The 144,179-nt window shown below is 39.3% G+C and overlaps 1 non-coding gene and 1 pseudogene across 1 annotated transcript; one reads left to right on the forward strand and one right to left on the reverse strand.

Annotated features, from left to right (window-relative positions):
* Positions 1-329: 329 nt before the first annotated feature.
* On the reverse strand, positions 330-51,636 carry LOC138071762 (protein FAM204A-like; annotated as a pseudogene).
* On the forward strand, positions 48,322-48,428 carry LOC138072119 (U6 spliceosomal RNA). Its single transcript, XR_011144266.1, has one exon. It is a non-coding gene; the product is annotated as a U6 spliceosomal RNA (small nuclear RNA).
* Positions 51,637-144,179: the final 92,543 nt, after the last annotated feature.

The following is a 144,179-nucleotide window of genomic DNA, read 5'->3' on the forward strand; positions in this document are numbered from 1 at the left end:
TGGCTATGCTACATCAAACGGATGAAAAGTAAAATTGATTTTATATTGGAGGTCTATAAATAAATTAAAAAATCCTTTTTTTCCCCTGAATGTATGCATGCTTAGATTACTTGTACAAATAACTGAATATTCCATTTCATTCACTACAATGGGATGAACTCTAGAAAAAGAATGAAAAATGATTTGATAATCAGCTCCCAAATTTTATGCTTTTTTTTTCCTGTTTCCATCAATTTCCTGACATAGTTGGCATAAGCAGGAAAATCTCAGTAAATCGAGCAATTGAAGACTCAAGTAAAGCTTCAAAGTTCTTGCAGAACTCTGGCAAGTCACGTATATTCTATATTGCTTTTGGTTTCCCACCTCTTCTTTGCTTCAAATCTCCAGGCAAGTTCCTTTTTTCATGAAAGCTGTGAATTTTCAGCATCCTTCTTGGCTTTTACAAAGTTGTGGCAGGCAATTGCTTTGGCAATTTTTACACCAAGCTCTAGAGTAGCTAGCTGATTGTTGAGTTTCTTGGCCTTCTCAATGTTCCACGCTTCCACAGCCTGGTCTATGCTCTTTTCAAGGCCCAAATTTTCTTTTTATTCTTTGCTTCAGATTGTTTTTATTTATTTATTTTTAATATAAATTTATTTATTTTAATTGGAGGTTAATTACTTTACAATATTGTATTGGTTTTGCCATATATCAACATGAATCTGCCACAGGTATACACGTGTTCCCCATCCTGAATCCCCCAACCTCTTCCCTCCCTGTACCATCCCTCTGGGTCGTCTCAGTGCACCAGCCCCAAGCATCCAGTATCATGCATCGAACTTGGACTGGCAACTCATTTCATATATGATGTTATACATGTTTCAATGCCATTCTCCGAAATCATCCCACCCTCGCCCTCTCCCACAGAGTCCAAAAGACTGTTCTATACATCTGAGTTTTTTTGCTGTCTCGCATACAGGGTTATCGTTACCATCTTTCTAAATTCCATATATATGCATTAGTATACTGTATTGGTGTTTTTCTTTCTGGCTTACTTCACTCTGTATAATAGGCTCCAGTTTAATCCACCTCATTAGAACTGATTCAGATGTATTCTTTTTAATGGCTGACCTGCCTCTTGAGAAATCTGTATGCAGGTCAGGAAGCAACAGTTAGAACTGGACATGGAACAACAGACTGGTCTCAAATAGGAAAAGGAGTACATCAAGGCTGTATATTGTCACCCTGCTTATTTAACTTATATGCAGAGTACATCATGAGAAACGCTGGACTGGAAGAAACACAAGCTGGAATCAAGATGGCTGGGAGAAATATCAATAATCTCAGATATGCAGATGACACCACCCTTATGGGAGAAAGTGAAAAGGAACTAAAATGCCTCTTGATGAAAGTGAAAGAGGAGAGTGAAAAAGTTGGCTTAAAGCTCAACATTCAGAAAACGAAGATCATGGCATCTGGTCCCATCACTTCATGGGAAATAGATGGGGAAACAGTAGAAACAGTGTCAGACTTTATTTTTGGGGGGCTCCAAAATCACTGCAGATGGTGACTGCAGCCATGAAATTAAAAGACACTTTGAATCAGTTCTAATGAGGTGGATGAAACTGGAACCTATTATTCAGAATGAAGTAAGCCGAAAGAAAAACACCAGTACAGTATACTAACACATATATATGAAATTTAGAAAGATGGTAATGATAACCCTGTATGTGAGACAGCAGAAGAGACACAGATGTATAGAACGGACTTTTGGACTCTGTGGGAGAGGGCGAGGGTGGGATGATTTGGGAGAATGGCATTGAAACATGTATACTATCATGCAAGAAATGAATCGCCAGTCTATGTTCGATACAGGATACAGGATGCTTGGGGCTGGTGCACGGGGATGATCCAGAGAGATGATATGGGTGGGAGGTGGGAGGGGGGTTCAGAATTGGGAACTTATGTACACCCGTGGCTGATTCATGTCAATGTATGACAAAACCAATACAGTATTGTAAGGCAAAATAAAGTAAAAATAAAAAATAAAAAAATAAAAGATGCTTACTCCTTGGAAGAAAAGTTATGACCAACCTAGATAGCATATTCAAAAGCAGAGACATTACTTTGCCGACTGAGGTCCATCTAGTCAAGGCTATGGTTTTTCCAGTAGTCATGTATGGATGTGAGAGTTGGACTGTGAAGAAGGCTGAGTGCCGAAGAATTGATGCTTTTGAACTGTGGTGTTGGAGAAGACTCTTGAGGATCCCTTGGACTGCAAGGAGATCCAACCAGTCCATTCTGAAGGAGATAGCCCTGGGTGTTCTTTGGAAAGAATGATGCTAAAGGTGAAACTCCAGTACTTTGGCCACCTCATGCGGAGAGTTGATTCATTGGAAAAGACTTTGATGCTGGGAAGGATTGGGGGCAGGAGGAGAAGGGGACGACAGAGGATGAGATGGCTGGATGGCATCACTGACTCAGTGGACGTGAATCTGAGTGAACTCCACGAGTTGGTGATGGACAGGGAGGCCTGGCGTGCTGTGACTCATGGGGTCACAAAGAGTCGGACACAGCTGAGAGACTAAACTGAACTGAACTGAACTGAATGCTCCATTGTGTATATGTACCACAGCTTTCTTATCCATTCATCTGCTGATGGACATCTAGGTTGCTTCCATGTCCTGGCTATTAAAAACAGTGCTGCGATGAACATTGGGGTACACGTGTCTCTTTCAGTTCTGGTTTCCTCAGTGTGTATGACCAGCAGTGGGATTGCTGGGTCATAAGGCAGTTCTATTTCCAGTTTTTTAAGGAATCTCCACACTATTCTCCATAGTGGCTGTACTAGTTTGCATTCCCACCAACAGTGTAAGAGGGTTCCATTTTCTCCACACCCTCTCCAACATTTATTGCTTGTAGACTTTTGGATAGCAGCCATTCTGACTGGCGTGAAATGGTACCTCATTGTGGTTTTGATTTGCATTTCTCTGATAATGAGTGATGTTGAGCATTTTTCATGTGTTTGTTAGTCATCTGTATGTCTTCTTTGCAGAAATGTCTGCTTAGTTCTTTGGCCCATTTTTTGATTGGGTCATTTATTTTTCTGGAATTGAGCTGCAGGAGTTGCTTGTGTATTTTTGAGATTAGTTGTTTGTCAGTTGCTTCCGTTGCTATTATTTTCTCCCATTCTGAAGGCTGTCTTTTCACCTTGCTTAGAGTTCACTTTGTTGTGCAGAAGCTTTTAAGTTTAATTAGGTCTAATTTGTTTATTTTTGCTTTTATTTCCAATATTCTGGGAGGTGGGTCATAGAGGATCCTGCTGTGAAGTATGTCAGAGAGTGTATTGACTATGTTCTCCTCTAGGACTTTTATAGTTTCTGGTCTTACATTGAGATCTTTAATCCATTTTAAGTTTATTATCATGTATGGTGTTAGAAGGTGTTCTAGCTTCATTCTTTTACAAGTGATTGACCAGTTTTCCCAGCACCACTTGTTAAAGAGATTGTCTTTAATCCATTGTATATTCTTGCCTCCTTTGTCAAAGATAAGGTGTCCATAGGTGCATGGGTTTATCTCTAGGCTTTCTATTTTGTTCCATTGATCTATATTTCTGTCTTTGTGCCAGTACCATACTGTCTTGATGACTATGGCTTTGTAGTAGAGCCTGAAGTCAGGCAGGTTGATCCCTCCAGTTCCATTCTTCTCTCTCAAGATTGCTTTGGCTATTCGAGGTTTTTTGTATTTCCATACAAATTGTGAAATTATTTCTTCTAGCTCTGTGAAAAATACCGTTGGTAGCTTGATAGGGATTGCATTGACTCTATAAACTGCTTTGGGTAGTATACTCATGTTCACTATATTGATTCTTCTGATCCATGAAGATGGTATATTTCTCCATCTATTAGTGTCCTCTTTGATTTCTTTCACCAGTGTTTTATAGTTTTCTATATATAGGTCTTTTGTTTCTTTAGGTAGATATATTCCTAAGTATTTTATTCTTTTCATTGCAATGGTGATTGGAATTGTTTCCTTAATTTCTCTTTATATTTTCTCATTATTAGTGTATAGGAATGCAAGGGATTTCTGTGTGTTGATTTTATATCCTGTAACTTTACTATATTCATTGATTAGCTCTGGTAATTTTCTGGTGGAGTCTTTAGGGTTTTCTATGTAGAGGATCATGTCATCTGCAAACAGTGAGAGTTTTACTTCTTCTTTTCCAATTTGGATTCCTTTTATTTCTTTTTCTGCTCTGATTGCTGTGCAATGCCCAAATTTTCAACTTTATTTCCTCTTAACAGTGGAAGTCAAACCTCTCATTGACTCCAAAATAGTAAGTTCCTTCCACTGGATTTCACTTGAAGACTGTTCATTATGAGATTCTTCTTCATTCTTTAATTTGCTTTTTCTGGAGTGTTTTCTTTTTTTCTTTCCTGTTCTTGAAGTTGAGATTTTTCTGTTCAGAATGCATTTTATGCAATTCTTGAAATTTATTCCACTGTTTAAGGGAATTCCAGAGGGATACTCTTCATGTGTATTTACATTTGCCTCTGCTTCAGTGTTTGGTACATCTGTAGGAATCTCTGAGATCTCTGTCTTTGTAAAGATCTCATCCTCTTTACTCTCTTATAAGTTAATTTCAGAGTTGTCTTATATGATCTCATCAGAATTCAACTCAACATCAATTTTACTTAGGTCAGGAGGTAGCATCCCACTCTATATCTTAAGACCTTGCAGATATCTTTTAAATTAGTGTTTTCAAATAACTATTTAAACTGAAATTGCTGGATCATATGGTAGCTCTCTTTTTAATTTTTTGAGGAAACTCCTTACTGTTTTTTTTGTAGTGGTTGCACCAATTTACACTCCCACCAGCAAGTACACAAGGGTTTCCTTTTATATAGATCCTTGCTAACATTGCCATTTCTTCTTTTTGATAATAGTTGTTCCAAAAGGTGTGAGGTGATATCTCATTGTGACTTTGATTCACATTTCCTTGATCATTAATGATGTAGAACATTTTTCATGAAATTTTTGACCATCTGTTTGCTTTTTTTGGAAAAATGCCTCCTTAGAACTTCTATTTCTTAGTCAGTTTTTTAAAAATATTGAGTTGTATGAGCTTTGAAGTGTGTTTTGGATATTAGCCCCTTATCAGATATATGATTACAATTATTTTCTACCATTCAGTAGGTTGCCTTTTCATTTTGTTGATGGTCTCCCTTGCTATTCAGAAGCCTTTTAGTCTGTAAGCCACGTGGTACAGCCAAAAAAAAGTCACTCAGAATGCTAACTATCATCTTGCTGAAGTGTGTTGTAATCTTTTCACTGGTGGAGGAGCTTGCCTCCATGTTGATGGTTAATGATTGATCAGGGTGGTGGTTGGGGCTGATGGCTGATGGCTGATGACTGGGGTGCCTGTGGCAATTTCTTAAAATAAGACAACAATAAACTTCACTGCATCAACTGAATCTTCCTCTCAGGAAAGATTTCTCTGTGTCATGTAATGCTGTTTGATAGCATTTTACCCACGGTAGAATTTCTTTTAAAATTAGAGTCAATTCTCTCAAACCTTGCCTTGGATTTGTCAACTAAGTTTATGTAATTTTCTAAATCATCTGTTATCATTTCCACAATCTTCACCAGGAACAGATTTCATCTCAACAAATCACTTTCTGGTCATCCATGAGAAGCAATTCCTCATCTATTAAAATTTAATCATGAGATTGCAGCAATTTAGTCACATCCTCAGGCTCCACTTCTTTTTAATTTTTTTTTTTTAACTGAGGGAAAATTGCTTTACAGTATTGTACTTGTTTCTGCCATACAACAATGCAAATCAGCAAGAAACATACTTACATCACCTCCGTCTTGCAAGCTCCATTTCTAATTCTAGTTCTTTTGCTATTTCTACTGCAGTTGATGTGACTTCCTCCACTGAAGACTTGAACCCTCAAGGTTATCCATGAAGGTTGGAATCAACTTCTTCCCAACTCCTGTTAATGTTGATATTTTTATGCCTTCCCATGACTCATGAATGTTCTTAATGGTACCTAGAATAGTAAATCCTTTCCAGGAAGTTTTCAATTGACTGCCTAGATCCATCAGAAGAATCACTATCTATGGCATCTATAGCCTTACAAAATGTACTTCTCAAATAATAAGACTGGAAAGTTGAAATGACTCCTTGATCCATGGGTTGCAGAATGGATGTTGTGTTAGCAATTTAAAAACAACACTTATTGTTTGTAGACTTTTTGATGATGAACATTCTGACTGGTATGAGGTGATATCTCATTGTAGTTTTGATTCGCATTTCTCTAATGAGTAACATTGAGCATCTTTTTTATGTGTTTGTTAGCCATCTGTATGTCCTTTTTGGAGAAATGTCTGTTTAGGTCTTTTCCCCACTTTTTGATTGGGTTGTTTGTTTTTCTGATATTGGCTTGTATGAGCTGCTTGTATATTTTGGAAATTAATCCTTTGTCAGTTGTTATTTCATTTGCTATTACCTTTTCCCATTCTGAGAACTGCCTTTTCACCTTGTTTATAGTTTCCTTTGCTGTGCAAAAGATTTTAAGTTTAATTAGATCCCACTTGTTTATTTTTGTTTTTATTTACATTACTCTAAGAAAGAGATGGGTCATAGAGGATCTTGTTGTGGTCTATGTTATAGAGCATTCTGCCTGTGTTCTCCTCTAAGAGTTTTATAGATTCTGGTCTTACATTTAGGTCTTTAATCCATTTTGAGTTTATCTTTGTGTATGGTGATAGGAAGTGTTCTAATTTCATTCTTTTACATGTAGCTTCCCAGTTTTCCCAGCACCACTTATTGAAGAGGCTGTCTTTGCCCCATTGTATATTTTTGGCTGCTTTGTCAAAAATAAGGTAGCAATAGGTGTGTGGGTTTATCTCTGAGCTTTCTATCTTGTTCCACTGGTCTATATTTCTGTTTTTAAAACAGACATTTCTCCAAAGAAGACATACAGATGCCTAAAAATACATGAAAAGATGTTCAACATCACTCATTGTTAGAGAAATGCAAATCAAAACTACAATGAGATACCACCTCACACTGGTCAGAATGGCCATCATCAAAAAGTCTACAAACAATAAATGCTGGAGAGGATGTGGAGAAAAGGGAACCCTCTTGCATTGTTGGTAGGAATGTGAATTGATACAGCCAGCATGGAAGACAGTATGGAGATTCCTCTAAAAAACAAGGAGTAAAGCCACCATCAGTTCAGTCAGTTCAGTCGCTCAGTTGTGTCCATCTCTTTGCAACCCCATGAATTGCAGCACGCCAGGCCTTCCTGTCCATCAACAACTCCCGGAGTTTACCCAAACTCATGTGCATTGAGTCGGTGATGCCATCCAGCCATCTCATCCTCTGTCATCCCCTTCTCCTCCTGCCCCCAATCCCTCCCAGCATCAGAGTCTTTTCCAGTGAGTCAACTTTTCACATGAGGTGGCCAAGGTTTCGGAGTTTCAGCTTTAGCATCAGTCCTTCCAGTGAAAACCCAGGACTGATCTCCTTCAGAATGGACTGGTTGGATCTCCTTGCAGTCCAAGGGACTCTCAAGAGTCTTCTCCAACACCACAGTTCAAAAGCATAAATTCTTCAGCGCTCAGCTTTCTTCACAGTCCAACTCTCACATCCATACATGACCACTTGAAAAACCATAGCCTTGCCTAGACGGATCTTTGTTGGCAAAGTAATGTCTCTTCTTTTGAATATGCTATCTAGGTTGGTCATAACTTTCCTTCCAAGGAGTAAGCATCTTTTAATTTCATGGCTGCAATCACCATCTGCAGTGATTTTGAAGACCCTCCAAATAAAATCTGACACTGTTTCTATTGTTTCCTCATCTATTTCCCATGAAGTGATGGGACCAAATGCCATGATCTTCGTTTTCTGAATGTTGAGCTTTAAGCCAACTTTTTAACTCTCCACTTTCACTTTCATCAAGAGGCTTTTTAGTTCCTCTTCACTTTCTGCCATAAGGGTGGTGTCATCTGCATATCTGAGGTGATTGATATTCTCTGGCAGTCTTGATTCCAGCTTGTGCTTCTTCCAGCCCAGTGTTTCTCATGATGTACTCTGCATATAAGATAAATAAGCAAGGTGACAGTATATAACCTTGACATACTCCATTTCCTATTTGAACCAGTCTGTTGTTCCATGTCCAGTTCTGTTGCTTCCTGACCTACATATAGGTTTCTCAAGAGGCAGGTCAGGTGGTCTGGTATTCCCATCTCTTTCAGAATTTTCCACAATTTATTGTGATCCATACAGTCAAAGGCCTTGGCATATTCAATAAAGCAGAAATAGATATTTTTCTGGAACTCTCTTGCTTTTTCCATGATCCAGCAGATGTTGGCAATTTGATCTCTGGTTCCTCTGCCTTTTCTAAAACCAGCTTGAACATCAGGAAGTTCACGGTTCACGTATTGCTGAAGCCTGGCTTGGAGAATTTTGAGCATTACTTTACTAGCGTGTGAGATGAGTGCAATTGTGTGGTAGTTTGAGCATTCTTTGGCATTGCCTTTCTTTGGGATTGGAATGAAAACTGACCTTTTCCAGTCCTGTGGCCACTGCTGAGTTTTCCAAATTTGCTGGCATATTGAGTATAGCACTTTCAGAGCATCATCTTTCAGGATTTGAAACAGCTCCACTGGAATTCCATCACCTCCACTAGATTTGTTTTTAGTGATGCTTTCTAAGGCTCACTTGACTTCCCATTCCAGGTTGTCTGGCTCTAGGTGAGTGACCACACCGTCATGATTATCTGAGTCATGAAGATCTTTTTTGTACAGTTCTTCTGTGTGTTCTTGCCACCTCTTCTTGATATCTTCTGCTTCTGTTAGGTCCCTACCATTTCTGTCCTTTATCGAGCCCATCTTTGCATGAAATGTTCCCTTGGTATCTCTAATTTTCTTGAAGACATCTCTAGTTGGGAATTCGTGAATTCCCATTCTGTTATTTTCCTCTATTTCTTTGCATTGATTGCTGAGGGAAGCTTTCTTATCTCTCCTTGCTATTCTTTGGAACTCTGCATTCAGATGCTTATATCTTTCCTTTTCTCCTTTGCTTTTCACTTCTCTTCTTTTCACAGCTATTTGTAAGGCCTCCTCAGACAGCTATTTTGCTTTTTTGCATTTCTTTTCCATGGGGTGGTCTTGATCCCTGTCTCCCGTACAATGTCATGAACCTCTGTCCATAGTTCATCAAGCACTCTGTCTATCAGATCTAGTCCCTTAAATCTATTTCTGACTTCCACTGTATAATCATAAGGGATTTGATTTAGGTCATACCTGAATGGTCTAGTGGTTTTACCTACTTTCTTTAATTTAAGTCTGAATTTGGCAATAAGGAGTTCATGATCTGAGCCACAGTCCAAACCACCATAAGTAAGTAAGTAAGTAAGTAAGTAAGTGAAGTCATGTCCAACTCTTTTGGACCCCATGGGCAATAGTGTACCAGGCTCCTCTGTCCATGGGATTTTCCAGGCAATAGTACTGGAGTGGATTGCCATTTCCTTCTCCAGAGGATCTTCCCGATCCAGGATTGAACCCAGGTCTCCCGCATTGTAGACAGATGGTGTACTGTCTGAGCCACCTGGGAAGTCCGACCATAAGACCCAGCAATTCCACTACTAGGCATATACCCTGAGGAAACCAAAATTGAAAAAGACATATGTACCCCCATGTTCATTGCAGCACTATTTACAATAGCTAGAACATGGAAGCAACTTAGATGTCCATCAACAGTTGAATGGATAAAGAGTTCTAATGAGGTTCTAATAAGGTGGATGAATCTAGAGCCTATTATACAGAGTGAAGTAAGTCAGAAAGAGAAAAACAAATACTGTTTAATAGCACATATTTATGGAACCTTGAAAGGTGATACTGATAAAATTATTTGCAGGGCAGCAATGAAGACACAAAGATAAAGAACAGACTTATGGACAATGGAGAGTGGAGAAGAAGGAGAAGGTAGGATGTATATAGAGAGTAACATGGAAAATTACATTACCATATTTTAAATAGCAGATGGGAATTTTCCATATGACTCAGGGAACTCAAACCTGGGCTCTGTAACAACCTAGAAGGGTGGGATGGTGAGGGAGGTTTAAGAGGGAAGGGACATGTGTATACCTATGGTCGATTCTTGTTGATGTTTTGAGAAACCAACACAATTCTGTAAAGCAATTGAAAATGCAAAAAAAATTAAACTAAGAACAACATTAATCTCATTGTACATTTCTACCCGAGCTTTTGGGCGACCAAAAATAGTAATATTTTGAAATTACTTTCAATGTGCTTAATCATTTCTAGCTTTTGATTTAAAATGAGTAAAGTGTGGAGCTTTACTCCACCAGGGAGCTGTCCTGGTGGCTCAGATTGTAAAGAATCTGCCTGCAATGCAGGAGACCTGGGTTTGATCCCTGGATTGGGAAGATTCCCTGGAGAGAAAAGTGTGATTCTTCCTTTTACTTGAACACTTAGAAGCCATTGTAATTAATTAGCTTAATTTCAAATTTTTGTCTCTCAGGGAATAGAGAGTCCTGAGTAGAGTGAGAGAGATGAAGGAATGGCTGGTTGGTTGAGCAGTCAGAACACACACAACATTTATTGATTATTAACTTCAGCATCTTATATGGGCATGGTCTGTGGTGCTCCAAAGCAATTACAATAGTAACATCAAAGATCACTGATCAGATCACCATGATCAATATAATAATAATGAAAAAGTTTGAAATATCGAGTGAATTATTTTGATAATATGACAGACATGAAATGAGCAAATGCTTTTGGAGAAATAGTGCCAATATACTTGCTTGGATGCAGGGTTGCCATATTTTCTACAATTAGTGAAAAACACAGTATCTGTGAAGCACAGTAAAGCAAAGGACAATAAAACAAGATATGCCTGTAAAATCACCATGCTCTATGTTAGATCCTCAGAACTTATTCACTTTATAACAGAAAGTTTTCACTCTTTGACCAACAGTCCAAGTGTCCATGAATTCATGAATGAGTAAAGAAAATGTGATATAACTATAAAATTGAAGTTTAGTCAGCTATGAGAAAGAAAGAAATTCTTCCATTTATGACAAACGAATGGACCTGGAAGACATTATGTGTGAAGTAAATCAGACATGGAAAAATGAATACTATATTACTTATATGTGGGATCTAAAAAAGTCAAACTCACGGAACCAAAGACTACAATGGTGGTTACCAGGGGCTGAAAGTGGGGGAAATGGCAGATGGGGGACTTTCAATGTTAAAAGTAAGAATGTCTTGGGTCTAGTTGTCCTAAACCAAGTTGCCCTAAAACTAGCATCCTTCTTAGCAGGTAGGGTGACAGGGCTTGAGGAATGCTTTATAACAGTTTGGTTAGATGAAAGTCATATGTTATCCCTAATTGGGATAGTAGAAAACCATTCAGAAAGGAAGACAGAAGGAAAAAAATTCTGAGGTTTATTGGGCAATTAAACCCATTGTCAAGATGTCAGTGAATGAGAAGCTGTCAGGGATGACAAGGAATGTCTTTTAGTATAAACACGGACATTATAAGTGATAGTCCATAGAAGAAATTTTTGGAAGCAGTGGCAGTTTTTCTTCAGAGCATAAGGAATGCTCATATAAACTAGGAAATGGGGTAGGATTGGGTTCCTGGCTCTCTTAGTGTAGAACTAGATTGGTGACTCACTCCATTTTGAGGCTGATAGAGGTTATTACACCTAGATTTGAAATGACCACTTGCAGTTAAATTTCCTTTGTGACCTGTATTCAAGATAAGGCATTCATTCGATTGTTTACTGAATGCTTATAATAAACTTGGCCATATGCTAGAGTGTGTTAGGGATAAAATGATAAACAACATTGACGTGACCCTTACCTTTATGGTAGGTAATTATTTAAATGCTATAAGAGAAGTATGCGGGCTCAGAGAGAATATATGACAGACATCCAATATGCCTTGTGAATCTGGGAAAGCTTTCCAGGGGAAATGAGGTCTAAGCATAGGCCTGGAGAACAAATGAGGGTTAGCTAGGTGATCGGATGCATGACAGGCATCCCAGGCACAAGGAACAGTTAGAGCAAAAACAAGGAAGAGAAGCCATGCATTTGGAGAATTATGGTATGGTCCAATATAACTAGAGTAGGCTGTAATTCTCCAAGTGTGATCCACAAACCATTTGCATCAGAGTTACATGAACTGCTTCTTAAAAAAAATGAAGGGTCCTTGTAGGGGTGGGGAGCTGAATGAATTGAGAGCTTGAGAGTGACACACATGCAGTATTGATGCTATGTATAAAATAGATAACTACTGAGAGCCTACTGTATTGTATAGTTCAAAGAACTATACTCAGTTCTCTGTGGTGACCCTAAATGGGAAGGAAATCCAAAAAAGAGGGACTATATTTAAACATATAGCTGATTTGCTTTGCTGTACAACAGAAATTAGCACAACATTGTAAAACAACTGTACTCCAATAAAAATTAATAAAAAATGAAGAGTTCCAGATTTACTGTATCTCCGTGGTAGCATCTGTAAATCTGGATTTCAGTTTGTTTTCTTGGTGATTATGATGCACTATAATGTCTATACAGTAAGCATCCATACATTCATGTATCAAAAAAATAATATGAATGTGAACCTGTGTGTGTGTGTGTATGTGTATTAGGAGCTAACTCTTAATCTTTCTCATAATTTGAAAGACTTCTCTTCCTAAGGCCAAAGTCTCTAGGGCTCAGTTACCCTAGGTCTCTCTGCTAGGCTGAGGTGATCAATATCTGGGTACACTTATAATCCATTTCGGGCACACTGATTGGGAAGCTCTGCTGTTGACTATAAAAAGGAGTAGATTTTGTCTAATAGGCAATGATCCACTGAAAGGTTTTAGGAAGAAAGTGACTTGAACTGATTTGTTGTTTAGAAAAATTATTCAGTTTACAAGAGACTGGATTAGAGTAGGGGCAAAATTGAAAATGTGGAGATTTTTTAGGAGAATATTGCAATAGTAAATTCTTCAACTCATCTGGCTTGATAAATAAAAATGCATTGTTTTATTCAAGAGTTAGAGGTTAGCAACATTTTCCTCATCCCTCTATTTTCTCTGTGGCTGATAAAATCAGGCACTGTCCTGAATGTCAGGAGCTGCAAGGAGAAGATTTTGTTTCATAGTTGAATTTAATTGATTATGATGGCAAACGTTCATCCTCACACCTAAGGTTTTTTAAATTAGAAATATGTTCGATGCAGGATACAGGATGCTTGGGGCTGGTGCACAGGGATGATCCAGAGAGATGATATGGGGTGGGAGGTGGGGGGTGGGTTCATGTTTGGGAACTCATGTACACCTGTGGTGGATTCATGTCAATGTATCGCAAAACCAATACAGTATTGTAAAGTAAAAAAAAAAAAAAAATAAAGTTATGTGAAGAGAATAAATATCTTATTTAGCCACTGTAAAAAAAAAAAAAAAAGAAATATGAGAAACAAGGTAATGGAGGTCTTCCCCTTATGATTGGCTCTGGGTTCTGTCCATGGGACCCCCTTCATTGAATGGGAGAGGTAAGATCAGAATCCCTGAGATAGAACACAAAATCAGAATTCAGGAAAATGCCAATTGGTGCATAAACCTGAAGAAGCAGAAGTGCCAGAGCGTAAGAGATAGCTGGCAACGGGGAAAAAGTACCCAAGATAAATGAGACATATTCTAGCTGACCCCTCTCCTGCTCTGCCAGTTCCCTTGAGATCTGCGGACAGTGATTCCTTGCTTCTGTGATTGGTAACCAAGACTAAGGTAATCTCAAGGTCACAAAGGGATCTGCAGAGGGCAGTGGTATATGAGCCTAGGGATTTGAAAAGCTACTTGTCTATGAAGCATTTCTCATTTGGAGAGGGACTGATTCATTTGGGGAAGGAATCTGGCTTCTGGAGATGTGTGGTGTGGTTTGACCCCCTGGAGCCTGCATGCCCTGCTCAGGGGCAGTCTTCTCACTCTAATTAAGACTTTTGCTGCAGGTAAAAGAAACAGCTCCTGCTATCCAGAGTAAATTAGTCACAAAGAAACCTGCTCCTCATTCTGTCTCCTGGCTTCCCATAAATGACTGAAGCCCAGTCTTGGAATTGGTATGTAATTTTAATTATTTCAAGAGCTGGCATTGCTTGCCTCATAGTAAAAGTGTCATGAAATTACTGTAAGGTTGCATGAGTTTGGGCCATAAATCTTATTCACTTCAGCTACATCTCACATCTTAATTCACTAGAGTATAAAATGCCATTTACACTGGTTCATAGTTCACTTAATCATAATTAAATGACCTCAGAGAGTAGTAATTTGTTGAGGCTCTGGCTTTGATGTGACACAAATAACAAAGTTGGTTAGTCATGTGGACAGGTTCCTCTGTACTTTTACACTGGCCACAGACCTTGTGGAGTATATAATGTTGGCTTTTTGGTGTGGGCATATACCCTGGTTACATGAAACATCTGGGCTACAGATGTGGTTGAGGGGACCAGCGAAATTGTCCCCTCTGGAATTTTGTGGAACCATCTTCAGGCCTCTCTAGGACTTGCCTTGTTTCCTTTCAGGTCTTCATAGGATGAGTGTTTACCCAGTGTTGAGCCTAGATAAGAGATGATGAGGGCACTTCCTTTTTAAGCTTCTCATCCTTGTGTTATTTATTCTCTTTCTAAAATGACGAAAGCATCAGTGGCTCAAGGGCTTTCAGACTACTTCCAGGTGTAAGTCTCCCTAAGCTCATGTCCCGAATCATGATGTGTTTTTTGGGATCTAGATCCTCAAGACCAACAGCTCTGGGTGCCATTACTATTTGGACACTCCACTTAACTTGGCACAACTTTGTTGTATTCCCATCAAAATGGATTCCTCTCATCATCTCCGTCATCGTCAGTGGCACTTACCATCCTTGTGACCTCCCAAGTTCTAACCCCTGAAGCTCGTGTTAAGTAGAATAGTTCTTCCAAACCCCTGTAGATGTTTGTTCCCTAATCTCAGAAGCTTTGAATATGTTAAGATATATGAAAAAGAATTAAGGTTGCTGGAGTTAAGGAATTAAGATTGCTATTCAACTGGTCTTTAGATGGAGAGAGTCTTCTGGATTATCTGGTGGGGCCAATGTAATCACAAGGGTCCTTAAAAGTGGAAGAGGAAGGCAGGGGGAGAGTTACAGGCAAGTGGGACTAGAAGTTCAGACAGAAGCAATGCTGCTGGCTTTGAAGGTGGAGGAAGAGGGTCATAAGGCAAGGAATGTGGGTGGCTTCTAAAAGGTGAAAAGGGCAAGAAAAGAATTCTCACCTAGACCTCCAAAAAGAAATGCAGCTGGTTTATATCTTGATTTTAACCCAGTGAGACCCACATCAGACTTTTGACCTACACAACTGTAAGATAATAAATATATGTTGTTTTAATTCACCAAGTTTGTGGTCATTTCTTATAGCAGCAATAACACAAAGACACTTTTGACTTTTTTCTTTCATCGTATCTATCTAAATGATACCTCTTATGAATCTCTTTTCAGCCACATCTCTCAGATTCTTATCTGATATTTTCTACTTGCTATACAACTTGGTTTTCTTCATGGACTCCAAGATTCTTTGCTCCAAATGATCCTATATATTGATACTAGAAAAATTGTCAAATATGATTTTCATCATATCATTCTTACTCAAGAATAAGTTATGGCCTTATATTGCCTCAATTCCAAAATTCTTATTCTGGTCTCCAAGGCTTCACTGTTAGAATATGAAATTTATAGGAAATCTCCTTGCTATCCGTAAGTCATTTATATCAATGTAAGGAATTGCTGTTAAAAATATTGCTTGCTAATGAGGCCAATATCTTGCTTTCTTCCTTGTTCATTGAAGTTAGTTTCACACAGGGAAGACATCTAAGACGCAACTCTGCTTACATCTACCATAATATTGTTTTGTAAGTGCTATCAATAGCTCAGTTTTTTTTAAAGCTTTTTTTTTTTTAAGAAAAGCTTCTGTTTCAGTTATCTATTACAACACAGTACCCCAAAACTTGGTGGTTTTAAAAAACAACAATTTATTCTACTTATGATATTGTGGGTTGTCTGGGTGGTTCTTTTCCAGTGATATTTGTTGGAATCATTCTTATGTCTGAGTTCAGCTGGTGTTCAAGTTGGGAGATTCTCCTTCATGTCTTTTCTCTCTTTGTGTGATGTCTTATCTTTTAAGGCCTTCCTGTGCCCCCTGCAGTGGAAACTCGGGGTATTAACCATTGGACCACCAGGAAAGTCCCTCAGGGCCTTTCTAAATAGCCTCTTTCTTTCTCCAGTAGGATTAGCCCAGGCTTTGTTAAAGGCTGGGCTCCAGGAAGGAGCATTCCAAGAAGACAACCCTCTATTTGTATCATGCTTGCTAATATTCTATTGGCAAAAACAAATCATGTAGTTAAGCCCAGAGTTAATACTGAGAACCACCCAAGGCCATAAACACTGGGAAGAGTGGTCCATTGGGAGTTAGCTATCAATACAAGTCTACAATAGTTCCCTCTCTCTCTTTTTTTACATCTTTTTTTTTTTTTTTTTGGGTCTTGTGGCCTGCAGGCTCTTGGTTCCCTGACCAGGGATTGAACCTAGGCCATGACAGTGAAAGCAGTCAGGGAATTCCCCTACATTTGTTCTCTTCTTTGTAACCAATAGACTCTTTTTAGAAGATTTAGGTTTATAGAAAAGTTGAGCCTATAGTGTAGAGAGTTCCTGCTTACTCCTCCCCAACAGTTTCTCTTTTTCTTATTTTTTTGACAAATAAAATTGTATATATTTAAGGTATGCAATGTGATGTTTTAATATGTGTATGCATTGCAAGATGATTATGGCAATCAGATTAATTAGCACATGCATCACCTCCCATCATTACAATTTTGTGTGTTTATCATGGGAACACTTGAGATCTACTCTTTTTTTTGCAATTTTTAAGTGTATAATACTGTATTACTAGCTATAATTACCATGTTGTACATTAGGTCTCCAGCACTTACTCATCTTATAATTGAAAGTTTGTGCCCTTTGATCACTATCTCCTCTTTCTCCCCACACCTGAGACTCTGGTAATCACCCTTCTACTATATGTCACTGTAAGTATGACTTTTTTTTTTAAAAAAAATACTACATGTAAGTGAAATCATGTGGTGTTGGTCTCCCTTTGTCTGGCGTATTTCACCTAGCGTAATGTCCCCTAGGTTTATCTATATTGTCACATGGATTTCCTTCTTTTTAAAGGTTTAGTAGTATTGTATCAGTGTGGTCACTTGTTACAATTGATGAACCAATATTGATACATTATTATCAACTGAAATCCATAGTTTACATCAAGTTCACAGTTTGTGTTATATAGAGTTCCATGGGTTTTGACAAATGCACAATGTTGTATATCCAACATTATAATATCATACAAAGTAATTTCATTGCCCTAAAAATCCCTTGTGCTCTACCTATTCATCCCTCCCTCCACCCTCAATCCCTGGCAATCATTGCTCTTTTTATCATCTCCATAGTTTTGCTTTTTCCAGTATGTTATATTGAAATAATACAGTAAGTAGCCTTTCCAGGTGGGCTTGTTTCACTTAGAAAGATGTATTTAAGTTCCTTTTCCTTTTTGTTGGCATTTGATGTTACAAGCAGGCCAGAGGTAGACCTGACTATAGCCTCAGGGCCTTCTCCCACTTTCTGCTAGGCTTTGTTTTTGAAAGACATTTGAATATCTTTTCATGAGGAACCCAGACAGGATGGGAAAATAAGCAAACACTTGTGCCAGCCACTGGATGTGCCTGCCTAAATTCTGAATAACAGCTGTGGCAGATTGTTAAAGTAATTGTCCCTAATGAGTCATGTCTCCTGGGATATATGCACTTTTATGGTTCTTTCTCATATTGATGTTTGGCTAAGTAACTTGCTTTGGCCACTAGAATATTAGCAAATGTGACACAAACAGAAGCTTGAAAAATCTTTGTGATGTGTGGTTGTCTCTCTTGCTCAGGGAACTCTTTTACCACCATAAGAAGAAGACCAGATTTTGAGGATGAGAGATTTTGAGGATGAGTGACCGCACTGAGCAGCCTAGCTCACAGGCAGTACCCACTGCCACAAATACGAAGAAGGGCTTCTTAGACTATCCAACCCAGCTATTGGATAGCTATAGCCACATGAGTGGCCCAAGAGAATCCAGCAGAAACATCACCCTGCTAAGTTCAGCCCCAATTTCTGATTCCCAATATTTGCGGACAAAATTAAATGGTTACTTTTTGTTACTAAATTTTGAGGTGGCTTGTTACATAGCAATAAATATTTGCTACAATAGCTATCTAAATTTGAGTTATCTGTTATGGGTCATTGGCTAAAACTGGTTTGCCTGTAAATGTCCTGCCAGAACCTGTCTGAGTAATCAGAGAATCACAGTAAAACACTAAAGGAACCCAAAATTTATTTGTAGCTATTGTGTTTCTGCTTCCATATCATAGCATAGTGTTTAAAAGAACATACCTTGGAGTCAGACTTCATGGATTTTTATTGCAGCTCCTGTATGTACTTACTAGCTGTGTGAACTTGTACAAGTTATTTAACTTTATTGTGCTTCAATTTCCTCATCTGTAAAATGAACTTTATCACCTATCTCTTAAGGCTGAGATGAATAAGATTATATGATTCATATAAAACACTTATAATAGTGCCTAGCACATATTCTCAATCAATATTGACTTTTTAAAATTATGTAATATAGACAGGGTTTCAAAGCCTAAAGGCAGGTTCTTGCTGGACCAGGCCTCTCTTAGAGAGAACTTTTAAAAATGGGGTAAGTGTTTATTAAGACCCTACCATGGGCAAAATCCTCTGCTAAGGGTTTATTTTTTAAAATATAAATTTATTTTAATTGGAGGCTGATTACTTTACAATATTGTATTGGTTTTGCCATACACCAACATGAATCTGCCACGAGTGTACACATGTTCCCCATCCTGAACACCCCCTCCCCCGCCACCTCCCTCCCTGTACCATCCCTCTGGGTCATCCCAGTGCACCAGCCCCAAGCATCCTGCATCCTGCATCGAACCTGGACTGGCCATTTGTTTCATATATGATATTATACATGTTTCATTGCCATTCTCCCAAATCATCCCACCCTCTCCCTCTCCCACAGAGTCCAAAAGAATGTTCTATACATCTGTGTCTCTTTTGCTGTCTCACATACAGGGTTATCGTTACCATTGTTCTAAATTCCATATATATGCGTTAGTATACTGTATTGGTGTTTTTCTTTCTGGCTTACTTCACTCTGTATAATAGGCTCCAGTTTCATCCACTTCATTAGAACTGATTCAAATGTATTCTTTTTAATGGCTGAGTAATACTCCACTGTGTATATGTACCACAGCTTTGCTAATGGTTTAAAAACAGAGCTTTTGTAGGGAGCATGGCCACCTGATATTCTATTTCTGTGCCAAGGCCCCTGTTCAATTAGTTGGTGAATGAGTCATTATAGATTGCTTGCTGTGGGTCTGCTGTGGACAATATGGAAAAACACTACACACTATGCTTTCCTCTCAAGGAGTTTCCAGGATAAATTAAATAACTGATAAAGATAAAAGTACAGGATATGATAGAAGACGATTTATGCTAAGTGCCAAGTGACAGTAAGTGTTGCAGAATTTCAGAGAAAGGAGAGATTTGTGAGGATAAAGGAGGAAAGGCAGGCTTCCCAGAAGAACTAATGCTTGAGTCAGGCCTTGAAGGATTTATTAGATAGAAAGAAGAAAGGAAGCCATTCCAGGCAGGCTATACAATCTAAGCAGAGCAGGAGGCTGATGTGGCTAAGTGAATTCAGGTAACTGTGAAAAGACCATTAAGGATGTACCCTCAACTTGCAGTGTTTGAGGTTTCCCCGTATTTACCCTCCTCTTGCTCTTCTCTTCTCCTTCTGTTACTTGCTACTTCTAGCACAAGTGGTTCCCTCCAAAACCTCTGCCTAATAAGATAGCACATTGGGAATTTATTTAGCCTGGCAGGTAGAAAGTTTATTCAACCCAAGTTCAGGCTCCCTAAGTGCTGTTACAAAGTTTCTATCTGGCCAGGAAAGTTCTGTGCATATTCAAGCATGTATTTACTGTTTATTGTATAAAATGAAATGTCTTAGGGAAGAAGAAAGGTGTGGCTTTCTGTAAGAAGTTGGTGGCAGAAGTCAAATTCTAAAGCTAATAAAAAATGTTGGGATCTTTCAAAGATGATTTTGAGCAGCCTAAGGCAAATTAAGCTTTTATACAGATGTGTTCTAAAGAACAGGGAAATTAGATAGGAGGGAAAACAGGTGGAGAGATTTGACAAGAAAGCACAATCATGGGGCTTCATTTGTAGACATTTGGGGGCATCTAGCCTAGGTAACGGAGAAGGCAATGGCACCCCACTCCAGTACTCTTGCCTGGAAAATCCCATGGTTGGAGGAGCCTGCTGCTGCTGCTGCTAAGTCGCTTCAGTCATGTCTGACTCTGTGCGACCCCAGAGACGGCAGCCCACCAGGCTCCCCCGTCCCTGGGATTCTCCAGGCAAGAACACTGGAGTGGGTTGCCATTTCCTTCTCCAATGGAGGAGCCTGGTGGGCTGCAATCCATGGGTCGCTAAGAGTCAGACACGACTTGACTTTCACTTTTCACTTTCATGCATTGGAGAAGGAAATGGCAACCCACTCCAGTGTTCTTGCTTGGAGAATCCCAGGGATGGGGGAGCCTGGTAGGCTGCAGTCTATGGGGTCACACAGAATCAGACATGACTGAAGTGACTTAGCAGCAGCAGCCTAGGTAAGCATGTGGAATTGTGATGTGGAAATTTTTCTTTATGCAACTGAAACAGTGAAAGCAGAGAAGACTTACATGGAACTGAAAGCAGTTTTTTTCTCTGTACAAAAATGATGCAGGACAAGTACTTGGGAGGTTCTGAAATCTAAATGAGGGCCTACTAAGAAGGCCATTCATGATTTTTTATCTTGCAATATCTAAGAATATGAAGCAGCAGAAATTTAACAGTCACAAAGCAAATGGTTCTTCTTTCCTTTATATTGCAGAGTTCAACTTTGCTCAGATCCATACAGTGATTTTTTTCCCCAGAAAGTATTTTATCAGACCACTTTGTCTTTTGCGCATCCTGTATTCAACTTGCTGCTGAGGACCTTAGATGTTGCCAAGCCCCTTTCAGTCAGGAGGTCCTGGTGCTTTGGCACCTCCTTTTCTGACTCATTGGGCTTCCCAGGTGGCACTAGTGGTAAAGAACCTGCTTGCAAGGTAGGAGACATAAGAGATGTGTGTTCAATCCTTGTGTCGGGAATATCTCCTGGAGAAGGGAATGGCAACATGCTCCAGTATTCTTGCATGGAGAATCTCATGAACAGGGGAGCCTGGCAGGCTATAGTCCATAGGGTCACAAAGAGTTGGACACAACTTAGTGACTTAGCATGTACGCATGCACTTTTGACTCATTAATCATTCTTTTAATATTTCTATGGTCCCCTTCTCCCAATGGGGACTGAGGAAGCCTCCAATTCTTTCTCCACATCCTGTATGAGTGTACAAGGTCCTGCAAGACTGCCCTCAAGCCCACCTGCCTTGCCTCAAATTTTAGTCTTAGCTACTCCATAGCTTTTACACCATATTATATGAAGCAGCAGGGGCTTCAGGGCTACTCCTTGAGGCTTGTAGTCTCCCTAGGCTATGGCTGGGGAAGCAAAGGCACAAGCCTTAGATGTTCTTTTATTTCCCTAAACTGACCTAGGGTCTCCCCCCCTGCAGCCCCATGTGAGGGTTTCGATCCTGTGGGTCAAGACAAGAGAATTGATTCTCGATTCCTTTCCTTCCTTCTGTCCCCATTCCTTTCCTTCTCAGTTCTAGAAGGCTTATCTTTTTCCTATGGGGTGGGAAGTTTCCTTATGTTTTAACTTGCAATCTCAATTCTATGATTTATTTCATGGTGAGTCCTCCAAGTTTGGTTATTGAAATGTAAAAACTCAGCTTTTTACAGTTCTGAGAATAACCATTTTTCTTTTTAAAAGGCTGAATTGCAAGATTGTTGTCTCTATATGGACTTTCAAAATCCTAGTTGGAACCTTAAAGTTGAGCAATGACTTTCATTTTCAGTACTGCCTGTCTTTCTTCAGGAGAAGAAATCATAGTTATTGGGATCTAGGCTTAATCATAAGAAGGTCTAGGCTAGTGGTACTCAATTAAGGTTGATTGTGTCCTCTAGGAAACATTTGACAGTATCTGGAGACATTTTTGATGGTCACAAATAGAGGTTGGTGCTACTGGCATCTAGTGGGTAGACACCAGAGATGCTGCTAAACATCCTGCAATATGCAGGATGGCTCCCTACAATGTCAAGAATGCTTATTTTATTGATATGTAGTTGTTCTTTTCTTTTAATTAATTTTTTCCTAAGTTTTTCAGAGCTGTACTGTGCTGCAAATATTGCTTTGAGATTTTTCTTTATTTCTTTTAAAAATAGAATCTTTTATCTTAAAAACTATGTTGTATAATTAAATATATTTTCTTTTTAATTCTGAATTCTGAGTTTTCTTTCTAACTTTAAAAATTTTCCTCAGCTCAAAGGTTACATATCTTCCTATTATTTCCAATATTCTAGTATTCCACTTTTTATACTTACAATTTTAAACCAGGATTAAAATCAATCTAATGCCCATTTTGCAGATTTTGAAGTGCATATTCTAATTGTTTTCTTTCAAAAATATAATAAAAAAATTTTGGCAGAAAAAAAAAAAAAAAAGAGAATACTTAGGTTGAGAAACCCTGGTCTAGGACCAAGAAGTGAAAACCTATTGAGTGATATTTTAAGGTGTTTCCATGCTGCTTTTACTGTGAAAGGTCTAACTTTCTAAGGAGGGACCAATGTCTTATTGTGCTAAACAAATAAATGCAGAAGTATGACATGGGGGTTGAGATCTAATCAAGTTGATAGTAGCAGTATTTTTAAACCTCATTCTGCACCGTAGCCTTTAAACTTATGAACCTTTCTGAGTGATTAGTTAGTATTTAAACTTTTCAGTTTAACAACTATTACATCAGAAGTATTGCTTGTGTTCTAGATTATATCCACCAATCCCTATCTGCCTGAAAGTTTTCTCATGAAGTCACATGCTAGCAACACTGTGCACTTATTGGGAGCCTTCTAAATGGTGAGCATAAAGTCTAGAAAGAACTAATCAACCTTAACAGTGTTGAACTTGGTAAATTCAAATATATAATATGAGGAAAAAATGTTATGGCTAAGATGACCACATAATGTATCTCCCAAACTGTAACACTGCTGCTGCTGCTAAGTCACTTTAGTCGTGTCTGACTCTGTGCAACCCCATAGACGGAAGCCCACAAGGCTCCCCCATCCCTGGGATTCTCCAGGCAAGAACACTGGAGTGGGTTGCCATTTCCTTCTCCAATGTGTGAAAGTGAAAAGTGAAAGGGAAGTCGCTCAGTCGTGTCTGACTCTTAGCGACCCCATGGACTGCAGCCTACCAGGCTCCACCATCCATGGGATTTTTCAGGCGAGAATACTGGAGTGGGGTGCCATTGCCTTCTCCAAAACTGTAAAACATTTGAGAGTAAATGAGGGTGTTATTAAATAATGATATTAGGACAATAGGTATAAACTGAGATGATCTGGAGCAAATCTTTGTCATATCCTTCTTAAGGTTACTGCCAAAAATATTTATTTAATTCCTCATAAAATGTTAGCTGCAAACAGCTTACAGTAATGTCTCCTTCTAGAGGCAGTTGTGTTTTCAGATGGGGCTTTAAAACACTTTAAGAGCATTTCAGATCTAAAATAAATGCAGTTGTGATGATACTAGGGTTGACTAGCCGTGGGGAAATTGGGAACAGGAAATAACTTTCTTCTTGTTATTCAGTCACTCAGTGTCTGACTCTTTGTGACTGCATGGACTGCAGCATGCCAGGCTTCCCTGTCCTTCACTATCTCCCAGAGTTTGCTCAAATTCTTGTCTATTCAGTTGATGATGCCATCCAACCATCTCATCCTCTGTTGTCCCCTTCTCCTCATGCCCTCAGTCTTTCCCAGCATCAGGGTCTTTTCCAATGAGTCGACTCTTCACATCAGGTGGCCAAAGTATTGGAGCTTCAGCTTCAGCATCAGTCCTTTCAGTGAAATTCAGGGTTGATCTCCTTTAGAATAGACAGGTTTGACCTCCTTGCTGTCCAAGGAACTCTCAGGAGTCTTCTCTAGCACCACAGTTTGAAAGCATCAATTCTTCAGTACCCAGCCTTCTTTATAGTCCAACACTCACATCCACACATGACTACTGGAAAAAACAAAGCTTTGACTAGATGGACCTTTGTCGACAAGGTGATGTCTCTGCTTTTTAATACGCTGTCTGGGTTTATCATAGCTTTTTTTCCAAGAAGCAAGCATCTTTTGATTTCATGGCTTCAATTACTGTCCACAGTGATTTTTGAGCCTGAGAAAATAAAGTCTGTCACTGTTTCCATTTCCCGCCATCTATTTGCCGTTAGGTGATGAGATCAGATGCCATGATCTTAGGTTTCTGAATGTCAGGTTTTAAGCCAGCTTTTTCACTCTCCTCTTTCACTTTCATCAAGAGGCTCTTTAGTTCCTCTTCTCTTTCTGCCATTGAATGGCAAAGAATGCCGTTAGGTGATAAGACCAGATGTCATGATCTTAGGTTTCTGAATGTCCTCTTCACTTTCTGCCAAAGAATGGCATATCTGAGGTTATTGATATTTCTCCTGGCAACCTTGATTCCAGCTTCTGATTCATCCAGGCTGGCATTTCACATGATGTACTCTGCATCGAAGTTAAATAAGCAGGGTGACAATAAGCAGCCTTGATGTACCCTTTCCCAATTTTAAACCAGTCCATTGTTCCATGTCCAATTCTAATCATTGCTTCTTGACCTGCATACAGGTTTCTCAGGAGGCAGGTAAGGTGATCTGGTATTCCCATCTCTTTAAGAATTTTCCACCATTTGTTGTGATCCACACAAAGGCTTCACATAGTCAATGAAGGAAAAGTAGATGTTTTTTCTGAAATTCTCCTGTTCTATGAGCCAATGGATGTTGCCAATTTGATCTCTGATTCGTCTGCCTTTTCTAAATCCAGCAGGTACATTTGGAAGCTCTTGGTTCATGTACTATTGAAGCCTGGCTTGAAAGATTTTGAGCATTACCTTGTTAGCATGTGATATGAGCCCAATTGTGCAGTAGTTTGAATATTCTTTGATTTGCCCTATTTGGGATTTGAATGAAAACTGACCTTTTCAGTCCTGTGGCCACTGTTGAGTTTGCCAAATTTGCTGGCATATTTGGTACAGTACTTTAACAGCATCATCTTTTAGGATTTGAAATAGCTCAGCTGGAATTCCATCACCTCCACTAGCATTGTTTGTAGTAATACCTCCTGTCACACACTTAACTTCACACTAGAGGATGTCTGACTCTAGGTGAGTCACCACACACCATTGTGGTTATATTTTTTTGTACAGCTGTTCTGTTTATTCCTGCCACCTCTTTTTAATCTCTTCTGCTTCTGTTAGGTCCTTACTGTTTCTGTCCTTTATTGTGCCCATATTTGCAAGAAATGTTCCCTTGATATTTCTGTTTTTCCTGAAGAGATCTCTAATCTTTCCCATTCTGTTGTTTTCCTCTATTTCTTTGCATTTTTCACTTAAGAAGGCTTTCTTATCTCACCTTGCTTTTCACTGGAACTCTGTATTCAGTTGGGTATATCTTTCCTTTTCTCCTTTGCCTTTCACTTCTCTTCTTTCCTCAGCTATTTGTAAGGTCTCCTCAGACAACTATTTTGCCTTTTTGCATTTCTTTTTCTTGGGGATAGTTTTGGTCACTGCCTCCTGTACAGTGTTACAAACCTCTGTCCATGGTTCTACAAACACTCTGTCTATCAGATGTAATCCCTGGAATCTATTTGTCACTTCCATTGTATAATCATAAAGGATTTGATTTAGAGCATACCTGGTCTAGTGATTTTCCATACATTTGTCAAATTAAGTCTAAATTTTGCAATTAGGAGCTGATGATCTGAGCCACCAAAAAAAGTGGATCCCACCAAAAAAAGATACCCCACGTCCCAAGGCAAAGGAGAAGCTCCAGCAAGATGGTAGGAGGGGTGATTTCATGTTTAAAATCAAACCCCATACCCACCAGAGAAGCTCAGAGAGCTCAAACAAACCTTGTGTGTACCAGGACCCAGAGACCCCACAGAGACTGAGCCAGAACTGTGTTTGAGTGTCTTCTGTGGAGATATGGGTCAGTAGTGGACTGCTGCAGGGGCAGAGGCCTTGGGAGCAGTAGACCTCCTATTGGAGGAGACTTATGCCATTAACCCCATCACAGAGCTGCAGAACTTACACAGGACTGGGGAAACAGACTCATGGGGGGCACAAACAAAACCTTGTATGCACCAGGACCCAGGAGAAAGGAGCAGTGACCCCACAAGAGACTGACCCAGACTTGCCTGTGAGTGTCCGGGAGTGTCCAGTGGAAGTGTGGGTGGGCAGTCGCCTGCTGCAGGGTTGGGGGCACACAGCAGTGCATGCATGGGACCTTTTTAAGAACATCACTATTATCTTCATTACGTCCATCATAGTTTGGCCTCAGGTCAAACAACAGGGAAGGAACACAGCCCTGCCCATCAAAAGAAAGTTGGACCAGAAACTATAAAACTCCTAGAGGAGAACATAGGCAAAACACTCTCAGACATAAATCACAGCAGGATCCTCTATGATCCACCTCCCAGAATTCTGGAAATAAAAGCAAAAATAAACAAATGGGATCTAATTAAAATTAAAAGCTTCTGCACAACAAAGGAAACTATAAGCAAGGTGAAAAGACAGCCTTCTGAATGGGAGAAAATAATAGCAAATGAAGCAACTGACAAACAACTAATCTCAAAAATATACAAGCAACTTATGCAGCTCAATTCCAGAAAAATAAATGACCCAATCAAAAAATGGGCCAAAGAACTAAATAGACATTTCTCCAAAGAAGACATACAGATGGCTAACAAACACATGAAAAGATGCTCAACATCACTCATTATCAGAGAAATGCAAATCAAAACCACAATGAGATACCACTTCACACCAGTTAGAATGGCTGCGATCCAAAAATCTGCAAGCAATAAATGCTGGAGAGGGTGTGGAGAAAAGGGAACCCTCCTACACTGTTGGTGGGAATGCAAACTAGTTCAGCCACTACGGAGAACAGTGTGGAGATTCCTTAAAAAATTGCAAATAGAACTGCCTTATGACCCAGCAATCCCACTGCTGGGCATACACACCGAGGAAACCAGAATTGAAAGAGACACATGTACCCCAATGTTCATCGCAGCACTGTTTATAATAGCCAGGACATGGAAACAACCTAGATGTCCATCAGCAGATGAATGGATAAGAAAGCAGTGGTACATATACACAATGGAGTATTACTCAGCCGTTAAAAAGAATTCATTTGAATCAGTTCTGATGAGATGGATGAAACTGGAGCCAATTATACAGAGTGAAGTAAGCCAGAAAGAAAAACACCAATACAGTATACTAGCACATATATATGGAATTTAGAAAGATGGCAATGACCACCCTGTATGCAAGACAGGAAAAAAGACACAGCTGTGTATAATGGACTTTTGGACTCAGAGGGAGAGGGAGAGGGTGGGATGATTTGGGAGAATGGCATTCTATCACGTATACTATCATGTAAGAATTGAATCAAAAAAAAAAAAAGAATTGAATCGCCAGTCTATGTCTGACGCAGGATACAGCATGCTTGGGGTTGGTGTATGGGGATGACCCACTGAGATGTTATGGGGAGGGAGGTGGGAGGGGGGTTCATGTCTGGGAACACATGTAAGAATTAAAGATTTTAAAATTTAAAAAAAATAAAAAAATAAAAAAATTAAAGAATAAATAAATTTAAAAAAATAAAAAAATAACATAAAAAAATAAAAAATCAAAAATCAAAAAAAAAGAAGAAAAAAAAAGAAAGTTGGAATAAAGATTTACTGAGCATGGTCCTACCAATCAGAACAAAACCCAGTTTCCCCCTCAGTCAGTCTCTCCCATCAGGAAGCTTCCATAAGCCTCTTATCTTTCTCCATCAGAGTGCAGACAGACTGAAACCATAATTACAGAAAACTAGCCAATCTTATATGGACTACAGCCTTGTCTAACTCAATGAAACTATGAGCCATGCCTTGTAGGGCCACCCAAGATGGACAGGTCATGGTGGAGAGTTCTGACAAAATGTGGTCCACTGGAGAAATGAATGGCAACCCACTTTAGTATTCTTGCCTTGAGAACCCCATGAACAATATGAAAAGTCAAAAAGATATGACACTGAAAGGTGAACTCCCCAGGTTGTTAGGTGCCCAATATGCTACTGGAGATCAGTGGAGAAATAACTCCAGAAAGAATGAAGAGATAGAGCCAAAGCAAACACAACACCCAGTTGTGGATGTGCCTGGTGATGGAAGTAAAGTCTGATGCTGTAAAGAGCAATATTACATAGGAACCTGGAATGTTAGGTCCATGAATCAAGGCAAATTGAAAGTGGTCAAACGGGAGATGGCAAGAGTGAACATTGACATTTTAGGAATCAGCGAACAAAAATGGACTGGAATGGGTGAGTTTAACTTAGATGACCATTATATCTACTACTGTGGGCAAGAATCCCTTAGAAGAAATGGAGTAGCTATCATAGTCAACAAAGGATTCTGAAATGCAGTATTTGGATGCAGTCTCAAAAACGATAGAATGATCTCTGTTCGTTTCCAAGGCAAACCATTCAATATCACAGTAATCCAAGTCTATGCCCTGACCAGCAAAGCTGAAGAAGCTGAAGTTTCATATTTCTATGAAGACCTACAAGACCTTCTAGAACTAACACCTCAAAAGGATGTCCTTTTCATTATAGGGAACTGGAATGCAAAAGTAGGAAGTCAAGAGATACCTGGAGTAACAGGCAGATTTGGCCTTGCAGTACAAAATGAAGTGGGGCAAAGGCTAACAGAGTTTTGCAAAGAGAACACACTGGTCATAGCAAAACACTGTCTTCCAACAACACATGAGAAAACTCTACATATGGACATCACCAGATGGTTAATACTGAAATCAGACTGATTATATTTGCAGCCAAAGATGAAGAAGCTCTATACTGTCAGCAAAAACAAGACTGGGAGCTGACTGTTGCTCAGATCATGAACTCCTTATTGCCAAATTCAGACTTAAATTGAAGAAAGTAGAGGTAATCACTAGACTATTTAGGTATGACCTAAATCACATCCCTTATGATTATATAGTGGAAGTGAGAAATAGATTCAAGGGATTAGATCTGATAGAGTGCCTGAAGAACTATGGATGGAGGTTTGTGACATTGTACCGGAGGCAGAGATCAAGACCATCCCCAAGAAAAAGAAATGCCAAAAGGCAAAATGGTTGTCTGAGGAGGCCTTACAAATAGTTGAGAAAAGAAGAGAAGCAAAAGGCAAAGGAGAAAAAGAAAGATATACCCATTTGAATGCAGAGTTCCAGTGAATAGCAAGGAGAGATAAGAAAGACTTCCTCAGTGATCAATGCAAAGAAATAGAGGAAAAGGATAGAATGAGAAAGATTAGAGACCTCTTCAAGAAAACTGGAGATATCAAGGGAACATTTCATGGAAAGATGGTCACAATAATGGACAGAAGCAGTATGGACCTAACAGAAGCAGAAGATATTAAGAAGATGTGGCAAGACTACACAGAAAAACTATACAAAAAAGATCTTCATGACCCAGATAACCCCAATAGCATGATCACTCAACTAGAGCCAGACATCCTGCAATGTGAAGTCAAGTGGGTCTTAGGAAGTATCACTACAAACAAAGCTAGTGGAGGTGATGGAATTCCAGTTGAGCTATTTCAAATCCTGAAAGATGATGCTGTGAAAGTGCTGCACTCAATATGCCAGCACATTTGGAAAACTCAGCAGTGGCCACAGGATTGGAAAAGGTCAGTTTTCATTCCAATACCAAAGAAAGGCAATGCCAAAAAATGCTCAAACTATTGCACAATTGCATGCATCTCACACTCTAGCAAAGTAATGCTCAAAATTCTCCAAGCCAGGCTTCCACAGTACATGAACTGTGAACTTCCAGATGTTCAAGCTGGTTTTAGAAAAGGCAGAGGAACAAGAGATCAAATTGCCAGCATCTGTTGGATCATCAAAAAAGCAAGAGAGTTCCAGAAATACATCTACTTCTGCTTAATTGATTACACCTAAGCATTTGACTGTGTGGATTACAAGAAACTGGAAAATTCTGAAAGAGATAGGAATATCAGATCACCTTTCCTGCCTCCTGAGAAATTTGTATGCAGGTCAAGAAGGAACATTTAGAACTGAACATGGAACAACAGACTGGTTCCAAATTGGGAAAGAAGTATGTCAAGGCTGTATATTGTCACCCTGCTTATTTAAACTATATGCAGAGCACATCATGCAAAATGTTCGACTGGATGAAGCACAAGCTGGAATCAAGATTTCCAGAAGAAATATCAATAACCTCAGGTATGCTGATGACACCACCCTTATAGCAGAAAATGCAGAAGAACTAAGGACCCTCTTTGTGAAAGTCCCTTATAGCAGAAAACGCAGAACTAAGGACCCTCTTTGTGAAAGTGAAAGAGGAGAGTGAAAAAGTTGGTTTAAAACTCAACATTCAGAAAACTAAGATCATGGCATCTGGTCCCATCTCTTCATGGCAAATAGATGTGGAAGCAATGGAAACAGTGAGAGACTTTATTTTGGGGGGCTCCAAAATCACTGCAGATGGCTACTGCAGCTGTGAAACTAAAAGACGCTTACTGCTTGGTAGGAAAGTTATGAGCAACCTAGATAGCATATTAAAAAGCAGAGACATTACTTTGCCAACAAAGGTTCGTCTAGTCAAGGCTTTGGTTTTTCCAGTAGTCATGTATGGATGTGAGAGTTGGACTATAAAGCTGAGCATCAAATAATTGACAGTTTTGAACTATGGTTTTGGAGAAAACTCTTGAGAGTCCCTTGGACTGCAAGGAGATCCAACCAGTTCATCCTAAAGGAGATCAGTCCTGAATATTCACTTGGAGGACTGATGCTGAAGCTGAAACTCCAATCCTTTGGCCACCTGATGTGAAGAACTGACTCACTGGAAAAGACCCTGAAGCTGGGAAAGATTGAAGGCGGGAGGAGAAGGGGCCGCCAGAGGATGAGATGGTTGAATGGCATCACTGACTCGATAGATTGAGTTTGTGTAAGCTCCAGGAATTGGTGATGGACAGGGAAGCCTATCGTGCTGCAGACCATGGGGTCTCAAAGAGTCAGACACAACTGAATAACTGAAGTGAACTGAACTGATATGAGCCACAGTCAGCTCCTGGTCTTGTTTTTGCTGATTATATATAGTTTTTCATTTTTACTCAAAGAACATAATCAATCTGATTTTGGTATTGACCATCTGGTGATGTCCATGTGTAGAGTTGTTTCTTGTGTTGTTGGAAGAGGATGTTTGCTAGGACCAGTGTGTACTCTCGGCAAAACTCTGTTAGTGTTTTCCCTACTTCATTTTGTATTGCAAGGCCAAATTTGCCTGTTACTCCAGGTATCTTTTGACTTCCAACTTTTGTGTTCCAGTCCCCTATGATGAAAGGGACATCTTTTGGTGTTAGCTCTAGAAGGTTTTGTAGGTGTTTTATAGAATCACTGAATTTCAGCTTCTTTGGTATTAATGGTTGGGGCATAGACTTGAATTACTGTGATATTGAATGGTTTGCCTTGGAAAGAACCCAAGATCATTCTGTCGTTTTTGAGATTGCACCCAAGTACTGTATTTCAGACTCTTGATGAATATGAGGGCTACTCAATTTCTTCTAAGGGATTTTTTCCCACAGTAGTAGATTTAATGGTCATCTGAATTAAGTTCGCCTGTTCCCTTTCCATTTTAGTTCGCTGATTCCTAAAATATCAATATTCATTTTTGCCATCTCATGTTTGACCATGTCCAATTTACCTTGAGTTATGGACTTTATATTCTAGGTTCCTATGCAATTTTGTTCTCTACAGCATTGGACTTTACTTTCACCACCAGACACATCCACAACTAGATGTTGTTTCTGCTTTGGCTCAGCCTCTTCTTTCTGTCTGGAGGTATTTCTCCACTCTTACCCACTAGTATATTGGAAACCTATCGACCTGGGAGGCTCATCTTTCAATGTCATATCTTCTTGCTTTTTCATAATGTTCATGGAGTTCTCAAAGCAAGAATGCTGATGTGGTCTGCCATTCTCTTCTCCAGTGGACCACATTTTATCTGAACTCTCCACCATGACCCATATCCTTGGGTGGCCCTATACGACATGCCTCATGGTTTCATTGAATTACACAAGGCTCTGATCCATGTTAGTTTTTTGTAATTGTGTTTTTCATTCTGGAGGCCATGGGGTTGAAGTTCTTGCTTCTTCTGCCTGCCCTCTGATGGATGAGAATAAGAGGCTTGTGTAAGCTTCCTCATGGAAGGGACTGGTTATTGGGAAAATTGGCTCTGGCAGGCAGGGCCATGCTTAGTAAATCTTTAATCTAATTTTCTTCTAATAGGTGGTACTGTGCTCCCTCCCTGTAGTTTGGCCTGAGGCAGCTGAGTCCTGGAGTCTGCAGTCTCTATGGTAGAGCTATAAGCTCTATGGTAGGGCTAATGGCGACCTCCTCCAAGAGGACTTATGTCAACACTGTGCACCTCCAAGGACTGCTGCTGTCAGTGCCCCTGATCCCATGGCAGGCCACTGTCAAGTTACATCTCCATCAGAGACTTCTAAACATTCACAGACAAGTCTGGCTTGGTCTCTTGTGGGATCACTGCTCCTTTCCCCTGGGTCCTGGCACACACAAGGTTTTGTTTGTGCCCTCCAAGAGTCTCTGGCCAGTATGAGGTTTGATTTTAACATGACTGCACTTCTTCTACCATCTTGTTGTGGTTTCTCCTTTGTCCTTGGATGTGGGGTATCTGTATTTGGTGGGTTACAACATCCTCCTTTCAGCAGATAGTGATTTTCAGTGATTTTGGTGTTCTCAGAGGAGAAGATGAGCGCATGTCCTTCTACTCTGCCATTTCTCTTCAAATTATATTAGGCAGGTGATGATTTTTCCTGCAGATCTTTTGGGAGAAGTCAGGAGTTCTGGGCTCCTATGAAACCCTTGTTTGACGACAAGTCTCTTCTTTACAAGTGAATCATGCAAAGTGACCATATAATTGAAACAGGCAAGTCACCTTGACTAATTAGTGCCAGAATATGGCCAAACTTGCAAGTAAGTAGGTAGTTGGCATTTGGTTTTCAGAGCTAATATAACACCAGCAGATGGTGCTAAAATGTAGCTTCTCCCTCTTAAAATAAATATCCAAGTTTTCCTTAAAATCAGATATTAGTTAAATGTAGGGATATTAATTGCTCTGAAAAGTTCAGATGAGAGTTATGTTTGTCATTACTTAACTTCCTTGAGCAGAGCTTCACTTAAAACCTAGGTGCATCTTCAACCCATACATCCAGACTTCTTTCAAGCAAAATCAGTTTTCTTCCAGTTGGAATCTCATTCATAAGAATGTAACTAAACTGCAGAAGATTTTAATCTCTTGCTCCAGTTGGCAGGCAAAATGCAACCAAATATCTAACTATGTAGCTCAGTGACAGATGATTATTTGCTACTTCTTGGGGTTTTGAGTACTTCTTGTGTTTTCTTCCCAGCAGAGAACCAATCTCCAAAGAAAAAAATAGTTCTCAATTTAAGACTCTTTCTTCATAGACATATAGAACATTAGAGCTTGTAGGACACTTATCAAGTATGCAAATCAGTAGCTTTCTCTTTTTAGCATTAGAATAGTTTTTCTTTTTCAAATGGAATCTTTTGTGGAAGCCTGATATATAAAACTGATAGACGCTGAATTACTCTGTCAAAATGTGTGTTAGAAAGGTCCATATCTCTGCTCTTTTGGCCTCTTTCTGTCTTTCTCATCCTTGAAGTTGCCCCTGAGCCATGAACCCAAACCATGCCCTTGAGTGTGAACCCTAGGTCTGCACAGAATAGTTTGAAAACTATGATTGTGCAGGATCCTCTATGATCCACCTCCCAGAATTCTGGAAATAAAAGCAAAAATAAACAAATGGGATCTAATTAAAATTAAAAGCTTCTGCACAACAAAGGAAAATATACGCAAGGTGAAAAGACAGCCTTCTGAATGGGAGAAAATAATAGCAAATGAAGCAACTGACAAACAACTAATCTCAAAAATATACAAGCAACTTATGCAGCTCAATTCCAGAAAAATAAACGACCCAATCAAAAAATGGGCCAAAGAACTAAATAGACATTTCTCCAAAGAAGACGTACAGATGGCTAACAAACACATGAAAAGATGCTCAACATCACTCATTATCAGAGAAATGCAAATCAAAACCACAATGAGGTACCACTTCACACCAGTCAGAATGGCTGCGATCCAAAAATCTGCAAGCAATAAATGCTGGAGAGGCTGTGGAGAAAAGGGAACCCTCCTACACTGTTGGTGGGAATGCAAACTAGTACAGCCACTATGGAGAACAGTGTGGAGATTCCTTAAAAAATTGCAAATAGAACTACCTTATGACCCAGCAATCCCACTGCTGGGTATACACACCGAGGAAACCAGAATTGAAAGAGACACATGTACCCCAATGTTCATCGCAGCACTGTTTATAATAGCCAGGACATGGAAACAACCTAGATGTCCATCAGCAGATGAATGGATAAGAAAGCTTTGGTACATGTACACAATGGAGTATTACTCAGCCGTTAAAAAGAATTCATTTGAATCAGTTCTGATGAGATGGATGAAACTGGAGCCGATTATACAGAGTGAAGTAAGCCAGAAAGAAAAACACCAATACAGTATACTAACACATATATATGGAATTTAGAAAGATGGCAATGATGACCCTGTATGCAAGACAGGAAAAAAGACACAGCTGTGTATAACGGACTTTTGGACTCAGAGAGGGAGAGGGTGGGATGATTTGGGAGAATGGCATTCTATCATGTATACTATCATGTAGGAATTGAATCGCCAGTCTATGTCTGACGCAGGATACAGCATGCTTGGGGCTGGTGCATGGGGATCACCCACAGAGATGTTATGGGGAGGGAGGTGGGAGGGGGTTTCATGTTTGGGAACACATGTAAGAATTAAAGATTTTAAAATTTAATAAAAAAAATAAAAAAAAAAAAAGAAAACTATGATTGCATTCCAACCCTTCATTTACATACCAGGAAACTGAACCTAGTGAGGGAAAATGCTCAAGGGTATGAAAGATGGCTGGAAAGGCCAGTTAGTCTGGACAGCAGGGCCAGAGTTCATGTGCATGCAGAGTTCATGTTCATATAGTAGAGCTCTAGTTCTCTGGAACCTCTGGTGGATTGGTGTAGATGTGCGCACAGGTCTTATTACATTATTTGCTATTCCAATGAAGTTTATTCAGTTCATTCCCCTGGGAGAAATGTAACCTCTCCACTTCTGCCAAAGATACCCTTGGGGAAATACCTCATGACCCTCTGATACATCCCACAGCTGAGTATATGTGGTGCACTCTTGGTTTGGCTCAAGGAAATTTGTGAAATCTTCCACTTAGCTTGAACATATTCTAATCTTACCTTTACATGACTCCTTCTCCCCTAGGCACTTAAGAATTTTATGCTAGGGAGAAAAAGGTCTGTTGATCTTATTCAGGCCAAGATGGTCCCTTCAAGTGTTCTATCTTTAACAAAATTGAACCTCTTTTCCCTTTTATGTAATGCAAACTCTCCATTCTTTGAAGAGAGAGGCCACTCCTCATGGGCCCTACATCTTGGATAAGGAAAGGAGACCAAGACAGATATCTAGAGAGTTGTTCTTTCTCACTGAAGAAGGAACCTGAAGTTTTGAAGTGGGAACTCTTTTGCCAAAGGTTAGTGGTGAAACAGGCTTCCCAGGTGGCTCAGTGGGTAAAGAACCTGCCTGCAATGCAGGAGACACAGGATACCTAGGTTTGATCCCCGGGTCAGGAAGATTCCATGGAGGAGGGTATGGCAACCCGCTCCAGTATTCTTGCCTGGAGAATCCCATGGACAGAGGAGACTGGCAGGCTACAGTCCATGAGGTTGCAAAGAGTTGTACACGACTGAAGTGACTGAGCACTAAGGGAGAAACAGGTTTTAAACCAGTATGCATGGTACAAGACATATGTATGCCATGGCAGGTATTTATACTTTAAAAATCTGTGTTAGGTTCTCAAATATGCTGCCAGGTGATTTTAGGGCCTCAGGTATCTCCTACAATGTGAATAGTACTGTTTGGAGTTGTGTAACCCCAAGGTACTGAAAGTGAAGTCGCTCAGTCTTGTCTGACTCTTTGCGACCCCATTGGACTGTAGCCTACCAGACTTCTCTGTCCATGGGATTTTCCAGGCAAGAATACTGGAGTTGGTTGCCATTTCCTTCTCCAGGGGATCTTCCTGACCCAGGCATCGAACCCAGGTCTCCCACATTGTAGGCAGACACTTTACCCCCTGAGCCACCAGGGAAGCCCTTAAGGTAACTAAAGATGATCTTAATTAAACTTTATAGTCCCAACTTCTGGGAGAGTGCCTTCTAACATGGATCTGTTTGTGTGGACAAATCATGAGTATTAAAAACAAAAAGATCCTTAGAGATTACCTAAGATTACCTACAGATTACCTAGGATTACTAGATTACCTAGTTCAACCCTGTGGTTTTAAAATGGATGGATTTGAGAGGGATGGGTTTTAAGATGAACTTTAAAAGCCCAAATAATAGAAAGGGATTTCTTTTTCTTTTTAATATTTATTAATTCAGCTGCACCAGGTCTTAGTTGCAGCATGTGGGATCTAGCCCCCTGACCAGGGGTCGAACCCAGGTCCTCTGAATTGGGAGCGGGAAATTTTAGCCACTGGACCACCAGGAAAGTCCCAGAAAGGGATTTCTTAAGGTCACATACATGGTGATAGAATTTGGACCAGCAACCAGTGTACATTCTGCTCTTCTACATATGTGAGAACCACGAGGCCAGCCCTCTTGTGGAAAAAGAAGTTCCATGAATGGAACTGAAGCATTTACACTCTTTGCTCGTTTTTTGAAGGGTAAAGAGCAAGGTGAGGGGATTGCTAGAGGAACTGGTGTTTCTGGAGGGTCTGGGCAACATTATCTGGTTTCATTACATCAATCCAGGAAGACCTAGGCTCAGGTAAGTGCTGGAGCCTTTGCTAAGAATAAGGTGAAAGGAAAAAAATAGGCTTAGAAATTTAATAGGAAGAATGTGAGCATTGAAAAAAATGTACCACATTGCTCAGCAAACTTGAAAGCTACCCTCATTGCTGGTAGAATAACACCCAAGCAATGGCAGATGTTCTTCTCACAGTCAGACTTGAGTACCTGCAATAAACTTAATATACTGAAATAGTGCAATTAAGCAGACTCCTCATGCCGAGCTTCCAGTTTCACCCACTTTAACAAACATAATTTGGGTGACATCATGAAAAACAACATTCTTCTTATGAGTGAATGTAGATTACAAGGAAAATAATCACATGGCTTAGCTTTGGCAAGCAAAAAGAAAGCACTAAGTTTGGCCCTTATGAAAATGTATTCTGAAAATGATTGGTGCTTACACAAGTGATTGGGGTTGTTCAATACAGTATGTGTGTGTGTGTGTGTGCATGCTTGCATATATCTAACCATGCATATCACTGCTCGGCATCCCCTTAATTCTAGGTCATAGAATTATAAATGTCAACTCTCAAAGCAACCTTAATTATCCCAAGCCCATTGTTCTACAGAAGATAAACACTGAGAATGAGAACTGGACAGTGACTTGTCCAATGTCATGCAATGCATCAATGACAAAAATCTGGACTAGGACAGAAGTCTCATGACTGCCAGTTCTATACTTTCCTCTCCCCCTCTTACTTAGCACTGTGCTGATATGATTGGGACACTCCTCCTAAGAGCCATCATAGTCAACTTTTGTTATTTCTCTACAAAATTTATCTCTGTTTTCTTTAAACAGTGACTTTTGCCTGTTGTCCTGGAAACAGTGTCTTGAAATCCCTGTCCCACACCAACAGGATTTGTCTGAAGGCTGATTTCTGGCCTGTATTAAGTTGGAAAAACCTCTACTGCTCTGGAGACAAATCCCTGATGAGACAGAAAGAAGTGATCAGGGGAGGAGTGTGCATTTAGTCAAAAGAGACTCTATGATGAGTAGCCCCAAATTTGAAGGCATATAATCGTTTGAAGTATATGACAGTGGCAGAAAGGGAGTTAGGTGTGACCATTGTGATTGATTCAACAACTAATAAGTATCAACTTTATATCAGGTACTTTGGTATAGTAGAAGAACACAGCCTTTAGAATCTGAATGTACAATTTAAATTCTACTTGGACCACTTGCTAGTGGGATCTCAGTCAAGTTATCCCAACTCCCTGAGACTTAGTTTTCATCATTTATTAAATAGGAATAGTAACTATATACTTTCTAGGTTGTTGAGAGAGGACTTTAGATAAAATAGTATATGCTAAGTACCTATACAGTTTTTGGTATGTAGTGAATATGGAATAAAGAGTCTTTTTTTTTTTTTTTGCTGAACATGATAACAGATAATTTTAATAGTTTCATGAAAACTGAATAAAATATTCTCTCCATCTCCAACAGCAGGATTTGAAAAGATCAAAGCACTTCAATTATCTTGACTGAAAGAAATTGTCTATTGATAAATAAGGCTTAATCAATGCAAGAGGTGATGGTCAGAGGCTAGGTTCAACATTTTTGGATCTGTCTTACCACAGGCTTGTTTGTTTTCTACTTCATTTTAATCCAGTACATTTGAGAGCCTCGTTCAGTTTAAATAGCATCATAAAGTTCTTTCCTCTTCAGCTTTAAATTGGCTCTCCTCAGGAAGCTTTTGTGTTTGGACTGTATATTAAGAGTGTAACATAAAAATGCAATGCTGTGTGTACTCATACAAAACAGAAGGTCACAGGACCTTGCTCCCAAATGCCAAATTCTTCTAATCACCAGCATAAAATACCAGTGTTTAAGGGGAAGGCTGCCTCACAAAGCACGGCACAGTCAATTGTACTGCTTGCCCTTGTGGCTTCCATGGCAGCTGTTCAGGGAAGAACTGCTCTCTCTACTTGTATTGCCAGTGTTCCTAGAGCCAGAATGCTGCGTCGAACCATCAGATTTTATCTTATTTTTTAAAATTTATTTATTTTTAATTGGATGCTAATTACAATATTGTAGTGAGTTTTGCCATACATCGACATGAATCAGCCATGGGTGTACATGTGTTCCCCATTCTGAGCCCCCCTCCCACCTCCCTCCCCATCCCATCCCTCAAAGTCATCCCAGTGCACCAGCCCTGAGGAACCTGTCTCATGCATCGAACCTGGACTGGTGATCTGTTTCACATATGATAATATACATGTTTCAATGATATTCTCTCAAATCATCCCACCCTTGCCCTCTCCCACAGAGTCCAAAAGACTATTCTATACATCTGTGTCTCTTTACTGTCTTGCATATACGGTCATTGTTGCATCTTTCTAAATTCCATATATATGCATTACCGAAGAATTGATGCTTTTGAACTGTGGTGTTGGAGAAGACTCTTGAGAGTCCCTTGGACTGCAAGGAGATCCAGCCATTCCATCCTAAAGGAGATCAGTCCTGGTTGTTCATTGGAAGGACTGATGTTGAAGCTGAAACTCCAATACTTTGGCCACTTGATGTGAAGAGCTGACTCATTTGAAAAGATCCTGATGCTGGGGAAGATTGAAGGCAGGAGGAGAAGGGGATGACAGAGGATGAGATGGTTGGACGGCATCACTGACTCGATGGACATGGGTTTGGGTGGACTCTGGGAGTTGGTGACAGATAGGGAGGCCTGGCGTGCTGTAGTTCATGGGGTTGCAAGGAGTTGGACATGACTGATTGACTGAACTGAACTGAACTGAACACTGTATTGATGTGTTTTGTTCTGACTTACTTCACTCTGTATAATAGGCTCCAGTTTCATCCACCTCATTAGAACTGATTCAAATGTATTCTTTTTAATGGCTGAGTAATATTCTATTGTGTATATGTACCACTGCTTTCTTATCCATTCGTCTGTCGATGGACATCTAGGTTGCTTCCATGCCCTGGCTATTATAAAAAGTGCTGCGATGAACATTGGGGTACACGTGTCTCTTTCAATTCTGGTTTCCTCAGTGTGTATGATCAGCAATGGGATTGCTGGATCATATGTCATTTCTATTTCCAGTTTTTTAAGGAATCTCCACACTGTTTTCCATAGCAGCTGTACTAGTTTGCATTCCCACCAACAGTGTAAGAGGGTTCCCTTTTCTCCACACCCTCTCCAACATTTATTGCTGTAGACTTTTGGATAGTAGCCATTCTGACTGGTGTGAGATGGCACCTCATTGTGGTTTTGATTTGCATTTCTCTGATAATGAGTGATGTTGAGCATCTTTTCATGTGTTTGTTAGTCATCTGTATGTCTTCTTTGGAGAAATGTCTGCTTAGTTCTTTGGCCCACTTCTTGATTGGGTCATTTACTTTTTTGGAATTGAGCTGTAGGAGTTACTTGTATATTTTTGAGATTAATTATTTGTCAGTTGCTTCCTTTGCTATTATTTTCTCCCATTTGGAAGGCTGTCTTTTCAACTTGCTTATAGTTTCTTTCATTGTGCAAAAGCTTTTAAGTTTAATTTGGCCCTATTTCTTTATTTTTGCTTTTATTTCCAGTATTCTGGGAGGTGGATCATAGAGCATCCTGCTGTGATTTATGTTAGAGAGTGTTTAGCCAATGTTTTCCTCTAGGAGTTTTATAGTTTCTGGTCTTACATTTAGATCTTTAATCCATTTTAAGTTTATTTTTGTGTATAGTGTTAGAAGGTGTTCTAGTTTCATTCTTTTACAAATGGTTGACCAGTTTTCCCAGCACCACTTGTTAAAGAGATTGTTTTTCTCCATTGTATATTCTTGCCTCCTCTGTCAAAGATAAGGGGTCCATAGGTGCGTGGATTTATCTCTGGGCTTTCTATTTTGATCCATTGATCTATATTTCTGTCTTTGTGCCAGTACCATATTGTCTTGATGACTGTGGCTTTGTAGTAGAGCCTGAAGTCACGCAGGTTGATTCCTCCAGTTCCATTCTTCTTTCTCAAGATTGCTTTGGCTATTTGAGGTTTCTTGTATTTCCATACAAATTGTGAAATTATTTGTTCTAGCTCTGTGAAAAATACCATTGGTATCTTGATAAGGATTGCACTGAATCTATAGATTGCTTTAGGTAGTATACTCATTTTCACTATATTGATGCTACCAATCCATGAACATGGTATATTTCTCCATCTATTTGTGTCATCTTTGATTTCTTTCATCAGCGTTGTATAGTTTTCTATATATAGGTCTTTTGTTTCTTTAGGTAGATTTATGCCTAAGTATTTTATTCTTTTTGTTGTAATGGTGAACGAGATTGTTTCCTTAATTTTCCTTTCTGTTTTCTCATTGTTAGTATATAGGAAAGCAAGGGATTTATATGTGTTATTTTTATATCCTGCAACTTTACTATATTCATTGATTAGCTCTAGTAATTTTCTGATTGACTCTTTAGGGTTTTCTACGTAGAGGATCATGTCATCTGCAAACAGTGAGAGTTTTACTTCATCTTTTCCAATCTGGATTCCTTTTATTTCTTTTTCTTCTCTGATTGCTGTGGCTAAAACTTCCAAAACTATGTTGAATAATAGTGGTAAGAATGGGCACCCTTGTCTTGTTCCTGACTTTAGGGGAAATGATTCAATTTTTCACCACTGAGGATAAGGTTTGCTGTGCGTTTGTCATATATAGCTTTTATTATGTTGAGGTATGTTCCTTCTATGCCTGCTTTCTGGAGGTTTTTTTTTTTTATCATAAATGGATGTTGAATTTGTCAAAGGCTTTCTCTGCATCTATTGAGATAATCATATGGCTTTTATTTTTCAATTTGTTAGTGTGGTGTAATTACATTGATTGATTTGAGGATATTAAAGAATCCTTGCAACCCTGGAATAAAGCCCAGTTGTTCATGATGTATGATCTTTTAAATATGTTGTTGGATTCTATTTGTTAGGATTTTGTTAAGGATTTTTGCATCTATGTTTATCAGTGATATTGGCCTATAGTTTTCCTTTTGTGTGTCATCTTTGTCTGCTGTTGGTGTTAGGGCGATAGTGGGGTCATAGAATGAGTTTGGAAGTTTACCTTCCTCTGCCATTTTCTGGAAGAGTTTGAGTAGGATAGGTGTTAGCTCTTCTCTAAATGTTTATTCGAATTCAGCTGTGAAGCCGTCTGGTCCTGAGCTTGTTTGCTGAAAGATTTCTGATTACAGTTTTTATTTCAGTGCTTGTGATGGGTCTGTTAGGATTTTTCTATTTCTTCCTTGTTCAGTTTTGGAAATATATACTTTTCTAAGAGTTTGTCCATTTCTTCCAAGTTGTCCAATTTATTTGCCTATAGTTGCTGATAGTAGTCTCTTATGATCCTTTGTATTTCTGTTATCTGTTGTGATTTCTCCATTTTCATTTCTAATTTTGATGATTTGATTCTTCTCCATTTTTTTTTCTTGATGATTCTGGCTAATGGTTTGTCAATTTTATTTATCTTCTCAAAAAACCAGCTTTTAGCTTTGTTGATTTCTGCTATGGTCTCTTTTGTTTCTTTTGCATTTATTTCTGTCCTAATTTTTAAGATTTCTTTCATTCTACTAGCCCTGTGGTTCTTCATTTCTTCCTTTTCTATTGCTTTAGGTGTAGGGTTAGGTTATTTATTTGACGTTTTCTTGTTTCTTGAGGTAAGCCTGTTTTGCTATGAACCTTTCCCTTAGCACTGTTTTTACAGTGTCCCATTGGTTTTGGGATGTTGTGTTTTCATTTTCTTTAGTTTCTGTGCATATTTTGATTTCTTCTGTGATTTGTTGGTTATTCAGAATCGTGTTGTTTAGCCTCCATATGCTGGAATTTTTAATAGTTTTTCCCTGTAATTGAGATCTAATCATATTGCATTGTGATCAGAAAAGATGCTTGCAGTGATTTCAATTATTTTGAATTTATGAAGGCTAGATTTATGGCCCAGGATGTGATCTATCTTGGAGAAGGTTCCGTGTGCACTTGAAAAAAAGGTGAAATTCATTGTTTTGGGGTGAAATGTCCTATAAATATCAATTAGGTCTAACTGGTCCATTGTATCATTTAAAGTTTGTGTTTCCTTGTTAATTTTCTGTTTAGTTGATCTATCCATAGGAGTGAGTGGGATATTAAAGAATCCAACTATTATTGTGTTATTGTTAATTTCTCCTTTAATACAGGTTAGCATTTGCCTTATATATTGCGGTGCTCCTATGTTGAGTTCATATATATTTATAATTGTTATATCTTCTTCTTGGACTGATCCTTTGGTCATTATGTAGTGTCCTTCTTTGTCTGTTTTCACAGCCTTTATTTCAAAGTCTATTTTATCTGATATGAGTATTGCTACTTCTGCTTTCTTTTGGTTTCCATTTATGTGAAATATCTTTTTCCAGCCCTTCACTTTCAGTCAGTATGTGTCCCTTGTTTTGAGGTGGGTCTCTTGTAGGCAACAAATATAAGGGTTTTGTTTTTGTATACATTCATCCAGTCTTTGTGTTCTGGTTGGGGCATTCAACCCATTTACATTTAAGGTAATTACTGATAAGTAAGAAGCTGAAGTTGAACAGTTTTATGAAGACCTACAAGACCTTTTAGAACTAACACCCAAAAAAGATGTCCTTTTCCTTATAGAGGACTGGAATGAAAAAGTAGGAAGTCAAGAAACACCTGGGTTAACAGGCAAATTTGGCCTTGGAATGCAGAATGAAGCAGGGCAAAGGCTAATAGAGTTTTGCCAAGAAAACGCACTGGTCATAGCAAACACCCTCTTCCAACAACACAAGAGAAGACTCTACACATGAACATCACCAGATGGTCAACACCGAAATCAGATTGATTATATTCTTTGCAGCCAAAGATGGAGAAGCTGTATACATTCAACAAAAACATGTTCAGGAGCTGACTGTGGCTCAGATCATGAACTCCTTATTACCAAATTCAGACTTAAATTGAAGAAAGTAGGTAAAACCACTAGACCATTCAGGTATGACCTAAATAAAATCCCTTATGATTATACAGTGGAAGTCAGAAATAGATTTAAGGGCCTAGATTTGATAGATAGAGTGCTTAATGAACTATGGAATGAGGTTCATGACATTGTGCAGGAGACGGATCAAGACCATCCCCATGGAAAAGAAATGCAAATAAGCAAAATGGCTGTCTGGGGAGGCCTTACAAATAGCTGTGAAAAGGAGAGAGGCAAAAAGCAAAGGAGAAAAAGAAAGATATAGGCATCTGAATGCAGAGTTCCAAAGAATAGCAAGAAGAGATAAGAAAGCCTTCTTCAGCAATCAATGCAAAGAAATAGAGGAAAACAAAAGAATGGGAAAGACAAGAGATCTCTTCAAGAAAATGAGAGATACCAAGGGAACATTTCATGCAAAGATGGTCTCGATAAAGGACAGAAATGGTATGGACCTAACAGAAGCAGAAGATATTAAGAAGAGGTGGCAAGAATACATGGAAGAACTGTACAAAAAAGATCTTCATGACCCAGATAATCATGATGATGTGATCACTCATCTAGAGCCAGACATCCTAGAATGTGAAGTCAGGTGGGCCTTAGAAAGCATCACTATGAACAAAGCTAGTGGAGGTGATGGCATTCCAGTTGAGCTATTTCAAATCCTGAAAGATGATGCTGTGAAAGTGCTGCACTCAATATGCCAGCAGATTTGAAAAACTCAGCAGTGGCCACAGGACTGGAAAAGGTCAGTTTTCATTCCAATCCCAAAAAAAGGCAACGCCAAAGAATTCTCAAACTACTGCACAATTGCACTCATCTCACATGCTAGTAAAGTAATGCTCAAAATTCTCCAAGCCAGGCTTCAGTAATACATGAACCATGAACTCCCTGATGTTCAAGCTGGTTTTAGAAAAGGCAGAGGAACCAGAGATCAAATTGCCAACATCCACTGGATCATGGAAAAGGCAAGAGAGTTCCAGAAAACCATCTATTTCTGCTTTATTGACTATGCCTAAGCCTTGACTGTGTGGGTCACAATAAACTGTGGAAAATTCTGAAAGAGATGGAACTACCAGACCACCTAACCTGCCTCTTGAGAAATCTGTATGCAGGTCAGGAAGCAACAGTTAGAACTGGACACGGAACAACAGACTGTTCCCAAATAGGAAAAGGTGTACGTTAAGGCTGTATATTGTCACCCTGTTTATTTAACTTATATGCAGAGTACATCATGAGAAATGCTGGACTGGAAGAAACACAAGCTGGAAATAAGATTGCCAGGGGAAATATCAATCACCTCAGATATGCAGATGACACCACCCTTATGGCAGAAAGTGAAGAGGAACTCTAAAGCCTCTTGATGAAAGTGAAAAAGGAGAGTGAAAAAGTTGGCTTAATGCTCAACATTCAGAAAACGAAGATCATGGCATCCGGTCCCATCACTTCATGGGAAATAGATGGGGATACAGTGGAAACAGTGTCAGACTTTATTTTGGGGGGCTCCAAAATCAGTGCAGATGATGACTGCAGCCATGAAATTAAAAGACGCTTACTCCTTGGAAGAAAGTTTATGACCAACCTAGATAGCATATTCAAAAGCAGAGACATTACTTTGCCGACTAAGGTCCGTCTAGTCAAGGCTATGGTTTTTCCTGTGGTCATGTATGGATGTGAGAGTTGGACTGTGAAGAAGGCTGAGTGCCAAAGTGTTGATGCTTTTGAACTGTGGTGTTGGAGAAGACTCTTGAGAGTCCCTTGGACTGCAAGGAGATCTAACCAGTCCATTCTGAAGATCAGCCCTGGGATTTCTTTGGAGGGACTGATGCTGAAGCTGAAACTCCAGTACTTTGGCCACCTCATGCGAAGAGTTGACTCATTGGAAAAGACTCTGATGCTGGGAGGGATTGGGGGCAGGAGGAGAAGGGGACGACTGAGAATGAGATGACTGGATGGCATCACTGTCTCGATGGACATGAGTCTGAGTGAACTCTGGGAGTTGGTGATGGACAGGGAGGCCTGGCGTGCTGCAATTCATGGGGTCGCAAAGAGTCGGACACGACTGAACAACTGAACTGAACTGAACTGAACTGAAGTGATGATCCTGTTGCCATTTTCTTTGTTGTTTTGGGTTCAAGTTTATAAACCTTTTCTGTGTTTCCTATCTAGAGAAGATCCTTTAGCATTTGTTGGCAAGCTGATTAGGTGGTGCTGCTGAATTCTCTTAGCTTTTGCTTGTCTATAAATCTTTTGATTTCTCCTTCATATTTGAATGGGATCCTTGCTGGTACAGTGATCTGGACTGTAGAGTTTTCTCTTTCATCACTTTATGTATGTTCTGCCAGTCCCTTCTGGCCTGAAGAGTTTCTATTGAAAGATTAGCTGTTATCCTTATGGCAATCCCCTTGTGTGTTATTTGTGTATTTCCTTTGCTGCTTTTAATATTTGTTCTTTGTGTTTGATCTTTGTTAATTTGATTAACGTGTGTCTTTTGGTGTTGTCCCTTAGATTTATCATGTTTGGGACTCTCTGGGTTTCTTGGACTTAGGTGACTGTTTCCTGTTCCATTTTAGGGAAGTTTTCAACTATTGTCTCCTCAAGTACAACTATTATCTCCTCAAGTATTTTCTCATTGCCTTTCTTTTTGTCTTCTTCTTCTGGGACTCCTATGATTTGAGTGTTGGGGCATTTGACATTGTCCCAGATGTCCCTGAGGTTGTCCTCATTTCTTTTAATTCTTTTTTCCTCTCTGCTTCTTTTATTCCCACCATTCTATCTTCTACCTCACTTATCCTATCTTCTGCCTCAGTTATTCTACTGTTGGTTCCCTCCAGAGTGTTTTTGATCTCATTTATTGTATTATTTGTTATTGATTGACTCTTTTATTTCTTCTAGGTCCTTGTTAAACATTTCTAGCATCTTCTCAGTCCTTGTCTCCAGACTATTTATCTGTAACTCCATTTTGTTTTCAAGATTTTGGATCATTTTTACTATCATTATTCTGAATTATTTTTCAAGTAGACTCCCTATCTCCTCCCCTTTTGTTTGTTTTGGTGGGCATTTATCATTTTGCTTTACCTGCTGAGTATTTCTCTGCTGTTTCATCTTGTTTACATTGCTGCGTTTGGGGTGGCCTTTCTGTATTCTGACAGTTTGTGGTTCCTCTTTATTGTGGAGGTTCCTCCCTTTGGGTGGGGTTGGACGAGTGGCTTGTCAAGGTTTCCTGGTTAGGGAAGCTTGCGTTGGTTTTCTGGTGGGTGGAGCTGAATTTCTTCTCTCTGGGGTGTAATAAAGTGTCCAGTGGTGAGTTTTGAGATGTTTATGGGTTTGGTATTACTTTGGGCAGCCTGTATATTAAAGCTCAGGGCTATGTTCCTGTGTTGCTGTAGAATTTGCATGGTATGTCTTGCTGTGGAACTTGTAGGCTCTTGGGTGGAACTTGTTTTCAGTGCAGTTATGGAGGCTTTTGGATGAGCTCTTATCGATTGATGTTCACTGGAGTCAGGAGTTCTCTGGTGTTCTCAGGTTTTGAACTTAAGCCTCCTGACTCTGGTTTTCAGTCTTATTCTTACATTAGCCTCAAGACTTCTCCATCCATATAGCACTGATGATAAAACATCTAGGGTAATGGAGAAAATATTCTCCACAATGAGGGACACCCAGAAAGGTTCGCTGAGTTACATGGAGAACAGAAGAGGGAGGAGGGAGATAGAGGTGACCAAGAGGAGAAGAGGGGGAATCAAAAGGGGAGAGAGCAATCTAGCCAGTAATCAAATCCCTATGTGCTCTCCACAGCCTGGAACACCCAGAGAGGTTCATGGAGTTACACAGAGGTGAGAAGAGGGAGGAAGGAGATAGATCTGACCAGGAGGAGACGAGGGTGGGGATGGGGGGAGCAAAAGGAGAGAGACAGATCTAGCCAGTAATCAGTTCCCTAAGTGTTCTCCACAGCCTGGAATACCCAAAGAGATTCACAGATTTGGGTATAGAAGAGAAGGGGGTGCTTGCTTCGGCAGCACATATACTAAAATTGGAATGATGCAGAGAAGATTAGCATGGCCCTTGCGCAAGGATGACATGCAAATTCGTGAAGCGTTCCATATTTTTTAAAGATCTAAATGTAAGACCAGAAACTATAAAACTCCTAGAGGAGAACATAGGCAAAACACTCTCAGACATAAATCACAGCAGGATCCTCTATGATCCACCTCCCAGAATTCTGGAAATAAAAGCAAAAATAAACAAATGGGATCTAATTAAAATTAAAAGCTTCTGCACAACAAAGGAAACTATAAGCAAGGTGAAAAGACAGCCTTCTGAATGGGAGAAAATAATAGCAAATGAAGCAACTGACAAACAACTAATCTCAAAAATATACAAGCAACTTATGCAGCTCAACTCCAGAAAAATAAATGACCCAATCAAAAAATGGGCCAAAGAACTAAATAGACATTTCTCCAAAGAAGACGTACAGATGGCTAACAAACACATGAAAAGATGCTCAACATCACTCATTATCAGAGAAATGCAAATCAAAACCACAATGAGGTACCACTTCACATCAGTCAGAATGGCTGCGATCCAAAAATCTGCAAGCAATAAATGCTGGAGAGGGTGTGGAGAAAAGGGAACCCTCCTACACTGTTGGTGGGAATGCAAACTAGTACAGTCACTGTGGAGAACAGTGTGGAGATTCCTTAAAAAATTGCAAATAGAACTACCTTATGACCCAGCAATCCCACTGCTGGGCATACACACCGAGGAAACCAGAATTGAAAGAGACACATGTACCCCAATGTTCATCGCAGCACTGTTTATAATAGCCAGGACATGGAAACAACCTAGATGTCCATCAGCAGATGAATGGATAAGAAAGCAGTGGTACATATACACAATGGAGTATTACTCAGCCGTTAAAAAGAATTCATTTGAATCAGTTCTGATGAGATGGATGAAACTGGAGCCGATTATACAGAGTGAAGTAAGCCAGAAAGAAAAACACCAATACAGTATACTAGCACATATATATGGAATTTAGAAAGATGGCAATGACGACCCTGTATGCAAGACAGTAAAAAAGACACAGCTGTGTATAACAGACTTTTGGACTCAGAGGGAGAGGGAGAGGGTGGGATGATTTTGGAGAATGGCATTCTATCATGTATACTATCATGTAAGAATTGAATCGCCAGTCCATGTCTGACGCAGGATACAGCTTGCTTGGGGTTGGTGCATGGGGATGACCCACTGAGATGTTATGGGGAGGGAGGGGAGGGGGGTTCATGTTTGGGAACACATGTAAGAATTAAAGATTTTAAAATTAAAAAATAAAAAAAATAAAAAAAAATAAAAAAATTAAAAAAAAAAAAAATAAAATAAGCTACAAGGCTATATTATACAACACAGAGAATATAGCCAATATTTTAAAATAACTATAACTGGAACATAAACTTTAAAAATTGTGAATCTCTCTATTGTATACATGTAAAATATAATATTGTATACCTGTAATATATAATATTGTGTACCTGTAACATATAATATTGCACAGCAACTATACTTCAATAAGGAGAGGTCTATATTCCTAAGGAAATGGAATATAGTGAGAAATTTACAAATATTCATATGGTACAATGACAAGAACACAGGCTATGCAGTTTTGAGAACCTGAATTTGCCACTTACAAAAGCATTGCTCTCTGAACTTCAGTTTCCTCTCTTTAAATTGGGGATAATAACACTTAAATAGAGGTTCTAAGGCATCGGTTCTCAAAGTGTGGCCTCTGTTCAGCGTCACTGAAAACTTGTGAGAAATGGAATTCTGGGGTCACCTCAGACTTACTGAATCAGAAACTCTGTGGATGGGCCAGCCATCTGTTTCCACAAACATTCCAGGTCATTTTATTACACACTAAAGTTATAAATGACCATGACTGTGGCTAAACAGATACTATTTGGACTCCGGACTTTCATTAAAATGAAAGTGTAACAAAAAAAAAAAAAAAAAGAGAAGGGGGAGGGAGGAGATAGAGGTGACCTAGGGGAGAAAAAGGAGAGTAAAAGGGGGAGAGGGCAATCAAGCCAGTAATCACACTCCTAGGTAAAAATGGGTACTGACGATTGGATTCTTAAAGGTACAAAATTGATAACAAATACCAAAAAGCAAAGATTAAAAATCTAGAGTAGAGGTTAGACTCAAAAATACAATATTGAAAAAACAAAACAAAATCACAAAGATTATTAAAAAATATGAAGTTTGCTTTAAAAATAGGGTCTTTTGTTTGCAATGTAATAGTAGGTTATAAAAATGAAAACTAAAGGAGTAACAGAGGACTTAAAATAAAAAAATAAAAAATTAAAAAATGATAATACTAAAAATATATCTAGGAATTTCTCTGGAGCTGTTGCAGGCTGTGTGGGGTCAGTTCAGTTTCAGATAGTTTCTTGTTCCAGCTTATACTTCTCAAGATCTATAGGCCCCTTCCAATGTAGTCAGTGCTAACTATAGGGTTTTAATCTGTTGCACCTGTCACTTCCAAAGTGGTTCCCTCTGTTTTAGCTTCTTCTGTTTGCAAGTCTCTTCAGTGTCTACTTTCCACCCTGACACAAGTGGGCAAAGGTGGTCACTTATTTAGGCTCACTTGTTCAGTCGTGCTGTGGGGAGGGAGGGACACTGCACACAAATATCACTGGTGTGTGTGGGGAGTGCTCACAGTGTCTTGGCCACGCTGGGTTTGCCCCCGCTCACAGCATGTGTGCTTTCCCAGTCTACACTGCTTAGGCTCCCAGTTGCTCTGCAAGGGATCTGTCTAAAGGGGGCCCTGGGTTGCGTGCACTTCCCAGGTCTAAGCTGCTCAGGTTCAGGTTCTTGGGTACTCCACAAAGGCGCAGATTCGGTTGGGCCTGCGTTTTGTGCCCTTCCCAGGTCCGAGCAGCTCAGGTGACTAGGTGCTTGGCGAGCGCACTCTCCTTAAGAACCATGCATCTTATTACCTCCCCAATCCCAGCTGCTCGGTTTCCCGGGTGTGCTGTCTCAGGTGTGCCATGTGTCTCTTCTGCGGAGCTAATCTCTGGCTGCAACTCTCCCGGCAGATGTCATCCATCCAGGATCCCAGGAAGGCTTGATTGGCAACTGGGAGCCTGCTCGCAGTTTGGTGGAGGATGCCATCTCTGGGGCTGAGTTTGCCCCTTTCCGGCTGTGGCTGTTGCCCGCCTGCCTCCCTGCCTTCAGCGGGGGATGGGCCGGTCCGCTGCTGGCTAGCTTTCCTCTGGTATTCACTCAGTCCTTTGTTCTGTGAGCCAGCGGGCAGTGCCATAGTTTAGGGCTTTTTTGGGGGGAAAATTCTCTCTCTCTCTGGCTATCCCACAGTTTGGGCTGCTATCTCATGTTAGCTCCCTCAGATTGCCCTCAGGGCATTCAGTCACAGTCCTCACCCTAAGCAATGCAGCCCACACCTCCCTGTTCAGCCCCACTTGCTGGTGGTGGATGTGAGCGTCTGGGCTACTTCTCTGCTGGGAATTGCCATTAGGCACATAATCTGTGGGTTTTATTTATTTATTTATTTTTCCTCCCAGTTATGTTGCCTTCTGAGATTCCAAAACTCCCCACAGACCCACTGGTGAGAGGGTTTCCTGGTGTTTGGATACTTCTCCTCTTTTATGACTCCCTCCCTTGGATCTCTGTCCCTAACTCTTTTGTCTCTCTTTTTATCTTCTATATTTTGTCCTATCTTATTTTGAAGACAATGGGCTGCCTTTCTGGGTGCCTGGTGTCCTCTGCCAGCATTCAAAAGGTGTTTTGTGGAATTTGCTCAGTGTTCAAATGTTCTTTCAATGAATTTGTGGGAGAGAAAGTGGTTTTCCCATCCTATTCCTTCGCCATCTTACGACCAACCCCCCCACCTCGGAATAAAGGTTCTTTACCTGCTGTGTGAAATGAATAGATGAAGATATAGTCACCAGCTTTAGGGAAAGTACAGCTTAGAAAAGGAAATAAGCCATGTATTCAAATGACTGTTACACATTTTTATAGTTTTGATCCCTTTGACCTGCTTATAAGGGGCACAACCCCATGGACTGTAGCCTGCCAGGCTCCTGTGTCCATGGAATTCTCCAGGCCAGAATACTGGAATGAGTAGCTATTCCCTTCTCCAAGGGATATTCCCAACAGAGGGATCTAACCCAGGTCTCCCATGTTGCAAGCAGATTTTTTTTTTTTTTTTTTTACTATTTGAGCTACCTGGGAAGCCCAAGAATACCAGAGTGGGTAGCATATCCCTTCTCCAGTGGGTCTTCCTGACCCAGGCATCCAACCGGGATCTTCCGCATTGCAGGCAGATCCTTTACCAGGCGAGCTACCAGGCGAGCTGCCCCTTACAAGGGGCAAACACTATTAATTACCTACTTAATAGGTAATTAAAAAAATACAAGTTTGTGCCTTTCAAAATTTTATTTATTTGTTTTATTTTTGGCTGCACTGAGTCTTTGTTGCTGCATGTGGGCTACTCTCTAGTTGCCATGCACAGGGCTTCTCATTGTGGTGGTTTCTCTTGTCATGGAGCATGGGCTCTAGGGCACTTGGGCTTAAGTAGCTGGACTCTACGAGATTCAGAAGGTCACTGAAGCTCATGTTTGGGGTGTCTATAAATCAGTGGATCCACTGACAATAGGAATTTTGCTGTAGTGTTATCTTTGTTCCAAGTGTACTGACAGATTTATTATGGGAGGTAAAAGGTGAGGCCTTGGCCTAACTAATGAACAGTCCAGTAATAATGGTGCTAAAGACTGAAAAGAGAGGTTCATTGTTTAAAGTATATTGACGATGGAAACGAACATAGAAACAACAGGGAACACTCTTGGAATTCTCTGTCTTTGTCCCTGACCAGCGCTCTTAGGGACCCAAATCTTTTCCAAGGTGTCTTGGTGTCTCAGATTGTGGGGTGCCAGTATAAGCATCTGTTTTCAGGATAGCTTTTGTGGTTTGTATCTCCTGTATTCTGGTCCTTCTTCAAAGAATATAGTCTAAGGTACAAAGTGCTCAGTGCCCAAGGAAGGCACAGAGAAAGAGTATGGGAATTCAGATGCTGGGGAAACCCAGAAGACTTCTCAGAAATTGTGACTTTAGAATTAGAACTTAAAGGATGCACTGTGTTTGTACATGGGTGAAAGATAGTGGGAATGGTAAAAGAATATTCCAGGAAGAGGTGAAAAGAGTGAACAAAAACAGAGGTGGGAAGTATGGTCTTGTATGATGAGCAGGGCTTATACTTTCAGAATTTAGAGACATTAAGAAAACCTCAAAAGGACCTTATGCAGCCTCATTCAGAGGAGTTTTCCTTGGGGTTGACAATCTATTCTAGTCCTAGGCAGCATGCAAATCAGATATGTCACCCCCTTCCCCAATCCAAACCACCATGGCCTTTCCTCATATTTATAACAACATCCACTTTCCATAGTATGGAGGTAAAAAAATTTGTGTATACTATTTGTATCACTCATGTAAATTCTCTTTGAGGGAGAGTTAACAAAATACTAAAGTCAGTTTCTAGACACTACAGATTGAAAAACTAGATGTCAATGCTCAGTGGCATTTTAGAATTGATTAGTAAACTGATGGCTTGTGAGGATCCAGAAAAGGTAAGGGATCACTAGGAGCCAGCCTAACAAAGGAAGTCAGTTTCTTCTCTGGATGTGGTTACTAGACTTCTAGACAAAGAACTCTTTAGCAATAATATATATTGACTCACCGCTCCAGTGCTGTGCAGCTGTCACTCACTGCTGTAAAAACCATCATCACAGAAAACTAACCAATCTGACCACATGGACCACAGCCTTGTCTAACTCAATTAAATAATTTAATATATATTGATGTGGAAAGATACATTATTAGATTTTTAAAAAATATTTCCAAATGGAATATTTATCAATTAGGCAGACTTTTATTTAGTATCTACATTGTACCAGGCATTGTTCTAATAACTAGGAAGAGAATGGAATTTAATTCTAATAGGATATATACTATACTCTCATTTATATAAACTTTTGAATATATATGTGCTTCAGTTCAGTAAAGTTTCTCAGTCGTGTCTGACTCTGTGGCCCCATGAATCCCAGTACACCAGGCCTCCCTGTCCATCACCAACTCCTGGAGTTCACTCAGACTCACGTCCTTTGAGTCGGTGATGCCATCCAGCCATCTCATCCTCTGTCATCCCCTTCTCCACCTGCCCCCAACCCCTCTCAGCATCAGAGTCTTTACCAATGAGTCAACTCTTCGCATGAGGTGGCCAACATACTGGAGTTTCATTCCTTCCAAAGAACACCCAGGACTGATCTCCTTTAGAATGGGCTGGTTGGATCTCCTTGCAGTCCAAGGGACTCTCAAGAGTCTTCTCCAACACCACAGTTCAAAAGCATCAATTCTTCGGCACTCAGCTTTCTTCACAGTCTAACTCTCACATCCATACATGACCACTGGAAAAATCATAGCCTTGACTAGACGGACCTTTGTTGGCAAAATATTGTCTCTGCTTTTGAATATATGTGCTTACATCTGTGTAAGGAGAGAAACCTCTGAAAGGAAGTTCACTATAAAGCTAATGGTCATTCTTTTCTGAGTGATAAGGCTTTAGTTAACTTTTACTTTTTTACTTTTTTTTTTCTTTTCTGCAGTTTTGGAACTTTTAACATTAAGCATACAGTATTTTTGTAATCAAAAGAAACAACAAAGTTATATACACTTCTAGAGAAAATTCCCAACCACCATCCTTCACCCCTAGTTATTGTCCAAGAAAAATCTCAAGTCTCTCAGGAAGAACAACAAAGCTATCATCAATCATCAATACCCCTTCATGAACTTATTTCTTTGTTCTTTGAGGGGCTGGTTGGCTAAAGGAAGATATTCCTAAGGGTTAAAGTAGGGTGCTTGAAGGTACAGAGATGACCACTGAAATGAATCTGTTTATTATAGTTCTCCAAGAAGTTGGGTAAGGCACCTATATCTAAGTCTGAAGGAAGAGAAAGATCCACCTAATGCCAAAAATATTTCTGACTCCCATGCCTTTCTTGGCCTCAAAACCTCATCTTCACAGCGTTATAGTAGAGCTGTACTATAGTCAGTAGACTGCCAGGAGCCCTCTGGCATTCAGGAATTTCATAGAGGAAGAAAGTTCTCATCTGTGTAAATAATTGTCCTCTTTGTTTTCTCCTCCCTGCAAATAGACTCATTAGGCTTTTGGCATCCCCTAAAGAGTTGGAGCCAGCCCCTCACTACTGACAATTCTCATTAGTATGCCATCATTGCAGTTCTTTTATTGCACTTATCAAATTACTTTTTCGAAGAAAATTCCCCAGCTCTCGAAACTAAGTTATGTACTGAAAATGAGCATCTGGGAAGCTCTAATGCTTTTTATCCAGCACACTGGATCTCAGAAATAGGGCAAGGTATAGTACTCCATAACTAAGGCTGTACTCTCATCTCCTTTACCAAAATCTATCACAAGTACTACTGTCTTTAATTTAAAAACAGATATTTACTTAAAAGTATAGCAGAGTGTTTAAGGTTTAGTTTACAGTCCAGGAGAACTGGCAGATATGTATATAATAAACATTAAAACCAACCAGGAGGAATGAAATAATATAACATATAACAAAGATAACATATAAGCAAAGAGCTATGGGATTAAAAAGAAAGTACCATTCAATCTGAGAGGGAGATCATGGCTAACATTATAGAGAAATAGTATTGGAGCTAAGGATTGAAAGATGAGTTTGATTTCAGTAAATAAAAATAGTGATGGAGATCAATCCAGGCTGAGAGAACATCACAAGCAAGAAGATGAGGGCAGAGAAGTACATGAAGTATTGAGCTAAGAGTGATTAATCAGCTGTGAATAAAGGAGATGGCACTGTAGCCCTGGCCTACAGTGCTCACTAGATATTGAATGATTACATGTAGCATTCCTGGAGAAATGTAATGAGAGATGATATCAGAAAAAAGTAACAGTGGCCAGATTGTGAGGGCCCTTGAATGCCAAATTCAGGCCTTTAGAGTTAATTATTTAAGAGTTATTAATGGAGGGGAGTGACAGGGTCTAGCCTCTGACTTAAAAGGACAACCCTAGTGTTTACATAAACAGTGGAATAAAAGCAATGGGAATGGTACAGAAGGCAGACAACTAAGAGGCTACTTCAGTAGTCTAAATAAAAGACAATAAGGGCGTGGACTAAGATAGTGATGATGACAATGGGGGGGATGAGGATTTGGGAATCCTCAGTATATGGGAGACATCCAAAGGTATGGGAATAGATGAACTTACCCTCGGAAAAAGTATAGACTGGAAAGAGAAGAGAATTAAACATCAAACTCTGGGGAAAGACTATGCTAATTATCTTGATTGTGGCAATCACTTTACAATGAATATATACATCAAAATATCACATTTTACCCCTTAAATATATGTAATTTTTATTTACCAAATAGTACTTCAATAAAACATGGGATTGGAGAGAGAGACAAGGGAAGAGTTCTCAAATGAGAATGAAGAATAACCAGAGGAGCAATAGGAGAACCAGTAGAGTACAGTGCTCTAAAAACCAAGGGCAGAAAGTCTCTGAAGGTCTACATTACCCTGGAGCTAGCCTTCCTTTGATCTGCATATTGAAAAAGCAGTCTGTGATTGCCACGTCATAATTTCGGCTCATAGTGAGTTTGTTGTCAACTACAACTCCCAAGTCGTAGCTACAAGAATTGAAATCCAGTCAGATTTTGCTGTCCTAGACATTTGCAGCTGCAAAAAACAAGATCTATTATGTTATTAGTTAGTGTTATTGTGTTTGTTTTGACTTGCTATTCCAGCTTGTCCAAGAATTTTTTATATCTTGAGTTTGACATTCAGCATATTATTATCCAAGCTTTATGTCATCTGCAGTCTGATCAGCTCACTGTCTAGGTCTTCACCTATATACTAGATTAAAATGTCTAGAAAAGAACCAGCTCCAATGTGGCACTAGAAATCTCCTTTAGGCTGATATAAAACATAAATCAATTATTTGAGGGTTCAAATTATTAACCTAGCCCTGCTCCATCATTCAGGCCATGTTTCTGCATTCTGTACACAAAGATGTCACAGAGAAAATGCACTGAAGTCAATATCAGTTCAGTTCAGTGTTCAGTCATGTCTGACTCTTTGTGACCCCATGGATTTCAGCATGCCAGGCCTCCCTGTCCATCACCAACTCGCAGAGTTTACCCAAACTCTTGTCCTTTGACTCAGTGATGCCATCCAACCATCTCATCCTCTGTCGTCCCCTTCTCCTTCCCTCAACCTTTCCCAGCATCAGGGTCTTTTCAAGTGAGTCAGTTCTTCACATCAGGTGGCCAAAGTATTCGAGGTTCAGCTTCAACATCAGTCCTTCCAATGAACACTTAGGACTGATCTCCTTTAGGATGAAATGGTTGGATCTCCTTGCAGTCCAAGGGACTCTCAAGCGTCTTCTCCAACACCACAGTTCAAAAGCATCAATTCTTCAGTGCTCAGCTTTCTTTACAGTCCAACTCTCACACCCATACATGAGCACTGGAAAAACCATAGCCTTGACTAGATGGACCTTTGTTGACAAAGTAATGTCTCTGCTTTTTAATATGCTGTCTAGGTTGGTCATAACTTTCCTTCCAAGGAGTGTCTTTTAATCTCATGGCTGCAATCACCATCTGCAGTGATTTTGGAGCCCGAGAAGATAAAGTATGTCACTGTTTCCACTGTTTCCACATCTACTTGCCATGAAGTGATGGGACCGGACACCATGATCTTAGTTTTCTGAATATAGAGCTTTAAGCCAACATTTTCACTCTCCTCTTTCACTTTCATCAAGAGGCTCTTTAGTTCTTCTTCACTTTCTGCCATAAGGGTGGTGTCATCTGCATATCTGAAGTTATTGATATTTCTCCTGGCAATCTTGATTCCAGCTTGTGATTCCTCCAGCCCAGCGTTTCTCTTGATGTGCTCTCCATGTAAGTTAAATAAGCACATTGATAATATACAGCCTTGACGTACACCTTTTCCTATTTGGAACCAGTCTGTTGTTCCATGTCCAGTTCTAACTGTTGCTTCCTGACCTGCATACAGATTTCTCAAGAGGCAGGTTAGGTGGTCTGGTATTCCCATCTCTTTCAGAATTTTCCACAATTTATGTGATCCACAGTCAAAGGCTTTGGCATAGTCAATAAAGCAGAAATAGATGTTTTTCTGGAACTCTCTTGCTTTTTCAATGATTCAGCAGATCGTGGCAATTTAATTTCTGGTTCCTCTGCCTTTTCTAAGACCAGCTTGAACATCTGGAAGTTCACTGTTCCTATATTGTTGAAGCCTGGTTTGGAGAATTTTAAGGATCACTTTGCTAGCGTGTGAGATGAGTGCAATTATGCGGTAGTTTGAGCATTCTTTGGCATTGTCTTTGTTTGGGATTGGAATGAAAACTGACCTTTTCCAGTCCTGTGGCCACTGCTGAGTTTTCCAAATCTGCTGGCATATTGAGTGCAGCAGTTTCACAGCACCATCTTTCAGGATTTGAAATAGCTCAACTGGAATTCCATCACCTCCACTAGCTTTGTTCATAGTGATGCTTTCTAAGGCCCACTTGACTTCACATTCCAGGATGTCTGGCTCTAGGTGAGTGATCACACCATCGTGATTATCGTGGTCGTGAAGATCTTTTTTGTATAGATCTTCTGTGTATTCTTGCCACCTCTTCTTAATATCTTCTGCTTCTGTTAGGTCCCTAACATTTCTGTCCTGTATTGTGCCCATGTTTGTATGAAATGTTCCCTTGGTATCTCTAATTTTCTTGAAGAGATCTCTAGTCTTTCCCATTCTATTGTTTTCCTCTATTACTTTGCATTGATCACTGAGGAAGTCTTTCTTATCTCTCCTTGCTATTTATATTCTTTGGAACTGTGCATTCAAATGGGTATATCTTTCCTTTTCTCCTTTGCTTTTCACTTCCCTTCTTTTCACAGCTATTTGTAAGGCCTCCTCAGATAGCCATTTTGCTTTTTTGCATTTCTTTTTCTTTGGGGATTTTCTTGCTCCCTGTCTCCTGTACAATGTCATGAACCTCTGTCCATAGTTCATCAGGCACTCTATCTATCAGATCTAGTCCCTTAAATCTATTTCTCACTTCCACTGTATAGTCATAAGGGATTTGATTTAGGTCATACCTGAATGATCTAGTGATTATCTCTACTTTATTCAATTTAAGTCTGAATTTGGCAATAAGGAGTTCATGATCTGAGCCACAGTCAGCTCCCATTCTTATCTTTGCTGACTTTATAGAGCTTCTCCAACTTTGGCTGCAAAAATATAATCAATCTGATTTCGGTGTTGACCATCTGGTGCTGTCCATGTGTATTGTCTTCTCTTGTGTTGTTGGAAGAGGGTGTTTGCTATGACCAGTGCCTTCTGTTGACAGAACTCTATTAGCCTTTGCCCTACTTCATTCTGTACTCCAAGGCCAAAATTGCCTGTTACTCCAGGTGTTTCTTGACTTCCTCCTTTTGCATTCCAGCCCCCTATCATGAAAAGGACATCTTTTTTGGGTGTTAGTTCTAAAAAGTCTTGTAGGTCTTCATAGAACCATTCAAATTCAGCTTCTTCAGCATTACTGGTCGAGGCATAGACTTGGATTACCGTGATATTGAATGGTTTTGCCTTGGAAATGAACAGAGATCATTCTGTCATTTTTGAGATAGCATCCAAGTACTGCACTTTGGACTCTTTTGTTGACTATGATGGTACTCCATTTCTTCTAAGGGATTCCTGCCCACGGTAGTAGATATAATGGTCATCTGAGTTAAATTCACCCTTTCCAGTCCATCTTAGTTTGCTGATTCCTAGAATGTCTACATTCACTCTTGCCATCTCTTGTTTGACCACTTCCAATTTGCCTTTATTCATGGACCTGACATTCCAGGTTCCTATGCAATATTGCTCTTTACACCATTGAACCTTGCTTCTATCACCAGTCCCATCCACAACTGGGTATTGTTTTTGCTTTGATTCCATCCTTTCATTCTTTTTGGAGTTATTTCTCCACTGATCTCCAATAGCATATTGGGCACCTACCAACCTGGGAAGTTCACCTTTCAGTGTCATATCTTTTTGCCTTTCCATATTGTTTATGGGGTTCTCGAGGCAAGAATACTGAAGTGGGTTGCCATTCCCTTCTCCAGTGAACCATATTCTGTCAGACCTCACCACCATGACCTGTCCATCTTGGGTGGCCCCACATGTCATGGCTTAGTTTCTTTGAGTTAGAGAAGGCTGTGTTCTGTGTGATCAGATTGGCCTGTTGTCTGTGATTGTGGTTTCAGTCTGTCTGCCCTCTGATGCCCTCTCTCAGTGCCTACCATCTTACTTGGGTTTCTCTTACCTGGGATGTGGGGTATCTCTTCACGGTTGCTCCAGTAAAGCCTTCTCTTTTACTTAGCAATATATCATGGGCAACCTTCCAAGTCAATATTCCTTGTTCTTTACAATGACTTCATAGTAGTCCATAGTGTAGTTAGACTGTAATTTATGTAACTAGTTCCCTATCAGTGGACATTTTGCTTGTTGCTATTACATATAATATTGCAGCAAACACCTTTACACAGTACACTGTTGCAGTTTAGTCACTAAATCATGTCTGACTATTTTGCAACCCCATGGAATGTAGCCTGCCAGGCTCCTCTGTCCATGGGATTTTCTAGACAAGAATACTAGAGTAGATTGCCATTTCCTTCTCCATGCCTATACATACTGGCACTTTAATTTCTGAGAGTTAAATGATCACAAGTGAGATTTCCAGCCCAAGGGGCATGTGAATTTTTCAGCTTTAATAAATACATGTAGAGGACTTCCCATTAAATATGACAGACTAAATCTATGTTTATCATCTCTTTTAAAACTGCAACAAAATGAAAGAGAATGGACTTTTTAAGGAGTATAAACACACAAAGACAAATAGGACAGGAATGAAGACAGCAACAGACAAGATATGCCTACACATTTTTGAAAGATGCAAAGCAGATTCATGTTAGCTCAACTGAAAGAGCTGAAGAGCAGGTGCTTCTAGGTGGCAGATGCAAAATGAGAAGCAAGACAATTCATGCAGCAGAATGTCTGCAAAGCCCAGCAACTGGAAACACCAATGACCAAAAAAGGCAGAAGTGTGTCAAGAGGCTGAAAACAGAGGGTTTAGTTGCATGTGTGTGAGAAATGTGGTTAGACCAGTCTTAGATCCCTTCCCTCACCCTGCTCTGCCAGGAAAATACTTTTTACCTACTCTGGCAGAAGACTGAAAATTTGTTTAATCCACAGGAGACCCAGAGCCAGACACCTCAGGTAGAGTGAAAGATAGGAAACGGTGTCATACTGAATATAGAGGTACTAAATGAAAGGCTACAATAAGACTATTTTCCCTCTCCTCCCCTCAAATACCTTGGTTCCAAAGCAGTCAAGCATATATTTTTCAGACAGAAAATTGAAGAATTCTTCCCTGAAGAAATTAAAACTGTTATCTGAGAAAAGACCTATAAATATTGTCATTTTGGGGTCATGATTGAGCTATCCATTCTCACTCAATAATAGAGTGAAGATCGCTAGTTGACAAGTCCTATTCTTATACAAAGACCTTCTATATGAAAGATAAAGAACAAAACAAATCAAACGAAACAGTAAAATGAAGAGATCAAAAGAAAATTTTTTTTACTATACTCAGATATAAAATATTATAACCATGAAATAAAAGTAAGATACTGAAAAAACACAGAAAACCAAAGAGAAGTCATAGAGATATTCTAATTTTCTTATGATACCTTTTATAGCTTACTTTTTACATGCCTGTCTCAAATTCTATGAATTTTTTGTGCATGGTACAAGGAGAGGATCAGAATCTATTTCTTTATAAATTGATAGCTGTCCCAATATCATTTATTAAATAATTCATATAGCTAGACCTTTGTTCACATTATTTCTTTTGGATAAAAACATAAGTGAAACTATTGGCTTTAAGGGGAAGAACAATTTTGAAATATACTGTTGAATTTTTCTCCAGAGAAATTGTACCAGTTCTCTTTCCTTGAGCAGTATGAGTGTTTCCGACATCCATGTCAACATTCAATATTCTTATATTCAATAATTTTATGAGCCAACAATGGTATTCTTTTATTTAATATTTTTATCCTATTTTGTTTTTTCTTCCAGTTTCATTAAGATATAAGTGATATAAGTCACTGTATAAGTGCAAGGTGTGAAACATAATGATTTGATTTACATACATCATGAAATGATTATTAGAATAAGTTTAGTGAATATCAGTCATCTCATATATTTAAAATATTTAAAAATAGAAAAAAAATATATGTATTTCCCTGTCATGAGAACTCTTAGGATTTACTCTCTTAACATTCACATAAAACGTTCAGCAGTGTTAATTGTATTTATTGTGTTGTACATTATATTCCTGTACATTTATCTTGTAACTGGAGATTTGTACCTTTTGACTGCCTTCATCCAATCCCCCTCCTCCTACCCCAACCTCTGGTAATCACAAATCTGATCTCTTTTTCTATGAGTTTGCTTGTTTCTTTTTCAGGTATAATTGACTTACACCATTGTGTTAGTTTTTGTGACCCCATGGACTATAGCCCATTAGTCTCCTCTGTCCACGGAATTCTCCAGGCAAGAATACTGGAGTGGGTAGCCACTCCCTTCTCCAGGGGATCTTCCCAACCCAGGGATCAGACCTGGGTCTCCTGCATTTCAGGCAGGTTCTTTATCATCTGAGCCATGAGTGAAGCCCTGTTACACAACATAGTGATTTGATATTTCTATATGTTGCAAAAGTGACACCATGATAAGTCTAGTTACAATATGTCACCATACAAAGTATTACATAGTTATTGACTATATTCCCCACACTGTACATTTCATACCCATGATTCATGTATTTTGCAACTGGTAGTTTGTACCTGTTAATCTGCATCACCCATTTCTTTCCTCTCCTCACCCTCTTCTTCTCTGGCAACCACATATGTGTTCTCTATATCTATAACTGTTGCTGTTTTACTATGTTTATCTGTTTTGTCTTTTACATTTCATATATAACTGAAATCATACAACATTTGTCTTTTTCTGTCTGACTGATTTCACTTGGCATAATACCCTTTAGGTCCATCCATGTTGTCACAAATGACACAATTTCATTCATTTATTATGGCTGAGTAAAATTCATATATATATATATATACACACACATATATATGTATATATATACACATATATATACCACAACTTCCTTATCCATTAGACTATATATGAGTATTTACATTGCTTTCATATCTTAGTTATTGTAAATATTGCTTCAGTAAACTTTGGAGTGCATGTATCTTTTCTTTTTTAATTAATTAATTTATTTTAATTGGAGGCTAATTACAATATTCTAGTGGTTTTCGCCATACATTGACATGAATCAGCCATGGGTGTACATATGTCCCCCATCCTGAACCCCCCTTCCACCTTCCTCCCCATCCCATCCCTCAGGGTTGTCCCAGTGCACCGGTTTTGAGTGCCTTGTTTCATTCATCAAACTTGGACTGGTGATTTATTTCACATATGGTAATATACATGTTTCAGTGCTATTCTTTCAAATCATCCCACACTCACCTTCTCCCACAGAGTCCAAAAGTCTGTTCTTTATATCTGCGTCTCTTCTGCTGTCTCGTATATAGAGTCATCATTACCATCTTTCTTAATTCCATATATATGCATTAATATACTGTATTGGAATCAGTTCTACTAAGGTGGATAAAACTGGAGCCTATTATACAGAGTGAAGTAAGTCAGAAAGAAAAACACCATACATCTTTTCTAACTAGTGTTTTTGTCTTCTTAGGGTGAATAAACAGGAATGAAGTTGCTGGGTCATATGGTAGTTCTATTTCTAATTTTTTAAGGAACCTCCATAGTATTTTCCATAGTGGCTGCACCAATTTACAATCCCATCAACAATACAAGAGAGTTCCCTTTTCTTCACAGCCTTGCCAAAAATGTTATTTGTTGTCTTTTTGATAATAGCCATTTTACAGGTGTGAAGCAATATCTCATTGTGGTTTTAATTTGCATTTACCAGAGAATTAGTGATTTTGAGCATCTTTTCATGCACCTCTTGGCCATTTGTATATCCTCATTTTTAAAATGTCTATTCAGTTCTTCCACCCATTTTTAAATTGGATTATTTATTTTTTTATATTGAGTTGTATGAGTTCTGTGTATACTTTGGATGTTAACCCCTTATTGAATACATTGTTTGCAAGTATCTTTTCCCATTCAGTAGACAGCTTTGGGGGTGGATTGATAGTTCCCTTTCTTTGTTGTGCAAAAGATTTTTAGTTTGATGTAGTCCCACTTGTTTATTTGTTTTAGCTTTTGTTTCCCTTGCCTGAGGAGACATGCCCCAAAAAATATATAACTAAGATCAATATAAAAGAGATTACTGCCTACGTTTTCTTCCAGGAATTTTTTGATTTCATGTCTCACATTTAAGTCTTTAATACACTTTGAATTTTGTGTGCATGATGTGAGAGAGAAGTCCAGTTTGATTCTTTTAAATGTAGCTGTTCAGTTTTCCCAAAACCATTATTGAAGAAGTTTTCCTCTCTACATTGTATATTCTTACCTCTTTTGTTGTTAATTAGTCAGTTAATTGCCTGTTTAAGTGTGGGTTCCTTTCTGGGCTCTCTATTCTGTTCCACTGATCTATGTGTCTGTCTGTCTGTTTTTGCCAGTATCATACTGTTTTCATTACTGTAGCTTTGTGGTATTGCCTGAAATTAGGAAGTGTGATAACCTCAAGCCTTTCCCTTCTTTCTCAAGGTTGTTTTGACGATTTGGGTCCTTTATGTTTCCATACAAATTTAGAATTATTTGTTCTCATTCAGTGAAACATTCCAGTGGTATTTTTATAGGGCTTGCATTGAATCTGTAGGTTGCCTTAGACAGTATGGTCATTTGAACAAAATTAATTCTTCCAATCCATGAAAATTATATTTCTTTACATCTATTTATGTCATTTTCAATTTCTTTCATCAGAGTCTTATAGTTTTTCAAGTATAGATCATTTACCTTCTTGTTTAGATTTATTCCTAGGTATTTTTCACTTTATGATACATTTGTAAATGGGATTGATTTCTTAATTTCTCTTTCTGATAGTTTGTTGTTAGCATATAGAAATGTAACAGATTTTTGTACATTAATTTTGCATCCTGGAAATTTACTGACTCATTGATGAGTTCTAGTAGTTTTTGGTGCCATCTTAGGATTTTCTATATAGCATAATGTCATCTGCAAATAGTGACTGTTTTACTTATTTTGATACAGTTAGAATTACTTTTATTTATTTTCTTGTCTGATTGAGGCAGATGGGAGACTTCCAATACTATGTTGAATAAGAGTGGCAAGAATGGATATCCTTGTCTTGGTCCTCATCTTAGAGGGAATACTTGCAGCTTTTCACCATTGAGTATGATGATAGCTAAGGACTTGTCATATGTATCCTGTATTATGTTGAGGTATATTCCCCCTAAAGCCACTTTGCTGAGAGTTTTTTTTTTTTTTTTATCACAAATGGATGTCAAATTTGGTCAAAAGTTTTTTCTGCACCTATTGAAATGATTTTATGATTTTTGTTCTTCAATTAGTTAATGTGGTTTATTATATTGACTGTTTTCTGAATATTGAACTGCATTTTCATAGCCCCGGTTGCAACAGGGTTCCACTTGATCATGGTAATCCTTTTAATGTATTGTTGAATTTGGTTTGCTAACATTTTGTTGAGAATCTTTTGAATCTATGATCAACAGTGATATTGTTGACCTGTAATTTTATTTTCTGTGATATCTTTGCCTGATTTTGGTATCAGAGTAATGCTGGCCTTGTTAGAATGAGCTCAGAAGCACTTCATCTTCCACAATTTTTTAGGACAGTTTGAGGAGGATCGATGTTAATTCTTCTCTAAATATTTGATAGAGTTCTCTGAAGCCATCTGGTTCTGGACTTTTGTTTGTTGGTAGTTTATTTGATTATTATTACTGATTCAACTTCACTACTTGTAAATAAGCCTATTTATAATTTCTGTTTCTTTGTGGTTCAGTCTTGGGAGATCGATTTACATTTCTAGGAATTTGTCCATTTTTTCTAGATTGTCGATTTTATTGGTGCATAATTGGTTGTACTAATCTTTTTCTGTAGTGTAAGTTGTAACATTGCCTTTTTCATTTCTGATTTCCTTTATTTGGGCTCATTCTCTTTTTTTCCTGATGAGTCTGACTAAGGTTTATCAATTTTGTTTAATTGAAGAACCAGCCCTTAGTTTCATTGATCTTTTCTGTTTTTTAGTCTCAATTAAATTTATTTCTGTTCTGACCTTTATGATTTCTTTCCTTCTACTAACTTTGGGTTGTTTGTCCTCTTTTTTTCTAGTTCCTTCATGGGTAAGGTTAGGTTGTTTATTTGAAATATTTCTTGTTTCCTGAAATAAGCTTGTATCACTATAAATTTCCTCCTGGAACTGCTTTTGCTGCATCTCATAGATTTTGGATTGTTGTATTTTCCTCTTCATCCATCTCCAGGTATGTTAAAATTTTATTCTTGTAACTCATTGGTTGTTTAGTAGTATCTTGTTTAGCCTCCATGCATTTTTGGGGTTTCTTTTTACAGTTTTCTTTTTTTAAATTTTATTGGAATATAATTGCTTTACAATGTTGTATTAGTTCCTGCTGTACAGAAAAGTGAATTAGCTATATGTATACATAGATCACCTCTTTTTTGGATTTATTTCCCATTTAGGTAATCACAGAACACTGAGTGCTGTAGTCCATGGGGTCACAAAGAGTCAAACACAACTTAGCAACTGAACAAAAACAACAGAACTATACAGTAGGTTCTCATTAATTATCTATTTTATGAATAGTATCAACCATGTCTATATATGTATATGTCAATCCCAGTCTCTTCATCCCACCCCTCCACCCCTCCTTTCCCCTTTGATAACCATAAGTTTGTTTTCTACATCTTTCAGTTTCCTTATAGTTGATTTTTTAAATCTGAAAGTGTTGTGATCAGAAATGATGTTTTACATTATTTTAATCTTCTTAAATTTACTTCACACTTATTTTGTGACTTAGCATGGACCTATCCTGGAGAATCGTTCTTTCTGGAGTTAGTTCTCCATTCTTCTCCAGTAGCATATTGGGCACCTATCGACCTGGGGAGTTCATCTTTCAGTGTTCTATCTTTCTGTCTTTTCATACTGTTCATGGGGTTCTCAAGGCAAGAATACTGAAGTGGTTTGCCATTCCCTTCTCCAGTGGACCACGTTTTGTTGGAACTCTCCATCATGACCCATCTGTCTTGGGTGACCCTACACAGTATGGCTCATAGTTTCATTGAGTTAGACAAGGCTGTGGTCCATGTGATCAGTTGGTTAGTTTTCTGTGGTTGTGGTTTTCAGTCTGTCTGCCCTCTGATGGAGAAGGATAAGAGGCTTATGGAAGCTTCCTGATGAGAGAGACTGACTGAGGGGAAAACTGGAAAAGAACCTGATGCTGGGAAAGATTGCAGGTGGGAGGAGAAGGGGACGACAGAGGATGAGATGGTTGGATGGCATCACTGACTCGATGAACATGAGTATGAGTAAGCTCCAGGAGTTAGTGATGGACAGGGAAGCCTGGTGTGCTGCAGTACATGGGGTCACAAAGAGTCAGACACGACTGAGCAACTGAACTGAACTGATCCTGAAGGAAGTTCCATGTGCACTTGAAAAAAACTGTGTATTATGCTGCTTTTGGTTGGAATCATATATACATATATATGAATGCATGTGCATGAAGTAACTTCAGTCGTTGTCTGACTGAGGTCGTTTGTGACCCTATGGACCACAGCCCACCAGGGTCCTCTGTCCATGGGATTCTCCAGGCGAGAATACTAGAGTGGGTTGCCATGCCCTCTTCCAGGGGATCTTCCCAACCCAAGGATTGAGCCCAGGTCTCCTGCATTGGAGGCAGATTCTTTACCATTTCAGCTGCCAGGGAAGTCCATGCTCCTTTCAAATTATTGCTTCAGCCCTGGGTCCCAGAGCATGAGAGATTTTGTGTGTGTTCTTTAAGAGTGTAGTCTCTATTTCCCACAGCCCTCTGGGTCTCCCAAAAGTAAGCCTCCAGGCCTTCAAAGCTGAACAGTCCTGGGGCTCATCTTCCCAGGATAGGTCCCCCAGGCTGAGGAGCCCAATGCATGGGTAGATCCCTTACTCCTTGAGAAGACTCTACAATTGTAATTACCCTGTGACTTGTGGGTTGCCCATCTAGGGGGTGTGGGTCTTGACTATATCCCTTCTCTGCCCTTCTTTCTCATCTTGTTGTGGTTCCATCTTTATATCTTTATTTGTAGATCTTTTCTGCTAGTCTTCCAATTTTTCTCTCCAATGGTTGCTCTGTAAATAGTTATAATTTTGGTGTGCCTATGGGAAGAAATGAGTTCAGGGTCTTCCTACTCTGCTATCTGGTCACTGTTGCCTCATAATTATTTTTGGCATGGCAAGTTGTTGTTGTTCAGTCACTCAGTCATGTCCAACACTTTGACACCCCATGGACTGCAGAAAACCAGTCTTCCTTGTCTTTCACCATCTCCCAAAGTTTGCTCAAACTCATGTCCATTGAGTAGATGATGCTATCAAACCATCTCATCCTCTGTCGTTCCCTTCTCCTCCTGCCCTCAATCTTTCCCAGCACCAGGATCTTTTATAATGAGTCAGCTCTTTGCATCGGGTGGCCCAAAGTATTGGAACTTCAGCTTCAGCATCAATCCTTCTAATGAATATTCAAGGTTGATTACCTTTAGAATTGACTGATTTGATCTCCTTGCTGTCCAAGGGACTCTCAAGAGTCTTCTCCAGCACCACAGTTCAAAGGCATCATAAGAGATGGGGCTAAATTCTAGTGATCTGATAATTTTGGCAGTTCCATGTGACTTCTTTCCTAGCCTTCCACTTTCTTTTTCTTGTCCTAACTTTGTCCCCTTTCACATATATTCTTGCATGTTGTTTTTATATATGAGCCCTAGAATTCTGATACTGGCCTTACAATTAGTTGTGTATTATAAAACTTTGTTGATTAAAAATCTTCACACAATTTGTAAAATGAAGTTTGACAATGTATTAAAATTCAAAATACACATACCTTTTGTTGGAAAAGTAATGTCTCTGCTTTTTATTTTTTTTGCATTTTATTTTTTTATTTTTTTAAAGGCTATATTTTTACTTTATTTTACTTTACAATACTGAATTGGTTTTGCTATACATTGACATGAATCCACCACGGGTGTACATGCGATCCCAAACATGAACCCCCCTCCCACCTCCCTCCCCATAACATCTCTCTGGGTCATCACCATGCACCAACCCCAAGCATGCTGTATCCTGCGTCGGACATAGACTGGCGATTCGATTCTTACATGATAGTATACATGTTACAATGCCATTCTCCCAAATCATCCCACCCTCTCCCTCTCCCTCTGAGTCCAAAAGTCCGTTATACACAGCTGTGTCTTTTTTGCTGTCTTGCATACAGGGTCGTCATTGCCATCTTTCTAAATTCCATATATATGTGCTAGTATACTGTATTGGTGTTTTTCTTTCTGGCTTACTTCACTCTGTATAATCGGCTCCAGTTTCATCCATCTCATCAGAACTGATTCAAATGTATTCTTTTTAATGGCTGAGTAATACTCCATTGTGTATATGTACCACAGCTTTCTTATCCATTCATCTGCTGATGGACATCTAGGTTGTTTCTATGTCCTGGCTATTATAAACAGTGCTGCGATGAACATTGGGGTACATGTGTCTCTTTCAATTCTGGTTTCCTCGGTGAAAAATACACATACCTTTTGACATAGTGATTCTCATTAGGAGAATGTGACCTAAGGAGAAGATAACCAGAGAACTGTGCAAAGATGTAGGTGTAAAACTATGCATGCAGCTACTTTGACACTAGTCATTTCAGAAAATAGATGTGATAACTCTTCTGTAATGAATTTAGAGATATGTTTAAAATCACATGTACTCAAGATGCTTATAATAAAAAGAAAACAAAATAAAGAATAAAAATGTGCATCCAAGATTGTTTCTAAGAGCAAAAATTTAGACAAACTTAAATGCCATAAATAGGAAACTAGTTAAATAAATAATCCATGTTCAACTAAAGGACTATAAAGAAAGCTGAGTGCCAAAGAATTGATTCTTTTGAACTGTGGTGTTGGAGAAGACTCTTGAGAGTCCCTTGGACTGCAAGGAGATCCAACCAGTCCATTCTAAAGGATATCAGTCCTGGGTGTTCATTGGAAGGACTGATGTTGAAGCTGAAACTCCAATACTTTGGCCACCTCATGCGAAGAGTTGACTCATTTGAAAAGACCCTGATGCTGGGAAAGATTGAGGGCAGGAGGAGAAGGGGATGACAGAAGATAAAATGGTTGGATGGCATCACCGACTCAATGGATATGGGTATGGGTAGACTCCACGAGTTGTTGATGGACAGGGAGGCCTGTCGTGCTGTGGTTCATGGAGTCGCAAAGAGTTGAACATGACTGAGTGACTGAACTGAACTGAACTGAAAAGAGAAGGCTATTGTTGCCACATTTTTTGTGAAAGAAAATACATTATATGTTTATATGTTTGTGGGCTTCCCAGGTGGCTCAGTGGTAAAGAATCCACCTGCCAGTGCAAGAGCCACAGGAGCCACAAGTTTGAACCCTGGGTTAGGAAGATCCCTTGGAGGAGGAAATAATAACCCACTCCAGTATTCTTGCCTGGAGAATCCTATGGACAGAGGAACCTGGAAGGCTACAGTCCATGGGGTCACAAAGAGTCAGACAAGAGTGAGCGACTGAACACACATGTATGTTTCTATATGCGAAGAAAAAATTGTGTAAGAATTCACACTAGATTTTCTTTAAAAAAAAAAGACATATGTTTATTTTATTTTTGACTGTGCTGGGTCTTTGCTGCTGCACACTCAGGATTTCTCTAGTTGTGGCAAGCGGGGGCTACTCTCTAGTTGTGGTGTTTGGGCTTCTCATTGCTGTGGCTTCACTTGTGGAGCACAGTCTCTAGGCACATGGGCTTCAGAAGTTGTAGTGTGTGAGCTCAGTAGCTGTGGCTCATGGGCTCTAGAGCACAGGCTCAGTAGTTGTGGCAAGGGCTTAGCTGCTTGGAGGCACATGGGATATTCTTGGATCAGGGATCCAACCTGTGCCTCCTGAATTGGCAGGCAGATTCTTTACCATTGAGCCACCAGGGAAGCCCTATAACTTTTGGATCTTTTGTATGGAATTGTTTCAGTTGACCTATGATGCTTTTGTCATTCAAATGACAAAGTAAACATGCTTTGAAATGAGGTGTAGATGCAAGAATGTTTACTGTAGCTTTATCTATGATAGAGAAAAATTAGAAATTAATATATTTCTCCATCTATTAGTGTCCTCTTTGATTTCTTTCACCAGTGTTTTATAGTTTTCTATATATAGGTCTTTAGTTTCTTTAGGTAGATATATTCCTAAGTATTTTATTCTTTTCATTGCAATGGTGAATGGAATTGTTTCCTTAATTTCTCTTTCTATTTTCTCATTATTAGTGTATAGGAATGCAAGGGATTTCTGTGTGTTGATTTTATATCCTGCAACTTTAGTATATTCATTGATTAGCTCTAGTAATTTTCTGGTGGAGTCTTTAGGGTTTTCTATGTAGAAGATCATGTCATCTGCAAACAGTGAGAGTTTTACTTCTTCTTTTCCAATTTGGATTCCTTTTATTTCTTTTTCTGCTCTGATTGCTGTGGCCAAAACTTCCAAAACTATGTTGAATAGCAGCAGTGAAAGTGGGCCCCCTTGTCTTGTTCCTGACTTTAGGGGAAATGCTTTCAATTTTTCACCATTGAGGATAATGTTTGGTGCGGGTTTGTCATATATAGCTTTTATTATTTGAGGTATGTGCCTTCTGTTCCTGCTTTCTGGACAGTTTTAATCATAAATGGGGCTGAATTTGTCAAAGGCTTTCTCTGCATCTATTGAGATAGTCATATGGCTTTTATTTTTCAATTTGTTAATGTGGTGAATTACATTGATTGATTTGTGGATATTGAAGAATCCTTGCATCCCTGGGATAAAGCCCACTTGGTCATGGCATATGATCTTTTTAATGTGTTGTTGGATTCTGATTGCTAAAATTTTGTTAAGGATTTTTGTATCTATGTTCATCAGTGATATTGGCCTGTAGTTTTCTTTTTTTTGTGGCATCTTTGTCAGGTTGTGGTATTAGGGTAATGGTGGCCTCATAGAATGAGTTTGGAAATTTACCTTCCTCTGCCATTTTCTGTAAGAGTTTGAGTAAGATAGGTGTTAGCTCTTCTCTAAATTTTTGTTCGTGGATCAGAAGAAACAATATAATGAAAATGAGTATATTACCCAAAGCAATCTATAGATTCAATGCAATCCCTATCAAGCTACCAACGGTATTTTTCACAGAGCTAGAACAAATAATTTCACAATTTGTATGGAAATACAAAAAACCTCGAATAGCCAAAGCAATCTTGAGAGAGAAGAATGGAACTGGAGGAAACAACCTGCCTGACTTCAGGCTCTACTACAAAGCCACAGTCATTAAGACAATATGGTACTGGCACAAAGACAGAAATATAGATCAATGGAACAAAATAGAAAGCCCAGAGATAAATCCACACACCTATGGACCCCTTATCTTTGACAAAGGAGGCAAGAATATACAATGGAGAAAAGACAATCTCTTTAACAAGTGGTGCTGGGAAAACTGGTCAACCACTTGTAAAGAATGAAACTAGAACACTTTCTAACACTATACACAAAAATAAACTCAAAATGAATTAAAGATCTCAATGTAAGACCAGAAACTATAAAACTCCTAGAGGAGAACATAGGCAAAACACTCTCCAACATAAATCACAGCAGGATCCTCTATGACCCACCTCCCAGAATATTGGAAATAAAAGCAAAAATAAACAAATGGAACCTAATTAAACTTAAAAGCTTCTGCACAACAAAGGAAACTCTAAGCAAGGTGAGAAGACAGCCTTCAGAATGGGAGAAAATAATAGGAAAGGAAGCAACTGACAAATAATTAATCTCAAAAATGTACAAGCAACTCTTGCAGTTCAATTCCAGAAAAATAAATGACACAATCAAAAAATGGGCCAAAGAACTAAGCAGACATTTCTCCAAAGAAGACATACAGATGACTAACAAACACATGAAAAGATGCTCAACATCACTCATTATCAGAGAAATGCAAATCAAAATCACAATGAGGTACCATTTCACGACAGTCAGAATGGCTGCTATCTACAAGTCTACAAGCAATAAATGCTGGGGAGGGTGTGGAGAAACTGGAACCCTCTTACACTGTTGGTGGGAATGCAAACTAGTACAGCCACTATGGAGAACAGTGTGGAGATTCCTTAAAAAAACTGGAATTAGAACTGCCATACAACCCAGCAATCCCACTGCTGTGTATACACACCAAGGAAACCAGAATTGAAAGAGACACGTGTGCCCCAATGTTCATCATAGCACTGTGTATAATAGCCAGGACATGGAAGCAACCTAGATGTCCATCAGCAGACCAATGGATAAGAAACCTGTGGTACATATACACAATGGAGTATTACTCAGCCATTAAAAAGAATACATTTGAATCAGTTCTAATGAGGTGGATGAAACTGGAGCCGATTATACAGAGTGAAGTAAGCCAGAAAGAAAAACACCAATACACTATACTAACACATATATGTGGAATTTAGAAAGATGGTAACGATAACACTGTATGCGAGACAGCAAAAGAGACGCAGATGTATAGAACAGTCTTCTGGACTCTGTGGGGAGGGAGAGGGTGGGATAATTTGGGAGAATGGCATTGAAACATGTATAATATCATATATGAAAAGAATCGCCAGTCCAGGTTCGATGCAGGATACTGGATACTTGCGGCTGGTGCACTGGGATGACCCAGAGGGATGGTATGGGGAGGGAGGTGGGAGGGCGCTTCAGGATGGGGAATACGTGTACACCCTTGGTGGATTCATGTTGATGTATGGCAAAACCAATACAATATTGTAAAGTAATTAGCCTCCAATTAAAATAAATTTATATAAAAAAAGAAAAAAGTTATTACAAAGGAAGGAGGCAAGGTGATGGAGGAGTAGGTAGACATAGAGTACGTCTCTCTACACAAAACATCAGGAATACATCTTCAGATATATAAGATCTCACAGAACAGCAACTGAGAGCAGGCAGGAGTCTCTGATCACCATAAAGGAATATATAGATCCATGCAAAACCCAGTAGGATGAAGGAAGGAGGGAAAAAAAAGGAGAGTGAACAAGACTGGACCTGCACTTGGGGGGTGGTGTAACTGAAGCAAGGGTCAGATCCTCACGTTGGGGCAATTTTTGGGGACAGAGGGGAAGCCTTTGAGGCTGTTGGAGAGTGAAGCACTCATCTGTGACAATCTGAATGGAATGAGATTCACAGAGACAATCCTTGCTGAAGCCCTAGCTGGGAGCTGGAGTATAAGGATTAGAGGGCAATCTCAGGGAGAGGTCTGCTGTTGACTGTGGGGAGACAGTCCACGGGGATGTGAGGGAGGAGATCACAGTGGGAAATGCCTTTGGAGGAAAGCCAGGCTGCCATGGAGGCAAGGCAATACTGCTGAGTCATGGGCAGGGGGTGGAGCCATCACTATAGCCTCTCTCTCTCTCCCTACATGCTGCTGCTAGCAGTTAGTCAATAGAGGAAGGTCCCAGAGAGGGTGGCCCTTTGAGTGTCTGTTGCACCAAGCAACAGAGAAGGACCAGCCAGGGTGGCCCTTTGAACACCAGCTGCCACAGGCTAGAACAAGACTCTAATAGTGCCATACTGCCAGTGCTTGAGGCCACCAGCATTCCTGCACACTTGATGCTGCCAGGGTCCTCGTGATCCAAGCAGCTGTGCTACCTCCATGCTCGATCCCCATTGGGGCAGAGCTGCCAGAGGCTAGACAAAACCCTAAGTTCAGCACATCTACTCTGCCCATGGCTTCTGGCTGTCCGTGTACCTGGTGCTTCCAGGGTCCTTGCGATCTAAGCAATTGCACCACCTCCACACCCGGTCCTCACTGGGGCGGACCCAAATCCTCCAGAGCAGCCTCAGGAGCAAACTCCTATGAATGGCCTACATGCAGAGGTGGCAGAAGAAACCACAGCTTAACTGTAGGGGCGGTATGGAAAGAGGGTCAAAAACCTTTCTACCAGCTGTAAAACCTGCAGATTAAATCCACACGATCAACTAGGCAGACTCTGTGTCTATGGAATATGTAAAAGGACAATGAGAATTCCCACAAAAGAAATGCCCTAGATCTGGCAGCTGTGGACATTGCAGGCAAGAACATTAAGGAGTAAAGCCAGATTACAGTCTAAGCTGTCCCCACAGCAGGTCTAGAGACCAGCCCAGTATTGGAGGCCATCTTAGAAAGGTGGACTGTGACTCAGAGTGAGGGAAAGGACGCTGACAGCTGAGATCTGAGAAAAACATTTATTATGCTTATATTTTGATTCATTCTGTAGTTGGCTTTTAATTTTTTTCTTTTTCTCTGTTACTGTGTTGGTTAATTTTATCATTACTATTAACTCTTAAGTTTTGAGACGTCTATAAGCAATAAATGCTGGAGAGGGTGTGGAGAAAAGAGAACCCTCTTAAAGTGATGATGGGAATGCAAACTAGTACAGCCACTATGGAGAACAGTGTGGAGATTCCTTAAAAAATTGGAACTAGAACTGACATATGACCCAGCAATCCCACTACTGGGAATACACACTGAGGAAACCAGAAATGAAAGAGACACATGTACCCCAATGTTTATCACAGGACTGTTTACAATAGCCAGGACATGAAAGAAACCTAGATGTCCATCAGCAGAAGAATGGATAAGAAAGCTGTGGTATATATACACAATGGAATATTACTCAGCCATTAAAAAGGATACATTTGAATCAGTTTTAATGAAATGGATGAAACTGGAGCCTATTAAATATACAGAGTGAAGTAAGCCAGAAAGAAAAACACCAATGCAGTATACTAACGCATATATATGGAATTTAGAAAGATGGCAACGATGATCCTATATGCAAGACAGCAAAAGACACAGATGTATAGAACAGTCTTTTGGACTCTGTGGGAGAGGGCGAGGGTGGAATGATTTGGGAGAATGGCATTGAAACATGTATATTATCATATGTGAAAGGAATCACCAGTCCAGGTTCGATGCATGAGACAGGGTGCTCAAGGCTGATGCACTGGGATGACCCAGAGGGATGGGATGGGGAGGGAGGTGGGAGGGGGGTTCAGGATGGGGAGCACATGTATACTGATGGTGGATTCATGTCAATTTATGGCAAAACCACTACAATATTGTAATTAGCCTCCAATTAATATAAATAAATTTATATTAAAAAAAAGCCTGCCTGGTATTTGTAAAAAAAAGAAAAGATCATATAATGTTTCTCTTTAGATCTTTCAATTTGATAGAATATAATAAATTTTCTACTAATGAGCAAAAAAAAAAAAAGAATTGTTTTAAAGAAAAGTTTTCACTTCCTTTATATACTTCTACCTCCACATTGACTTTTTGCAGTTCTGTGAGTTTTTTTTTTTTCTTTTTCAATTATTTTTTTGTTTTGTTTTTGGTTTGTTTTTCTTATTGTTCCTTTCCTGCTGCAGTTATTCTTTAATATATGTAAATCTTTTTAATAAACTTATATTTAATCTTGTTTTTCTATTTTTTTCTTTTCTTCCTTTTCTTTCTTTATTTCACTGTTATTTAGTTTGTTTCATTTTCTTTGCTTTATTTCCCAGTTGGCACTCTGAGTTGGTCTTGTCTTCTGGTTTGTGTTTTAGTTAGTTTTGTTTTTAATTGGTCAACATCATTTTTGGTTTCTTTGCTCACTGGGTCACTCTCATTTACTTTGTATTCTTTGGAATGTTTTGGTTTTGTGTGTGTGTGTGTGTGTGTGTGTTCCTTTGTTTTTGTTATTAGTTGTCTAATTTTGTATGTACCATTTCTCTGGGTTTTTTTTATTTCTTGTTTTGCTTTTGTTATCATGTTTTTGTTTTAATCCCTTTAATGCCACAGCAAATGGCTTGTGGAATCTCCCTGACCAGTGATCAGACCTAAGCCTCTGGAGTGGGAGTACTGAGTTCAGGACGCCAGACTTCCAGAGAACTCCTAAGCCCAGGGAGTATTAACTAATGAGAACTCCCAAGAAGGCCTCCACCTGTACCAAGACCTGGCATCACCCAACTGTCAACAGCACCCAGTGCAGGTTGCCTCACCCAAACAGGCAAGACAAAAACACAAATGCAATCATCATCAGATAATCTTCCCACAGTCACCACAAAATATACTACCTCATACAGCCCTGCCCATCAGAGAGAAAAAGCCTTCTCCCACCAGGACACAGGCAAAAGATCCTCCCAACAAAAAACCTACACAAACCACTGGACCAAACTCACCCACTGAGGGCAGAAAACAAAAGGAAGGAGAAATACAACCCTAAAGCCTGGGAAAAGTAGATCTCAAATACAGTAAGTTACAAAAATATGAAAAGACAAAGAAATATTGCACGAATGAAGGAAAAAGGTAAAAACTCCCAAGACCAAAGAAAAGAAGAGGAAACAGGCAAAGTATCTGAAAATGTATTTAGAGTAATGATAGTAAAATTGATCCAAAACCTCGAAAACAGAATGGAGAAAGTGCAAGAATTAATTAACACATGTAAAGAGGACCTAGAAGATATTAAAAAAAGTGGAAAGTCAAGAGATACTTGGAGTAACAGACAAGCTTGGCATTGGAGTACAACGTGATGCATGGCAGAGACTAACAGAGTTTTGCCAAGGGAATACACTGGTCATAGCAAACACACTGTTCCAACAACACAAGAGATGACTCTACACATGGACATCACCAGATGGTCAATACTGAAACCTGATTGATTATATTATTTGCAACCAAAGATAGAGAAGTCAGAAGATAGATATACAGTCAGCAAAAACAAGACATGGAGCTTACTGTGGCTCAGAGTATCAGCTCCTTATTGCAAAATACAGGTATAAATTGAAGAAAATAGGGAAAACCACTAGGCCATTCAGGTATGATCTAAATCAAAACCTTTATGATTATAAAGTGGAGATGACAAATAGATTCAAGGAATTAGATCTGGTAGACAGAGTGCCAGAAGAACTATGGACAGAGCTTCAAAACATTGTACAGGAGGGAGTGACCAAAACTATCCCAAAGAAAAAGAAATACAAGAGTGCAAAATCTAAGGAAGCCTTACAAATAGCTGAGAATAGAAGAGAAATAAAAAGCAAAGGAGAAAGGGAAAGATATATCCATTTAAATGCAGAATTCCAAAGAATAGCAAGGAGAGATAAGAAAGCCTTCTTAAGTGAACAATGCAAAGAAATAGAGGAAAACAATAGAATGGGAAAGACTAAAGATCTTCTTAATCAAGTTAGAGATATAGAGGGAACATTTCATGCAAAGATGGGAACAATAAAAGACAGAAAGAGCAAGGATCTAAAAGAAGAAGAGGTGGCAAAAATACACAGAACAACTGTGCAAAAAAGGTCCTAATGACCTGGATAAAACCAAAATGATGTGGTCACACATCTAGAGTCAAACATCCTGGAGTGTGATGCCAAGTGGGTCTTAGGAAACATTACTATGAATGAAGATAGTGGAGATGATGGAATTCCAGTGGAGCTACTTCAAATCATAAATGATGATGTTAAGATGATGCACTCATTATGCCAGGAAAACTCAGCAATGGCCACAGAACTGGAGAAGGTCAGTTTTCATTCCAATCTCATAGAAAGGAAATGCCAAAGAATGTTCCAACTACCGTACAATTGTGCTCATTTCACATGCTAGCAAGGTAATGCACAAAATCCTTCAAGCTAAGGCTTTAACACAGCATGTGAACTGAGCACTTCTGATTTACAAGATGGACTTAAAAAAGGCAGAGGAGCCAGAGATCAAATTGCCAACATCTGTGGGATCAGAGAAAGCAAGGGAATTCCAAAAAAACATCTACTTCTGCTTCATTGACTATGTTAAAGCCTTTGTGTGGATCATAACAAACTGGAAAATTTTTAAAGAGATGGGAATACCAGATCCTCTTACTTGCCTCATGAGAAATCCATATACAAGTCTGGAAGCAACCGTTATAACTGGACATGTAACAGTGGACTGGTTCAAAGTTGGGAAAGGATTATGTCTAGGTTGTATACTCTCTCCCTGCTTATTTAACATATATGCTGAGTACATCATGTGAAATGCCAGGCTGGATAAATCAAAAGCTGGAATCAAGATTGCTGGGAAAAATACCCTTAGATATGCAGATGATATCACTCTAATGGCAGAAAGAGAAGAGGAGTTAAAGAGCTTCTTGATGAAGGTGAAAGAGGAGAGTGAAAAAAGCTGGCTTAAAACCCAATATTAAAAAAACTAAGATTATGGCACCTGGTTTCATCACTTTATGGCAAATACATGGGGAAAAAGTAGAAATAGTGACAGATTTTATTTTCTTGGGCCCCCAAATCACTGCAGATGGTGCCTGCAGCCACGAAATTAAAAGAAGCTTGCTCCTTGGAAGAAGAGCTATTGCAAACCTAGGCAGTGTATTAAAAAGCAGACACATTACTTTATCAAAACTATGGTTTTACTAGTAGTCATGTATGAATGTGAGAGTTGGATCTTAAAAAAGGCTGAGCACTGAAGAATTGGTGCTTGCAAACTGTGGGGCTGGAGAAGACTTTTGAGAATCCCTTGAACAGCAAGGAGATCAAACCAGTCAATCTTAAGGAAATCAACCCTGAATATTCATTGTAAAGACTAATGCTGAAGCTGAAGCTCCAATATTTTGGCTACCTGATGCAAAGAAGTGACTCATTGGAAAAGACCCTGATGCTGGGAAAGATTGAGGATAAGAGGCGAAATGGATGACAGAGGATGAGATGGTTGGATGGCATCACTGACCCAATGGACATGAGTTTGAACAAACTCCAGATGATAGTGAAGGACAGCGAAGCCTGGAGTGCTGTGGTTCATGTGTCACAAAATGTTGGACATGACTTAGTGACTGAACAACAACAATAACAATTTGAAAAGGTATTAGCACATTTAATGAATATTATTTACCTATGGATGCATAATAATATATCCCAAGTCTTGTTGGCTTAAACAACATCAAACATTTATTACCTCATAGAGTTTATCTACGTTAAGAATTTGAGAATGACTTAGCTGAATGATTCTGTCTTATAGTCTTTAATGAGGTTGCAGAAAAAATGTTGGTTAGAGCTGCAATTTAACTTTTCTCTTCCCTCTGATGACTAAAAAATATTCATAACCAAAACATGGAGAGTTATGTTTTATTCAGTGGGAAATTTTTAGGACTTTAAGCCCAGGAGGCAGCTTCTCAAGTAAGCCTGAGCAAATTGCTCTGAGCAGGTGGGGAGGGAGTTAGGATATCTATGAGTTTTGCAACAAAGGGCAGGTAACAAGAACAAAAGTTTCCTGTTAATAAAAGAAAGCTAGATATCTCAAGTTAAGGAATTTAGCACTTTTCTATATATGGGAAGATGCAAGACCCTGGGCTCACTGAAATCATTCCGTTGATATACACCTTAGCTTATCTGAAGTCAGTATCCTGCATTTTTATATACTGAGTTTCCTCAGGGTCACCATGGGGAATGGCTGTAGTCTGATGGTTGCTAATTGGCAAGCATTCTTTGTTTCCTTCTTGAGTTTCCTCAGGGCTCACCAGCTCAACATCAACATTGATGACTGTGACATCCTTTGTTTACTGATAAATCAGACAATATTCCATTTGTCACACCCTTTGTTGAGATACAACATTGTGTAAGTTTGATATAAAACATTATGTAACTTTAAGATGCACAATGTGATAATTTGATACACACATAGATTTCAAAATATTTACACTAATAAGATTAGTTAACATAATCTTTACCTCACATATTTATAATTTTTTATTGTTGTTGGTATGATGATAATATTAAAACTCTACTCTCATAGCAACTTTCAAGTATACAACAATACTGGTAACAGTAGCTGGCAACCACCATTATAATCTCCTTTTCTATGAGTAGGATGTTTTTAGAGTCCACATATAAATAATATTATACAGTATTTATCTTTTTCTGTCTGATTTATTTCACTTAGCATAATGTCCTCAAGGTCCATCCATGTTGTTATAAATGACAGAATTTCCATATACACACACACACACCCCCCACATTTTCTTTATCCATTCATTTAGCAATGGATGCTTACATTGCTTCTATGTCTTGGCTGTTGTGAATAATATTGCAATGAATATGAGAATGCATATACATTTGAAATACTTAAAGATTCACAGAAGTTAAAATGATAGTACAGAAGGGTCCCATGTACTCTTCACTCAGTTTACCAATGGTGATATACAGCTATTTCACACTCCTCTTTCACTTTCATCAAGCGGCTTTTCAGTTTCTCTTTGCTTTCTGGTGTAAGGGTGGTGTCATCTGTGTATTTGAGGTTACTGATGTTTCTCCCAGTGGTCTTGATTCCAGCTTGTGCTTTATCCAGCTTGGCATTTCACATGATGTATTCTGCATATAAGTTAAATAAGAAATGTGGCAATATACAGCCGTGATGTACTCTTTTCCCAATAAGGAACCAGTCCGTTGTTCCATGTCCAGTTCTAACCGTTGCTTCTTGACCTGCATACAGATTTCTCATGAGGCATGTAAGGTGATTTGGTAATCCCATCTCTTTAAGATGTCTCCACAGTTTATTGTGATGCACAGAGTCACAGGCTTTGGCTTTGTCAATAAAGCAAAAGAAGTCTTTTTTTTTTTTGGAACTCTCTTGCTTTTTTGATGATCCAGTGTATGTGGCAATTTGATTTCTGGTTCCTCTGCCTTTTCTAAATCCAGCTTGAACATCTGGAATTTCTCAGTTCATGTACATCTGGAAGTTCTAGAACATCCGGAAGTTCTAGGATAACGTTGAAGCCTCTTTTGGAGAATTTTGATAATTACTTTGCTAGCGTGTGAGATGAGTTCAATTGTGTGGGGTGGTGACTGAGAGTGCCAGGCTGTGACAGCACAGGAGCGGCTGAGAGGAGCCATGCCATGTCTGAGGTCAGGGGTGGCAGCCGAGAGGAGCTACCCGGTGTCTGAAGTCAGGGGCGGCGGCTGTGAGTGCCAGGCTGCAATGGCTCAGGAACGGCCAAAAGGAGCTACGCCATGTCCAAGGTCAGGGGCGGCGGCCCAGGGGAGCTACCCCACGTCCGAGGAGTGATGGCTGAGCAGGAGCAGGAGGGCTGAGAGGAGCTACTCCACGTTCAAGGTTAGGAGCGGCGGGGATGAGGAGATATCCCTCGTCCAAGGTAAGGAGCAGCGGCTGTGCTTTGCTGGAGCAGCATGAAGAGATACCCCATGTCCAAGGTAAGAGAAACCCAAGTAAGATGGTAGGTGATGCAAGAGGGCATCAAAGGGCAGACAAACTGAAACTATAATTGCAGAAAACTAGTCAATCTAACTACACTAGGACCACAGCCTTGTCTAACTCAGTGAAACTAAGCCATGCCGTTTGGGGCTACCCAAAACAGGTGGGTCATAGTGGAGAGGTCTGACAGAATGTGGTCCACTGGAGAAGGGAATGGCAAACCACTTCAGTACTCTTGCCTTGAGAACCCCATGAACAGTATGAAAAGGCAAAATGATAAGATACTGAAAGAGGAACTCCCCAGGTCAGTAGGTGCCTAATATGCTACAGGAGACAGTGGAGAAATAACTCCAGAAATAATGAAGGGATGGAGCCAAAGCAAAAACAATACCCAGCTGTGGATGTGACTGGTGATAGAAGCAAGGTCCAATGCTATAAAGAGCGATATTGCATAGGAACCTGGAATGTTAGGTCCATGAATAAAGGCAAATTGGAACTGGTCAAACAGGAGATGGCAAGAGTGAACGTTGACATTCTAGGAATCAGCGAACTAAAATGGACTGGAATGGGTGAATTTAACTTAGATGACCATTATATCTATTACTGCGGGCAGGAATCCCTCAGAAGAAATGGAGTAGCCATCATGGTCAACAAAACAGTCCAAAATGCAGTACTTGGATGCAATCTCAAAAACAACAGAATGATCTCTGTTCGTTTCCAATGCAAACCATTCAATATCACAGTAAACCAAGTCTATGCCCCAACCAGTAATGCTGGAGAAGCTGAAGTTGAACAGTTCTATGAAGACCTACAAGACCTTTTAACTAACACCCCAAAAAGATGTCCTTTTCATGATAGGGGGCTGGAATGCAAAAGTAGGAAGTCAAGAAACACCTGGAGTAACAGGCAAATTTGGCCTTGGAATGCGGAATGAAGCAGGGCAAAGGCTAATAGAGTTTTGCCAAAAGTACACACTGGTCATAACACACACCCTCTTCCAACAACACAAGAGAAGACTCTACACAAGGACATCACCAAATGGTCAACACCGAAATCAGATTGATTATATTCTTTGCAGCCAAAGATGGAGAAGCTCTATACAGTCAACAAAAACAAGAATGGAAGCTGACTGTGGCTCAGATCATGAACTCCTTATTGTCAAATTCAGACTTAAATTGAAGAAAGTAGGGAAAACCACTAGACCATTCAGGTATGACCTTAATCAAATCCCTTATGGTTATACAGTGGAAGTGAGAAATAGGTCTAAGGGACTAGATCTGATAGATAGAGTGCCTGATGAACTATGGATGGAAGTTCATGAGTTGTACAGGAGACAAGGATCAAGACCATCCCCATGGAAAAGAAATGCAAAAAAGCAAAATGGCTGTCTGAGGAGGCCTTACAAATAGCTGTGAAAAGAAGGGAAGTGAAAAGCAAAGAGAAAAGGAAAGATATACCCATTTGAATGCAGAGTTCTAAAGAATAGAAATAGAAAGGAGAGATAAGAAAGACGTCCTCAGTGATCAATGCAAAGTAATAGAGGAAAACAATAGAATGGGAAAGACTAGAGATCTCTTCAAGAAAATGAGAGATACCAAGGGAACATTTCATGCAAAGATGGGCAAAATTAAGGACAGAAATGTTAGGGACCTAACAGAAGCAGAAGATATTAAGAAGAGGTGGCAAGAATACACAGAAGAACTGTACAAAAAAGATCTTCACGACCCAGATAATCATGATGGTGTGATCATTCACCTAGAGCCAGACATCCTGGAATGTGAAGTCAAGTGGACCTTAGGAAGCATTACTACAAACAAAGCTAGTGGAGGTGATGGAATTCCAGTTGAGCTATTTCAATTCCTGAAAGATGATGCTGTGAAAGTGCTGCACTCTATATGCCAGCAAATTTGGAAAGCTCAGCAGTGGCCACAGGACTGGAAAAGATCAGTTTTCATTCCAATCTGGAAGAAAGGCAAAGCCAAAGAATGCTCAAACTGCTACACAATTGCACTCATCTCACATGCTAGTAAAGTAATGCTCAAAATTCTCCAAGCCAGGCTTCAGCAATACGTGAACCGTGAACTTAAAGATGTTCAAGCTGGTTTTAGAAAATGCAGAGGAACCAGAAATCAAATCACCAACATCCGCTGGTTCATGGAAAAAGCAAGAGAGCAACAGTTAGAACTGGACATGGAACAACAGACTGGTTCCAAATAGGGAAAGGAGTACGTCAAGGCTGTATATTGTCACCTGCTTATTTAAATTATATGCAGAGAACATCATGAGAAACACTGGGCTGGAAGAAGCACAAGCTGAAATCAAGATTGCCGGGAGAAATACCAGTAACCTCAGATATGCAGATGACACCACCCTTATGGCAGAAAGTGAAGAGTAACTAAAAAGCCTCTTGATGAAAGTGAAAGAGGAGAGTTAAAAAGTTGGCTTAAAGCTCAACATTCAGAAAACGAAGATCATGGCATCCGGTCCCATCACTTCATGGGAAATAGATGGGAAACAGTGGAAACAGTGTCAGATTTATTTTGGGGGGCTCCAAAATCAGTGCAGATGGTGACTGCAGCCATGAAATTAAAAGACGCTTGCTCCTTGGAAGAAAAGTTATGACCAACCTAGATAGCATATTCAAAAGCAGAGACATTACTTTGCCAACAAATGTGCGTCTAGTCAAGGCTATGGTTTTTCCAATAGTCATGTATGAATGTGAGAGTTGGACTGTGAAGAAGGCTGAGCACTGAAGAATTGATGCTTTTGAATTGTGGTGTTTGAGTAGACTCTTGAGACTCACTTGGACTTCAGGGAGATCCAACCAGTCCTTTCTGAAGGGGATCAGTCCTGGGTGTTCTTTGGAAGGACTGATGCTAAAGCTGAAACTCTTATACTTTGGCCACCTCATGCGAAGATTTGACTCATTGGAAAAGACTGATGCTGGGAGGGATTGGGGGCAGGAGGAGAAGGGGACGACAGAGGATGAGATGGCTGGATGGCATCACGGACTCAATGGACGTGAGTCTGAGTGAACTCCGGGAGTTGGTGATGGACAGGGAGGCCTGGCATGCTGAGGTTCATGGGTTCACAAAGAGTCAGACACGACTGAGCGATTGAACTGAACTGAACTGAGCTTGAACACTCTTTGGCATTGTCTTTCTTTGGGATTGGAATGAAAAGTGACCTTTTCCAGTCCTGTGGCCACTGCTGAGTTTTCCAAATATGCTGGCATTTGAATGCAGCATTTTCATAGTATCATCTTTTAGGATTCGAAATAGCTCAGCTGGAATTTCCTTACCTCCACTAGCTTTTTTCATAGTAATGTTTCCTAAAGCCCACTTGACTTCACACTCCAGGATGTCTGGCTCTAGGTGAGTGATCACACCAATGTGATTATCTAGGTGATTAATACCTTGTTTGTATAGTTCTTCTGTGTATTCTTGCCACCTCTTCTCAATTTTTTCTGCTTCTGTTAAATCTTCTTCTGGGAACCCTATAATTCTAATGTTGATATGCTTAATGTTGTCCCAGAGGTCTCTGAGGCTGTCATTTTTATTCTCTTTTCTTTATTATCCTCTGCCTTATTTATTTCCACCATTCTATCTTCCAGCTCAATTGTCCATTCTTCTGCCTCAAGTAGTCTGCCTTTTATTATCTCAGTTCAGTTCAGTTCAGTTCAGTTCAGTTCAGTTGCTCAGTCGTGTCCGACTCTTTGCAACCCCATGAATCACAGCATGCCAGGCCTCCCTGTCCATCACCAACTCCCGGAGTTCACTCAGACTCACGTCCATTGAGTCCGTGATGCCATCCAGCCATCTCATCCTCTGTCGTCCCCTTCTCCTCCTGCCCCCAATCCCTCCCAGCATCAGAGTCTTTTCCAATGAGTCAGTTCTTCGCATGAGGTGGCCAAAGTACTGGAGTTTCAGCTTTAGCATCATTCCTTCCAAAGAAATCCCAGGGCTGATCTCCTTCAGAATGGACTGGTTGGATCTCCTTACAGTCCAAGGGACTCTCAAGAGTCTTCTTCAACACCACAGTTCAAAAGCATCAATTCTTCGGCGCTCAGCCTTCTTCACAGTCCAACTCTCACATCCATACATGACCACAGGAAAAAACATCGCCTTGACTAGATGGACCTTAGTCGGCAAAGTAATGTCTCTGCTTTGGAATATGCTGTCTAGGTTGGTCATAACTTTTCTTCCAAGGAGCAAGCGTCTTTTAATTTCATGTCTGCAGTCACCATCTGCACTGATTTTGGAGTCCAAAAAATAAAGTCTGACACTGTTTCCCCATCTATTTCCCATGAAGTGATGGGACCGGATGCCATGATCTTCATTTTCTGAATGTTGAGCTTTAAGCCAACTTTTTAACTCTCCACTTTCACTTTCATCAAGATGCTTTTTAGTTCCTCTTCACTTTCTGCCATAAGGGTGGTGTCATCTGCATATCTGAGGTTACTGGTATTTCTCCCGGCAATCTTGATTTCAGCTTGTGCTTCTTCCAGCCCAGTGTTTCTCATGATGTTCTCTGCATATAATTTAAATAAGCAGGTGACAATATACAGGCTTGACATACTCCTTTTCCTATTTGGGACCAGTCTGTTGTTCCATGTCCAGTTCTAACTGTTGCTTCCTGACCTGCATGTAGGTTTCTCAAGAGGTATGTCAGGTGTTCTGGTATTCCCATCTCTCTCAGTTTTTCCACAGTTTATTGTGATCCACAGTCAAAGGCTTTGGCATAGTGAATAAAGCAGAAATAAATGTTTTTCTGGAACTCTCTTGCTTTTTCCATGATCCAGTGGATGTTGGCAATTTGATCTCTGGTCCTCTGCCTTTTCTAAAACCAGCTTGAACATCAGGAAGTTCACGGTTCAAGTATTGCTGAAGCCTAGCTTGGATAATTTTGAGCATTACTTTACTAGCATGTGAGATGAGTGCAATTGTGTGGTAGTTTGAGCATTCTTTGGCTTTGCCTTTCTTCCAGATTGGAATGAAAACTGACCTTTTCCAGTCCTGTGGCCACTGCTGAGCTTTCCAAATTTGCTGGCATATAGAGTGCAGCACTTTCACAGCATCATCTTTCTGGAATTGAAATAGCTCCACTGGAATTCTGTCACCTCCACTAGCTTTGTTTGTAGTGATGCTTTCTAAGGCCTACTTGAATTATTGTATTTTATTCTGTTATTGTATTATTAATTGCTGATTGTCTATTGTTTAATTCTTCTAGGTCCTTGTTAAGCATTTCTTGTAACTTCTCAATCCGTGCCCCCAGTCAATTTTCTGTGCCTCCATTTTATTTCCAAGATTTTGGATCACCTTTCTTTTTTAAATTTTTAAAAATTTATTTATTTTAATTGGAGGCTTATTCCTTTACAGTATTGTAGTGGTTTTCTCATACATTGATATGAATCCACCACGGATGTACATGTGGATCATCTTTCTTATCATTACTCTGAATTCTTTTCAGGCAGATTGTTTATTTTGTCTTCTTTTTTTTGGTCTTGTGGGTTTTTACCATGCTTCTTCATCTGTTACATATTTCTCTGTCTTTTCCTTTTGCTTTATTTACTTGTATTTGGAGTTTCCTTTCTGTCGGTTGGAAGGCCATAGTTCCTCATATTGTGGAGTTTACTCACCATGGGTGGGGTTGGACCAGTGCCTTGTGAAGTTTTCCTGGTTGGGAGGATTTGTGCCTATCCTCTGGTGGATGGAGCTGGATCTTGTCCCTCTGAAGCGTAGTGACATGTACAGTAGTGTCTTTTGGGGTGTCTGTCACCTTGCTATGCCTTTAGACAGTCTTTCTACTAATAGGCAGAGTTGTGTTTCTGTTTTGCTAATGATTTGGCATGGGGTGTCTAGCACTGGAGCTTTCTGGATATTCGGTGTGGCTTGGTCTTAGTGTTGAGTTGGAGACCTTTCAGAGAGCTCCCATTGATTAAAGTTTCATGGAGTTGGGAGTTCTCTGATAGTCTGAAGTCCCGGACTCGGGTCTCTCACCTCTAAGGCTCAGGCCTGACCCCTTACTGTAGCGCCAAGATTTCACAGGCCTCACAGCACAAAAGACAAAACCCAAAGACTAATGATGGAAGCAACTCTCAATAGCCAAGAGCACACAAAGAAACTCACACACGTACAAAGATAAAATTAGAGGAGAAAAAGGATAAGAACAGGAGTCAAAGAAGAAAAGAGCTATCAGAACTGAGCATTGTGTGTAGCTTCTGCACACATCCCCACAGAGGTGAGGTGCCTGTGCAGCCGTTTGGCACCATAAACTCTGGTCTGAAGTGCAGGTCTAAGGTTTCTGCATGCTGCACTTGATCAAACTAGACCTGATGAAACTAGACACGGTACAAAGGAAAAGAAGAAAGAGAGAGCTGGGAGAGAAGAAGATGGTGGAGGAGTAGGTGGACATGGAGTACATCTCTCTCCACAGATACATCAGGAATACACCTTCAGACAAAGAAATGCATGCAGAACACCAGCTGAGATGGGCAGGAGTACCTGACCAGCAGAAAATAATATATAGAACCAAGCAAAACTCAAGATCAGGCCCTGAGCCTTTGGAGTGGGAGCACTGACTCCAAGACCCTAGACTACCAGAGAACTACCCCTAGGGAGTATCAAATTGTGAGAACTCACACAAAAGAAACCCCTTGAGTATAAGACCCAGCATCACCCAACCACTAGTGCAGAATGCCTCATCTAAACAACAAAAAGCACAAAAATACTAACAAAATCTTCAGCAGACAGGATTACCACATCACTCAGCCTTGCCCATCACAGGAAAAACAAAACAAACAAAAATCAACACAAATCTCACCCTGTACAAAGCTTACACAAACCACTGGACCAGACTTAGGAGGGCAGGAACCAAAAGGAAGAAAGAATTCAGCCTTGAAGCCTGGGAAAAGGAGACCTCCAACACAATAAGTTAAAAGAAAATAATGAAAAGGCGGAGAAATACTAAACAAATGAAGGAACAAGCTAGAAAAACACATAAGTCCAAATAAATGAAGAGGAAATAGGCAAACTACCTGAAAAATAATTCAGAATAATGATAATAAACATGTTCAAAAACCTTGAAAACAAAATGGAGAAAATGCAAGAATCAATTAACAAAGACTTGTCAGAATTAAAGAATAAACATACAGAGACAAACAACACAATTACCAAAATTAAAAATACTCTAGAAAGAATCAATAGCAGAATATCTGAAGCAGAAGAATGAATCAGTGAGCTCGAAGATAAAATGGTGGAAATAACTTCTGTAGAGCAGAATAAAGTAAAAGGAATGAAAAGAACTGAGGATAGTTTCAGAGACCTCTGGGACAATATCAAACGCACCAACTTAAGAATTATAGGGGTATTTTCTCAACATGGAAAAGGAATTAGTCAATCAAGTCCAAGAGGTGCAAAGAGCCCCATACAGGATAAACCCAAGGAGAAGCACACCAAGATACATACTAATCAAACTAACAAAGACTAAACACAAAGAAAGAATATTAAAAGCAGCAAGGGAAAAGCAACAAGTAACACACAAGTGAAATCATACATTTAACAGCTGATCTTTCATCAGAAACTGCAGGCCAGAAGGGAATGACAGGATATATTTAAAGTGTTCAAAGGGAAAAAATCTACAACCAAGATTACTATACCTGGCCAGGATCTCATCCAAAATTTATGGAGAAATAAAAAGCTTTTCAGACAAACAAATGTTAAGAGAATTCAGTACCACCAAACCAGCTTTACAACAAATGTTAAAGGGACTTATATAGTCAAGAAATACAAGAGAAGAAAAAAGATCTAAAAAATCAACACCAGTTACGAAAATGCAATAGGAACATATATATCAATAATTACTTTAAATGGAAATGGATTAAATGCTCCAACCAAACGACACAGACTGGCTGAATGGATACAAAAACAAGACCCATATACATGCTGTCTACAAGAAACCCACTTCAGACCTAAAGACACATATAGACTGAAAGTGAAAGGATGGAAAAATTTCTTCCAGGCAAACAGGGAGCCAAAGAAAGCTGGAATAGCACTCCTCATATCAGACAAAATAGACCTTAAAATAAAGATTACAAGAGATAAGCAAGGACATTACATAATGATAAAGGGATCAATCCAAGAGGAAGAGATAACAATTGTAAATATCTATGCATCCAACATAGGAGCACCCCAATACATAAGACAAACACTAACAGACATAAAAGGAGAAATTGACAGTAACACAATAATAGTGAGTTCAGTTCAGTTCAGTCGCTCAGTCGTGTCCGACTCTTTGCGACCCCATGAACCGCAGCACTGCATGCCTCCCTGTTCATCACCAACTCCCAGAGTTTACCCAAACTCATGTTCATTGAGTCAGTGATGCCATCTAACCATCTCATCCTCTGTTGTCCCCTTCTCCTCCCGCCTTCAATCTTTCCCAACATCAAGGTCTTTTCCAATCAGTCAGCTCTTTGGATCATGTGGCCAAAATATTGGAATTCAGCTTCAACATCAGTCCTTCCAATGAACACTCAGGACTGATTTCCTTTAGGATGGACTGGTTGGATCTCCTTGCAGTCCAAGGGACTCTCAAGAGTCTTTTCCAACACCACAGTTTAAAAGCATCAATTCTTCTGGACTCAGCTTTCTTTATAGTCCAACTCTCACATCCATACATGAGTACTGGAAAAACCATAGCCTTGACTAGACGGACCTTTGTTGACAAAGTAATATCTTTGCTTTTGAGTATGCTATCTAGGTTGGTCATAACTTTCCTTCCAAGGAGTAAGCGTCTTTTAATATCATGGCTGCAATCATCATCTGCAGTGATTTTGCAGCCCCCGCCAAAATAAAAGAAGACTTTAACACCCCACTCACACCAATGGACAGATCATCAAAACAGAAAATTAATAAGGAAACACAAGTCTTCAATGATACATTAGATGAGATGGACCTCACTGATATCTTCAGGATATTCCATCCAAATGCAGAAGAATAAACCTTCTTCTCAAATGCACATGGATCATTCTCCAGGATAGACCACATCTTGTGTCACAAATCAAACCTCAGTAAATTTAAGGAAATTTAAATCATATCAAGCATCTTCTCTGGCCACAACGCTATGAGACTAGATATCAATTACAAGAAAAAAAAAACTGTAAGAAACACACACACATGGAATTAAACAACACGTTTCTAAATAACCAACAGGTTACTGAAGAAATCAAAAGGGAAATCAAAAAATTTATTGAAACAAATAATATGATGAAAACATGACAACTCAAAACCTATGGGATGCAGCAAAGGCAGTTCTAAGAGGGACGTTTATAGCAATACAATCCTACCTCAAGAAACAAGAAAAACATCGTACAGACAACCTAAGTTTACACTCTCTTTAGCCATTGCACCAAAAGGAATCAAATACCTAGGAATAAACCTAACTGAAGATACAAAATCCTGTATTAGAAAACTATAAGACACTGATAAAAGAAATCAAAGATGACATAAACAGATGGAGAGATATACCATGTTCCTAGATTGGAAGGATCAATGTTGTGAAAATGACTATACCACCCATTGAATCTACAGATTCAATGCAATCTCTATCAAATTACCAATGCTATTTTTCACAGAACTGAACAAAAATTTCACAGTTTGTATGGAAACACAAAAGACCCTAAATAGCCAAAGCAATCTTGAGAGAGAATCAACTTTCCTTACCTCAGACTATACTACAAAGCTACAGTCATCAAGACAGTATGATACTGGCACAAAAACAGAAATATAGTATATAAACCAGTGGAACAGGATAGAAAGCCCAGAGATAAACCTGTGCACCTATGGGCACCTTATCTTTGACAAAGGAGGAAAGAATATACAATGGAAAAAAAAAGACAGGCTCTTCAACAAGTGGTGTTGGAAAAAATGGACAGCTATGTGTAAAAGAATAAAATCAGAACACTTCTTAACATCATACACAAAGATAAACTCAAAGTGGATTATAGACCTAAATGTAAGACCAGAAACTATAAAACTCTTAGAACACTCTTTAACATAAATCAGAGCAAGATCCTCTATGACCCACCTTGAGAATAATGGAAATAAAAGCAATAAACAAATGGGACCTAGTTAAACCTAAAAGCTTTTGCACAGTGAAGGAAATTGTAAATAAGATGAAAAGACAAGCCTCAAAATGAGCAAAATAATAGCAAACAAGACAATTGACAAAAGATTAATCTCCAAAATCTACAAGCAGCTCATTCAGCTCAATACCAGAAAAACAAAAAACCCAATCAAAAAGTGGATAGAAGACCAAAACAGACATTTTTCCAAAGATGACATATAGATGGCTAATAAACATATGGATGCTAAATATCACTCATTATTAGAGCAATGCAAAGCAAAACTGCAGTGAAATAACACCTCACACTGGTCAGAATGGCCATCATCAAAACATCTACAAACAATAAATGCTGGAGAGGGTGTGGAAAAAAGGGAATCGTCTTGCACTGTTGGTCGGTGTGTAAACTGATACAGCCACTATGGAAGGCGATATAGAGATTCCTGAAAAAGCTAGGAATAAAACTACCATATGACCCAGCAATGCCACTATTGGGGATATACCCTGAGGAAACCATAATTGAAAAAGACACATGTACCCCAATGTTCATTGCAGAACTATTTACAATAGCTAAGACATGAAATCATCCTAGATTTCCATTGACAGATGAATGGATAAAGAATATATGGTATATTTATATAATGGAATATTACTCAGCCATAAAAAGGAATGCATTTGACTTAGTTCTATTAGGATGGATGAGCCTAGAGCCTATTATACAGAGCAAGTCATGAAGAGAAAGATAAATATTTTATGTTAACACATATATATGTGATCTTGAAAGATGGTACTGAAGAACCTATCTGTAGGGCAACAGTGGAGACACAGACATAGAGAACAGACTTGTGGACAGAGTTGGGGAAGGAGAGCGTGGAACGAAGTGAGAGAAGAGCATTGAAACATATAACTTATCATATGTAAAATTATACAGCCTGCAAAAATTAACTGTATAATGGAGGGAGCCCAAATCTGGTGTTCTGTGATAAACTAGAGGGGTGGGATGGGGTGGGAAGTATGGGCAAGAGAGAGGGACATACATATACCTATGGCTGATTCATGTTGATATATGGTAGAAATCAATACAATATTGTAAAGCAATTATCCTCCAATTGAAAATAATTTAAAAAATCATGAAATTATTGGTTCCAGTTGAATTCTTTCCTAAGTAGGAGAAATCTGAGACTGATGACTTTCAAGGATGAAAATGCTACAGTCCTGGTTGACAGAGAGTTGTTGAGATCTCCTAGGTGCTGTTGCCTTCCTCATAAAAAGACCATGATATCACCAGGGTGGGGATTGTTATCCTCTTTTGAACAGAGGAAGAAACTAAAGTTAAATACTTTTCTTTTCTAGGTTACATAGCCAGTTAATAGGAATGTGAGAACTTGAACCTAGTTCTGTCTGCCAGTGCATTACTGTTTTTGAAGAGTTCATCAATAGATTCATCTCAATTCATGAATCTGGGACACAGCTAGAAATTGGAAGGCAGTTTTGGAAATGCTTACTGAGGGCCTCACATTCAACACATTGAAGTTTGGACTATTCCTGGTAGATGGTGGGAAGCCATAGAAAGATTTTAAACAGTGGAAGTGACTGTGCCTGTTGATCGTTCTTCCTTGCCACTTTAGCACTCACTGTTTGGCACTTAAAACCAAGCTGACAAGTTAGTTTTACACTCCTATCAGCAAGTCAGAGCCTGGTAGTTTGTGGTCAAACTGTTTATGTACTTTCTTTTAACAGCTTTCTCTCAGTTGCTTTCTGCTTTACTTAAGGGCACTCCAGTCATTTCCATCTGTCCTCTATTAGTGGCCAAACTTAAAGAAGTCCTTGTCTGTCCCTGCCCCCTCCTCTGCCTCTTCCTGACTTAATGAAAAAGCTGGTTTCTTTAATTCTGAAATCAGACCCAGCCAAACAAGCAGACACAATCTCTTTGGACATGGAACACTGAAATGGTGATTAATCTTCTTCCTGAACATTCTTGTCAAACGCTTACTTCACCTCACACTTTTTTCATTTCTCAAAAAACATCTGGTTTGCAGCTTTTTTTTTCCTCTTCTTTTCTATGTGTTGCCTAATTTCTACCCTCCTCCCCTCATCCATTTTTGCTACTTTGGGAAGAATATTCTAAAAGCAAGATGAGGATATCAACGAGCCATAAGCCTGGTATTACCCTAAGTCCCCACTACAGCTTTACGAGGGAAGGAGGTTAGAGATCATTCCCATATTACTAAAAGAGAGGAAAAAATGTTTCAGAAACTGCCTAGAATTTAATAGAGCAAAGATCCAGGGACCTCGATGTGTGCCATGCTTTTTTAAGGATGTAGACATTGAGGCTCAGAAAGCTTAGGTGAGTTGGTCAAGGTTGCAGCGTTAGCACACATTGTGAAACCAGTCTTGGTTCCTTACGGGGTGGAAAGTCAAGTACTCCTGTACACTGCAAGTTTTTATTTTGTTTGTTGTTTGCAACTTGTTCTTTTGAAATAATTTGACTCATTAGAAGTTGCAAAAATAGCACAGAAAGTTCCTGTGTATGCTTCACCCAGATTCCTCCAGTGATAATATCATCTTATATGTCCATGGTACTTTTTCAAAAGCAGAAATTGACATTGATTCAATAATATGAACTACACCATATACCTTTGTTGTGGTGTAAATTGTGCCCCTCCCCACCCCTAAATTCACATGTTGAAATTCCATCCCCTAATGTGATTTGGAAGTATGGCTTTTAGGGAGATAATTAAGGTTAAATGAAGTCGTAAGGGTGGGGTCCTAATCCAATAGAACTGGCATCTTTATAAGAAGAAACTTCAGAGATCTCTCTTTTCTCCATGAGTACACAGAGGAAAGACGATATGAGGACACAGAGAAAAGGTGGTTGTCTACAAGTGAGGAAGAGAGGTCTCAAAATATACCAATCCTGGCACCTTGATCTTAGAATTCTAACCTCCAGAAATGTGAGAAAATAAATTTCTTCACCTCTTGGAGGCTAGAGGTACCAAAATCGAGGTGTTGGTAGGGTTGATTTTGTTCTGAGGCCTCTCTCCTTGCTTGCAGACAGCTGCCCTTTTGTTGACTTTTCACATGGCTGTCCCTTTATGCACATGTGCTTCTGGTGCCTGTGTGTGTCTTAATCTCCTCTTATAAAAACACCAGTCAGATTGGTTTTGGTGTACCTTAGTAGCTTCATTTTAACTTAGTGATGTCTTTAAAGGCCCTGTCTCCAAATAGTCACATTCTGAGGCACTGGAGTTTAAGGGTTCAACATATGAGATTTGAGCCATAATTCAGTTCATAACAAGTGTTATGACATTACCTGCCTTCTGAGAAGCCTGTATGCAGGTCAAGAAACAACAGTTAGAACCAGAAATGGAATAACGGACTTGTTCAAAATTGGGAAAGGAGTACATAAAGGCTGTATATTATCACCAAACTTATTTAACTTATATGCAGAGTGAAGTGAAATGAAGTGAAGTGAAAGTCACTCAGTCGTTTCCGACTCTTTGCAACCCCATAGATTGTATAGCCCATGGAATTCTCCAGGCCAGAATACTGGAGTGGGTAGACTTTCCCTCCTCCAATGGATCTTCCCAACCTAGGGATCAAACCCAGGTCTCCCGCATTGCAGGTGGATTCTTTACCAGCTGAGCCATAAGGGAAGCCCGAGAATACTGGAGTGGGTAGCCTATCCCTTCTCCAGTGGATCTTCCTGACCCAGGAATCCAACCAGGGTCTCCTGCATCACAGGCTGATTCTTTACCAACTGAGCTATGAGGGAAGCCCTAAATGCAGAGTACACCATGTGAAATGCTGGGGTGGATGAAGCACTAGCTGGAATCAAGATTGCTGGGAGAAATATCAATAACCTCAGATATGCAAATGACACCACCCTTATGGCAGAAAGTGAAGAAGAACTAAAGAGCCTCTTGATGAAAGTGAAAGAGGAGAGTGAAAAAGCTAGCTTAAAACTCAACATTCAAAAAATGAAGATCATGGCATCCGGTCCCATCACTTCATGGCAAATAGATGGGGAAACAATGGAAACAGCGACAGATTTTCTTTTCTTGGTCTCCAAAACCACTGTAGATGGTGACTGCAGCCATGAAATTAAAAGACACTTGCTCCTTGGTAGAAAAGCTATGACCAACCTAGACAGCATATTAAAAAGCAGAGACATTACTTTGCTGACAAAGGTCCATCTAGTCAAAGCTATGGTTTTTCCTGTAGTCATGTATGGATGTGAGAGTTGGACCATAAAGAAGGCTGAATGCCAAAGAATTGATGCTTTTGAGCTGTGATGTTGGAGAAGACTCTTGAGAGTCCCTTGGACTGCAAGGAGATCAAACCAGTGAATCCTAAAGGAAATCAACCCTGAATATTCATTGGAAGGACTGATGCTGAGGCTGAAGCTCTAATACTTTGGTTACCTGATGTACAGGACTGACTCATTTGAAAAGATCCTGATACTGAGAAAGGTTGAAGGCAGGAGGAGAAGGGGAAGACAGAAGACGAGATGGTTGGATGGCATCACCGACTCAATGGACAGGAGTTTGAGCAAGCTCTGGGAGATGGTGAAGGACAGGGAAGCCTGGTGTGCTGCAGTCCATGGGGTCGCAAAGAGTCAGAAATGACTGAGCGACTGAACAACAACAACAATAAATTCATTAACAAACACCATAGTTAGGAGAAATAACTGTTCCACCAACACAAAGAAATTCTGTAGTGCTACCTTTTTATCATTACACCCTCCCCCAGTCCTTGATAACTGGTACCACTGATCTTTTCTCCATCATTATTATTTTGTCATTTTTATTTTAAGAATGCTATGCAAATGCAATCATACAGTATGTGACCTATTGAGATTGGTTTGTTTTTTCTTTCCCACTCAGAATAGTGACTCTGAGATCCACCCAAGTTATTGTATGTGTTAATAGTTTGCTCCTTTTTACTGCTAAGTGGTATTCCATGGTATGGGTGCACCATCGTTTGCTTATCCATTCAACTATTGAAGGATATTCGGGTTGTTTCCAGTTTCAGTGTGTTAGTGTTAGTTGCTCAGTCATATCCAACACTTTGCAACCCCATAGACTGCAGCTTGCCAGGCTCCCTATCCTTGGAATTCTCCAGGCAAGAATACTGGAGTTGGTAGCCATTCCCTTCTCCAGGGGATTTTCTCAAACCAGAGATCTAACCCGGGTCTCCCACATTCCAGGCAGGTTGTTTCCAGTTTGAGGCTATTACAAATAAAGCTTATATGAGCATTCATGTATACATTTTTGTGTAAATGTAGTGTTACTTATCTCTAGAATAACTTCTCCAAAGTGCAATTGCTGTGTTGTATGATAATTGCATATTTAGTTTTTTAAGAAGCTTCCAAACTATTTTTCAAAGTAGCTACACGCCTAAAATGATGTATGAAAGATCCAGTCCCTCCACATCTTCACCAACATTTGGTGTTGTCACTTAGTCACTCTGATATATGAAGTGGTATCTCATTGTGGTTTTAGTTTCCATTTTCCCAGTGGCTAGTGATGTTGACCAAGCATCTCTTCATATTCTTTACCCATTTTCTAAGTGAATATTTTTTGTGTGTTTGAGTGTTTTACCATTGAGTTGGTGAGGTGTTTTTTACATATTCTAAATACAATCCTTTGTCAGATATATGGTTTGCAAATGTCCCCAGTCTGTTTTTTTTCTCATTTTCTTAATAAGATCTGTCACAGAGTGAAAGTTTTTATTTGATGAAGTAGAATTTATCAAAGTCATTTATTTGATGAAGTAGAATTTATTAAAGTCATTTATTTGATGAAGTAGAATTTATCAAAGCCATTTTTTTATGGCTTATGCTTTGGTGTCATATCTAGGAATCCTTCACTGATCTCAAAATCCTGAATATTTTATTTTCTAAAATTTTTTATTATTTTTATTGAGTTTTATATTATTATATCTCTAATTATTTGAATTGAACAAGTCATGCATTTGTATGAACTCAGCAAATATTCTCTAAATATTTGTCTTTAAATGCATGTAAATTTACCTTAGAATAACTATAAAGATATATTGAACTTTATTTTAATAACATGCATGTTTACATTTATTATGTGTGATCCATTTTGAGTTGATTTTCATATAAAGTATGAAGTTTAGGTCAAGGTTCATCCTATACTCAAAAACCTCTCTTTCCCATGACTTAAAGGATAATCTAAGTTCCTTATTCTGGCATTCAAGGTCCTCTGTAATCAGGGCCCTCCTCACCATCCCATCTTTTCTCCTTTGATTTCCTACCCCAAGCAGCATAGCTCAGTTCAGTTCAGTCACTCAGTTGTGTCTGACTGTTTGTGACCCCATGGACTGCAGCATGCCAGGCCTCCCAGTCCATCACCAACTCCTGGAGTTTACCCAAACTCATGTTCATTGAGTCAGTGATGCCATCCAAACATCTCATCCTCTGTTGTCCCCTTCTCCTCCCACCTTCAATCTTTCCCAACATCAGGGTCTTTTCAAATGAGTCAGTGCTTCGCATCAGGTGGCCAAAGTATTGGAGTTTCAGCTTCAACATCAGTCCTACCGATGAACACGCAGGACTAATTTCTTTTAGGAAGGACTGGTGGAATATCTTTGCAGTCCAAGGGACTCTCAAGAGTCTTCTCCAACACCACAGTTCAAAAGCATCAATTCTTCTGCGCTCAACTTTCTTTACAGTCCAACTCTCACATCCATACATGACTACTGGAAAAACCATAGCCTTGACTAGGTGGACCTTTGTTGACAAAATAATGTCTCTGCTTTTTAATATGCTGTCTAGGTTGGTTATAACTTTCCTTCCAAGGAGTAAGTGTCTTTTAATTTCATGGCTTCAGTCATCACCTGTAGTGATTTTGTAGCCCCTCAAAGTAAAGTGTGCCACTGTGTCCACTGTTTTCCCATCTATTTGCCATGAAGTGATGGGACCAGTTGCCATGATCTTAGTTTTCTGAACACAGAGCTTTAAGCCAACTTTTTCACTCTCCTCTTTCACTTTCATCAAGAAGCTCTTTAGTTTTTCTTCACTTTCTGCCATAAGGGTGGTATCATCTGCATATATGCTATCTATGTCATGGGCTCTAGAGTCACACCATCTTCATTCAAATCCTGAGCTGCCATTTATTGACTGTTTTCTGTGACTCAGTTCTCTTGTTTGTAAAATGGGATACTAATAATACTTACATTATAGGGTTCTTATAAAGATAAAAATTGATTAAATTAATTTAAGTAGCACAATGCCAGGCAAATAGTGTTCAATAAATGGTAGCTCTTACCATGATTACACAAAATGTTTACCTCAGATGAGATTTCCATCTGCTGGCCTCATATTCCTATTTTCTTATTTTCTTTGATTGTTTTAGACTTTATCAAATTTCTGCTTGTTTTTGTGGTTACCTCTGATGGTGGTATGGCAGTCACAATTTACCAGAAATGGGAGATTTCTGGGATGTTGGTAAGGTTCTAATTCAATAATTATTTGAATTAAACATGTGTATGCATTTATCAGAACTCAGCAGCAAATATCCTTTTACTATTTGATTTTAAATCAACATATAGTGAACTTTAGTTTAATAACATGTATGGTGAAGTGTTTATAATGCTGAAGAGTATGAATGTCTGATACTTTAAATAGTGTAATGGATGGATAGAAGGATGGATAGGTAGATGGATATATGATAAAGCAATTTAAGTAAAATGTAAGTGGTAGAATCTAGGTGGTGGGCATATGGGTGTTCACTATAAAATTCTTTTTATTCTGTTTTATGCAGGGTCAATTCCGTAGATGTGTGATCTGTGCAGTCAAACAGGGTATTATGCTCAGAAGGGCCCTGTGCTTGGTTTAATGTTCTACTGTCACTCTTCTGAAATTCTTAATAATTTAATCTTTGAACTTTTGTTTTATAAGTGAAGTCCAATGGGACAATGGAACATGCACCTAAGCTTAAGTGTGTCTACTGTTCCTTGCCACCCCATCTGTATATAGTGTTTGTGATGCTGCATGAGCATAGAGTTCTAGAGGACCCACAATGTGTGGGAGTTCAGCAAGACTCAAAATGAGTACAAGGTAAACAAGTTACATATATAACTCAGCAAGTGGGAACATTGACAACCCCAAAAGGCTATGCTTTTCATGCAAGCTAAGAGCTTGCTTCAAATGTAAAAAGAAAGCAATGAAATTCTAAGAAACATGAACAGTCAAGGAACCCTATCATCTTTTCTTACTCACATTACTTCCCTGTATTACCTAACTATTATTGCTGGACATGATGATATAGAAATAAAGAGAAAGATAAGGCAATCCGTAGTTCCTTTTCATTTTACTTCTTTATTATTCAATCACTAAATCAAAGAATGTTGGTAGAATGTGTGCATATAAAAAAGTGAAATAAAAGTATCTGTGCTGTATTTCCACTGTTCTGGTAAGAGTGAAGCACATGTGCATGTGAGAGCTCTGAAATATGAATTGTTTAATTTTGGTGATTCTGCATGTGAATTAGATAAATGTTCTTGTATTTGCATTTAAAACATACTGCATAATATAAAGAGAAACAGTAAAATTCATGCTAATAATTTAAATTTTAAGTTATTCTTTACTTAGAACAATGTAAAATAACAAATAGAAAACACGACAAGTTGAGAGAGAGCAAGTGAGTGAAAGAGCATGCACACATGCCCAGAGAAATGAAAAATTCTTTTTATTTTAGTGCCTTTAGCTGGATTTTCCCTTGTATTTTGATTGAGGGAGCCTTTGCACTCAGCCCCACAAATTAGGTAGCTGACTCTCATTATCTATTTAAAGTTTCTCATAGTGCAATATTAGGGGAAAAAAACCTACTTGTTCTTTAGATTTGAACTCAGAACTTCTGTGAAACTTTGTTTTGCAAATTAAACCAAGGCAACTTTTGAGTTTTTTAAATTCCTAGTGTAAATAATCAACTCTGTTATTAGCTGGCAATGTAACCCTGAAAAAATTTTTGTCCTCTCTGAATATCTTTACTTGTGCAGAGAAGAGGTTTAACTACATGGTCCTTTCTAAAGATCCTTCAAATTGGGAGACTACTTTTTACATTTATGGCATTTAAAAGTCTTTTCCAAGTACAACTGAGTGATGTTTGGGAATGTGTATAGGCCATGTCCTCCTAGTGAGTGTAAACTTTTGGAGAATGAGCCTCTGCTTTGTGTATTTCATGATACATAGTTGATGCATAGAAACTGTTGTCTTATTAAGCAAATGAATGAGTGAGTGAGTGAATGATATCAGCATTATTTGTATTTAACCTCACAACTGCTTCAGAAAGCAATCATTTTCTCCATTTTTATTGTTGGAAGGTTTTGTACCAAGCTTATGCAGTGGAAAATATGAATGTGATATAAGGTGACTATAATACTGTGATATAATACTGCCCTGGGACATCAACCAGCCTCTTGGGACCATTCTCCCCTCCGCCTGGAAAAAGTTTCCCTATTTCCCCACCTTGTCTTCTGTGCCAAAGTCTTGGACTCCTATCTCACACCCTCAGGGAAAGGTAAGCCCACCTTACCTCACTAGGCTCAGTGTTGTGTGCCCAGTTCAGAGGCCCATAAAGGAATTGGGTGATGAATAGAGTGCCTCAAGTGGGTTGAAAACTCAGTACCACAAGAGCCTTTTTAAACTTTCATCTATACTGGAGCCTTTTGTTTCCCACAACCATTGAAAGGGTGGAGTAAGAAGTGGGGTAGGGAGAATTATTTTGTGAAATCCATATCAACAGAAGAGGGACCTGGGACTTTGGAGAATCTAGGCTGTCCATCTGCTTGCTGCTAGCCAGCACACATTGGTGGCATTATAATAAACCAGGCTAACCCCAGTATCTCCAGAGCCCACTGCCCAATCCTATTTTCCATTTTCACAAGCTCTACTCATTACTTCTCAATGAATCATGCAGAATTTTTCATCTGGGCTTAGTATTAGTTTCCCTGAATGACCCTTAAAGTTCAGATTTGAATCCATGGATCAGTCTGAGCATCAAGCGGGCCTCATACATCATTGAACACTCATCTACTTAGAAGATCGGGACCTTGGCATGGTTGGGTGTTGATGTTTTTATGGATGGAAAATGTTGGCTTGCATTCTATCAGTAACCCCCACAGAGGTGATATTAAGATTTAAGGATCTAATCATTTGGAAAATGCTTGATTGAAGTCAGCTCTAGTCTCATTTATATTTTGGAAAAGGAAGACAATGATGTGTACTATAGAAATGACTGACTGCCCCTTCACTCCTGTTGGACAGGGTTAGAGGATGACCACTTTGGCAATGTCAGCAAGTAGGAAATTCAAGTAAGAGACCCAATAAAATATCAGGAGCAGCAGTGGAAAGAGCCTTAGCTGGGAGTCGGTGGATCTGGGCTCTGGCTCTGTTTTGCTATACTCTCACTTGCTCACTGTGTGACATTTGACAAGCTTCTTTCTCAGAGTTATGTATACCTATGGCTGATTCATGTTGATATATGGCAGAAACCAACATAATATTGTAAAGCAATTTCCCTTCAATTAAAAATAAATAAAATAAAAAAGGATGGCCTTTTGTGGTCCCAAAGAATCTTCCCAACTCTGTGACACTGGAGAGAATAAATATTGTGACTTTGGAGAGAATAAACCTTCCTTCCTTTAGTTGATTTATGAGTGTAAAACTTGGAGCCAGACTGCCTGCGTTTATATCTTGGACCCACTCTTTCCTGGTTACGTGAACTTAAGGAAATCATTTAACCTCTTTGTGCTTTAATATTTTCATTTATAAAATGGGGATAATAATAGTACTTGTATAAGATTGTTATAATGATTAATTGTTTCAATTTATATGAACCATTTAGAATATTACCTGGCACACAGTAAGTGCTAAAACAAAATGTTAGCTCTCATTATTATTATAGGAATCCTTCCCTGAGATATCATATGAAATAAGGGTAGGGTATCTGGGATTCCATGCTCACACCTTTTCATCCTCTCTGAGAAGAGTGACCACATAGTGATTGCTTCCTTAGGCCTCTGGAAACATACCTCATCTCTCTATGGGGAAGACCACTTTCTGCCCCTCATACAGGGGCCTCAATCTGAACCTCTTTAGAAAACAATTATTCTGGGATTTTGTCCTGCTTCCTCAATCTGGAAGGTCCTGCCCATTTTTCTCTACCACCAACCTGGCTTTCACCTTCTCCCAGCTGAGGTGGTCAGTGGTGGGGAGTAGAGGGGAGCAAGGTAGGAATGAGACAATTGGAAAGAAAGGATTTGTTTCCATGAAGGGTTTATGTGTCTTTGGGACACCTATGTGATCTATCCATGTCCTTGGCTGTTCCTTTTTCCAGTGACTATCTAGTTTATTCAAATAAATGGATCAATGAATACTAGCAAATTAAATGATAGCCCCTATAAAGTAACATTTGAGTTTGAACTTGGGTTAAAGTAATATGGAATGTTATGGTCAGAAGGGGCCTTAGAAATGATGTGATCTATTTCCCTCCTTATGTAGTATATTGAGGAAACTGAGGCCCAGAAAAGGGATGAGACTTGCCCAGGATCATAAGGCAGAAATGGGACTAGAATCTAGGGAATTTGATACTTAGCTGTAGGCCCCTTTCCTATATCAATTTGCCTCTGGGGATAAAATTACTTAACCAAAAGAAGTGACTGTAAGCATATTGGAGTGTAGGTAGGTGAATGGAGATATTTTGGGATAGAGTCCTTTTGGTTCTCTCCCAGATCACTCATAGGTTATTTTCTATTTTGCCTTCAAACAGGATCAGGCTTGCTGATGCTCAAAGCAGTCTAGAAGAGCCAGCATTTCAGAGTTCCACATTCCCAACTCTACTGCCATTGCTGGGTAGAACCAGGAGGAGAAGTCTTGCAGCTGGATTTCCTGTCTCTAGGACCTGGGAGGAGCTTGTCATTCTGGAGTAGTACACAAAAGTCTTGGCAACTGCTTTGAGGTGCTTGGTCACATCATCCAAAGATAACGAAGAGATATGAATAGAATTAGCAGAAGAGTGAATCAGGGGTCACTGTCTGGTTTTCCTCTGCAGCTAATCTATGGGAGTGACAGAGTAATAAGAACAAAGCACAATGTGAGCCCTTGGCCAACAAAATAACTTAATAAATAGAGGTTGCACACCCCAGAGAGCACAGTAGAATTTCTGGCAGGATAGGGCAGTAGTCATTCTGAACAAACAAGATATTAATTTATGTCTAAGCAGAAATCTACTTCACATTCCTCTTGGAGAGTATTTAAAAAAATCAATGAAGTAAATTTCTTCCATGTGGAGACAAGGCAGAAAAGCCATACACATGGCCTTTCGTATATAGATCCTAGGCCACTGCACTGGCAGCCCCAGGCAAAAACCCTAAGGTAGCAGTGTCTGGTGCTGACTTGCCATACCAGATCAATTGTAGAAACAGTATTTTCTGGATCAACACCAAAATCTAGATTGCTTGGATGGAGCTTTGTATATCTGCACCAATGTGACATTCCAGCTTTATCAGAAAAGCTTAAACCTATTTTTTCTTTTCTTAAACCTATTCTCTTCCTGTCTAGAATAGCCTTTCATCTGTGACCCATTAAAATGTCATTTTCATTCCATTTAGTTTTTCCCCCAAATCTTACCGCTTCCACCTCAAAGATTTTCTCCAAAGGAAGAGCAATAGAAGAGGAACCATCATGGATTCTTGATCCTGGAGCTGGAGGATTTTACAAAGAACATCTAGTATATTCTCTTGAAGCACCTACTCTTCAAGTTTCAACTAATATTTATTTTCTTGTCACCCCCAATTATATATGCCTGTTCTCATCTCCAAGCTACAAATAAGTATATCAAGCTGTCTGCCACTTGGATGTACACTGTGCTACTGCTGCTACTGCTACTAAGTTGTTTCAGTCGTGTCCGACTCTGTGCGACCCCATAGATGACAGCTCACCAGGATCCCCTGTCCCTGGGATTCTCCAGGCAAGAACACTGAAGTGGGTTGCCATTTCCTTCTCCAATGCATGAAAGCGAAAAGTGAAAGTGAAGTCGCTCAGTCGTGTCCAACTCCCAGCGACCCCATGGACTGCAGCCCACCAGGCTCCTCCATCCATGGGATTTTCCAGGCAAGAGTACTGGAGTGGGGTGCCATTGCCTTCTCTGCAACATCTCACTAGATAGCCACAATTCTTTCCTGGGCTGATACTAATTTCAGAAACTGAGAATTCTGCTAATTGGAAAAGAAAATATGCAACAAAATAAAAACTGTCATTACTTAAATATTTGAAATGTTGCAAGCATTATTAGTTTTTAAAAGGATATAATCTGAATCTCCCAAAAGCCTGTGTTGAAGGTCAAAGACTGACCTCCAGTCAACAGAAAAGACAAGATACCATACTAGAGAAGATACAGAGCCTGAGGAGGTGTTATCAAACTGGTTGAAAATGGAAGGGCAGTATGACAAGGTGATCTAAGATCACAGTTAACATTTGGGTGGAATCATTAACTACAGATACAGCATTTTCACCGATCATAAACATAAGAGATGTTCTGGTACCAAGAGAGGTAAGGCACTAGAGAATTGTTCCTTTCTCTCTCTCTCTCTCTCTTTTTTTTAAATAAATACAAACCTCTGAGAAACCCAAATGAATAGTCACTTAATAAACTCAACATGTCCAAGGTGGAACACATCGTATTACCTCTTAAACATGATTGTACTGGTGAGGTTTTTGTTTCATTTGATGGCACCATTATCTACCCAATCACTCAACTTAGGAAACTACAGACTTGTCCTTGAACAGCCTCCTTCCCTTATCTATCAGATCCAAGTACACTGGCAAATTCTGTTTTTATCTCCCAATTATATTTCAAACCCATCTACTTTGTATTTTCACTGTCTTAATTCAAACACTCACCTCTTCATATCTGAACTAATGTCCCTGTCTCCCACTTGGTCTCCCTCTATTGAATCCTTCACACTGCCAAAATAATTTTAAATCTGATATGGTATTCTGGGTACTTAAAATCCTTTTGTAGGCTACCCATCACCGTTAAGATAAAGTTGAACTTCTTTCACAACCTGCAAGGCCCTTCATGATCTTGCCTGTGCTTATTTCATAAGCTTTTTGTTTTTTTTTTCTTTTCCATCTTTTGACTTGCTCTGTAAGCTTGAGCAACACTGAACTTCCTGAAGTCCCCTATAGGCACTATTTTGCTTAAAACATCTATAAGTCTATTTGTACTGTTTTTATCTTCTTGAATCAGGTCTTCTCAACTCATTATTTTGACTGGATAATTTTTTATTACTTAAATCCAGGAGATTTTCCAGACTAAGTGAGACGGTATTCCTGTGTGATCCCACAGCATCCCATTAAATTCTATATTATATCTCTTTACCACACTCTGTTTGCCTGTCTTCCCCACCAGATTAGATGGCTCTTGAGAAAATAATGTCTTATTTTTCTGTGTATCCTCAATGTCTAACACACTGTTTGACATAAAGTAGATATTTAATAATTGCTTTCTGAACAAATGAAAATGGCAGGTATAGATTTAGTTATTTTTAAATTTGCCTAGCCTTTTAACTTCAACTGATTTGTCACTCATTGATTCATTCTGTTTCTCCCCCAAAGTCCATGAGGATGGGTTGGTATGTTTGTGTGCATGCATATTTTATAGAACTGTTTTTTTTTTGTGTGACTCTTCTGAGACTTTAAATGACAAGAGCAGCAAATTTGAGACATCCTATTTTGCAAATACAAAAACTGATATACAAAGATGCTATTTAACTTGCCTCAGATCATGCAGCTAATAAATAGTGGAACCAAAATCTTGATTTCTAGACTCTCATCCTGGTCATCTCACCCACCACATCCTCTTCCAGTCTCCTCAAATCATGATCTTTCAGCATTTGGACACATCAGAGAGAGGTTATTAAGATGACTGAGTTTATTTTGCCTTTGTTTTTCTGCTGATTTTCTTTTTAAAATTAAAGCAAAGTTCTTGTGACATAAAATTAACCATTTTAAAGTGTACAATTTAGTGGTGTTTTGTATACTTGCAATATTGTGCAAACATTACTTCTATCTGGTTTCAAAATATTTTGGTCATCCTATGAGGAAACTCCATACCCATTAAGCAGTCACTCCGATTCCCCCTTCCCCTCAGCCTCTGGCAATAACTAATTTGCTTTCTATCTCTGTGGATTTACCTATTCTAAATTTCTAATACAAATGGAACCGTACAATATGTGACCTTTTGAATATGGTTTATTTTATTTAGAAAAAATGCTTTGAGGTTCATCCATGTTGTAACATGTACAGAAGCTTCATTCTTTTTACATCTGAATAATATAAATGTGGTATGTATATACTACATTTTGTTTATGCACTCACTGATGGACACATATGAATTGTTTTCAACTTTGGACTATCATTAATAGTGCTACTATGAACATTCATGTACAAACATTTGTTTGAAGACCTGTTTTCAATTCTTTTCTGTTTGTGCCTACAAATAGGTTTGCTAGCTCACATGGTAATTCTGTGTTTATTTTTTGAGGAAATTTCAAATGGTTTTCCATAGTGGCTGTACCATTTTACATTCCTACTAGCAAGTAGCAATGTTTTAAATTTTTCACATCCTCATCAACACTTCACATCTCATTTTGGTTTTGTTTTGCACTTCCTTGATGGCTAGTGATGTTCAGCATCACTTCATGTGCTTATTGACCATCAGTATAGTTCAGTTCAGTCACTCAATTGTGTCTGACTCTTTGTGACCCCAGGGACTGCAGCACAACAGGCTTCCCTGCCCAATACCAACTCCCTGAGCTTGCTCCAACTCATGTCCATCAAGTAAGTGATGCCATCCAACCATCTCATCCTCTGTCATCCCCTTGTCCTCCTGCCTTCAATCTTCCCCAGCATCAGGGTCTTTTCCAATAAGTCAGTTCTTCACATCAGGTGGCCAAAGTATTGGAGCTTCAGCATCAGTCCTTCCAATGAATATTCAGGACTGATTTCCTTTAGGATGGACTGGTTGGATCTCCTTGCAGTGCAAGGGACTATCAAGAGTCTTCTCTAACACCACAGTTCAAAAGCAACAGCTCTTCGGTGCTCAGTCTTCTTTATGGTCCAACTCTCACATCCATACATGACTACTGGAAAAACCACAGCTTTGACTAAAGGAACCTTTTTCAGCAAAGTAATGTCTCTGCTTTTTAATATGCTGTCTAGGTTGGTTAAAGATTTTCTTCCAAGGAGCAAGCATCTTTTAATTTCCTGGCTGCAGTCACCATCTGTAGTGATTTTGGAGCCCAAGAAAATAAAATTTGTCACTCTTTCCATTGTTTTCCCATCTATTTGCCATGAAGTGATGAGATAAGATGCCACAATCTTAGTTTTTTGAATTTTGAATTTTAAGCCAGCTTTTTCACTCTCTCCTTTCACTTTCATCAAGAGGCTTTTTAGTTCCTCTTCGCTTTCTGCCATAAGGGTGGTATCATCTGCATATCTGAGGTTACTGATATTTCTCCCAGCAGTCTTGATTCCAGCTTGTGCTTCATCCAGCCCAACATTTTGCATGATGTACACTGCATATAAGTTAAATAAGCAGGGTGACAATATATAGCCTTGATGTACTCCATCTGTCTATCTTCCCTGAAAATATGTCTATTTAAGTCCTTTGTACATATTTAATTAGATTGTTTATATTTTTTTGTTGAGCTAGAAGTGTTTTTTATACAGTACACTGGATACTAGACCTTTATAAGTTAGATGGTTTTCAAACATTCTCTCCCATTCTGTGGTTTGTCTTTTGACTTTTCAGTAGTCTCTTAGTGGGCAAAAAGCTTTTTGTTTTACTTTTGAAGAAGTCCAGTTTGTCTATTTTTTCTTTTTTTATATTTCTTATACTTTTGCTATCATGTATCTCTAAGAATCCATTGTCAAACCCAAGGTCATGGAAATTTACCCCATGTTTTCTTCAAATGGTTTTATGGGTTTAGCACTTACATTTAGTTCTATGATCCATTTTGAGTTAATTTTTGCATATGGTATAAGTAAGGGTACAGCTTTATTCTTTTGCATGTGACTATCCAGTTTTCTTAGTATCGTTTATTTAAGAGACTGTTCTTTCCTCATTGAATGGTCTTGGCACCCTTTTAAAAAAATCACCTAACTTTATTCAGCCATAGACAAGAAGGAAATCATACAAGTGAAATAAGTCAGACAAAGACAAATCCCTTATGATCTCACTTACATGTAAAGTCTTTAAAAAAATGAATTCATAGGTAGAGAGAATAGATTTGCAGCTACCAGAGGAAAGGGGTGAAGGTTGTGTAAAATGACTGAAAGGGATCAAAAAGGTACAAACTCCTTGTTACAAAAGACTTATTTGTCTTGAGGATTTACTATACAGCATAATGATTAGAGTTAATATTTGAAAGTTAGAGTTATATTTGAAAGTTATGAAAAAGGAGATCTAAAAAGTTCTCATCACAAGAAAAAAGAAAGAAAGTGAGTGTTGACAGAGATTAGCCAGGCTTATTGTGATGATCACTTCACAACATATACATATATTGAATTATTATGTTGTACACCTAAAACTAATATAGTATTATATATATATATATATATATATATATATATATATATATATATCAATTATATCTCAATATAAACACCTTAAAATCAATTAACCATAGAGGTATGGGTTTGTAGATCACTTTGGGGATTATTAACATCTTAACAATATTAACTCTTCTAATCCATGAACATGTGATATATTTCCATTTATTTATGTCTTCTTTCATTTCTTTCAGCAGTGTTTTGTAGTTTACAGTGTACAAACCTCATATTGCCTTGGTTAAATTTTTCCTAAGTATTTTATTCTTCTTGATTTTGTTGTCAATATAACTGTTTTCTTATCTTCATTTCTGGATTTTCTAAACAAACAGATTTTCTGAGTCTTGGTTTTATATCCTGAAATATTGCAGAATTTTTTTCTTAGCACTAATAATTTCTTCTGTGGATTCTGCAGAATTTTCTATACATGAAATTATACTATCTGTGAATAGAGATGGTTTTACTTCTTCCTTTCCAATTTGGATATTTTTTATTCTTTGTTTTAATTAATCTGTCTAGAACTTCCAGTACAATATTGAATAGCAGTAAGAAAAGCAGATATCCTTCTTTTTCTTCATTTTAGAGGAAAAGCTTTCAGTTTTTGATGAACCATTGAGTATAGTGTGAGCTGTGTTTTCCACATATAACCTTTATTATATTGAGGATGTCTCCTATTCCTAGTTTCTGGAGTGTTTTTTTTTCAGGAAAGCACGTTGCATTTTGTCAACTGACTTTTCCTGCATCAAATGAAATGACCATGTAATAGATGGTGGAGACACTGCTACATGCTCTGCCAAATGGAACACGGAGGATAAAGTCAGTCATGTGAGCACTGGGGGTGATGCCAGTTTAGAGTTCCTGGAAAGTAAAGTTTTCCTGGAGTGGATGCTCTCAGCAGTGTTTAGTACTTTCCTGCCTTCTGGTTCCTGTGCTTAGCCCCTAAGTCAACATAGCACTGTCTGCATCTCCACTTGGCATTAGCTAATGTCTTCCCCCTTGTCAAGAATCAGCTAGTGACCAAGAGATGTAGTGCCAGGAACCCTCAAACAGTTGCACAGCATCTCAGCTCATCTTTACTGCCCCGTGGATTTGCCTACATTCTTTAAGTCCCATTTGAATTTCTTAGAAACTAAACCATTGTGCATTCTAGAGTACATATATTTATATTAGACCCGTTAAAATAAAGTGGCATGTGTCAGCTTAGTTCTCTTTCTGAAGTAGCTTATTCCGACTAGCTTTGTCATTGTTTCACCACTTGGCATGGGAACAAGATGAAATTCCAGTTGTTGGTAAGGAGGGAGATGAAGTTGGTGATCTATTAAATAAATAAAAATATCCATTGAAACTCGAAAAAAAAGAAATGATCATGTAGGTTTTTCTTCATTCTACTAATATCCTATATTACATTGATTGCTTTTTTAAAATGTCAAATCACTCTTGCATTCCTGTGATAAATTCCTGTTGGTCATGATGTATAATTCTCTTAATATGCTGCTAGATTCAATTTGCTAGTATTTTATTTAGCATTTTGTGCATCTATCTTAAAAGGATATTAGTTTGTAGTTTTCTTTTCTTGTGATATCTTTGCCTTCAGTATCTATGACCTCATAATATAAGTTAGGAAGTATTTCCTCTTTGTCTATCTTTTGGAAGAGTTTGAGAAAGACCAGTATTAGTTATTCTTAAATGATTTGTGGAATTCATTATGAAATCATCTGGTGATTGGCTTTATTTTCTTGAAAGTTTTTTTTTTAATTACAGAAAAAATCTCTTGTCTTTTTTTGCTATTTCACTTTGACTCAATTTAAGTAATTTTTTTCTATTTCATATGGACTTAGTTTAAGTAATTAGTGTGTTTCTAGGAATTTGTTTATTTCATCTAAGTTATTTCAATTAGTGTAAAATTGTTCATAGTATCTTCCATTTGGCTATTCCTGAGTTATATCTTTTTAAGATAAACCAATGAGCTAAAATTTCTACCAACTCATTTCCCTTTCTGGTGTTCCAATCATGTGTATGGGAGAGGAGTCAAGATGGTGGAATAAGAGGACATGGAGTTCACCTCCCCACACAAGTACATCAAGAAAACATCTACAAATGGAACAATTCTCACAGAGCATCTGCTGAACACTAGTAGAGGACCTTGGGCATCTAAAACGTCAAGAAAAATCCCTATGCAACCAGGTAATATGAAAGAAAGGAAGAAAAAAAAAAAAAGAGAAGAGGAAATAGGATAGGACCAGGACCCCTGAAAGGGGAAGCTGAAGGAGAAGAGTGTTTTCTGCACTCAGGGAATCTCCCTCACAGTGGGAAAACCATCTGGGATAGGGAGGGAGCTTTGGGGGGTTGGGGCTTCTCTGGTGGCTCAGAAGTTAAAGCATCTGCCTCCAATTTGGAAGACCCGGGTTCGATCCCTGGGTCAGGAAGATCCCCTGGAGAAGGAAATGGTAAACCACTCCAGTATTCTTGCCTGGAGAATCCCATGGATGGAGAAGCCTGGTAGGCTACAGTTCACCGGATCGCAGAGAGTTGGATACAACTGAGCGACTTCACCTTCACCTCTGCGGGATTAGAAGGAAATGCAACAACTGGTCGGTGGAAGGCATGTCAGAGTAAGATCTACATACATGGTTTGTGTTGCAACCCTGTGCACCCCAGCCTGAGTCGTGCGTCTCCTGGTGTGGAGGGTGGCTGAGTGCTGGAAAGTAGGCATTGCAGAGTGGACTCATGGAGGGGTTAGCTCTTGGTTGTGAAGAGACAACCTGAAAGGATGGGAAAAAGGAGCCCCACAACAGGGAGAGTTAGTGGAAGAACCCCATGCTACCATAGAGGCAGGGTGCCGTTGTTAAGTGGCACACAAGGCAGGGCTGCAATTGCAGCCTCCTTCCCCACCAATAGCTCCTACCTCAGCGGGCACTAGGAGGGGTTAATGCCTAAGCAGGCTTGCAGGTCCCTAAAGCCAAAGACTCCTCTGGCCACACTGGTCCAGGTGGGCCCAAGTGCCACCCATGTCAAAGCCCCTTTCAGTCACACTGGCCCCGGCAGCCACACCCATCAATGCCTTTAGCCCTCTTGGCCTATGCTGGCACATGTGCTCCAGGGCAGCCTCTGGAGCAGATGCTGGTGGGAAAAACATATGCAGAGGTGGGGCTGAAACCACATCTGAGCCCCAGGGGCTATACAACTAGGAAGAAGAGCTTATCTCTCCTTGTGGCTACAAGAACTGTGGAGTTACACCTCCACTGATGGCTTGCTAAATCCAGCACCTGCAGAATATCTCAATGGACAACAAATGCTCCTGCAGCTGCAATGGCACTGGCTTTAGCAGTTGTAGGATTTGTGGGCATGTACATGAAAGGATTGGGCCAGGCCACAGTTTGTGTTGTAACCACAACTACCGGAGAGGCCCAGGTGCACAGTAACTGCATTCCTGGGACTTAACTTCAGTAGATCTGTGCCAGTGGCCTGGTGAAAACAATATCTGTGAGTCAGCAGGGTTAAATGCTGGCATATCCATGGTTAAGGTGGGACCAAGAGCAGTGCAACAATTATGTACTTTGTGAGCCCACACAATGGGTGACAGGGGACACAACAGAGCATAGTCAAGGGTGAACAGCTCCAGAAGAGGAAAATGCAGTGGCTATTCTACTAGTAGGAGTGGTCCAATCCTGACTACCCAACACCAAAGATCAGAAACATAACTAAGAAATGACTACTTCAACAACTAGGTAATACATCATGCCTCTGACAAGGCAGTGACAACTGCAGAACAAAGGTGAGGCTCCCCTCAATATTCACCTCGCCTATCAGAGAGAAGGCACCAGAAGCAAGAGGAGCTATGATCCTGCAGCCTGCAGAAAAGAAGATCACAAACACAGTAAGTGAGACAAAATAAGATGACAGAGAATTTTTTTGCAGAACAAGGAGCAAGATAAAAACCTATAAGAACAACTAAATAAAAAGGAAGGAGATACACAATCTACCTAAAAAAAATTCAGTATAATGATAGTGAAGATGATCCAAGATCTCAGAAAAAGAATGGAGATACAAATTAAGAAGATACAAAAAATGTTTAACAAAGAAATAGAAGAACTAAAAAACAAACAGAGATGAACAATATAATAACTAAAATGACAAATACTCTAGAAAAAATCGGTAGCAGAATAACTGAGGCAGAAGAACAGATGAGTGAGCTGGAAGACAGAGTGATAGAAATCACTACTGTGGAATAGAATAAAGAAAAAAGAATATAAAGAAATGAGGACAGTCTCAGAGATCTCTGGGCCAGCATTAAATACACCAACATTTGAACTATAGGAGTCCCAGAAGAAGAGAAAAAGAAAGGGCCTGAGAAAATATTTGAAGAGATTATAGTTGAAAACTTGCCTAATATGGGAAATGAAATAGTCACCCAAGTCCAAGAAGTGTAGAAAGCACCATACAAGATAAACCCAAGGAGGAACATGTCAAGGCGCATATTAATAAAACTAAGAAAAATTAAATACAAATGAAAATATTAAAATCATTAAGGGAAAAGCAACAGATAACATACAAGGGATTTCCCATAAGGTTATCAATTGATTTTTCAGCAGAAACTATGGAGGTCAGAACATAGTGGCAGGATATATTAAAAGCGATGAAAGGGAAAACCTACAAACAAGAATACTCTACCCAGTAAGGCCTTGATTCAGATTCAGTGGAGAAATCAAAACCTTTACAGACAAGGAAAAGGTAACAGAATTCAGCACCACCAAACTAGCTTTACAACAAATGGTAAAGGAACTTCTCTAGGCAGGAAACAGAAGAGAACAAAACAGGAAAAGATAAACAAGACCTACCTACAAAAGCAAATACTAAACAATTAAGAAAATGACACTGGGAACATACATATTGATAATTACCTTAAATGTTAATTGACTAAATGCTTCAACCAAAGACATAGACTGGTTGAATGGATACAAAATCAAGACCCTTATATATGCTGTTTACAAGAGACCCACTTCAGGCCTAGGGACACACACAGACTGAAAGTGAGGGGATGGAAAAATATGCTCCATGAAAATGAAAATCAAAAGAAAGCTGGAGTAGCAATACTCATATCAGACAAAAATGCTGTTGTTTGGTCACAGTCATGTCTGACTCTTTGTGACCCCATGTATTGCAGCATCCCCAGCCTCCCTGTCCCTCACTATCTCCTGGAGTTTGCCCAAGTTCATGTCCATTGAGTTGGTGATGCTATCAGACAAAATAAAATAAAGACAGTTACAAGAGACAAGGCAGGTCACAACATTATGATCCAGGGATCAATACAAAAAGAAGATATTCCAATTGCAAATATATATGCACCCAAAATAGGAGAACTTTTGGGTATATATATATATATGAGCACTTTAATATATAAGGCAAATGCTAACAGGCGCAAAGGGGAAATTGACAGCAGCACAATATAGTGGGGGATGTTAACATTTAACTGTCACCAGTGGACAGATCATCCAAACAGAAAATTAATGAGGAAGCACAGGCCTAAAATGACACATTAGGCAGACTTAATATTTACAGGACATTCCATCTGAAAGCAGAATACACTTTGTTCTCAAGTGAACACAGAACATGCTCTAGGATAGAACACATCTTGGGCCGCAAATCAAGGGTTAGTAAATTTAAGAAAATTAAAATTGTATCAACCATCTTTTCTGACAACACTGCTATGAGATTAGAAATCAATTACAGGGAATAAAGCTGGAAAAATCACAAACACATGGAGGCTAAGCAATATGTTACTAAATAACCAATGGACCACCAGAGAAATAAAAAAAGAAATAACAAGTACTAGAAAAATATGACAATAAAAACATGATGATCCAAAACCTATGAGATGCAGCAAAAGCAGTTCTAAGAAGGAAATTTTCTAAGAAGCAATACAATCTTACCTCAATAAATAAATGGAATCTCAAATAGACAACCTACCCTTACACCTAAAGCAACTAGTGGAAGAAGAACAAACAAACCCAAACTTAGTAGAAGGAAAGAAATCATAAAGATAAGAGCAGAAACAAATGAAATACAGATGAAAAAATAGCAAACATAAATGGAACTGAAATCTGGTTCTTTGAGAAGATAAACAAAATGGATAAACCTTTAGCCAGACTCATCAAGAAAATGAATGCCAAAGAATGTTCAAACTACCACACAATTGCACTCATCTCACACGCTAGCAAAGTAATGCTCAAAATTCTCCAACTGAGGCTTCATTAGTATGAAAGCTGAGAACTTCCAGATGTTCAAGCTGGATTTAAAAAAGGCAGAGGAACCAGAGGTCAAATTGCCAACATCTGTTGGATCATAGAAAAAGCAAGTCAGTTTCAGACAAACATCTACTTCTGCTTTATTGACTACACCAAAGCCTTCAGACTGTGTGGATCACAATAAACTATGAATACCAGACCACCTTACCTGTCTCTTGAGAAACCTGTATGCTGGTCAAGAAGCAACAGTTAGAACTGGACATGGAACTATAGATTTGTTCCAAATTGGGAAAGGAGTACATCAAGGCTATATTTTGTTACCCTGCTTATTTAAGAGTACATCATGTGAAATGCTGGGCTGGATGAAGCACAGGCTGGAATCAAGATTACCAGAAGAAATATCAATAACCTCAGACACCACCCTTATGGCAGAAAGTGAAGAAGAACTAAAGGGCCTCTTGATGAAAATGAAAGAGGAGATTGAAAAAGCTGGCTTTTAAAACTCAACATTCAAAAAACAAAGTTCATGGCATCCGGCCTCATCATTTCATGGCAAATAGATGGGGAAATAGTGGAAACAGTGACAGACTTTCTTGGGCCCCAAAATCACTGTAGATGGTGGCTGCAGCCAGGAAATTAAAAGACACTTGCTCCTTGGAAGAAAAGCTGATAAACCTAAACAGCATATTAAAAAGCAGAGACATTACTTTGCCAACAAAGGTCCGTTTAGTCAAAGCTATGGTTTTTCTACTAGTAATATATGGATGTGAGAGTTGGACCATAAAGAAAGCTGCACACTGAAGAATTGTTACTTTTGAACTGTGGTGTTGGAGAAAACTCTTGAGAGTCCTTTGGACTGCAAGGAGATCAAGCCAGTCCATCCTAAAGGAAATCAATCCTGAATATTCATTGGAAGGACTGATGCTGAAGCTGAAGCGCCAATACTTTGGGAAACTAATGCGAAGAACTGACTCATTGGAAAAGATCCTGACGCTGGGAAAGATTGAAGGCAGGAAGAGAAGGGGACAACAGAGGATGAAATGGTTGGATGGCATCACCGAATTGATGGACATGAATTTGTGGAAGCTCCAGAAGTTAGTGATGAACAGGGATGCCTGGCTTGTTGCAGTCCACGCGGTTGCAAAGAGTCGGACATGACTGAGAGACTGAACTGAACAGATCAAGAAAAAAAGGGAGAGGATGCAAATCAATAAAATTAGAAATGAAAAAGGAGATGTTACAATGGACACCACTGAAATACAAATATTAAGAGAATTCTACAAGCAACTATATGACAATATAATGGACTACCTAGAAGAAATGGACAAATTCTAGAAAAGTACAACCTTTCAAGACAGAACCAGGAAGAAATAGAAACTATGAACAGAGGAAACACAAGTACTGAAACTGAAAGTGTGATTTTAAAACTCCCAGCAAACAAAACCCCAAGACCAGATGGTTTTATAGACAAATTCTATCAAACATTTAGAGAAGAGGTAACAACTTATTCTTCTCAAACTCCCCCAAAAATTGCAGAGGAAGGAACCCTCCTAAGCACATTCTATGAGGCCATCATCTCCTGATACCAAAACCAGACAAAGATATCACACAAAAATGAAAATTACAGGCCAATATCATTGATAAACATAGATGCAAAAATCTTCAACAAAATACTAGCAAACTGAGTCCAGCAACACATTTAAAGGATCATACATCATAATTAAGTGGGATTTATCAGGGGGATGCAAGTATTCTTTAATATATACAAATCAATCAATGTGATATACCACATTAACAAATTGAATTGAAGAAAAAAAGCAATGCTATCATCTCAATAGATGCAGAAAAACCTTTTGACAAAATTCATCATCCATTCACGATAAGAACTCTCCAGAAAGATGGCACAGGGGGAACCTACATCAATGTAATAAAGGCCATATATGACAAACTCACAGCTAACATCATACTCAATGGTGACAATATGAAAGCATTTACTCTAAGATGAGAAACAAGACAAAGATGTCCATTCTTGCCACTTTTATTCAACATAGTTTAAAAGTGCTAGCCACAGCAGAGAATAAAAAGAAACAAAAGGAATAAAAATTGAATAAAAAGTAAAACTGTCACTGTTTGCAGATGACACGATACTATATATAGAAAATCCTGAAGATACCACCAGAAAACTAGAAGAGCTCATCAATGAACTTGGTAAAGTTTCAGAATACAAAATTAATATACAGAAATCGCTTACATTTCTATACACTAACAGCAAAAATCAGAAAGAGAAATTCAAGAAACAATTCCATTTACCATTGCAGCAAACAGAGGCAAAAGACCTGTATTCAGAAAATTATAAGATACTGATGAAAGAAATCAAGGATGACAGAAACAGATAGAGAGATGACACAAACAGATGTTCTCAAATAGGAAGAATCAATGTTTTGAAAATGAATATACTACCCAAAGCAATCTACCGATTGAATGCAATCTGTATCAAAATGACAATCTTTTTTTGCAGAATTAGAACAAAAAAGTATACAAATTGTATGAGCACACAAAAGATCCTGAAAAGCCAAAGCAATCTTGAGAAAGGAGAACAGAGCTGTGGAGGAATCAGGCTCTTTGACTTCAGGCTATACTAAAATGTAGATTAATGGAGCAGAGTAGAAGGTCAAGAAATCAACTCACGCACTTACAGCAACTATGACAAAGGAGGAAATAATATGCAATGGAGAAAGTACAGTCTTTTCAGTAAGTGGAGCTGAGAAAACGAGACAGCTATACGTGAAAGAATGAAATTTGAGTACTCCCTAACACCATACACGAAAATAAACTCAAAAAAGATTAAAGACTGTAAGTCTGGATATAGAAAACACTTAGAAGAAACCATAGGCAGAACAATCTTTGACATAAATGGCAGCAAGATCTTTTTTTGATTCACTGCCTAGCATAATTAAAATGAAAAATAAATGATATCTAATTAATCCTATAGGCTTTTGCACAGCAAAGGAAACCATACACAGAACAAAAATACAACCCTCAGAACAGGAGTAAATATTTTCAAATGAAGAAACTCACAAGGGATTAATATCCAAAATATACAAACAGCTCATGTAGCTCAATATAAAAAAAAAACCCAATCAAAAAATGATTGGAAGATCTAAATAGACATTTCTCCAAAGGAGACATACATATGGCCAAAAAAAAAAAAACAAAAACAAAAACAAAAAAACAACCACACACAGAAAAAGATGCTCAAAATCACTAATTATTAGAGAAATGCAAGTTAAAACTATAACAGAGTATCACCTCACTACTGTCAGAATGACCATCATCAAAAAAATCTACAAACAATAAATGTTGGGATGTGTGTGGAGAAATGGGAACCCTCCTACTGCTGTTGGTGGGAATGCAAATTGGTACAGCCACTATGGAGAACAGTATGGAGGTTTCTTGAAAACTAAAAATAGAGTTACCATATGATCCAGAAATTCCACTCTTGGGCATATATCTGGAGAAAACCATAGTTTGAAAGGATGTATGCATGCCAATATTTACTGCCTCACTATCTACAATAGCCTGTACACTGGAGCAATCTAAATGTCCATCAACAGAGGAATGTATAAAGAAGTGGTGGTACACACTTAAGATGGAATATTACTCAGCCATAAAAGGACTGAGATAATGCCATTTGTAGAGACATGGATGGACCTAGAGAGTGTCATGCAGAGTGAAGTAAAAAAGAGAAAGACAACATATATGGGGTCTAGAAAAGCGTTGCAGAATAATTTATTTGCAAAGCAGAAATAGAGTCACAAATATAGAAAATATACTTTTGGTTACCAAGGGGGGAGGGGGGTGGGATGAATTGAGAGATTGTGGTTGACATATATACACTACTATACACAAAACAGATAACTAGCAAGAATCTATTGTATGTATAGCACAGAGAAATCTACTCAGGGTTCTGTGGTGACCTAGATGGGAAAGGAAACTAGAAAAGAGTGGACATATGTATATAAATATAAAACTGAATCACTGTGCTGCACAGCAGAAACTAACACAACATTGCAAAATAAATCAATATCAATTAATAAAAAAATTGCTCATAGTATTATCTTTTTGTTTCTGTAATGTTGGTAGCATGTTCCCAACATTTATGATTTTCATAAGTAAATAAGTCAGTCTCTTAGCCTAGCTAAAGTTTTCTCAATCTTGTTGATCTACCTTAAGAGGAACTTTGGTTTGGTTTCATAAAATTTCTCTATTGTTTTTCATTCTCTATTTTGTAAACACTTCTCTAATTTTTATTACTTCCTTGCTTCTGCCAGTTTTGGCCTTAATGTGCCATTGTTTTTCAAGCTCCTCAAGGTATAAAGTCTGATTATTGACCTGAAATCTTTCTTCTTTTTTAATGTATGCATTTATAGCTGTAAATTTCTCTCTGAATATTGACTCTGCTGCATTCCATAGTTTTTACACTTAATATTTTTGATTCAGTAGTCTCAAATATTTTCTAATTTAGTTTATAATTTCTTATTTTACCCACTTGTCAAGAATATGCTAACATCCACATATTTGCTAATTTTCTAGTATTGCATCTGTTATTAATTTCTAGTTTCATTCCATTGTGATGAGAGAAGATAGTTTGGATTATTTAAATCTTTTAAAATTTATAATGACTTTTTTGTGACCTAATATATGGTTTATTCTGGAGAGTGTTTGATGTGGCAAGAATGTGTATTTTACTGTTTATGGGTGGAGTGTTCTTTATACATCTGTTGTATTTAACTGATTCATAAAGTTTTTCAAGTCCTTTATTCCCTCATTAATTCTGTTTGATTGTTTTGTCTATTATTTAAAGTAGAATATAGAATGCTCTAACTATTATTGCAGAACTGTCTATTTCTTTATTTCTTACAATGTTTGTGTCATATATTGGGACTCTGTTATTAGGTCCGTGTGTGTGTATACTTTTTATATCTTTTTGCTGGACTTTCCTTTTTATTGATATATATTGTCCTCCTTTGTCTCTTGTTATAGTTTTTGAATTAAAGTTGATTTTGTCTGATATTAGTATAACCACCACGGTTCTTTTTTGGTTATTATTTGGATGGAATACCCTTTTCTATTCTATTCTATTCTATTTAGGCCATTGGATCTAAACTGAGTCTCTTGTCGGTAGCATACAGTTGATAATATCTAAATAATCCTGTTCTGCTAGTCTCTGTTCTTTAAAGGAGAGTTTAATCCATTTGCATTTAGAATAATTACTCAAAAGGAAAGATTTCCTTATGCCATTTTGTTATTTGTTTCTGATGTGTCATATCTTTCTGGTTCCTCAATTCTTCCATTATTGCCTTTTGCTTTCTATAATTTTTGTTGTCATGTGTTGTGTTAATCTCTACAGGTTGCTATAACAGAAGTATCATAGACTGAGTAGCTGGTTGGATGGCACCCCTGACTCAATGGACATTATATGAGCAGGCTCCAGGAGTTGGTGATGGACAGGGAAGCCTGGTGTGCTGCAGTCCAAAGGGTTGCAAAGAATCAAACACGACTGAATGACTGAACTGAACTGAGGAACTATCAGTTCAGTTCACTCGCTCAGTCGTGTCGACTCTGCAACCCCATGAATCACAGCACGCGAGGCCTCCCTGTCCATCACCAACTCCCGGAGTTCACTCAGACTCATGTCCATTGAGTCAGTGATGCCATCAGGCCATCTCATCCTCGGTTGTCCTCTTCTCCTCCTGCCCCCAATCCCTCCCAGCATCAGAGTCTTTTCCAATGAGTCAACTCTTTGCATGAGGTGGGCAAAGTACTGGAGTTTCAGCTTCAGCATCATTCCCTCCAAAGAAATCCCAGGGCTGATCTCCTTCAGAATGGACTGGTTGGATCTCCTTGCAGTCCAAGGGACTCTCAAGAGTCTTCTCCAACACCACAGTTCAAAAGCATCAATTCTTCAGAGCTCAGCTTTCTTCACAGTCCAACTCTCTATATCCATACATGACTACTGGAAAAACCATAGCCTTGACTAGACGGACCTTAGTCAGCAAAGTAATGTCTCTGCTTTTGAATATCCTGTCTAGGTTGGTCATAACTTTTCTTCCAAGGAGTAAGTGTCTTTCAATTCATGGCTGCAGTCACCATCTGCAGTGATTTTGGAGCCCCCCAAAATAAAGTCTGACACTGTTTCCACTCTTTCCCCATCTATTTCCCATGGAGTGATGGGACCAGATGCCATATCTTTGTTTTCTGAATGTTGAGCTTTAAGCCAACTTTTGCACTCTTCTCTTTCATTTTCATCAAGAGGCTTTTTAGATTCTCTTCACTTACTGTCATAAGGGTGGTGTCATCTGCATATCTGAGGTGATTGATATATCTCCTGGCAATCTTGATTCCAGCTTGTGTTTCTTCCAGTCCAGCGTTTCTCATGATGTACTCTGCATATAAGTTAAATAAGTAGGGTGACAATATACAGCCTTGACGTACTACTTTTCCTATTTGGACCGAGTCTGTTGTTCCATGTCCAGTTCTAACTGTTGCTTCCTGACCTGCATACAGATTTCTCAAGAGGCAGGTCAGGTGGGCTGGTATTCCCCTCTCTTGTAGAATTGTCCACAGTTTATTGTGATCCACACAGTCAAAGGCTTTGGCATAGTCAATAAAGCAGAAATAGATGATTTTGTGGAACTCTCTTGCTTTTTCCATGATCCAACGGATGTTGGCAATTTGATCTCTGGTTCCTCTGCCTTTTCTAAAACCAGCTTGAACATCAGGAATTTCATGGTTCATGTATTGCTGAAGCCTGGCTTGGAGAATTTTGAGCATTACTTTACTAGCATGTGAGATGAGTGCAATTGTGCGGTAGTTTGAGCATTTTTGGCTTTGCCTTTTTTCCAGATTGGAATGAAAACTGACCTTTTCCAGTCCTGTGGCCACTGCTGAGTTTTCCAAATTTGCTGGCATATTGAGTGTAGCACTTTCACAGCATCATCTTTCAGGATTTGAAATAGCTCCACTGGAATGCCATCACCTCCACTAGCTTTGTTCGTAGTGATGCTTTCTAAGGCCCACTTGACTTCACATTCCAGGATGTCTGGCTCTAGATGAGTGAGCACACCATTGTGATTATCTTGGTCATGAAGATCTTTTTTGTACAGTTCTTCTGTGTATTCTTGCCACCTCTTCCTAACATCTTCTGCTTCTGTTAGGTCCATACCATTTCTGTCCTTTATCCAGCCCATCTTTGCATGAAATGTTACCTTGGTATCTCTCATTTTCTTGAAGAGAACTCTAGTCTTTCCCATTCTGTTCTTTTCCTCTATTTCTTTGCACTGATCACTGAGGAAGGCTTTCTTATCGCTTCTTGCTATTCTTCGGAATTCTGCATTCAGATGCTTATATCTTTCCTTTTCTCCTTTGCCTTTTGCTTCTCTTCTTTTCACAGCTATTTGTAAGGCCTCCCCAGACAGCCATTTTGCTTTTTTTCATTTCTTTTCCATGGGAAAGGTCCTGATCCCTGTCTCCTGTACAATGTCACAAACCTCATTCCACAGTTCATCAGGCACTCTGTCTATCAGATCTAGGCCCTTAAATCTATTTCTCACTTCTACTGTATAATCATAAGCGATTTGATTTAGGTCATACCTGAATGGTCTAGCGGTTTTCCCTACTTTCTTCAATTTAAGTCTGAATTTGGCAATAAGGAGTTCATGATGTGAGCCACAGTCAGCTCCTGGACTTGTTTTTGTTGACTGCATAGAGCTTCTCCATCTTTGGCTGCATAGAATATAATCAATCTGATTTCGGTGTTGACCATCTGGTGATGTCCATGTGTAGAGTCTTCTCTTGTGTTGTTGGAAGAGGGTGTTTGCTATGACCAGTGCATTTTCCTGGCAAAACTCTATTAGTCTTTGCCCTGCTTCATTCCACATTCCAAGGCCAAATTTGCCTGTTACTCCAGGTACTTCTTGACTTCCTACGTTTGCATTCCAGTCCCCTATAATGAACAGGACATCTTTTTTGGGTGTTAGTTCTAAAAGTTCTTGTAGGTCTTCATAGAACCGTTCAACTTCAGCTTCTTCAGTGTTACTGGTTGGGGCATAGACTTGGATTACCGTGATATTGAATGGTTTGCCTTGGAGATGAACAGAGATCATTCTGTCATTTTTGAGATTGCATCCAAGTACTGCATTTTGGACTCTTGTTGACCATGATGGCTACTCCATTTCTTCTGAGGGATTCCTGCCCGCAGTGGTAGATATAATGGTCATCTGAGTTAAATTCACCCATTCCAATCCATTTTAGTTCACTGCTTCCTAGAATGTCGACGTTCACTCTTGCCATCTCTTGTTTGACCGCTTCCAATTTACCTTGATTCATGGACCTGACATTCCAGGTTCCTATGCAATATTGCTCTTTATAGCATCGGACCTTGCTTCTATCACCAGTCACATCCACAGCTGCATATTGTTTTTGCTTTGGCTCCATCCCTTCATTCTTTCTAGAGTTATTACTCCACTGATCTCCAGTAGTATATTGGGCACCTACTGACCTGGGGAGTTCCTCTTTCAGTATCCTATCATTTTGCCTTTTCATACTGTTCATGGGGTTCTCAAGGCAAGAATACTGAAGTGGTTTGCCATTCCCTTCTCCAGTGGACCACATTCTGTCAGACCTCTCCACCATGACCCGCCCATCTTGGGTGGCCCCACAGGGCATGGCTTAGTTTCATTGAGTTAGACAAGGCTGTGGTCCTAGTGTGATTGGATTGACTAGTTTTTTCTGAGTATGGTTTAAAAACAACAGAAATTTATTTCTTGCCATTCTATGAGCTGAGAAATCTAAGATCACAGTGCTGTTAGATTTAGTGTTTGATGAGGGCCCACATCCTCATTAACAACCTTTTTTTTTTTTTTTTACTGTAACTTCACATGGAGAAATGGGTGTCTCTCTGGGGTCTTTTTTATAAGAGCATCAATGCTAATCATGAGATCTCCACTCTCATGAACAAACCACATCCCTAAGGCCCTATCACCTAATCTCAACTTGAAGGCTAGGATTTCAAGATATGAATTGGGGAAGAACATAAATATGCAGTTCACTGCACATGCTTTGATTCCCTTATTATTTTTTTTACATATATATGTTGGATTTTGTAAGGATCTTTTATTTTTAATTTTATTTTTAAAATATTTATTTGTTTGGCTGTGTTTGATCTTAATTGTGGCACATTGGCTTAGTTGCCCCATGGTATGAAAGGATAACAGACAAAAAGGCCAGAGGTCTCCAAACGGAAGAAATAGCCTGCAAGTGTCAGACATTTTTATTTCTCTTATGAGGCAGGAGGAAACAAACGCAATATTTTTTCCTTCTCTATACAAATTTAAAAGGAGGTTTCTCTTAAAATACTGTGTTGCCATAATGACACCTGGTTTCACCTGAAGTTAACTATTCTCAAACCTAGAGATAACCAATGCCTTTTTCTTATAGAAATGTTTATTGTAAGCTGTGCTAATGTACTATGCATTTATCCCAAACTCTGTCTTCAAGTTGGTTCTGCCTCTTGGCTCAGAACCTACTTGACAAACCAGTATGTTATACTCAGATATTGTTCCTCTAATCTATGTAAATAAAAATATTTTTATGGTGATCTGCCCTTCTTCAAGATTCAAGTTAATCATTTTATGGCCCAGGATGAACCATTTGGTGCCAAGATTATCCAAAATGCATCTTATGGGTGAGGGGCCTGGTGCCATTCTGAGTTTTAAGACATTCTTTTCTTTCATTAACAGACTGCTAGTGACTATATAACATCCAGCTGAAGACTAACAGGGGGACACTCTTTCTGCCCCCTTCTGATGCCTATGTCAGAAGCTTTCTCTATCTCCTTTTTACTTTAATAAAACTTTATTACACAAAAGCTCTGAGCCATCAAGCCTTGTCTCTGACCCCGGATTAAATTCTTCTCCTTCGGGGGCCAAGAATCCTAGTGTCTTTGCGTGATTCAACAACAACCTTTCATCTTGGGGGCTCGTCCGGGATCCTTCAGGACAAGGTAAGGATGCTTGGAGCTCTAGTTCTTTGTTCTCTTAGCGAACACGTTTTCTGCTGTGCTTTACTAACTCTACGGTGTGCTTGGGTGAATAAATGACATGCCCTGTGCAAAGCAAGTGAAGAGCCCTGCTCTGCGGTTCTACAGTGATCTCATACAGCTTATGGAAGAAACCTGTCGGGAGTTTATACCAACCTGCCAATGCCAAGTGGAGAAGGAAATGGCAATCCACTCCAGTACTATTGCCTGGAAAATCCCATGGACAGAGGAACCTGGTAGGCTACAGTCCATGGGGTCGCAAAGAGTTGGACACGACAGAGGCACCCAATGTCTCCTTTGAGAACTGACCAGAAATGGGCAAAGCATGTAGACTGAACTCTCCTTTCTCAGTCAGACTTTTTGGTCTCTTTGACCATTTCATAATTCCTTGAAAATTAAAAGTACTAACCTAATCTATCAGATCATAGATTTTCAAGGGACTTGTGATCTATACTGTTACTGTGTACTATGGCTTAGGTCCCAAACTTGGATGGGTAGTCAAGAAAGCGCCTAGCCTCACTAAGAATCAAAAGTTCAGAAGCTAGATGGAGCTCTAGCTCCAAGAACATCTCTGAGGTTAAAGGTTACTCAGATTGGGACTACAATGTGTTTTTTTCCTTTGGTAACACTGGCTCTTAGTGGACCAGAGGAGGCTCTTATAGTGGTGTGGTGATGCTTGAAAAGAAGATCTCAGCTTTATGTTCATATCGGTCTTATTGTGGTCAGGAATATACTCAGGGTGGTGCATAGGCACTCAGGTGACGAATGTTTCTCCCCAGCTTGGGAGGCATCTGGAAGGTTACTCTGATTGCACCCCGGGTGACATGAGAGACAAGCAAGGTTAAAGGTAAAGAGCTGGATGTCAGGTAGAGATGCTATCAGGTCTACCCCTGGTACATCCCCACCCCATCTCAGTGGTAGAACCGGGAGGGTTGAGGATGGTGCCTGCGTCGGTAAGGGACAGACTAAGTTCGACCAGAAAAAAAAAAAGCTTTTGGTGTGAAGTCTGTCTACACCCCCATCTAAAACAGAAAAAGACGCCTCTGATTAAAAAATGGTGCTGGTCGTTTTTTTTCTCTCTTACAGATGGGAGCTAACAATTCTAGCCTCACTCCTTTAAACTGTATCCTAAAAAATTGAGATAGACTTGATCCCCAGGGCTTAAAGAAGACACACCTGGTCTTCCTATGTGATACTACATGGCCATGGTATCCATTAGAGGATGGATAAAGGTGGCCACTTGGAGGGTCTTTTAAGTATAATACTGTTTTACAATTAGACCGGTTCTGTAAAAAGCAAGGAAAGTGGGTAGTGTGTTTCCCTTTTTCTCTCTGCAAAATATGCCAGACTTATATCTTAAGCATATAGATTTGAGCGTGAAACCTTCAGCTCCCTCTTGTCCTCCTACTTTGCCCCTGTACCCGGGGCTCCAAGCTGAGCAAACTGAAAGCCAGAGAACCCCCCTCAGAAGGGTTGCCTTTATCTCAGTAGAAACAAACTGAGATTCAAATTGCTTTGGTCTCAGTGGAAATCCAAACTGAAATTCAAACTGCCAATGTGGAGGTCCAAACAACTCCTGTCTCAGTACGACCTCAGACTACTCTGGTTTCAGTAAAAACTCAGACCATCGAAGTAAGAGATGAGATGGAGGACAAGAGACAAAGAGAGAGAGAGAGAGAGAAAAAAAAAAAAAAAACCAACAGGTTTCTCCAATCTATCCCTGGGACCATATGCACAGAGCAGCCAGAGAGACTGAGGAACAGCCACACAAGCTGTTGCCTCTTCATGAAACACCCACCAGGAGAAATAGTCAGTCTATGAGAGTTAATAGCCTTTTTCTTATCAAAAAACACAGAGAATCAAAGAGGATCTGGGAGACTATTTAGAGGACCCAGAAAAATATATTAGAGCTTTTAAAGGTGTTACTCTGCTTTATGACCTTACTTAGAAGGATGTGATGCATATCTTGGGACAAACACTGACTCCCGACTCAAAGACTAGAGTTTTGGGAAAAGCAGTTGCTTATAGAGATGAATGGCTTGGTAATGAATCAGTAGGAAAGAGGGAGGCCGAGATAGCAGCCCTCCCCACTGGGAATCAGGCGGTCCCAACTACAGACACAGACTGGGACTACAACACAGCTAAAGGAAGATGGGATCAGAGTCATTTTGTCAGATGTATTCTTGAAAGACTCAGGCGTGTCTTAAGCCTTTAAACTATGGCAAATTGGCAGACATAGAACAGGAGGAGAAGGAAGCTCCTGGTAAATTCCTAGATAGACTAAGAAAAGCCCTTCACAGATTCTCTGAGATTGATCCTGAAAGTGAAGAAGGAAAAGTGATCTTAAAAGATAGATTTCTCACTCAGTTGGCTCCAGATATCCGCTGTAAGCTACAAAAACAGGCGTATGGACCAAATCAGTCTTTAGATACTCTGCTACAACTGGCTCAAATAGTCTATTATGGTAGAGAATATGAGAAAAAGAAAAAAAGGCAAAAAAAGACAAAGGAAAAGGCAGAAGCCTTCACAATGGCTATAAAAAACTTTCTTAAACAGCCTGAAAAAGATGCCTAGAGGGACCCAGGTGAAAAGGGATGGGCTTGCTATTGCTGTGAAAAGGAGGAGCACCTCAAGTGGGATTGCTCTCAGACATCTAAGCCGCTCCCAGCTCCATGTCTGGTCTGCAAAGGACCACACTGGAAGAGAGACTGCCCTCAGAAACGTAGGTCTCGGGGGCTGGACTCTCAAGACAATCAGGACTGAAGGTGCCCGGGAGACCCCACACAAGCTCCCATCCTAATTACACCTGAGGAACCCCTGGTATTAATAACCATGGGGGGGGGGGTGGACAATCCATTGATTTCCTTTTAGATACTGGGGCAACTTACTCTGTGTTTACTGAAGCCCCTGGCCCACTTTCTTCCCGATCCCCTTCCATAATCGGACTGTCTAGACGAGCCAAAAGGCATTATTTCAGTTATTCTTTATCTTGCAACTGAGATTTTGTGCTATTTTCACACGAGTTTCTGACTGTGGCAAAATCTCCCTCACCCCTTTTGGGTAAGGAAACACTTAACAAGGCCCATGGCTCTGTTTTCATGAATATGGAGCCTTCCCTTTCTCTCCCTTTAGTTGAACAAAATGTAAATCCTAGAGTATGGGCTGATGGAAAATCTGTGGGTCAAGCACAAAATGCTATTCCTGTACTTGTCAAGCTCAAAGACCCACACTTATTTCCACATAAGAAACAGTATCCACTGAACCTGAGGTTAAGAAAGGGTTAAAACCAATCATTGAAAATTTAAAGGAACAGGGACTAGTAATTCCCTGTAACAGTCCTTGCAACACTATTTTGGGTATAAAAAAATCAAATGGTAAATGGAGACTAGTTCAAGATTTACGTATATTAAATGAGGCTGTATTTCCTTTACACCCCGTGGTGCCTAATCCTTATACTCTATTGTCTGAAATTCCTGAAAGAGCCAAATATTTCTCAGTAATTGATTTAAAAGATGCTTTCTATTCAGTGCCTTTGGCGGAAGAAAGTCAATTTCTATTTGCCTTTGAAGACCCTACGTAGCCAGCTTCTCAGTTAACCTGGACAGTTTTGCCCCAGGGATTTCGTGACAGTCCTCACTTATTTGGACAAAGTTTGTCACGGGATCTACAAAACTTTAATAGCTCTGAAGCGGTGGTGTTACAATATGTAGATGATATTTTGCTCTGTGCTGAGACAGAGGAAGCTTGTTCACAAGCCTCAGAAGATTTCTTAAACTTTCTGGCAGGCTGTGGTTGCAAGACATCAAGAGAAAAGGCTCACCTTTGTCAACAATCACTTAGATATCTGGGCCTAATCATATGAGAAGGGACTAGGGCCATAGGCCCTGAGAAAATTAAGCCTATACTAAATCATCCCCTACCTATGACTTTAAGACAATTGAGAGGATTTTTGGGAATCACAGGTTACATTTGGATTCCGGATTATGGGGAACTTGCCTGGCCTTTATATAAACTTATAGCTGAAACTCAGCAGGCCCAAACTGACAAATTGGTTTGGTCTCCAGAAACTCAAAAGGCTTTTAAGGTTCTTCAGACTGCTCTTCTGCAAGCTTCAGCTCTGAGCTTGCCCACAGGGTCAGAATTTAATTTGTCACTGAAAGAAAAGTTGTGGCCTTGGGGGTTTTGACACAATCCCGAGGGCCTCACCAGCAACCTAGTGCTTATCTAAGCAAAAAATTAAATGTAATTTCACGTGGGTGGCCCCACTGCCTAGGAGTAATTGGGGCAATGGCTTTATTAACACCTGAAGCTTTAAAAATAATTAATGGACAAAACCTTACTGTACTGACTTCTGATGATGTGAGTAGAATCTTAAATTCTAAGGTTAATATTTGGATGACAGACAGTAGGCTTCTTAAATATCAGTCATTGTTGTTAAAAGGATCCGTAACTAAGCTTAAAGTTTGTGAAAATTTAAATCCTGCCACTTCCCTTCCTGAAAAAAAAATAAAACACCTGATCATGATTGTTCCCAATTCCTAACTTTAAACTATGCAGCTCGGGAAGATCTAATGGATACCCCATTAGACAATCCTGAAATGGAAATATTTACAGATGACAGTTCTTTTGTTTGGGATGGAAAGCATATAGCAGGTTACTCCCTGGTGACTGCTGAACAGGTTTTGGAAGCAAAATCTCTCCCCAAGGAAACCAGTGGTCAGTTAGTGGAGCTTGTGGCTGTGACCCGAGTTCCAGAGTTAAGCAAAGGGCAGCGGGTAAATATCTACACGGATTCTAAGTATGTTTATTAGACTTTACATGCTCATGCTGCAATATGAAAAGAAAGACACTTTAAAACGGCAACAGGAGAGTCTATTAAGCATTTCAGAGAGATCGAGAGACTTTTAACTGCTATATATTGTCCTAAAGAAATAGCTGTCATGCATTGCAAAGAGCACAGCAGGGATGGGAGTAGAGTTCAGTTCAGTTCAGTTCAGTCACTCAGTCGTGTCCGACTCTTTGCGACCCCATGAATCACAGCATGCCAGGCCTCCCTGTCCATCACCAACTCCCGGAGTTCACTCAGATTCATGTCCATCGAGTCAGTGATGCCATCCAGCCATCTCATCCTCAGTCGTCCCCTTCTCCTACTGCCCCCAATCCCTCCCAGCATCAGAGTCTTTTCCAATGAGTCAACTCTTTGCATGAGGTGGCCAAAGTACTGGAGTTTCAGCTTCAGCATCATTCCTTCCAAAGAAATCCCAGGGCTGATCTCCTTCAGAATGGACTGGTTGGATCTCCTTGCAGTCCAAGGGACTCTCAAGAGTCTTCTCCAACACCACAGTTCAAAAGCATCAATTCTTTGGTGCTCAGCCTTCTTCGCAGTCCAACTCTCACATCCATACATGACTACTTGGAAAACCACAGCTTTGACTAGACGGACGTTAGTCGGCAAAGTAATGTCTCTGCTTTTGAGTATGCTATCTAGATTGGCCATAACTTTTCTTCCAAGGAGTAAGCGTCTTTTAATTTCATGGCTGCAATCCCCATCTGCAGTGATTTTGGAGCCCCCCAAAATAAAGTCTGACACTGTTTCCACTGTTTCCCCATCTATTTCCCATGGAGTGATGGGACCGGATGCCATGATATTTGTTTTCTGAATGTTGAGCTTTAAGCCAACTTTTGCACTCTCCTCCTTCATTTTCATCAAGAGGCTTTTTAGATTCTCTTCACTTTCTGCCATAAGGGTGGTGTCATCTGCATATCTGAGGTGATTGATATTTCTCTTGGCAATCTTGATTCCAGCTTGTGTTTCTTCCAGTCCAGCGTTTCTCAAGATGTATTCTTACTCTGCATAGAAGTTAAATAAGCAGGGTGACAATATACAGCCTTGACGTACTCCTTTTCCTATTTAGAACCAGTCTGTTGTTCCATGTCCAGTTCTAACTGTTGCTTCCTGGCCTGCATACAGATTTCTCAAGAGGCAGATTAGGTGGTCTGGTATTCCCATCTCTTTCAGAATTTTCCATAGTTTATTGTGATCCACACAGTCAAAGGCTTTGGCATAGTCAATAAGGCAGAAATAGATGTTTTTCTGGAACTCTCTTGCTTTTTCCATGATCCAGTGGATGTTGGCAAATTGACCTCTGGTTCCTCTGCCTTTTCTAAAACCAGCTTAAACATCAGGAAGTTCACGGTTCATGTATTGCTGAAGCCTAGCTTGGAGAATTTTGAGCACTACTTTACTATTGTGTGAGATGAGTGGAGTAAAGTAGCTGAAGGTAATCAGCTGGTTGACTGTCAAACCAGAAAAGCGACACTTTACAAAACCCCTTTACTGCAGACACCTTTGATCTGGACAGGTCCTGTGGAACAGGAAAAACCACAATATACTGAGGAAAAATTAAAAAGATATAAAAAAGAAGGAACAAATATCACTGATAAAAGATGGTTACAGTCCGAGGATGGACGATTAATAATTCCTGAAAATGCTCAATGAAAAATTCTTAAGGGTTTACATCAGAGTTGTCATCTGGGTGCAGAGAGTACTTACCAAATGGCTTCTCGTTTGTTTGAAGGTAAAAATGTTATGAAAACTTTAAAAAATATTATCAAAAGGTGTGAGGTTTGCCAGAAAAATAACCCAAAGACTGAAAAGCTAGAAAAATCTGAATTAAAACGAAGTGGTTGTATCCTGGAGAGGACTGAGAAATTGATTTTACTCATATGCCAAAAGCTAATGGATATTCTTGCTTACAAGTTTGGGTAGATACTTTTACTGGATGGATTGAGGCTTTTCCCTGTCGTAGTGAACAGGCTAAGGAGGTTACAATGATTTTAATCCATAAAATTATCCCCAGGTTTGGGCTGCCACAGAGCCTTCAGAGTGACAATGGCTCTGTTTTTAAAGCTGCTGTAACTCAGGGATATCTAAAGCTTTAAGAATAAAATATCACTTATACTGTTCCTGGAGACCTCAATCATCAGGAAAGGTTGAAAAAGCTAATGACATTATCAAAAGACATCTGTGCAAATTAACTCAAGAGACACAGGACAATTGGATTAAGGTACTACCCATAGCTTTAATGAGGGCTTGAACTGCCCCAGAAAAGGAGAGACTGTCCCCCTTTGAATGTATTTATGGAAGGCAGGGATGGAGCCAAAGCAAAAATATACCCAGCTGTGGATGTGATTGGTGATAGAAGCAAAGTCCAATGCTGTAAAGAGCAATATTGGATAGGAATCTGGAACGTCAGGTCCATGAATCAAGGTAAATTGGAAGTGGTCAAACAAGAGATGGCAAGAGTGAACGTCGACATTCTAGGAAGCAGCGAACTAAAATGGATTGGAATGGGTGAATTTAACTCAGATGACCATTATATCTACCACTGCGGGCAGGAATCCCTCAGAAGAAATGGAGTAGCCATCATGGTCAACAAAAGAGTCCAAATGCAGTACTTGGATGCAATCTCAAAAATGACAGAATGATCTCTGTTCATCTCCAAGGCAAACCATTCAATATCACGATAATCCAAGTCTATGCCCCAACCAGTAACACTGAAGAAGCTGAAGTTGAACGGTTCTATGAAGACCTACAAGAACTTTTAGAACTAACACCCAAAAAAGATGTCCTGTTCATTATAGGGGACTGGAATGCAAACGTAGGAAGTCAAGAAGTACCTGGAGTAACAGGCAAATTTGGCCTTGGAATGTGGAATGAAGCAGGGCAAAGACTAATAGAGTTTTGCCAGGAAAATGCACTGGTCATAGCAAACACCCTCTTCCAACAACACAAGAGAAGACTCTACACATGGACATCACCAGATGGTCAACACCGAAATCAGATTGATTATATTCTATGCAGCCAAAGATGGAGAAGCTCTATGCAGTCAACAAAAACAAGTCCAGGAGCTGACTGTGGCTCACATCATGAACTCCTTATTGCCAAATTCAGACTTAAATTGAAGAAAGTAGGGAAAACCGCTAGACCATTCAGGTATGACCTAAATCAAATCGCTTATGATTATACAGTAGAAGTGAGAAATAGATTTAAGGGCCTAGATCTGATAGACAGAGTGCCTGATGAACTGTGGAATGAGGTTTGTGACATTGTACAGGAGACAGGGATCAGGACCTTTCCCATGGAAAAGAAATGAAAAAAAGCAAAATGGCTGTCTGGGGAGGCCTTACAAATAGCTGTGAAAAGAAGAGAAGCAAAAGGCAAAGGAGAAAAGGAAAGATATAAGCATCTGAATGCAGAATTCCGAAGAATAGCAAGAAGCGATAAGAAAGCCTTCCTCAGTGATCAGTGCAAAGAAATAGAGGAAAAGAACAGAATGGGAAAGACTAGAGTTCTCTTCAAGAAAATGAGAGATACCAAGGGAACATTTCATGCAAAGATGGGCTGGATAAAGGACAGAAATGGTATGGACCTAACAGAAGCAGAAGATATTAAGAAGTGGTGGCAAGAATACACAGAAGAACTGTACAAAAAAGATCTTCACGACCTGGATAATCACAATGGTGTGCTCACTTGTCTAGAGCCAGACACCCTGGAATGTGAAGTCAAGTGGGCCTTAGAAAGCATCACTACGAACAAAGCTAGTGGAGGTGATGGCATTCCAGTGGAGCTATTTCAAATCCTGAAAGATGATGCTGTGAAAGTGCTACACTCAATATGCCAGCAAATTTGGAAAACTCAGCAGTGGCCACAGGACTGGAAAAGGTCAGTTTTCATTCCAATCCGTAAGAAAGGCAATGCCAAATAATGCTCAAACTACCGCACAATTGCACTAATCTCACATGCTAGTAAAGTAATGCTCAAAATTCTCTAAGCTAGGCTTCAGCAATACATGAACCATGAAATTCCTGATGTTCAAGCTGGTTTTAGAAAAGGCAGAGGAACCAGAGATCAAATTGCCAACATCCGCTGGATCATGGAAAAAGCAAGAGAGTTCCAGAAAAACATCTATTTCTGCTTTATTGACTATGCCAAAACCTTTGACTTTGTGGATCACAAGAAACTGTGGACAATTCCTCAAGAGATGGGAATACCAGCCCACCTGACCTGCCTCTTGAGAAATCTGTATGCAGGTCAGGAAGCAACAGTTAGAACTGGACATGGAACAACAGACTGGTTCCACATAGGAAAAGGAGTACGTCAAGGCTGTATATTGTCACCCTGCTTATTTAACTTATATGCAGAGTACATCATGAGAAATGCTGGACTGGAAGAAACACAAGCTGGAATCAAGATTGCCAAGAGAAATATCAATCACCTCAGATATGCAGATGACACCACCCTTATGGCAGAAAGTGAAGAGAATCTAAAAAGCCTCTTGATGAAAATGAAAGAGAAGAGTGCAAAAGTTGGCTTAAAGCTCAACATTCAGAAAACAAATATCATGGCATCTGGTCCCATCACTCCATGGGAAATAGATGGGGAAAGAGTGGAAACAGTGTCAGACTTTATTTTTTGGGGCTCCAAAATCACTGCAGATGGTGACTGCAGCCATGAAATTAAAAGACGCTTACTCCTTGGAAGAAAAGTTATGACCAACCTAGACAGGATATTCAAAAGCAGAGACATTGCTTTGCCGACTAAGGTCCGTCTAGTCAAGGCTATGGTTTTTCCAGTAGTCATGTATGGATGTGAGAGTTGGACTGCGAAGAAGGCTGAGTGCCAAAGATTTGATGCTTTTGAACTGTGGTGTTGGAGAAGACTCTTGAGAGTCCCTTGGACTGCAAGGAGATCCAACCAGTCCATTCTGAAGGAGATCAGCCCTGGGATTTCTTTGGAGGGAATGATGCTGAAGCTGTTACTCCAATACTCTGGCCACCTCATGCAAAGAGTTGACTCATTGGAAAAGACTCTGATGCTGGGAGGGATTGGGGGCAGGAGGAAAAGGGACGACAGAAGATCAGATGGCCGGATGGCATCACTGACTCGATGGACATGAGTCCAAGTGAACTCCGGGAGTTGGTGATGGACAGGGAGGCCTGGCGAGCTGGGGTTCATGGGGTCGCAAAGAGTCGGACACGACTGAGAGACTGAAGTGAACTGAACTGATGGAAGGCCTTTCTTATGCACAGACATTGTTATAGACCCTCAAGCCTTGGAATTAACTAGTTATGTAACTCAGCTCTCTGCTTTTCAACAGGCGTTATCAAAACTCCGGGAGATGGCTCTTGACCCAGCCTCTGAATCCAGCAAACCTCTCTCTGAGCTAGGAACTGAGGTCCTCATAAAAACATTGAAATCTGGGGGCCCATCCCTCGAGCCCCTCTGGGAAGGCCCTTACCAGGTTATTCTTTCTTCTCCCACAGCTGTCAAAGTGCCAAGAATTGATTTGTGGGTACATCACACTCGAGTTAAGAGGTCGCACCCCAAACAAAACTAAGTGACTTCAATTTATGTCTTTACTTTCTATGCTCTGACTTTCTACTTTTCAGATGGGACTGATAATCTACGTGAGCTTACTTCTGCTGACTCCAAATTTCCTGAGTCTGCCGTTTGATCCTCAAGACAATGCCTTCCTGTCCTGGGCTCATTCCTATGCTACATTTCACAATCAGTGTAACTGCTGGTTCTGTGGAGCGCTCCCCTCTTCATCAGTGGAAGGCTTCCTGTGGTGGACATCGCCACTTAAAAAAAAAAAAAAAAAAGACTTTCTCCAAGTCTGTGAATACCTTTGATAACAATCATATGCGATGCCTCTTCTTCATCTGATGACATCTACCAACCCTAAAATAGACTGGCACAACACGTTGCACTTTAACTATGGACATAATGTGACTTTTAACTTTGATTTTAACTTGTTTTAATGACTATGTTCCCTTACGTCTGTAACTGTATAACTGGATTTGTTTCTAGCCACATGAAAGCTTTAAAGTTACAAATGGTTGCTCAAACTCCTGCTACTGCTGCAGCTGCCTTCAACTACTATTTGGGGCCCCTGGATCAGATATCCTCAATGTGACTATTAGGAAAATATGTTGCCTCACCAATTTAGGGACAATGCCCCTTAGCTCGGAAGCAGTTATGGAACGAGAACAATGCCCCTTTTCTCTAGGCAACATAATTCTCCTAAAAGAAAAGGGGGGAATGAAAGGATAACAGACAATAACAGACAAAAAGGCCAGAGGTCTCCAAACGGAGGAAATAGCCTGCAAGTGTCAGACATTTTTATTTCTCTTAAGCGGCAGGAGGAAACAAACTAGCAATATTTTTTCCTTCTCTATACAAATTTAAAAGGAGGTTTCTCTTAAAATACTGTGTTGCCATAATGACACCTGGTTTCACCTGAAGTTAACTATTCTCAAACCTAGAGATAACCAATGCCTTTTTCTTATAGAAATGTTTATCATAAACTTTGCTAATGTACTATGCATTTATCCCAAACTCTGTCTTCAAGTTGGTTCCGCCTCTTGGCTCAGAACCTACTTGACAAACCAGTATGTTATACTCAGATATTGTTCCTCTAATCTATGTAAATAAAAATATTTTTATGGTGATCTGCCCTTCTTCAAGATTCAAGTTAATCATTTTATGGCCCAGGATGAACCATTTGGTGCCAAGAAATATCCCAAAATGCATCTTATGAGTGAGGGGCCTGGTGCCATTCTGAGTTTTAAGACATTCTTTTCTTTCATTAACAGACTGCTAGTGACTATATAACATCTAGTTGAAGACTAACAGGGGGACACTCTTTCTGTCCCCTTCTGATGCCTATGTTAGAAGCTTTCTCTATCTCCTTTATACTTTAATAAAATTTATTACACAAAAGCTCTGAGCCATCAAGCCTTGTCTCTGGCCCCGGATTAAATTCTTCTCCTCTGGGGGCCAAGAATCCTGGTGTCTTTGTGTGATTCAACAACAACTCTTCAGTATGTGGGATATTAGTTGCTTGACCAGGGATTGAACCTGTGTCTTCTGCATTTCAAGGTGAAGTATTAACCACTGGACCACCAGGGAATTCCCTATTTTCAAGTGGTAACAACATGTAACAAAGGATCTGCTCTCTTAATACATTTTGAAGTTATTGTTGGCCACAAGTATAATGTTATATGGACTTCACAGGAGGCACTAGTGGAAAAAATCTTGCCTGTCAATGCAGGAGATGTAAGAGATGCTGGTTTGCTCCCTGGTTTGGGAAGATCCCTTGGAGGAGAGCATGGCAGTCCACTCCAGTATTCTTGCCTGGAGAATCCCATGGACAGAGGAGCCTGGTGGTATACAGTCCACAGGGTCGCAAAAAGTTGGGCACAACTGAAGTGATTTAGCACACAAGCATGTGCATGCACACACACACACACATACACAATATAATGCAGTAGATCTCTAGAGTTTATTAATCTTGCTTAACTGAAACTTTATTTCCAATAATTAGTAACTTCTCATTTCCTCCTCACCTCAGCACCTGGCAACCATCATTCTACTCTTTGATTCTACGATTTTGACTATTTTTGATACCTCATGTAAAAGTAATTGTGCTGATTCTACGATTTTGACTATTTTTGATACCTCATGTAAAAGTAATTGTGCAGTATTTGGGCTTATTCCATTTAGCATAATGTGCTTGACATTCATTTATGTTGTCACATATTGCAGAATTTCCTTCAATAGTCATCCTAACAGATGTTAGGCTTCCCTGGTAGCTCAGACAGTCAAGAGTCTGCCTGCAATGTGGGATACCTGGGTTCCATCCCTGGACTGGGAAGATCTCTTGGAGAAGGAAATGGCACCCCACTCTAGTATTCTTGCCTAGAAAATCCCATGGATAGCGGAGCCTGGCAGGCTACAGTTCCTGGGGTCGCAAAGAGTCGGACACGACTGAGTGACTAACACTTTCACTTTAACAGAAGTGAGGTAATGCTCATTGTGGTTTTGATTTGTTTCCCTCATGATTAGTGATGTCAAACAATTTTTCATCTATAGGTTGGTCCTTTGCATGTCTTCTTTGGAGAAGTGTCTATTCAGTTTCTAAACCTATTTTCAATTCATATTATTAGATTTTTCACTTTTGAGGTATAGGAATTCCATATATAGTTTGCACATTAACCACTTATCAGATATAGTTTGCAAATTTTTCTTCCATTCTCTAGGTTGTCTTTCATTATGTTGATTGTTTCTTTTGCTATCAGAAGCTTTTTAATTTGATGTACTCCCATTTTTTTCCTTTTGTTCAGTTTTATTTATTTATTTCTTTTACTTAACATATTGATATTGATAGGGATTGCATTGAATCTATAGATTGTTTTGGGTAGTATACTCATTTTCACTATATTGATTCTTCTGATCCATGAACACAGTGTATTTCTCCATCTATTTATGTCCTCTTTGATTTCTTTCACCAGTGTTTTATACTTTTCTGTATATAGGTCTTTTGTTTCTTTAGGTAGATATATTCTTTTTTTTTTCCTTGTGCTTTGCTTTATTGCATTTTTTACAAACTGAAAATTTGTGGCAAACCTGGTTTGAGCAAGTCTATCAGCGCTATGGTTCCAACAACATTTTCTTATTTCTTCATGTCTCTGTGTCACATTTTGGTAATTTCTACAATATTTAAAACATTTTTATTTTTCTTATATTTGTTATGGTGATCTGTCATCAATTATTTTTGATGTTACTATTGCCAAAATATTACAACTCACTGACGCCTCAGAGGATGGTTAGCAAACTTTAGAATTAAAGTATTTTTTTAAGTACGTCCATTGCTTTTTTTAGACATAATGTTATTGCACACTTATTGAACTAAGTATACTAAATTTTTAATATAAATTTATTTATTATAATTGGAGGCTAATTACTTTACAATATTGTATTGGTTTTGCCATACATCAACATGAATCTAACATAGGTGTACACGTATTCCCCATCCTGAAGCCCCCTCCCACCTCCCACCCCATACCATCCCTCTGGGTCATCCCAGTGCACCAGCCCCGAGCATCCTGTATCATGCATCAAACCTGGACTGGGGATTCGTTTCATATATGATATTATACATGTTTCAATGCCATTCTCCCAAATCATCCCACCCTCTCCCTCTCTGACAGAGTCCAGAAGACTGTTCTACACATCTGTGTCTCTTTTGGTGTCTCGCATACAGGGTTATCATTACCATCTTTCTAAATTCCATATATATGTGTTAGTATACTGTATTGGTGTTTTTCTTTCTGGCTTATTTCACTCTGTATAATTGGCTCCAGTTTCATCCACCTCATTAGAACTGATTCAAATGTATTCTTTTTAATGGCTGAGTAATACTTCATTGTGTATATGTACAACAGCTTCCTTAGCCATTTGTCTGCTGATGGACATCTAGGTTGCTTCCATGTCCTGGCTATTATAAACAGTGCTGCAATGAACACTGGGGTACACGTGTCTCTTTCAATTCTGATTTCCTTGGTGTGTATGCCCAGCAGGGGGATTGCTGAGTCATATGACAGTTTTATTTCCAAGTTTTTAAGGAATCTCCACACTGTTCTTCATAGTGGCTGTACTAGTTTGCATTCCCACCAACAGTGTAAGAGGATTCCCTTTTCTCCACCCCCTCCCCAGCACTATTGCTTGTAGACTTTTGAATAGCAGCCATTCTGACTGGCATGAAATGGTACCTCATTGTGGTTTTGATTTGCATTTCTCTGATAATGAATGATGTTGAGCATCTTTTCATGTGTTTGTTAGCCATCTGTATGTCTTCTTTTGAGAAATGTCTGTTTAGTTATTTGGCCCATTTTTTGATTGGGTCGTTTATTTTTCTGGAATTGAGCTGCAGGAGTTGCTTGTATATTTTTGAGATTAGTTCTTTGTCAGTTGCTTCCTTGCTATTATTTTCTCCCATTCTGAAGGCTGTCTTTTCACCTAGCTTAGAGTTTCCTTTGTTGTGCTGCTAAGTCACTTCAGTCATGTCTGACTCTGTGCAACCCCATAGACTGCAGCTCACCAGGCTCCCTGGTCCCTGGGATTCTCCAGGCAAGAACACTGGAGTGGGTTGCCATTTCCTTCTCCAATGCATGAAAGTGAAAGTGAAGTCACTCAGTTGTGTCTGACTCTTAGCGATCCCATGGACTGCAGCCTACCAGGCTCTTCTGTCCATGGGATTTTCCAGGCAAGAGCACTGGAGTGGGGTGCAATTGCCTTCTCTGCCATTGTTGTGCAGAAGCTTTTAATTTTAATTAGGTCCCATTTGTTTGTTTTTGCTTTTATTTCCGATATTTTGGGAGGTGGGTCATAGAGGATCCTGCTGTGATTTATGTTGGAGAGTGTTTTGCCTATGTTCTCTAGCAGTTTAATAGTTTCTGGTCTTACATTTAGATCTTTAATCCATTTTGAGTTTATTTTTGTCTATGGCGTTAAAAAGTGTTCTAGTTTCATTCTTTTACAAGTGGTTGACCAGTTTTCCCAGCACCACTTGTTAAAGAGATTTTCTTTCCTCCATTGTATATTCTTGCCTCCTTTGTTGAAGATAAGGTGTCCATAGGTGTGTGAATTTGTCTCTGGGCTTTCTATTTTGTTCCATTGATCTATATTTCTGTGTTTGTGCCAGTACCATACTGTCTTGATGACTATGGCTTTGTAGTAGAGCCTGAAGTCAGGCAGGTTGATTCCCCCAGTTCCATTCTTTCTCAAGATTGCTTTGGCTATTAGAGGTTTTTTGTATTTCGACACATATTGTGAATTTATTCGTTCTAGTTCTGTGAAAAATACCGTTGGTAGCTTGATAGGGATTGCATTGAATCTATAGATTGCTTTGGGTAGTATATTCATCCTATCCATGAACATGGTGTATTTCTCCACCTATTAGTGTCCTCTTTGATTTCTTTCACCAGTATTTTATAGTTTCCTATATATACGTCTTTTGTTTCTTTAGGTAGATATATTCCTAGGTATTTTATTCTTTTCGTTGCAATGGTGAATGGAATTGTTTCCTTAATTTCTCTATTTTCTCATTATTAGTGTATAGGAATGCAAGAGATTTCTGTGTGTTGATTTTATATCCTGCAACTTTACTATATTCATTGATTATCTCTAGTAATCTTCTGGCAGAGTCTTTAGGGTTTTCTATGTACAGGATCATGTCATCTGTAAATAGTGAGAGTTTTACTTCTTCTTTTCCAATCTGGATTCCTTTTATTTCTTTTTCTGCTCTGCTTGCTGTGGCCAACACTTCCAAAACTATGTTGAATAGTAGTGGTGAGAGTGAGCACTCTTGTCTTGTTCCTGACTTTAGGGGAAATGCTTTCAGTTTTTCACCATTGAGGATAATGTGGATTATCCATCATTGTGGATTTGTCATATATAGGTTTTATTATGTTGAGGTATGTTCCTTCTATTCCTGCTTTCTGGAGGGTTTTATCATAAATGCATGTTGAATTCTGTCAAAGGCTTTCTCTGCATCTATTGAGATAATCATATGGCTTTTATTTTTCAATTTATTAATGTGGTGTATTGCATTGATTAATTTGTGGATGTTGAAGAATCCTTACATCCCTGGGATGAAGCCCACTTGGTCATGATGTATGATCTTTTTAACATGTTGTCGGATTCTGTTTGCTGGAATTTTGTTGAAGATTTTTGCATCTATGTTCATCAGTGATATTGGCCTTTAGTTTTCTTTTTTTGTGACATCTTTGGCAGGTTTTGGTATTAGGGTGATGGTGTCCTCATAGAATGAGTTTGAAAGTTTACCTTCCTCTGCAATTTTCTGGCAGAGAAGGCAATGGCACCCCACTCCAGTACTCTTGCCTCGAAAATCCCATAGGTGGAGGAGCCTGGTAGGCTGCAGTCCATGGGGTCGTGAAGAGTGACTTCACTTTCACTTTTTGCTTTCATGCTTTGGAGAAGGAAATGGCAACCCACTCCAGTGTTCTTGCCTGGAGAATCCCAGGGACAGGGGAGCCTGGTGGGCTGCCATCTATGGGGTCGCACAGGGTCAGACACGACTGAAGCGACTTAGCAGCAGCAGCAGCAATTTTCTGGAAGAGTTTGAGTAGGTTAGGTGTTAGCTCTTCTTTAAATTTTCGTTAGAATTCAGCTGTGAAGCCGTCTGTTGTTGGGCTTTTGTTTGTTGGAAGATTTCT

Source organism: Capricornis sumatraensis, chromosome X, assembly GCF_032405125.1.
Source record: "Capricornis sumatraensis isolate serow.1 chromosome X, serow.2, whole genome shotgun sequence".
NCBI lineage: Eukaryota > Metazoa > Chordata > Mammalia > Artiodactyla > Bovidae > Capricornis > Capricornis sumatraensis.